Consider the following 133,427-nt stretch of genomic DNA (forward strand, 5'->3'; position numbering starts at 1 on the left):
TCTCAAGACAGTTTGTCCCGCCTGCTGCCTTTGAATATCATAGTCCAATCAGCTGCAGCGTCGAGCCCTGTTCAATGGAATGTGGGTGATTTCAGGCCGAATCAAGAGGCTTTTTTTCAAACTATAGGCACTGCAATGCAATCTTCATGGCTCCCGGGTTGGCTCGCATTGCATGTTTTCGTCACGCGTAAACTGTTACTCCTCCTAACGAGAGGAGCAACTTGATCGTGTAAGAAACACAGTTCAGTCGTCTCAGTAATCAGGATAAATTGCCATTTGATGCATGAATGTGTGAGTAGCATTTTTACTATTATAGGCTGTCAAGGTGGAGCTCATTCATCTAAGTAACTAATAACTTAACTAAATTAGCAAATGAAATCAAAAGTAAAAAATGTCCTCTGAGGTGTTTTGCAGTAGAAATAGGTAAAGTACAAGTACTTAAAATTGTTCTGAAGTACAGTACTTGAAACTGTCCGCAAATACTGTAAAATATGTAGCCCAAGGATCAATCCTTGTCTTGTGTTGCCACCTAGTGGATACTTTGTGATCTGTGCTGCTAACTATAGCAAGTAGATGTTTGTTTAATAACAACTCAGCTAGCTACAAAATAAGTGTTCTTGATTTGCTGCACCTTAAATAAAATGTTATCTGATAAACTCAATCTGATTATTGCGAGACTCACTTAGTTTATAAATGGTAAAACAGGTTCTCGACTGACAATCTTTTGACCAGTATGGATTTTCAGTAATTTTGGAGCCAGAGCAATATTATCGAAGACCTGTCTCCAAAATGATTGTACAGTATGTAGCCTAAGAACAATCCTTGTCTTGTGGTCACTGGTGGTATTGCTATGTGAGGTGAGGCTTTGGAGGGAGAAAAAGTTACTTGTGGTTATTTCAAAGTTTCACCATGTAAACTTCTTTAAAACTGAAGCCATAAAGTTATAAGTAAATGGGTGATAACTCATAGACAGTGCATAAAGATAGACGACATGACGGCTCCCCAGTAGTGAAGCCAAATTACCTTGATTGCCCTCTGGTGGCTGGCTGCAGTATAGGTCATAAACCCTGCCTCCTCAATTAGTGGATGGGATGTTTTCGGTCCTTCTTATCACACTGATGTTTGTTCAAGTGCTAGTTTGGTGTTAATTGGTTATTTGTTGCTATAAAAACTAGGTGAAATTTTTTGATTGATGGCTGAGACTAACTTGTGACAGCTCTTGTATTGGTGGGACTTTGATACCATAGCACCACTCCACGATCACTACTGTGCAGATTCTTGCTCCAAATGGCGTCAAAAGCATAAGATGTGTCTGGGATATTTCGGCTTCATTTTTTAAATGTGGAGAAACCTCATCCATCTTTATATAACGTCTTTGGTTTATCCAGTAGTTGCCATTGTTTCTTCGTCCCACTTTACATGAGACCCAACCCTCCACCCTGTGAAAACCTTGACAGAACAACTTTGACCTCAATCCTGTAACCTTAACCCCACAGAGAAGAGAGTGGTTTTAAATTATACTAGCAGGTAGGATTAAAGGAAAACGCTATCCACTTGAGTAATGGGAGGGGTTGGATTCATTGAAGCCATAGTTGGAAATATTTATGAGGGGAGCTAGAAGCAATACTAGATACTATGGAATAATTTTAAAACAACTTTTAACCACTTTGTGTGCCTGTGAAAATAGAGGTACGCCCACACACTTTACAGCATTGTTAATTCTGCTTCCACGCCATGTTGTTCGAGACTGGAAGATCAAGACAAACACTGCAGAGGAAACATAGCCTGTCCACTGAGGTCCTTCAACTGCCTGTGGCGAAATGAAAGGCATAGGAGGAAGATTAGTGGCAGAGATTGGTTTTGAATTGCATACTGATTTCAAACCACTGAATAATCGTCATAATGAGTAGTTGGAATATCTTTTCTAGCAAAGAGCATTTTCCTTGCTGAATATGGAACCGTGATATTGCCTGTGTGTAAAGAGGCCGCTGAGGGGGGTGTATTGACTGTGCATTCATGTGTAAAGTTACTGAGGTCAGGTTGTGTAAAGACTTGGTTTATCTACAGAGTGACCATCAGCATCACATAAATCGTCATTGTATATAATCAGCACTGTGACAACAAACTGAGGTTCACATCACGCCTGATACGGAGCAAAGGTTTGACCATATATAAGATAAATAGACTAACTAAAACTCCCCTCCCCCCTTTAAAAAAATAACCCTCTTATCAGCTTGTGGCAAAACCTTTAAACAGATCCACACTGAGTCCAGTCCAGACCCTTCAGTCAACACTGGGGAGCCACTCCACGCACTGACACATTCAGTCCACACTATGGCAGTGACCTAATGCAACAGCTCACCTTGTATTGCTCAGGGAGCAGTGATGTCAATCCTGAATCAATGGGCACCTTTCAGTGTTTGCCAGAAATCTGCATAGCACAGGCCAAACACACACGTCAGAATGATTCATTTATTTATTTTCTAGCCAAGAAAACGACACGATACCAAAATGTTACACTTTGATACAATACTGGTATAAACTAACAATACTTGATATCCCTTTTAGTACCACAATATAAAGAAACAAAGTACTGTTATTCTTGTTAATCAATAATGAAAATAATCATTAGTTGCAGTCCTTTCCAAAATTTGATTCAGATTCAAAAATGAAATCAACAAAAATTATAAATATCTCAGAATGATGAAGTGGTGCCACACACATAGAAGACCATGACAAAGACGTCAGGACAGCTTTTGTTGATAAGAGCCATTGATGTACTGTAAACAAAGTATGTAATCTCTGAAGTGGAATTGATATGTTCCATCCTGCCTCTACCTGCTGCACCCCCCCCCCCCCCTCACCTGAACAGTACACAGAGTGTTGCGAACGCGTCTGACTGTAGAATCTCTCGCTGTGTTGTTCATGTGTGAAAGGCAAACTCCAGGGAAAGTCTGCAGCCAATTCTGCGGACATCCTCTTGAGTTCATGTTTAAATATAGCTTATGACTAGACTGAAACAACATAAGTCATGTATTGGGGTTAAAAGGTCAAATAAATGCTAGTTAATATTAATGTTACATTTATTCGCTCAAGGGAAACTTTCTGAGCTCCTCGTCATTGCAGCATCATAATCAATAATCAATAAGCCTTCATTAATGAAAACCCACTTGAAACAATTTGTCATTAAGTGCTGATCCTTTAGTACTTCTTAAGGACTCATGGTGAGTCATCTCTAGTTCACTTCACAACAGAGACTTCTTATGACAACATTCATATTGAGATTATTTGGAAATGTGATTAAAAAATGTCTTTAAACTTAATTGTTCATTTGTTGGAATCTGCACAGACACTCATTTTTACATGATTATACTGTATATACAATAGAGATTTAAAAAATGTGTAGGATGAGGTGATAACATTACTTCCTTGGCTTCCTGCTCATGTTCTAGTGCCTTAAATCTATTTGATTTATGATTATTCCACCTAAAGGAAAATGAGCATGCCAAACTTACAGGTCTGAATTTATGTTGTTGTCTCATCGTGTCTCTGACAGGCTCTGTTTGGGACATGCTAAGATAAAGAGGGACACCATTTTTGCAATATCTTTTAAACCTCAATGACAGCTGTGATTCAGAAGATATACATCAATAGTGAAAGCAGAATCCAAGCTATTCACATTGTTGCAGCCAAATGTAACGGCACCTAATAAAAAACGTTTTTACGGCTCAAAATAAAAGTAAATCTCACAGAATCTCAGGTTTCAGGTAAAGTTGTTATTTCAAGGGTTAAAGGTCAGTTTTATGGGTCTGTAGCAAAAAGGTCTTAAGAGAGCTTACTCACAGAAATGACAACTGTCTGGCACTAAAACACAGGAAGATCAGCAGCTGCATAGACAGAAAAGGTCAGAGAAAAACATGTTTCTCATAATGATTAGGCAGTATTTTAAAAGTACTCTGACCACTCAGTAATCAAAACTTCATTAGCCATTGTTGCTCATTTCCTCCGAGAGATCTCCCACAAGATCAAATCTTTGCATGGTCCCACAGAACAGCTCTCCGTTTGGCATGGCTCGCATCTCATCAGCTCTCCACTTTCAACTTTTGGGGAAGATACAGTCACACAATGTCAAGGGGCAGCCATGGCTCACAGGCTCCGATCTGCAGGAAATGTTTTGGCAACGATTAGAGCCCGATTTGATGAGGTGGTGAGACAGAGAGAATTTTTGTAACTCCCTGGTAAATACCGAAAGGCCTACTGATGGCTATTGGTTGGCTTCTAGGCTGATGGGAGGGGTTAGGTATCGGTATAGCCTGCTCTTGTTAGCATTTCCAACTCCAGCTTTAATCTAAGCAGCACTGAGATTGTGTTATTCTGTCCTTTACACACATAGTTACTGCTTGTTCTCCCAGAATACATGATGTAAAAAAAAAAAAATTGGCCTGTTCAACGTAACCGACCCAACCCAACCTGAATATCATGGCAGGCTTGGGTCGAGTATCCACGCTCGAATTACCATTATTTCCTGGTATGATTTGTGTTTGGTATTAATTAGCAAATGTTAGCATGGTAATGTATGTTGCTTCTTATCAAAATTCAGCATAAAAGCAAAGTCATTATTAGCATATTAGCATGCTGACTTTAGCATTTAGATCAAACCACATGATTCTATAGTGAAAAGTACAGTACATGAGTGTCCTCATTGAGCAGCTAGTCTCGTCGATACTATGTGATCCCAGTGATTATTCCTATTAAAGAAGATGATGAAATTCCTTCGTTGTTGTGTGCGATGGAGCTTTTTATTCTCCTCTGAGGTCGACGTGGAGTGTGGGTCCTGAGCAGTTTCCTCTGTGAACCGGATCTCTGGGTCATCCTTGACAGAAAGCAGAGCCACCAGGGCAGAGCAGCTGCTTTTTCATTCACTGCAACCATGCAGCCTGGGTCCAGTCAACCTCTCCAGCATTTTTACAATTTCACAAATCACTCTCTGCTACCTCGTCTTGGGTGCTGTGCTGATATAACTGGTCAATAACATTGTGTGGGCTGAAGACTGTCAATGGTTCAATCACTGAATGACACAGATGAGTGAGATACATTGTTTTTACATTTAAAACATGAAATCCTACAATCAGTATCCGAACCAGTGAATTCCAGTAACTCAACAAGCTCTAATAGAGTAATCGGAAGCCCTCTGGATGTTTTTCAACTTATGTGGTGTTGAAACACAACTGTCATCTGTTGAACAGATGTATAAAGACCAAATGAGACAAACATCCTCAGTGGGTTGTGTCCATGCACCAGACAGTAGAAAAATATAAACATATAGTGTTTGTCAGATTTTGGCATAAAGACGAGTGGATTTGAAATAAGACAAGAACAACAGAGATCTCTGTGGGATGATACAACTGTCAATTTTGCATTTCACGCCTGACTAACTCCACAAGACAATTCAAAGGAATAGTTCAGCATTTCGGGAAGTATACTTTTACTTTCTTGCCATGATTTAGATGAGATAGATATGGCACATTTCTTTCTAGTGAATACAGTCAGCAGCCAGTTCATTTAGTTTAGCATAAACCGCCTTCAGACATGCACTGAACTCTAATCTCCTGAAATCAGTATGTGAGAACACACGAATTGCAGACAATTTCAGAGGTTCTCCTGACAGCCCACTAGTAAAAATTGCAGATAATGTCCGATTGATGCAAAGCTGAAAAAAAGAAGGAAACAAATATTTTCTCTCTTCTATCAGATAAAGAAGAGGTGCCAGACTCTCAGAGGACAAAGGGGAAGACGTCAACTTGGAAAGACAACAGAATTCATTAGGACCAATTTCTGTGCAGGAAACAAAAACATGTGTTCTCCTCTGCAGAATAATATATCATGTCCGCCTGCTGCACCACCTCTCGTCTCAATGCTTTGGAGATTTTTCTATTGCTTTGATCGCATCTGACCAGAGAATATTCTGTGTTCTTCATATGTGAAAGGCAGACTCCAGAGAAAGTCTGGATCCTACTTTCTGCACATTTTCCAGAGTGCTTGTCTGAGAATGGCTTTAAAGATCAGAAACACTCTCCACTCCCAGGAGAAAATGTTTGTAAGCATTTCCAGTTGGCATTTAGTTGACACAGATCGCACAAAACACTACGGCTACCTTGGCCTGTATAAATGGGCTGCAGCAGACAACACAGTGAGTCAATCACACTCAATAATAAGAGCAAGGCGGAAAGAGTAGGAGGATCGTAATTGGGTAAGAGGCCAAGCTGGAGTACTTTGTGTGCCATTATCAGAAAGGTGGCCCCAAACAAGCAGACACGTCTATTTCTGTTTGCCCTTCAGCTCTCTCAACGGAACATCTACAGGGGAGGACAAATCCCCATGCAGCACCTTTTGATTCTGCGTAACACGGAAATGAAGCAGAAACTTCAAGAATATAAAGAAAAGTCTCCTTTGAAATTGTCTTAAACCTCTGAGTCAGAAAGGAATTCCTGGCATCCTGTTTTGCAGAGCACGGTCCGTGATGAATACAACATGTAGTCGACGCCACCCACTAAATTTAGCCAAATACTGAAAGTTGTGTTTTGTGGCTTGTTCCCATTTTGCTGTGTTATACTGCTGCTGTTCTTTTAATGTATAGAATTACACAGCGCCCAGAGATTTATTTTAGCCCCCAGCTATTGAAATGTGTAACATATAGAGTTGTCTTTAAGAAAATAATCACCACTCCCCTGTGCCCTGTTTTTTGAGGCTACTACTATTTTGCTGCGTCCTGGCCTGTACCCAACATGTTGCTGGTTTCCCCTCTGAGCTGCTGCAGACATCAACCTGCTACATGTCACTGGAGGGAGTTGAAATTCAGTACTCCCTGTTGAGCAACTGGCTGAAAATTTAAATTGAATCTGAAAGTCACATACTGCTAACATGTGTTGCTTCTTTGGAGGCTGGCCAATGCAAACATCACAGTAATAATATCACTGGTATTGTCTAAAATAATTTAAAGCCCCCAATTCCCTGCAGTTGGATTAAAAGACAATTTAAACCATCCATTGTTGGCTGCATTGGTGGCCGCACACAAACAGCACGTGCTCGTGTGGGTGTCTGTGCGCCATGTTTGTTGCATGGACCATCTGTATGCTAAATATAGTTATGGTGAGAATGTAAACAAAACCAAAGATGTTAACTGATGCTCCATTCTTCTTCATTTTGTGTAAACATACTCACATTTAGGCCTAAAACATGGTTTTATAATTTTACACTAATGTTTGCTGTTTATTTTAACTGTAAATTATTTACATTAACTAGCTGAGGAAATCCGTAACCCACCAACAGTATATTACGAACCATGCAATATTTAAAAAAAAATCTACACCAGAGTCCAGTTACTTTCTTGTCAAATAATTTGATGGGATCAGAGCAAGGCCTTGATTCTTCCTCCGAGACTTGATATAATTGTGGATTCAAAGGACCGGAAGCATGAATATGACCGTCAACTTCCCTGATAGATTACAAGTTATGCCGACGCCTGACAGTTTCCCATGAGCTGTGATTGCACGACACACACAGGAAAAATTGAAGGCATATGTGCATCTCCATCAATAAAGTCACCCACGCACACACGCCTGTATGGAATTTCCTCTGGGCTAATCTGTTTTCATGTAAATAACTCAGCTTCATTTTTGCTGTTTATGTTGGGACTTTCTCATCAGTGGTGCGAGTGAATCCTTTTTCAAAGATCTGACTTCATTTCTGACACATTATGTTAGTGAGTGACTCCAAAATATCTGTACATATGATGGGAAACAGTCGGTCACAGATGAAGGGTTGGCAAAATCATTTATTTCTCACATTGAACATTTCTTCCTGTTTGGAGGATGTCAGAGTCTCTTTACTCAACAAAAAAGCTTTTTTCACTGATACTGACAGCGGCGTGGGTTTCAAAGCATTTTTCTTGAGAAAAATAAAGTGGCAGTTTGATTCATGCAGAGAAGAACATGATCGCACCTCAAAACAGATGTTTCTGCAGATAAAAGTGCAAATGACTTGACCGCAGAGCTACACTGAAGAGAATGTTGCTCTATTATACTGAGTAGTGTGTTATCTGTTGCAGTGGGTGAAGTTCAATATATCAGATGATTCATCAAGCGCACTTAAATGTGAAGTCGATCTAGATTACTGATGTATTTCCTGCCACAGTAAATCAGGTTAAGTATTTAAGTTGACCATATGGTTGATGCCCTTGTGAACCCTTGTGACATAAGATCCATTCTTTGGAGAGATGGATGTGTGATGGTTGTGTTAAGTGAACACGTAGCACAGTTTGGTAATATTTCATTTCTTGATCTATCTCAATCTCTTTATTAGCCTTACACCTTACATTCATTTAAGCCACACCACATTTCACACATTCATAGATATCAGTCCACTCAAATATAAATGTTTACTTTTTTTAATCAAGATCTCTATAAATGTTTTGAGAAATTATTTCTTGAGAATTTTACAAAAACGCCTGATCTCACAAAGTTTCAGAAAGTAGAAAAAGTTCTACCTGTTAATTGAATCCACTCAAAGATTAATTGGTTCTTTCTTGGTAAGTGAATGAAATTCAGGACCAAAATAATGAAGCATGTTGTTGTGTGTTGGTCCAGACCTTTGGGGGTTTTTTCAGTTAATTCCAAACCAAAATAAGAAATGTGCCTCGGACCAACAGACCATCGTTTGCAGTGTGAAAAAGCTTTTTTAGTTAGTTTAGATAGTTCAGACATGGAGGTAAGACATCATTAAACAATACAAGAACAAAAAGAAATGGAATCTTTGCTGTTCTCTTCAGAAACCGAGTGGCGTAGGCTCGCAGGATTGCTTGCAGTCGACACCTCAGACAATACATATAATGTTTGACAAGGACACACAAACTTGTGTCGAGTACCTCAACTGTTGTTGGTGATGATGGTAGTGATACCATAATGATATTACAGTGGCAATGAATTAACTAAATGAACAGCTTCATTCATTTTCTCCATTCAAATGGAAATACTCCTTTTTATGCACTTTACTGCGAATAGCAATAACAGTATCAGTCAAATTGACAATAATCTATGTCTGGCATAGGTAGACGCAGCCCACATAGGTGATGATGTAGTAAATGTATTACAGAATTCTTCAGTATTCCCCTTAAATTTCAACGTGAAACCAAAACTAACCGGATAAAATGAAACAAAGTCATGAACCTAAGTTGGAACTTTCAGGTGTGAGGAGAAGCCTGTAAATGTGAGGCTAATGGCCCAGGGATCATGCAAGAGCAGAAAAGCCATTCATTACACAGAAAGTGGATGTGAAGTCCACCTCCAGCTGAGGAAACGCTTGCAAACCTCTGAATGACTCATTGAGAATGTCGGAACCATTAGGTGGAGCCCGGCTACTCGTGTATGAAAAGATTATCTGTGACAAAAAAAAAACTCTACAATGTTTTTTTAATATATTTAAGTAGTGATTTGATATCAAAGTACCAATATTACCATTTACAATGATGTGATAAGACCTGCTGAGAGGTTCCTGTTATTTGTCCTGAGTCGTTACATAGTTGGATGTCGAAAAGGCTGAAAAACAAAATTAGAATAATCCTTGAAGCCGATAATCATGTTATGAGACCACAATAAAAAAAATGATTTGGATTCTAAACACCCGGTGCACAATTATTGTGAAATGACTTGTAGTAAATTGTATTAAAAGGATCACAACACAACTCTGTGAGATGTTCGGACACTGAGAAAAAAAAATGATAGACCAACTAAAAAAAAATCTTCAAATAGTGGCACACCAAGTAATTGGCCTTGTGATGGGCTGGCAAACTGTCCATGGTGTTCCCCACCTCTCAACCAATGTCAGCTGGCTCCAGCCCCCTGCTACCCTTATAAGGGCAATGGATGGATGTTTTAACCCAAACAAAACAGAGTAATGGAGAAATTGGTGTCCACTGGCTTTTGCTACATAGAACATTTTAGGCTAAGAGGTTTTTTTTCTATTCCATACTCATTAAATGTCCTGCTTTTGTTAATCCTGCTGAATGTAGCAGATACAGCTAATTGGCATTTCTCTATGGCTCACCTGTGTATCTTTCATGAGTGAGTCACAGTTCTGTGAAGAGCTCTGGCCTCTGCGCCTTTCGGTTCAAACATGCAACAGACAAGAAAAGCAAAAGCAGCTGCACTGATGTTCATTACGTAGCTCCAGGTTGTATAACTAATGTGTGCTTGGTATGGATTTTCACAGATATAAATCTGAGCGCTGTGTTTACTGAAGCTGTGATTTATCATCACGCTGATGCCAAAGGAGGACATGTAAACCTTCACATAAACTTACGTTATGAATGTGTTGGCCTCTGCAGAGGGACACTATTCATTGACATAATGTTAGCCATAAAGTGGACACATAATTAAATGTTTAAACATGCAGGAGACAAACAGGGTTTATGGATGCCGTAAAGAAAAACTGGAGATAACTCTCGCTGCAGCAAGAGGTGCAGGCCACTGGCTTTTACACTGTAAAAATTAAAACTTCTACTCACTGATTATTATTAAAAACAAAGTTTATATTAAATATTAAATTAGTAACTAATTATATTAAGTTTAAGATTTTTGCAAGGGTTTCAGATGCTATAAGCCTTCTCCTACTGCTCTTCAAGGAACATGTGATGTCATGATTTTGACTGTTTTGGTTGAATATTGTTTATAACTTTGATTATGCATTGCGGCTTTGGATCAGGAGATAGAACGGGTCGGCAACAAATCAGAAGTTCAGTGGTTCAATCCGTTCCAACATGGGTGACACAAAAAGTGCTGAATATAGAAGCGCTGCATGAATGTGTGTGTGAAGGGGAGAATGTGACTTGTACTCTCAAGTGCTCTGAGTGCTCATTACAACTAGAAAGTGTTAGATGAATGCAGTCTATTCACCATTTTACAAGGTTAAATTTGGAAAAAATACAGAAATTGTTAATGATGAGTGACCAATTTCCTGACTCCTGGTATATACTGCTAATCCCCCGGACCCTGGTCAGCAGTGACACTAAAGTTAACAATAACAAAAGTTTGATGATATCATGTAGCAGCATGGGATCTTTGGAGTTGTTTTCACCACCATTTTCATTGCAACTCTCCACAAGTGTCTCAGTGAAATAAAACACTGGATGGCAAACGGCTTTCTCCAGCTAAACCTCACCAAATCCAATTTGTCTTTGGTCTCAAGTCCTGCACGAATGATGTCATGGCCAACCTTGGTGAACTAACAGCATTTAATAAGTTCTCAGCTACAAATCTGTGTGTGGTCCTTTGCCATAACCTGAGCTTTGAACCCCACATTAAAGGGGTTGTGCAACTGTGTTTTAATCACTTAAGGGACAAAGTCAAGGTTAAATATTTTATCTCACATATAGACCTGGAAAAACTCTTTCAAGCCTTTATCTCCTCTCGCCTCAATTACCGTGACTCCCTTTATAGTGGTCTTACTCTGATATCAATCCACCGTCTACAGTTCGTCCAAAATGCTGCCTCTCTGCTTTTGACACATTCCAAAAAATGGAACCATATCAGCCTTGTTTAAGCATTCTTGCTCTGGCTGTTTGTTTATTTTAGGATTGATTTCAGACTTCTTTTAATGGCTTTTAAAGCCAGGCACCGACTGGCCCCTCCCTTTATTTCCATCCTTTTATCTCCTGTTGAATGTTTACTATTCTAATTTTTTGTAACGTTTGCGCTTGTGATCCATTACGAGTGAGCATCATAGTTATAACAGAGACAGGCAAAGCCACAGTTATAGAGGATATGAGGCAATTAAAAGACGAACAAAATAAAACATCCTGTTACCTTGAATGACATTGGGAGTTTAAACATCGTTGGAAACATTTAAATATTGACAGAAGTACATAACTCAAAAAAATATAACGTAGGTCTAGTTGTTTTATACATTTTGGTAAAGAATTGTAACATATTATATCTTTAAGTTTTGATAATTATTATCAGAACTAAACATACATTTTTAGCAAAATTGATTTTATTCAAAAAATGTAATTTGGTGCAGTGAAAATCTATATGTCTGATAGAGCACAGCATATGTCATATAGCTTGAAAGATGAACTGAGGGGGGATATCACAATCCATGGGGTGTTTAGGATATATGCCAGACAGGACAAGGGAAGCATGAATGCAGTTTGTTAAGAGTGGACATTCTTCTTGTGCATTAGATGACTTATACTGTAGCTGCAACATAAAAATTTTATAATTGCTCAGAATAAAGTTCACCTCTATTTTGTAAACAAGCACAACATCAGAAGAAGGAAGAATTAGAAGATGTGATAATGAGGAAAAAAAGTTGAGTGTACCTTTGTGCAAACACAGTCACTTAAAAATTTGAGAAATGTGAGGAAAATGAAGAGTCTGTGAATTCACTTCTGAATGCTGGAATTGGATTTTAATCATGCATATAATTGAATTAATAAGTTTGATGGCCACAAAGCTTTCTGATAACAAATTTAAATCACAGTGGAAAGACTTTCTGTTTCATAAAAGACGTTAACGAGATTCTACATCCCCAAGGACAAAAGAGAAAACCCATCAATGTTCTCAGTCTGAGTCTGTGCAACGACGACAAAACCCTTCTGCTCAGGAGAAAAAGAGAAACATCACAGAAATGATTCAAGTTGACTGCTTTGGCTATACCGGAGACACTATATGCATTACCATGATTCTCGGGCCCAGACGCATGATCCGCAGTTGAGGATGGCGGAGAGGGTCTTCGTGTTCTGAAGCCTATGGGACAAACCAACCCTGGAGCTGTAATAACAGCACAGGACGTCTCCGGCAAGAGCGTCTACGAAAACAGGAGATGAGGGTTAACGCGGTACAGTCCAGTGTGAAGCGAGACATCCGCTCTACTGTCCTTGAACCCCGGGGATAAGACAAGACAGTAACACAGTGGATGGGAGAGGACAAAGCACACAATAGGTTCCCATGGGAAGAGGCTGGTTTGCTGGTCAACAGAGGCCCGCAGCAGCAGCAGCAGAGGTTTCCCTTAGCTGTGGTTCTGATTGGAGGATTAACAGACATGGACACAGGGATAATTAAAGGAAACTTCATTACATCCCTAGGCCAGTTCAACTGGCCTAGGAATACGTTGGGTTGCATCACTTAATACAAGTACCATCGGAAATGAAAGAGAGCAGATCTGGTCGGTGAATGCAAAGAGAACACAATAAAGATAACTATCCTCGCTATCAGCACATGGATCAGATGAGCTGAATAGCTGCCAGTACCCACAGCCGGCCGGCAATCGTGTGCTTTCGCAATGGAAACTGTAACAATGTTATAGGTCACTTAGAAACTGAGGCTGAAGATGTTGAAGTGTGCAAGGGCGTAGAGCGGAGGGGATGCTCCGACCAGGGACGATGAGAGAGAGAGAGAAGGAAGCATATTCACTGGTAATGTCAAGTTAAAAAAGTCGTCCTCCACGCAGAAATGTGCTTTACTTTGATTATTTATCACAAATCTCACTGATGTATCATATTTAATCTGAGTTTAAGACGTGTATATGAGTTTGAGCCATTTGTAGTCCTCTACAATAAACACAGGTGCCATGTGGAAATCTCAAATCTCAAATTCACACTGACTTTTGAGTGAACTGTTGTTTTCAGCATCCACGTATACAAGGATGCTGAAATGGGGGTTCCCGGGGGGTTCCTGATGAGAGGCTGTTACTGCAAAGCAAAAGTTTCTGGAAATGACAAAAAAAAACTTTAATATAAAAAAGAGTAGCAGGTGAAACGCCCACCCATTATTGGTTTTTCATTTAGTGTATTTTCTGTGTTGCTCTAATTAACTGTGTTGCTCTAATTCAGTTGAAGAGTAAACCTAAATACGGAACACTGATATTTTAATATAAAAAAAGTTATTGAGTTTGCTGTCAGTTGGACTGACACCAAGACTGGTGTAAAATGTTGGTCATTCAAATGAATACAAAAATCCCACATATTGCACTGCTGCACTGCTGCTCTGCATTTAATATGACATCATTATAATGTTATTCCCAGCACCCCCAACTGTGACTCCCAGCGTCCTTGTCCACGTAGATTCTGGATTTTGTTGTTTGATGAGGAGTGACTTCTAATGATTTCAGGCCAAGCAGATAGTTCAGGATTTTATATGTTTAGGATTTGAGCTATAATATTTGCCTTTTCAGCTTTTTGCTCCAAAGCCAACATGTTCAGAGTGAATGGAATTTTGCTTGTGGCGCTTAAAGCACCAACAACGTTAGTATAGTTCACAGAAAACACTTTGAAGCGCAGCTCTTTCTTCATTTGGAAGCAGCTCCAATTAAAACTGTGAGGTCTGTGGATTATCCACAATAACTCAGACATTGTGTTTTTAAAAAGACATTCTGAAGAGAATTTTAAATGCAATGCTCATGGCTGTGAACATCCTCAACTCCAGGTGAGCAGATGATGAATTCTCAGAATAAATATCTAACAACAGAATCAGAAAAGAATCACAAATACTTTACTGGAAACAACAATAGAAATATATATTTACCAAAAATAACAATAAATAGAAATGTAAAATATAAATAAAAGCTATGTAAATTAAACATGAAGGTTCTGCAAATATGTGCATTTGTGTATTACACTTGAATATATGTGTATCCAACATACTATAATAAAGGATAATACATCAGCAGTGATTGTTGTAAATAAATTACAATAAATGATGGTCTAAATCCAGGGCCAGTCTATCCACTCACTCTAACTGACACTCAATAGAATGACTCCTATAAGGTCAAGTCAAGTCATCACCAATACTGCATGGCTAAAAGTAAAGAGAAAAATCCTGTAACAATGATTTGTTTAAACATTTTTGTTTGTTGTGAAGACTTTGTAGTTCATACCAAGTGTATGCTAAAAGTGAAAGTGGTTACTGATTAAATGAATACGTCTTAGTAGAGGCAGAACAACATGTTGGCATGCAAACAAACAAGCACATTATGTAACACCTCATCTGAGTGTTATTGATAATTACAACTAGTTTACTGCAGCTTGAGTTTCATTCAGTTTGAATTTTAACTCATCTAAATCCGATCTGTTGGTTCCTCCAGTAAAATCCACTTAAGATAAACGTTTTAATCAAATGTTCAGTGCATAAGGTTTTTCTTTTCAAGGGTGAAGACAAACAACATTCCTGTGGGTTGATCAATGCATTCCTCCTGGAGTAAGTGTTGCTTCACAGTTCAGGAGCCACATTAGAAATGTGTCATATTTTTAATGGTATGATGGCATGATAAAGCCGTGACACTAAATTGACAGTGTAAAATATGACTATTGCTTTGCACAATAAATATTTAGGAGTTGTTCCTTTCATGTGTGGTTCTCTCTGAATTGTGCAATTGTGTTTTGAACGAAGTGAAGGCTGCAAACACAAAGGGGGACCGCTTGAATGCGCACTGCAAAAAATATTATCCAAGGTTCCACTCAAGACCCTGCGTCTTGAAACAAAGCAGTGCGCACTGGAAACTTTTCGAAACGTTTTCAATGTATTTAAATGTTGATTATTTGTCTTATATTTGTTGGTTTAATTATAACTCTATATCAGGATTCATCACCTCACCAAGTAAAGTTTTGAGGTGCGTAATTTTTTGCAGTGCATCCTCTTTACGCACGCGGTGGCTGAAATTTGATTCGGGTTTAAAAGGCGCAGACAGCAGCCACAAGTCAGAGAGCAGCGTATCCTCCCAGTAAGAGACAGGTGGCACCTTATACGGATTGGAGAGACGCCACGCAGACCCTCTGGCTCTGTATCTGCTCGGGCGCACAGGGGGCAGTGCCATGCACACTCCTGCTTAGGCGCTGCTCCTGAGCGGAGGGAACCAGTCATTGGATTTCTCTTCCACCGATGACCAAACAATGGAGAAGGCTGGAAACATCACCCTCCACCCGAACGGCTCCGATCCGTTCGCGAGGAACGAGGAGGTGGCCCAGATCGAGATCATGGTGCTGTGCATCACTTTGGTGGTCGCCGTGATCGGAAACGTGAGCGTCCTTCTGGCGATGTACAACACCAAGAAGAAGATGTCGCGCATGCACCTCTTCATCAAACACCTGAGCCTGGCTGACCTGGTGGTCGCCTTCTTCCAGGTGCTGCCGCAGCTCTGCTGGAAGGTTACCTTCCGCTTCTATGGTCCGGACTTTCTATGCAGGATCGTGAAGCACCTCCAGGTGACGGGGATGTTTGCCTCCACCTACATGATGGTGATGATGACCCTTGACCGCTACATCGCCATCTGCCACCCGCTGAAAACCCTCCATCAGCCCACTCAGCGCTCCTACATCATGATTGTCTCCACGTGGATGTGCAGCCTGGTGTTCAGCACGCCGCAGTACTTCATCTTCTCCCTGAGCGAGATCAAGAACGGCTCGAAAGTCTACGACTGCTGGGCGCACTTCATCGAGCCCTGGGGCGCCAGGGCGTACATCACCTGGATCACCGGCGGGATCTTCCTGGTGCCCGTGGTCATCCTTGTGATGTGCTACGGCTTCATCTGCCACAGCATATGGAGAAATATCAAATACAAGAAAAGGATAACGATGGCTGGCGCTGTGAGCAAGAACGGGTTGATTGGAAAGAATTCAGTCAGCAGCGTCACGACCATATCGAGAGCCAAGCTGCGGACTGTTAAGATGACTTTTGTGATAGTTTTGGCGTACATCATTTGTTGGGCGCCGTTTTTCACCGTGCAGATGTGGTCGGTGTGGGATGAAAACTTCATGTATGCTGGTGAGTGTTGAACAAGTAAATCGACACTAGAAATCTGTATTCATCTTTGTGGTAATTGATTTAAAAATCTCTAGGAATCCTGTGATATACAGCCAGCGTGCGCCACCACAAATCCAAGTGCGCACAGACTTTTACGCACGGGTTTGTTTGGCATACTGAAACAAACACATGCGTAAAGTTGCTATGAATAAAAACTATACCACTAAAATAGTTTTACCAAGTACAGTGATTACTCCACATAAGCAGAGTGCACTGTGTTGAGGCTTCAAAATGATACATTCAGCAGAAAAGTTCATATAAAACGTCAATTTGAGATGCAAGTAAGACTTGTCTATATGATGTTACAATCTTTATAAATAAAAATAATTAATAAAACGCCCACGTCAGTCTCCTCAGCTGGGGGCTCTTGAGAACCAACACCTGTCATGTCTAATGTTGTTGTTTGAAATGTATCTTGAAATGATCAATTTCTCTTCCACATGCAAACGACTTTTATCATCATCAAAAAAATGACACTTGATTAAAAATAACTAAGAATGCGTTTCATTAGCTGCAGAAACTAACTTTTGTAAGAAAGTTATTTTTTGCATTTACATTTAAACGTCACACGAACCAGCTTCCAAAGGCATTTCTGCAGCCTCGCCTGCACCAGATGTTTTTTGAATCCATCATCCTCTCCCTCTCTCCTCTCTCTGCTCTCTAGATTCTGAGAACACAGCAGTGACTCTTTCTGCGCTCCTTGCCAGTCTCAACAGCTGCTGCAACCCGTGGATATACATGATCTTCAGCGGCCACCTCCTGCAGGATTTCGTGCACTGCTTCTCCTGTTGCCACAGAGCAAACACGGACTTCAAGAAGGAGGACTCGGACAGCAGCATCCGCAGGACGACGCTGCTGACTAAGATGACCAACCGCAGCCCCACAGGCAGCACTGGCAACTGGAGAGAGATGGACAACTCTCCCAAGACCTCCATTCAGATGGAGTAAACACACAGCTGAGCAGTTAAATGTTTACCGGGGGTGGGAATGAACACATGTGTTGCAGTGACACAGAGGTACACTCACAGTATCAGCTCGTCTTAGCTGCAGACATGACTGACAGTGACTCAAGTGTCCCAAAGCCATTCACAGAGGAGAGTTAGGTTGAGAGGATATTTGGAAAAACCAACTGCTGCTTCTTCCTCAGTTCTTCTTGCTTTAGATCATCTCTGCAACAATATAACAAAATATTTGGAAAAAGGTGTAATTCATCTTCCCAATTGTTGGTAAGTGCCATTTGTGCTGACAGTTGCTTAGCACCAGTTTGTTAAATTCAGTCATAATACAACAAAAATCCATGATTCATGATTTCCTCTTTTCATGCTTTTGAGAGAAAGCTGTGGTTATCCATCCCTGCACCGCCGCCGAGGACCCTTTCCTGTCAAGGTGTTTGCAAAGATAAAACTTGTACAACAGCCAAGTCGGTGGTGAAAACGATCATTCCAGACCGCAGGTCTCCAAGTAACGGAGGCATTCACCTCATCCTTTGCAGCCAGCTTTCCATTTTGTTATTATTTCTCTCTGAGCCAGATTTTAGTGGGTCATATACAAAAATCATCTTTACACCAACTTTTCCTTTGGCCCTTTACAGACAAGAAATATTATGGGCGAGGGATTTTGGCTGCAGTTACCCTCTGTGCCCTTTTCGTGCATTCACATATTTCTAATGGATTTGTTTCATGTAAAAGCTGGCAGCCCTAAAGGATGGCTTTCATTTCTGTTCAGCGGAGGCAGATGGAACATAGCAGGGACATTCACGTCACACACACACACACACACACTCGGGTGCGAAGGGGGTGGCGGTGGTTTTGATTGGCCACAGTCTGCCTACCGACCCACAGACCCCTCCCACTGTTTACACAAAATGTTGGGGAGAAGCTCAAACATTCCACTAACACAACGTCAACACACTTCCTGATTTTTTTGGGACATCCTGCACCACTGGGGGTTGGGGGGTGGGTAAGGGGGGTTGTCGGTGTTTTGGCTTCGATTTTCACTCCAGGCACAAACAATTCTCTGCACACATCTGTTATGTACAGCACCACTATGTCGCTCAGATCCACCTGAGAACACCAGGAGGAGACGGACATTGCGATGTAATAATGTATCCATTTTTATGTCTTTATTTGTACATAGAAGTCACTTGAATATCTGTAAATAAGGGAGGAGGCTAATATATGTAAATCAGTTCCATGTGGATTCTATTTGTCTGTAATATCTTGTGCACAAGATAATCAAAATATTCAATAAATATATGTTGAAATATACACGTTGATGTACTGCATGTTAAGGCTTTTGTCTCCTGCTTTCAGAGCTTCGACACAGACGATATCACTGCCGCTTCATGCAGCTGCTACACGACCATAGCAACCTCAGGCACTATTTTCCCTGAAAACTGAACACGTTTCAGGTTATATATGCAGCCAATCCAAGAGCTAAAACCCTGAAAAACTCTGGGATTATGCAATAGTGAAACATTTCAGTTTTGTTAATGAGAAGCTTCTGGTCGTTAAACTGTCCACCCCATGAATTTATTACATTTTAACAGATGCTCTAATAGTGTCTCATAATATAAACATCCATTTAACTTACAAATGTGACATATGAAAGTTGCCCAAGTTACCAAATGTTTTCTCTTCTTATTTTTCTTGGAGTTGTTGAGCCAAGGACAGTCTTTGATTTTGTATCAACCTAAGAATAAATAGCTGCTGGCTGAAGAACCATATTTACCAGTGAATAATAAGTAAAAAGGCCAAACTATTTTGGCAGCGGCAGCAACCAAGACGATCTACAAAGAGCACAGTCAACACTTTTCACAGGGTCAGAAAAAGTAGATCCAAAGAAAAGTGGTTACCAATCTGAATAAATTGAGGGGAACACTGACAGTTTTACTGGAAAGGAGCTTTGCTGGTTTTTTAAGAACAATATTTTAATTTTATTTTTTACTCACAGACAAAACGCAGTTCTACTCCATTTGTTTGATGAGGGGCTATTAATCAAATAGGTATCTTGAAACCAGAGCGAATACCAAGACATCTGCATGGTTAGAAAAGAGATTGATACTTTAACTGTCTGTTGAACTCCAGCAGGATTACATGATCCCATTTAATGCTGATGGAGTCCATCACTCAATCTGAAAATAGAGTTATGAAATTTCATTCTCATTATATTTTCAAACTGGGTCATCACAATCTTCTGCTTCATTCAATAGAATGTCAACCTTCCTATGAACTCCTGTCTGATACATACAATACTCGGCCTACTTGCAGTAGTTGTTATTTATCATTGATTCACTTACTCTGTGTCGTTATCAATGATCAAACAATACAATTCCTGAGAGGAATTCTTTTTTAATGTCCTCTTAATAGTGACAGCTCCAATCCTCCACAGCTCAGTATATAGTCTGGGGAGTCATATCACACACGTATAGAAGGGGAAGTCCTACAGGAAGTTAAATAGCTGCTTCATTTAGGACCTGCCATAAAAGATGGAGGTGGTCATTGTCAGCCATAAACAAAGAGAATAAAACAAGAGTCCAGCAGATCCCTTCTGGTATCAATGGAAATAGCACAGCTATACAGTCTCTGCTTAGTGTGGATTAGTGGGAGTATCGCTGCAGGTCTGATGTACCTATCTCAAATTCCCAGCCCAGTGCTTGTGCTGCATCTCATTAGACATGCCAACCATTGAGGCTACCTCTGCATATGGGGGGGCTAAGGGTCATCTGTCAGAGTCTAGACTGAGCAAACACTCGAGGGGGCAGTGATTGAGTTTCTCCAGAGAGTTAGTAAAATTAATGGAAAAAAAAGGAGGCAGCCAGACAACAGACAGATGGAATGATCGTAAAACAAGCAGCATTAGAAGAAGCTCTAGGTACCTGAAGTCTCTGCTCATGGAAACAGACTCATTCCTCTCATTCAGTTCATTGTGTGGTCTTGTTTTCTGTTGATATTCAATTCAATTTAATGCAATGACACTGGAGAAAACTCAGTTTAATTAAAGGTGTGCGGTGCCTGTTCACCTGCCTGATCTCTTGTCCTGTGTCAACGCTCCAGAGCTACTTCAGAATTATTCCTTAACACAAGTGAGTCGTCCTCAGACAGTTCTACAATATACTGTCACTTTTTATTATTTGAGTGCTGGACATTCTATTCAGAGCTTTTTATAAACAGTCCATGGTGCAGAGACTTTGGATGATTTACTAAGAATATATACACGTGTGAAGCCGATAAGATGAATGGTGCACGAGATTTGTGTTCCACGTACAGACAGACAGACGTTGGTGGTATTAGTATGTAGATAGTTTCTTATACAGTATTTACTGAGCTGCTATAGATGAAGAATGCAGGAAGAAATTGGTCTGTGAAGAGCGACAGCAGCAAAGAGCTTCACATCCTTTTGTGTTCTTCATGTAATTTATGCAGCTACACTTTAGGGTATAAAAGCACAGGCGGAGGGAATCCACTGAGGGGTCCGACACAGTGAGCGGAGACATGAGCTGCATGCATATCAAGGTCCTTGTTCCCCTGCACACATCTGAGCCATCACTTCACACATTTCACTCTGTCGACTCTCAGACATTGAACATGACTTCAGGCATCAGGTTGCTGTTTCCTGACAAAGGTTTAAAAGGATCCTGGAAGCATGACTGCTTAATGAGGCTCTCCGTCTCTAGACTAGAAAAATATTTAGGTTGTGCATCATGTGGGGCTACCGCCGAGAAGATCCTCACTTCCTTATGCAGTAAACAACTTCCATCATGCTTTCCTCACAGGAAGCAAGTCCTGTTTTCTGGACAATTGTGTCCACTGTTAATCACCACCACCTGACACCCTGTTCTTTTCTTTACCCTGTGTAGAAACTAAGGCAGGCCAGTGTAAACCAAACAGTGTAAACTAAAAAAAAGCCAAGTTGCTATTCCAACAACAATGTTGCCTTTTAACAAACTGAGATGTGCAGTTTTTATTTTTTTTTATTAGACTCAGCTCTTAGTTGCTTAGACACCAATAAATCCTATGGGACGAGGCTCTCTTAGTGTCTTGCTGCATCTCCCTCAGATGCATGCGGCCTCCCTCTTCCTGCTCCATTGTTCTCCTTCCAATCATTCTTGAAAATAACACATTTCTTTCCAGCATTGTCTGGTTCAAATCAATTCCCAGAAGTCATTCAATTCATGCAAACAAGCAGGACTAACCACACAAGTACACAAAATCTGGAAATCCATCAACGACATGTGTCACATCCTGGCATCGTGAAGGCAGGAGGCAGAATATGCTGCAGATTTCAGGAAGTTTAGAAAATTACTAACAAAAGCAACAGTTTCCCCCCCCCAGGGAAAACTCTGAGGTTTGCTGCTGCATGTTTGCTTAGACATTTCAGCTGATCCACTGGAGGTCTGCCTAACATAACATTTTTTATCTTGCTCAAATACATTGTCAACAGAAGTGTTTTGCTTCGCAGAGTGCATACAGCTGAATGTCTTTTGTCTCCTTTTAGTCTCAACTGTCAGCATATTTCTGGGGTCAGGTCGGTGTCTGTAAATTATTGCTTCCTTCTAGCAAAGGGTTTTTACTCCCGCTTTTTTTTAAGATGAGTTCCTCGAAAGGGAATCTGAAATCAGATCATTGAAGCTAAGGCACATTGTTAACTGTTTTATTTGCTAATATTTTTTTTTTACAAATGGGAAAAAATACTTTGTTATGATAATATAATAGTGATTTGTTTGTTACATGTTTCTAAAATGTCAACTGTACAGAGGATTTAAGGTAGAAGTAACTGACACGTTTACACTAACATTCTAACATGAACCTGATTACCTTAACAAGATCATATACTCAGAATAAACAACAAATAAGAATATATTGCAATATAATGTCCTGTTGGAGTTTTCAATGAATTAAAAAAATTGCTTGATGAAATGAAATTAAACAAGATACAAAAATAAAAAAGGAGTTGAAGCTCTTGCAAAATATGGAAGAAAACATAGAAATGAGTAAATAGTAGCATTGTGCTTTCAATTATTTAAGGTTGGGGACTCATGATCAGTCTCTTCTCTGTAACATGTAGCAGAAATATAAATGGAAAATTAGATCAGCAACTCCTGTAGACATAATCTGAATAATGTCTCCTCAGAATAAGGTCAATAATGACATCTATGTATACGTAGTCAGTGTAACCATCCACATCTGAAAGGCCTAAGGACCCGAGCGGTGAAAGGCCTGATGTTACAGGGAGAGGCAATCAGCAATATAGTCATCCAGATATAAAGATGAGGGCATAAACATTCAAACAATCTCTCCTCAAACAAGGACAGACGTTAGTTAACATGCAGAAGCTTAATTTAGCACCAACTTTGGTGTTGGCCCTGTCCCCTATAGGGACGGAGCCCTATGAATAGCAGCCAATTACATGTTCCTGTCTCCAGACGGGGCCTTGACACTGGGCAAATCAGCAAACTGCATCGACGGCAGAATCAGAAAAAGGTCAATGTTGTGCAGCTCGATGACAGGGAAACCCCTTTTACAGAGTGACTCTGTAAAATCAAATGATAATCTTGACAGTGAAAATAGTTGACAGTTGTTTTCCTGTTCGACAAGAACATCTGTGACAAAGTGGGTGAGATTGCTCTACTCACCATTGATCCCTGGCATCTTTTGACCACATTAGTTTCTATATGTGGCCCAACACTGTTTAGACAGACACTTCTGTCTTTAAAACAGCATATGGGTCGTACTAGACCCCGATGACCTCAGAGTGAGGACTGGGAACGAGGATCTGAGAAGGGAAAGATGTATAATATTATAAGTATAAGAAAAAAAAATGTATTTCCTAATGTTTATAAAAGCTAAAATAACAGAATTATTGAGGAAACAGAGAAACAACACACTTTAACATAAATAGCTGGGACAATTATGTAGGCAGTGTACTTATCATGGGGAGATTCTATCCAAATCCCAAAAGACAACACTACGTGAGCACACTGATCATTACCACTGCAACTTACACTGCACGGACAAACAACACTGTTCAAGTGAGCACCACCCTTCAGGCCTCCCACACTGCATGCAAAGTGGTGTGCATCCCACTACTACTCCCTGTAGGTCATCCAGCTGCCTAAAACAGGGACAAGAGTGAGACTCAGTTGGTTCAGGGTCACAATAAAATATATATATTTTTAAATCAATCAATACATTTATTAAAGGTCCAACAGTCCATTAGGAATGTGATGCATGAGACGTCGGACCTACAGGATAAAACCAACGCAGAAACCAGTGGCCAGACAACACTGGTATAGGCAAAGCAGCAGTCTGGCACTTGATCTGCAAAGAGCGGGAGACGAGATCAGTCATTAAATTGCAAACAAATACACTAGAGGGGATCACACTTTGCGTTGCTATCAAACGTTACCTTGCTCAATATGGGGCCCTACTTTACAGTGACAATGAATGACTGACTCTGTGCTGTGGATCAAACAGGGGAGAGGCACTCAGCAATATAGTCATCCAGATATAAAGGTGAGGGCATAAACATTCAAACAATCTGTCCTCGAACAAGGACAGACACTAGTTAACATGAATGCAGAAGCCTAACTTGACATCAACTCTGGTGTTGACCCTGTCCCCTATAGGGACGGAGCCCTATAAATAGCAACCAATCGCAGGTTCCCTGCTTGGAAGCCAGACAGGGCCTTGACACTGCTGACAGTGTGGTGGTGGAGGGGCAAATCAGCAGAGACTGCAACAACAGCAGAGACAGAGTCAGAAAAAGGTCAATGTTGTGCAGCTCGATGACAGGGAAACCCCTTTTACAGAGTGACTCTGTAAAATCAAATGATAACCATGACAGTGAAAATAGTTGACAGTTGTTTTCCTGTTCGACAAAAACATCTGTGACAAAGTGGGTGAGATTGCTCTACTCACCATTGATCCCTGGCATCTTTTGACCACATGACACAGTCCACTCATTAGTTTCTATATGTGGCCTAACACAGTGTTTAGACAGACACGTCTTTCTTTAAAACAATATATGTGTTGTACTAGACCCAGATGACCTCAGCGTGCATGTACACAATCAAATATTGGGGGTTCAAGAAGAGCGGGAGACGTGCATTCAGTTTACAATTAAATCTTTGCAGCCAAATACACTAGAGGGGATCACCCTATACGTTGCTATTAAGAGATACATTGCTTTACAGGGACAATGGATGGCTGACTCTGTACTGCGGATCAAACAGGGGAGAGGCGAGCCCTGGCTATTCTCCTCTCGAGCATTCAGTTGTGTGACACATCCATACAACTGAATGTACAAGAATCTTCATTAGAGTTTAATCAGAAACATAGAATCCATCTCTTTCTCCCCTACCTGCACAAACACAGCAGTCACCGTCTACCAGGCATCAGACGGAGAGGCAGTAACTGTCCTAATGAAGGCAGGAAGCCCTTCAATCCCACCTGCCAGGGCAGTGCCCTAACTACTAGATATATACATGTTCATTTTCGCTAATTCACCACTGCTCTAATGACATATATCACTTACTATCCTGGGTTTGTTTGTGTTGGAAATATGTTACAGTTCACATCAAAGCACATGAGTAAACACACAGCCATGAATTTGATCAGTTACCTGCATTTCCTGGTTTTTATACCCTTGGTCATGAATGACATCACTGGGGCAAACCAAGTGGAGGGTTTTTTATTTGCAGAGGAATGTCTGCTTTTGATTTTCAGGTAGTATTAGTTATGTTCCAATACATTTCCTTTTATAGAGCAATTAAGTCAAACGAATGAGCCTCTGTAGTGGTGAAACAAGGTTAGGAGATTGCCTGTGCTGGAACAAGCCTGTGTCTAGTTACCTGCTCATTATGGTTCAGACCCTGAGGTGTGAATTGAACTTTCTATATAAGCAGCTGAGTTGAGTCCTCCAGGGGAGAGGAGGTGAGGTGGTGTTGCAACCAGTGACCAACAATGTCGTGTTATAGTTTAAAGTTACATGCAGTTTGATGAGCACTGTAAATAAAACCTCTAAATGAACAAGAAAGGTTGTTTATTTTCTATTACATTACATTTCATTTAGCTGATGGTTTCATCCAAAGGGACTTACAATATTAAATTAAATTTTATTTGTATAGCGCCAAATCATAATATACATTATCTCAAGGCACTTTACATAGAAGGTCAAGACCTTAAATCGTATTAATATAGAGAAAGCCAACAGTTCCCACAATGAGCAGCACTTTGGCTACTGTGGAGAGGAAAAACTCCATCTTTGACAGGGAGAAACCTCTAGCAGAACCAGGCTCAATGTGGGCGGTCATCTGCCTCGAACAGTTGGGGTGAGCAAAGAAAAACGGGGAGGAGAGGGCAGATGGGTGGAAAAGAGGGGAGATGGGTGGAAAAGAGGGGAGAGAAGAGAGATAGTGGGGAGGGGGAGGAGGGGGCATCAACCATGAGATTAAAAACCCAGAACCACAAGAATCAAGTAAGTACAATTAACTTCAAAAAGCCAAACTACAAGTGCTACATGTAAACATTTAACCAAGGTCTAGTCAGAAGAGATGTGTCTGTGGCCTGCGGGTGGAATACGTGTATACTCTCTGTTGTCCTGATGGGGAGCTAGTTTCACCATGTAGGAGCCAGGACAGCAAACAGTTGTGATTTTGTTGAGTTGCTTTTCTCTCTTGAGCTAAGCTATCTCACAGCACTGCAGTGCAGGCTCAGCAGGCAATGGCCAAGGAAATTGGCTATGTACACGAGACAACAATAACATTGTAGTCTGAAACCCCCCAACAAGGCCCTGAGTCACCAGAATCCAGAAAGTTTTAGAGGTTTGGTTCAGAATGTTGAATGAGGGGTTTGTTTTGGTTCAGCGTGGGGCCCCCTACAGGTCCCTTTTGGCTGCAGCCCCCAAATACCTTAAAATGCTTGCTGAAGATTGACAGAGAAATCTTTCTCACCTCCACGAATAAATGTGAATATGGGTTTGAGTGTTTGAGAAAGATGCAGTCATTGTTTGACTTCCTCTTCTGCTCCAGAAAGGTATTAGAGGAGGGGGTTACAACTGGCACGTACCGACACCGTTAGGCAACATGACTATTTTCTCTGTGACCACCCTCAGACCAAACCAGTGGTAAGGACAAAGAAGAAAATATAATCTCCACAAAAACAATACCCAGTCATGAGATTCCCAAAAACACACATCTGCTTTGAAAAACGGAGGAAACTATGATGTGTTTACAATTAGTTTTCTGCTTTGCATTACAATCTCATGCAGCTATTAGTATATGCAGACTGTTTGTCTCATTTCTCAAACAACTGGAACTTATTAATCAAATATGTGCTTCAGCGTGCCAGAGGATCTCAACATGACATCATCATACCAGGGCTGCACACAAGTAAACGAGTCGCTCTGTGAATGTGCAAACCGGTTGGTAATCAAAGGCCGAGCGAGGCAGGTTTAGATGAGAGGCTGCTGGAAATGTCATCTACTCCTTCATCCAGTCTCTGTACACACAAAACAAAACACATGTGTAAGCATAAATACAGAGGTCACATATTGCACACACTCAGTCATGTATTTAATTTCTCATGATGAACCCATGACAAGATATGTACGATGCAACAAATTTTTCCTAATAATGGTATTATCATTAATAATGGTAATAATATGTGTTTATGTTAAGCTTCTTATGAAATACAAGTGACTGACTCACACACACACTGCAACCACCGAAATATGCGATGCCTTCAAAGTGGAGTTGTTGCCTAGAAACCAGCAGCATGTTGGCAGCTCATACCTGCAGGTCAGGGGGAAAGTGTACCCACTGCAATTATGAAAGCAGTGGTCACCAGCTCTTAATGCTCCTAATACGTTCTGTCTGGTTAATGCCCCATGTTCCAGCCTCTCACTGAGACGATGCCTCCTCAGACACAAGCGTTACTTGCGTCTCCTTTCAGCACTTCTCCTCTGTGGATATTGTCGAGGAGCGAACGGGAGGACGTGGCTGAATGTAAAGTTCACGGCTACAACTATGTAATGACCTTTACTGTGTCGCAAGGAGAAGAGAGGAGTCTCTCTGCAAATGTATAAGTTTGTGATGAGTCATCAGTTCAAACTGACTGAATCATCTGATGCAAACAAAGATGATAAGCCACATCAAAACCTTCATCTTAATTCAATTATAAACTAGCTGACGTAAAATATATGTAGCATTTCATTGATTGAAATATCAATGAAAGTTCAGCATCCTGACAGTCTGGTGGATGAAGCTGTTTTTCAGTCTGGTGGACGCTCCAACTGAGGAAGGGGGTGGGGGTCCTTCACAGTGCTGGTGGCTTGGTGGGTGTCGAGGATGTCCAGCAGGGAGGGGAGTGAGGCACCGGCGATCCGCTTAGCTGCGTTCACGATGTGTTGGAGGCTCCTGCAGTCAGTGGCTGTGCAGCTTCTAAATCACACTCGATGTTGCCTCAGTAGAAGGTGCACATGATTGGTGATGGTGCTCTTGTTGTTAATTTCTGCCCGGGATGCATCTTTGCAGAAATCAAAAACTTTATAAATAAACATGGACTCCTAATACAATAATTATTACAAGAAAGGTAGATAGAAATCTACAACTAATTGATAATTGATGTATAAATATATTGGATAACACATAATAATGTGATTCTTCACTCTCAATACATTTTAGCATGATAGAAAAAGGAGAGTTTTAGATGTGACGTCATGTAACAATACATTTTATACACATTTTTCAGATCCTATGCCTCTTCATGACTTTGCATCATTCCCTCCAACATATTTTAATATCTAACTATGGTTTGTCTCTATGTTGTTATGAGTTTTTAGGGCAAGTAATATCCATAAAACACACAACATGCAGGTTTCCTCCTTTATTTCTCAATGTTTTCTTATGATGACTCACTATCTTTGATTGACTTTTCAAAGATACAAAAAGCACATCATTATTTCAGCTGTTGTGTTTGATGGCAGCAGCATAATTCTGCTCTTTGTCTAAATTGCGAGAGGTGATTGTCAGATACGACCCATCTTATTTTAAATTGCATACAACAAACTAACACAAACATAGCACATATCATAATGTACTCTCAACTCGTCTGTGATCCCTTTTTTTCATTTAGAAATATATAATCTTATAACTTGATGATTTGACTAACAGATGAAATGCCTCCAAAAACAACACGTCCGAGTTCATAACCACATCAACAACCCACCCTGTTCATATCCCTGTTTCCAGAGGCAGACCCCAGGTTTATCCTTTCAGGGGAAAGGTGTTGTTTACCAAAAAGTGAGAAAAGCAATAACAGAGACAAATGCTCAGAGTGGGCTCCCCTGGGGAGCGTCTTGACCACCCCCAGCTTAAACCCCTTGAAGGAAGAGAATGGAATCTAGGGCCTGTTGACTCCCATGAATCACACACATTCACAGCTCAGCTCTGCCACTGGCAGTTAAGTTGTGTGAACAACGTAATGTTATTTCTCACTGCGTCACACAAAACCAAGTGAGGAGTGTGTTTGGATGGGCATTACAGATAAGGCCACAGGGCCACTGCTCGGAGCAGACTTTCACAGGTCACATTTTGAATTTAATCATTGTAATATATTTTTTACACAATAACCTTTACTTCTTCATTTATTACATATTGTGTCTCTCGGGGGAAATAGCCCTTAATATCGTTCATGCTCAATTAGTACTAAACACAACCTGGTTCTCCTGAAGGATTCTCAGTGCACTGGTGACACCTGCTGGTCAAAGACTAACACACCTAAATATCAGTCAATTTAGCACTACCTACCAATAGAGGGTGCAAAAGATATCATTGCTAATTGATAACAAATAAAATGAAGGTTCTATGTATGTTATAGATATATAGTTTTTTCATGTCATGACAAGTATAGTAAGAATATTATGCACTGTGTGACTACACATATAAAACCAACAGAAATGAAAGTAAATCATAACAAATATGTACATCTATTAACTTTCAAATAACATTATGTTACATGGACAAAATCAAAGAAATCAAATAACGAAAATGACATAAAGTCTAGATTTGATTCTGATTTGCTTTTTCATTTCCCTGTCTTTTTCCTATATCTCACAAGACAAAAGACAATAACACACAAAAAGCACACTAATTACACACACACACACACACACACAGCCTGGTATTACATTCTTCAAATCATCTTGACCCTGTCATCAACTCATAATCCTGCGCTGAGTAAAACAGGAGCAGCCGAGAGAGAACAGAAACACCTTTCAGTAGAATTCATTACAGTAAATACTAGTAATCTGTCATTACTGATTAATGCTAAAACAAAATATGTAACCTGTCAACTTGATATGTCTCAAACATGATGATGATGATATACTGTATTCCTAAAAAAATTTTTTTAAATACTTTCATTAAGAGTTTCATGTATACCAACTAATCCACACTGGATTAAAAATGAAACAACAATCTAAAATCTAAAATAATAATAATTACTTTATATGTATAGCACCTTTCATACAAGAAATGCAGCTCAAAGTGCTTTACATACTGTATAGATACAAATCAAAACACAACAGATTTTAAGAAACAGGTTAAAATTACATTTAAAAGAAAACTGAATAAAATTGAATAAAATGCAATTATAGAAATGCATTAAAAAAGAAAGGATAAAGAGTAGGAGTGCAGAACTACTTAAAGGCTGAAGCAAAGAGAAATGCTTTAAGTTTCCTTTCAAAGATGTTCACTGAAGCTTCTCTGATATCTACAACAGTCTGTTCCAAAACTTGGAGTTATTCCAGTTTTTCCACTCAGGGAAAAGGTCAGGTCTCTCTGCAGGTCGGTCATGTTGTTCCACATCAAACTGGGAGAATCGTTTCTTTATGGACTTTGCTTTCTGCAAAGAGGCCCAGTCATATTGAAACAGGAAGAGACTTTGCCCGACACTGGTGCCACAACTGAAAATTCAAAAGAGCCTCAGACTAAAAATACACCTGGGTCCAAATGCTTCTTCTCAGATAGGAAATACTTAAAAATCATTAAAACTGGACCTTTTCAAATTGTTCATGTCACCAGTCGGCAAAGATCTACAATGACTGACTCTAACGTATATTTATATTAACTGTAATCCATCTTATACTATTGTATATATTTAATGTTGGTGACGCATGTATAGTTTATAGATGTAAAATCTTGATCCCTGTATTGTAGACCAGAGACACATTCTGCTCCAGTTCATTGTGACTCTGGATGTGTATCCTGAGGTAGAGTATATCACACCCTGCATCCTGACACTCACACTGGCTGGGTGTGTTTGTAATTAGGTCAGCAGACTTCTCTTCTGGCAAATTCATGAATTATTGATCTGGTCTGTTCTGCCAATTTGGTGACTCCACTTTCACTGGAGTTCATTCGTTTTCACTGACATTCTGTGTAATGACTGAGCTCACAGTTTTAATCTTATGTGTATGGTTGAAGGTAATAATGAATGAGTTGTTATTAGGGACTGTATGAGCTTGTCTTCAGAAAGCCATGTTACACACATTTCAACTTGATTGATTAAGAATATGGAAATATTCTACAGATAAATAAAGATCACACATGAAACAATACACATACTGTATATGGGCTCTTTCTTAGTCAAGTCAAAGTTTATTTATAGACATATATTTATATACATAAATAAGTAGTTAACTTCAGTTGTCATAAAAACTCAAGAGGTGTTTAGTTTGTCCAGTTTGGACTAATGTAAAAAAACATAGTGGCCTCCGTAGAGAGGGTCCCTCGATGTAAATATAAAGTATTTAAATATAAAAGGTTTTTTCTGAGGTAAAGAAAACTACAATTCATACAATTTAGATGAAATTAACAAGTGAAAACATCATGAGGATTATTCTACAATAAATTTCTACCGATAGATCCTTTTCACCTAAATCTTACACACTGGACCTTCATGCAGTTATTTAAATGTTATTTGGGTCTAAAAGGTTCTTGGTATGAAGAGATAAACTGTTCCTGCTCCTAGTGATTCTCAGTATTTTATACCCTTGGCTTGAACTATTCATTCTGGGACAGGTATATGTGGACATGTGGAGAAATTTATACTTGTACAGCCTGGTCTCTTATAAATTATATTATTATCGTTCTCTCTGGGAACACCTCGCTCCAGGGCAGGAAGTAGTAAAACATCATATCTCCGTGGAGAGTGGAGATCTTTGGAATTGGATGGGTGCATTAAGCACTAAACATGGGTTTCATCTCGTCTCATCCTCACCACAACCTTTTCAAAGTCCTTCAAGTGTAACATGACCACGAAAACCACAGAGAGTTTTCAATATTGTGTGAAAAAATAATCATGAGTGGAGGAATTGAAGCAGAACACAAGGAGGGCACATATAAACATTATCACAAGATATGTATAGGTTTATTATATTATTTCTGCTTATCATTATGATGCTAAACATGAGCTCTTCTGTTTGAAGGCTGATCAGACAGCTGCCAGCACTCAGTAAATATGTTTCGAGTGTTGCTGATAGAAGAAGACAGTCCAAAAGATTCTTCTTCCCAGTGACCTTTTCAACTAAATGATTTGAATGAATTTCAAGGCAAGTCGAACAATGAATCACTTCTCAGAGTCATGATTTTCAACTTCAGCTTTTAACAGTGGTATGAGGCCTGAGAGTCTGATCTGTGAGTCGACTGATGTGCAGACTACTGAATAACAACTCATGTTGTGAGGTGTACGGCTCCAAATGCAGCCATCGTAAGTTCACATAGGTCTAGACACACGCATCCTGGAGGGCTGGCTGAACGCCCAGCTAATCAGATTTCAATCAGCACCCAGACCAGAACGAACCGGAACAAGTTTTTTTTCATGAAATACAAAATAACAATCCAAATGTACACATGGTATTTCATAAAACCTTCCAGATGTGTGGTATTTGCAATAATATCTCTTTTTAAGTCCAGTGTTAGTCAGTAGTGAACTCACTTTGAGGAACAGCTGCCCTCACAGTCAGTATAACATCTCAGACCTTTCCTTAAAATCTACTTTAACATAATTATATTTATTGCTTAATGTTATTAATATGAGACAGATTATGCTTCATGTTATAAATTGCCTATTTGACCTCTTCTCAGTTCTTTAGCTTCCTGTTCCTCTTATTTACAATGGATGTTTTATCAGGTAGTGAGCATGCCAGTCAGCTGACTGCCCTCACACTGTCTGTGTGTGTGTCTGTGTGTGTGTGTGAGAGAGAGAGAGAGAGAGAGAGAGAACCGTCCTCTATCCTTTCTTATAGGTCTTGAAAGCATGATGAGGCGTGGCTACACTCAGGATTATAGTTTATCCAGCCTCTATTGGACGGCCTGTAAACATCTACTTGTTTTTATATTTGCGACATTTCGTCATTGTATAGTAATTGCTTGTAAACTTGGTGTAAAACTGGTGACATGTTTCAAAAGTCTGACACATAAAATTACAATCAAATGTCTTATGTTTGTGGTTCCACATTCTCTCTCTCTATTTCTTTTTTTTTTTTACACAGCAGTATCTCCCCTAAATGCTAATTACTTCTCTATAAACTTCCGGTATTGGACTTCTCTGTTTTCTACTTGACACCACATATCAGTGATGGCACTATGTCTCTGTCAGACATACATTCCTTTGGCATAAATACATTGAAACACCTCTCCATTCATGCTGGACACTGTCTTTTCTCATGAAGGTTGTAAATATTGTTATTTTGTTGATGCTGCTTTATACACCATATATTGCACTTCTGTAGAAAGGTTTTTCTCTGTAGCTTTCCCTCACTCTCGTTGAGGGTTAAAGTCAGATGATGTCACGTGTTGTACAGATTATTAAACCCCATGATGCAAATTGTGATGTGTGAATATGGACTATACAAATAAAAAAGGAATGATTACTCTATAGATAACACGCTAAACATTTCTTCATGCTAATGACTTTTTGGTGAGCAAAGCCTGTAGTTTAGTCCACAGAACATATAAATATGTCTTTGTTACATGTAATAACAATGTTTTGTTGTCATTTTTGGATTTTGTCACCTTCATCACAGAGCAAGCCCAGTTTGTTGTGCAGTAAACTGAATTATAGCACCTAACCCTACATATTGGTGTTCAGAATCTACTTTATATCTATAGATGTCAACACAACAGAGATTGGTGATATTATTATTGTCTGATTGATGAATGTGTGTTGAGTGAATGAGGCGTCCACTCCTCCGAACATGGGTCAGCACCCACTGCACCGTGCCCAGGGAGGGAGCCTTCTCTCTGGGATTGACTCACCTCTGACCTCCGGCAGAGTCAGTGCAACTAAGCTGCTCACCAGTGCGACGGAATCCACCAGCAGCGACTGGTTAGTCACATGACCAGGGAGCCTCTCTCTCTCTTTCTCTTTCTTTACCTCTCTCTCTCTCTCTCTATCAGTGTGTGTTTTAGTTCCGTGTTCACTAAGGGACTGAATGAGTCTCCACGGCCGGTGTGTGTCAACCTTTTACGCCGCTGCGGGGATCGGCCAAGCGCGGAGAGCATCTTCCTCCTCCTCCTCCTCCTACTCCGCCTCCACCTCCTCCTCCTCCTCCTCACGCAGTCGCTTCGCCGGGACCCACTCTGGACCATGCTCACGCGGGTGAAGTCTGCGGTGGCCAGCTTCATGGGAGGCGTGATGGCCGGTGGCACCAACGGAGAGCATCCAGGCGGCGGCGGAGGCTCGGATCTGCCGCTCCGGTTCCCGTACAGCAGACCGGAGTTCCTGGGACTCTCGCCGGACGAGATCGAGTGCTCGGCGGATCACATCGCGAGACCGATCCTCATCCTGAAGGAGACCAAGCGGCTGCCGTGGTCCACCGGCTACGCAGAGTGAGTAGACCTGTGTGCGTCCATGTTTTTCCACCGCATCCTTCCTGGACCAGAGCTCAGTCAGCAGGGCGTAAACAAACACCAGCCGCTGTTCTCCTGTCTTCTTCCAGCAGGATCCATGTGTGGCCCGGATTACAATAGAATAAAGCCAAGGTGCAGCAGATGGCCTGTGTATTCTACAACATAAACATCCCTGTTTCCCATGATGTACCAGATCATCTATCATCTATAGTGGCCTTATAGGAGGACGTCATTACTGTGAAGGCATAGCTGATGTCATTTGTTTATAATCAGGTCACTGGTGTAGACTCACTGTAGAATATGGTGTAAGATAGTGTTACATGATCAGATCAATAATAAACTACTCAATCAGATAACCTAGATACTATTCTAGTCACTAGACCTTTTCTTCAAATCTGCATGTGTCTGTAGAGCCAGTAAAACCTGATTACAACCTTCTGAGACGTACTGAACAGCAGCTTTTTTCATTATTTGCTCAGTCAGTGTTTGCTTTGTCACACACTGTTTTCATCCTCCCGCTGGGAGCAGAGCTGCAGCCGGACCCATAAGATTCACCTGTTGTACTGTTGATATCACAGTGCAGGATCTTCCTGAATCCTGTTTTAACATATGGGCGTATCACCGTCAGAGGATTTAGTGCATTGGCTCATGAAAAGTTGTTATGAACTGTGATGTTAGTGTGTCAGCTGCAAACAATAGCAGAAGACTTGCACTGTTTATTTAGTTATTTGATAGGGACAGAGCACATTAATGACCATCAGTTTACACTACATGTAAACATGCCAGATTCTAGCAAGAATGCTAATTTACATCTGAAGTCCCAAGATAGATGCATCACAAGCAAGGTGATTGTGCGGGTAAGAGGCGTTCACAACAACAGGAACATTTCCGGCTCCTGGGTAGAGCCTGCAGGAGGCAGGACAGTGGTGGATCTAGATCTAAATCAGGGGCCAGAAAGAGCCACAATTCCTGCATTTTCACATGGACTCACTCATTTTGCAGACATTTTACTAGGGGCCCTGCATTTGCATTCTCACATACATGCACATCCACTCCGGAAAATTTGGGTTAGGGCGGAGAGAGGAGTATTGAATCACGTAATTTGCATGCAGCTGAGAGCAGTATGCAAAGACACTTTCACACAAACAAGAGTTTACTTTTCATGTCTGGGACATTCACGTCTGACAGGACACAACTTAGAAAAATGATAAACAGGACATTAAAATGTGATCTATACTTATACATGTCTACATAATGCGACTAAGGGCAGAATACTCCACATGTCTGAATTTGATTATTGCTTAATACGAGTATGATCTCATTCAGGTCAAGGTAATCAGAAAATGCTGTTTAACATTGTCTTATTTAGACTTTTGTCTTGATTGGGTGAATATCAGAATATTGGTGCCCATTGTAAACATAGTCATTGTGTCTCTCGTGAGGCCACAGAGTCACAATCCCTACTTCTCATACATCCCTGCGTGAAATATTTGGGTGATTTTTGAGGTGCTCTTGTAACTATAAAGGTCAAAGTTCAGGTCTTGAGTCGATCGTGACTACACAGTGTGTGACACAGCAGCGCACTCAATTCATAATTTCACAAAGAAGGGTGAGTTTGATCTGTGTTTCTTCCCTCGTTATAAACTCTTATCTTCATGCTGTTGATCAGTGGTCATGACAGAGCGCTTGTTTCCTCGTCAAGCCAATAGACGTTCAGTGAGATCGCTGTGTGCAGGAAGAATGCATATCGCTTTGCATCTAGTGTTTCAACTTCAGCCGTCTTGCTCTGAATAAAAAAGGTTTTATCGTGTCAGGTCGGCCAGGGGTGTCTGCTAGGAGGGTTTTACTTATACACATCAGACACAGTCCAGTCTCACTCCCTCGGGTGTTTGTTCTTTGTTCCTAAGAAATACAAGACTGAGTAATACATTAGCACCAGAGATTAGGGCTTAAAATGACCCATTTTTTATATTAATTGTTTTATCAAAACAAATGTGACAGAAGAATGTGAAATGACCTATAGGGGATGTCTTTAAATGAATTGATTTGTCTGGCCAGTAGTCTAAACCTAAGATATATTGAATTTGCTTTGAATTAAAGCAGAAAATAATAACTTTTCTGAAGCTGAAACCAAAATATATTTGGCATTTCTGTTTGATATAGTCCAGAAAATTGGTTTAGTTTCATTTTATGACGTTAAATTCTAAGATTGATTGAGTGTTTTACTACTAACGAGCTCTACACACACTGAGGACATCTTATTATTATTAGTATTTAAAAAACTACTGGATTGCTTTGGAAATGTATACATACAGTATTTTCACTGTGCCCAGAGGATAAACCCTCATTTCTTTAGGGTTCCCTGACTGTGATTTGGCACACAAGCTTGTAAAGAAATGTGTGATTCCCAGATGATGCAACCATATGACTCTTCCTCTGACACATATGCTGAAACGTGAGTTTATTTACACATTGGAGCCTAAACATTACACTGGCTAAACATCGCTGTTAGCTTGTTAGCATGCAGACATTAGAATTTAGCTCAAACACTGCTTGTGCCTAAAGTCCCACAATCTCACAGAGCAGGTTTGGTCCTGTTCATACCTGTTTATTAGATAAAACATGCAGTGATTAACATACAATTTGTGTCTAGTGACTAGAAAAAGAACAATACAAAATGGATGCTTGCATATTTGTCCTAAAGGCTTGAAGGGCTTACTACAATCACACTCAGTTTCTTTCTTATTTAAACATCCTGACTATTTCACCCATGTTCAAAGATTGTGCAGGATGAGCTGCTTAGTCCTTCTCTGTCTCGTGCTTTCCTCCCTCACACCCCTGTCTTTGTGTGAGCAGGCCTGTCTGAGCCTCTCAGGGTTATCCAGGGTCAATGTGTTGCTCTTACAGGAAGAGCAGCCCTGCTTCATGAGTCTCTCTGAGTGGGCGCACTGTCAGGTCCAGTGAGCATGATCATTTGAATGGATCAGTGACGATTGCTCACCCTCTCTTCTCCATCTACAGCACACGTACGGGCCTCGCTTTTGTAGACAGGCGACATTTACTGCAGCTGCCCTCACCAGCAATGACCCTCATCATGCTCTCTTATGTTGCTTATTCTTTCTAAAAGTAGAGGGGTGATGCTCCGGATGTCACCTTCAGCAGCGTACACACAGTTTTACTCTCTCTAGGAAATTCAGAGGGGTTCACCGAACCATGCCGATTCCCAATATATACACAACTCTTCCATAAATATAAACTGTACAATATTTATAACATACTTGTAATGGTGACACTATTGACGTGTTTATTAGGTCGTTGTTAATGGATTCCTCCCACAGTCCCAAAACGTACAGCTTTGGTAAATTGCACACTCTTGCAGGAGTGAATGGTTGTATGACTCGATAACCCTGCATCCATCCTGAGTGAGTGATACAGTCGGACAGCGCTGAGTTAGTGTGTGTGAGTGCACCCAAATGTATCCTCAATGCATCTTGAGATCAGATCACACAGACCTCATTCAGAAGTGGCCCTGCAATCGCTGGCGTGCTTTCAGGGGTGTGCCCAGCCTTTCGCTCAATGTAGTTGAGTTGCTGGATGGATGGAAAGTACTTATTTAGTTCTTTGTATGAGATCAGTGAATGTGGGACACAAAAATCAACAATGGCCCCCATTTTATATCTATCTTCACTTTAGGTAAAAGTAGGTTTCAACACACTGTGCCCACAAGAATAAATCAAAACAGACAGTTTGGATAAAACCCAGTCACTGATCCTTTAGTCCAGTGGTGGGATGATATTGCCAAAGCTAATTCTTTTCTAAAGGATTCATTGAGAATTGTTAAATAATTCCAGTTGTTGGTGGAGTAACAAAAACATGGTCCAAACTCGTTTTTTTTCCTCAGCTGCTTCACATTTTTTCTTCTTCTTCCTCAACTAATCCAATTGTGTCTTGGCAGAGTGGAGTGGTGACACTGGGAGAGCACAGCAGAAGTTGTGACAAAGGTTTCCCACTGACTCAGTACCAATAACACATACCCCTGCAACCTCAGCAGCAGTCCGATCAATGCTTAATCAATACGTCTGTGAGCTAAATACTGTGTTTTGGCTGCAGGTCAGCAGACGTGATTGTGTTTGGGCACGTCGGTGCTGTGTCTGCATTGAAGGCAGCAAGGTGACATAAGTGGTGTGCAAATCTTTGTGGAGGGAACAGAGACAAGGAGGTGAGATGTACAGGGTGTTTAACAGTTTGGTATCGGTGAATGAATTCAGGGAATGCATGTTTCACAAATCGAATCTAATTCCATGAATAGACCATAAATATGTGAGTTTTCCTTCTATATTTATTACCTTTGCCAAGGAGGTCATTGTTTCACCCAGAAAATTGATTGAATGTAGGGGATTGTTGGTTCATGGAGGAGATTTGTGCTCTAATGTTTCTAATGTATTATTTTCCATTGTTAAGGATACTAATAAAGTTAGTGTTACCCTCAGCTGTGGAGTGGAAGCACACAAGCGTCACTTCATACATGCAAAGCTTCCCAGTGCTCAGTCACATGACGGAGCACATGTTCTTGTGTCGTCTCTGCTACATCAGCACAGCACAAACAGCATTCATTGTGAGCTCTCTTATTGCACGGCTTAAGCAGTTTAACAAAATGTGTAATGCACCACCGCAATCACTTTTTAGGATTATTTTAATCACGATCTTCAATGAACTCTTTTTTGATCAAACTGTTTAAAGAAAATGGGAACTGAATGTAGGAACTCAGTTATGGGTAATGAAGTGATTCAATAGCTGACACAAAAAGCTACAATTACAAAGTAATGTGAACAGTGTGTCTGTAGCAGTCATATAGCCTTTGGGTTAGTTTTTTTTCTTCAACAACTTGGTATTGGTCATGTTTGCTTTGGTTGCACAAGAATATGAATGAACTAGTATCACTCTCTTAGAAGTATTGTTGTATATAGGGCCACACCTAATGACTGTTTTCTTTTTTAACGAGTTCCCTGAATTATTTTCTGAGAATTCAATTCTCTGAAAATAATTCAGAACTTGTATATGTAAGTGTATAATGTAATAATATCCCTCAGATGACCTGGAGGTTCCTCATTCTTTTGAAGCAGTGTTACTAAGAAAATAAAAAAACCAAAAGCAAAGCAGGAGCACAGTGGACTCCAGCTCTGACAGGGTAATTAAGTTCATGTGATGGTCTCAAACGTGAAGAAATGAAATGAGGTAACCGAATATGACAGCCCTGCTCTCAGATACAGCTCATGCCTCGGGGTGTGGACGGCTTTTCGTCTCATATCAAAGTTAAGAAGATTGAAAGCTCAACTGCTGTGAATCTTGTGATCTTCCAGGGACAATCGGATGTCATTCCCTTCAGTGCTCGGTCTCAGACACGCATTGTAACGCATGAGGTTAATAGGCTCCTTTCGTCATATGAATTTCAGGAAAAGAGAAAGATCTCACAAACATACACTGTGTACTTTAGATCAGTGCTGCTGACCATGTTTCAGAGCATATAGACTTTCTTATAGGACTTGACTCTGACAATAAAGCCTGTGTAGCGAGCTTATTCTCTGATATCAAACAATGGAGCTTCTCTGTAATAATAACATCAGCAATTAAGGCTAACTTAATGTTAACCATGATAAATGATCCATCTCCAGCAGGTTTCAATGTCTTTCACGTTTAATTACAAAAGTGAATTAAAACCAACAGTTACCTGGAAAGATAGACATCTAACAACATGTGTTGTGCTGAGGATAACATTCTGCAGTAATGTACAATAAAACAGATCAAAATCAGTTCATACTCAAACGCGGGGAGAACATGTAATCTGAGAGATAACAGTGCTAACCACAGCACAACCAACAACTTTACAGCACCACTGTGATGGGATGTGAACCTATTGCCTGGACTATAATGAAAATGACACAGAAATCCACTGTGAGGAGAAAGTAAATATTCCATTGAAACCTTTCTTACTGACACACAGTAGGGGAGTATGTTATTATTAGTCTTTAGCATGGGGGACATGGAGAGCACATTGTGAAAGACACCAATTAAAATCAATCTCACTGAGTACAGGCCTCCACAGTCAATATCCTGTCGTTTTGACGACCCATTGTGTTTTCTTAGCTGTCGACGGACGATCTCTGCTCTGCGTGTTCATCCCTGTGACCAATTAGGATTACTTATATAGGATCCCCCATAGGGAAGTAATCATGGCTCGTCTCTGCAGACAGTTAAGAATAGATGCCAATCTTGATGTATTTATGAAATCAAATCGGTCTGTTGTGTCGTATAATTCCACAAGGAAGTAAAAACTGACCTAATTTCCACAAAAATACTTGTTTGTTTTTCACACTTCGTCCCTCATGCAGCTTGATCATTTAACTCACAGTGCTCTAATTTCATAAGATATTCTGTGCACAGTTTTAATAGGGCCACTGTGGAGTTAACATCTCCTGCGGTGCGGCTAAATTAAGAATGCCTGGAGTATTGTTGAGGAGCATGTGCTTGTCCATGACTACAGCAGCTCGCAGCTCGCATCTGCCAGGTGTCGTATAATGCAGTATTCATGTCTTCATGTCCTCTGGCCTACATCTCAAATCAAAAGGTGAACTTAAAGTCAGTGTACATCTGCTGACTTTCATTCACCGTATCTCACTTTGTTCACAGCAGCCATGGAGGCAAAACCATCACATTTAGACAAAAGGTCATCTTCTATCGCCTGCATATCTGCTGAAGCAGCAGTCATGTGTCCAGCAGACGCGTTGAGCAAGAGTCCTGCAGAGTATCTGCGGGCGTCACTCTGTCAGCCCTCGACACTCAGGAGATTCTGTCTCTGCATTAATAAACACAAAGATGATAAGTTACTTTGTGGAAAGTTGAAATGAAGACGCAGCTGCTGCTGAACAGTTTGTGTTTCTGATGGAGGGCTGTACTTGAAGTGATGTGAGTGAAGATGACAGATGATGTCACAGAAATCATTCATCCCTCAGGGTCTTTTTAGGGTCTCTTTATATCATGAAGATAGTACACACGTAACGTCTGCTGAAATGATTGAAGGTATTGGAGCTTTTGATCCATTGACTCCAGTTTCTTAAAGATTTTAGTGTTAACATGAACCATGGCTTGAATATGTGTGTCCTGTTATCTCCTCTCCATCCAGAGTGATCAATGCAGGGAAGAGCACATTAAATGAGGACCAGGCCTGCTGTGAAGTGCTGCTGGTGAAAAGGAGACCGGCAGGAAGCAGCACACCCAACCGGACCCCCCTGACCCGCAGGAGGTCCTCCCTACCGAACGGAGAGGGCCTGGGTCTCCGGGAGAACCTGGTGAGTCAAACAAATGTGTCTGGTTCCATCTCGGGTAGTTATCAACCGTTCCACCTTATCCAACTTAACAAGTCAAAAAAGATAGTTTAACAAGTCGTATTATCCTTCAATCATTTAATACATTCAAACAAAAACAGATTAAGACTTGAATTCTATACCTCAGCCTGAGAACTTAAAATAACAGGGAACAAGTAAGAGTGTTGGCTTGTTAATTCCTGGAATATGAGAATGAAGTGGTAATATTAGAAGAATATAGTCGCACTTGAGAAGACAGCTGTAATATTACAATGAATCTTTTCAAAAAAGATCCAAAAGAAAATATACTAAATTATAACTTCACAAGATGTTCCACATTCCTGATCACAGGCTGATCTTCTGATATTCCCCTCTAACGTGACACTTAAATTAAGACTTTACTTTCATAGAAATAACCACTTTATTCTGGTATTATTACTTTACTCATTGAGTGTTTTTGAGTTGGCCCTGATACTCTGATGATGCGTAAAAAGCTTTAGCTCAGAGTGAATGTAAGTCCTTGAATGCCCCTGGGGCCTGTTGTTGGGACCCTGTGTCCCCTCATCCTGTCCCATCAGCACTTTATTGGGGCATACAGTGACAGCCAAGGTAAACACGAGCACATTTACTCATATAAACACACTGAGAGGGAATTAAAGTTAACCTTGTGTTCTTGCACACAACACAATGTCATGTATAAAGGAAACCTACATGATTATAAAATGTAAAGCCACTTCTGTTTGTCTTGGAGAACAACCACAAAAACATAAGATACTGATGTGTGTTTTACTTTGTCTTATTGTTTTACAAGTGCACTGTGACTTATGTTTCCTCATCATATTCATTATGTCATATCTATATAAAGTAACACTGCTACTGATATTTACTCTCAGCCCACCGGTACTTCACCAAGCCTTACCGAGAGCCTGCAGAAAACCCATGCAAGTACCTCATGACTCACTGCTGCAGTGATACTAGACCCATAAGAGTAGTGTAGAGCTGTTTCTAGTGCTCTTTGCTTCACGTTGTAATGCCAGCATGTGCTATATTTAGAAAATCAGAGCCTTACCTTGTGCAAAAATATGTGCAAGCAATGATCCATACTCAGTGACCAGTAAACTTTACTGTGTGAACCCTGTCCCTGCTGATTATAGCCCCTCCCTTACATACTGTATGTTTCCAAGCATCTTCATGTACAGGACTTGATTGACAAGAGTTATTAGTATCCTAAGAATAAAAGCATGATCACTGGTTGCAGGAGGGCGGAGGGTCAGACAGGTGCGGCACTATTTGAGGGCTCAAAGGTGTGTGACGAATGAACCACATCACAGGGGACTTTATGTATGACGTTATGTGGGAGGAGGCCTTTTTGTAGATGGACGCACTGGACAGTGTCTACTTCAGGAACATACATGTCAGATCTATTAAAGCCTGTAGATTGAAGCGTTGATGCCAGAGGAAACAGAATGAGTTCATCCATTCATGGACCTCTTGCACCACCAAGAGGAAGTATACACTCAGATCAGAAGTTGTCATTGAAATGACAGCTGCAGGCCCCTGGGAGCATTTTCACTGAACACCTATGGCATCAGTTCTCAAATGGGAATGAGATGATTTTGTTTTCATTTCCTTTTTCTGCTTGGTAGCCAAGTTTCCAGGTCGGCTGTTCATAATAAATGCAGATGAAGATAATTGGGTATTTTGAATTGCCCTACATTCAAACTTTTATAATGATGGATGATAAGTCATTAAATGTAATTATCCTAAATAATTATAACTATCATGAGTTCCAGTTATAGATGAGGCTGTTTTCTAGGTATTTATTTAGAATTCTGATCAGACACTGGAATAATTAACCTGCTGAAATCAACTTTTTAATAACCGTTGAGAAACCAATCTATATTTGAACCAAGGAAACTGCAAACACTGCTCATGACCACGGAAAGTTGAGCTACGGACAATCTTCTTATCTGACGAACTCCACTTCCAGATATTGTCCGATAAAACAGCTCATAAATGAAAATGTTGACTCATCTGATACTGACACTGTGCTGGACTCTGTATCTGATATCCGTATCCAGGACGGCTCTGAAGACCTAACCTTCCACTACTGGGCGTTGTTCGACGGCCACGCCGGCTCTGGGGCAGCTGTCATGGCCTCCCGTCGTCTCCATCACCACATCGCCCTGCACCTTCAGGAGGTGATGGAGATCCTCTGCACTCCGAACCTGCTGCCACCCACATGCCTGGGCGAGGAGCCCATCAATCACCATCTCACCCCGACATCCCAACGCGCCCTCACCAGGGCTGCGTCTCTCCGGGGCGCCGCGGGGGCTCCGGGTTCACCCAGCACCCCACCTACACGCTTCTTCACGGAGAAGAAAGTTTTGCACGAGAGCCTGGTGATCGGAGCCATTGAGAATGCCTTCAAAGACATGGTAAGAGATGTGTTCTTGGTATAAAGGAGAAATATGAAAATTGTCACTTTGATAAGATCTTCTATAAACTCCCCAGTGTGTAATTAAAATACTACTCGCTCCATTCAAATTACAGAGTATAAAAAACATTTTCACGGGTACTGCTAAGAAAACAGATGATTCAACGACAGACGATCTTAAAAACATCTAACAGACAGAACTGCTCTGTACTAAGGTCAGTGTGGCATTCGACCACGCCACAGGGTTCCCCTCACGACAGCCAGAGACAAACCAGTCCAACCATTCCGTGCTCTTCAACATCTTTTATTAACATGAAACTGAACCTTATACAACATGGAACTTAAATGGTCCAGCACTTTCTGCTGGACCTTTAGCTTCAGTCTCTCTCCCAGTGTCCTTCTCTTTCCCCGTGTGTCTCAGAGCGTTCTTCCCCCGAGTGTTCTTCCTTTGAGTCTCTAGTGCATTCCTCCCGAGGCATCTCTGCTGCCTCCTTTTAAAGTCTGAGGATCAATCAGCTAACAGCTCTCACCTGTGCTGATTGATCCTCTGTGGTGCAGGTGAAGGTGCTCTCTCCGCCCCTTCACCTCCACAGTCAGAAATTAGGGCAGCATGTTGGTGCAGGTTGTAGTTTCCTCACAGCGACCGCCTCCCTGTTTGAATCCCAGGTCACCTGGGGTCTTTCTGTTTGAAGTTTGCATGTAAATGGTTGTATTTATATAGTATAATTGACAGTATAGATGTGGCGACCTGCCCAGGGTGTATCCTGCCTCTTGCTCTATGTCAACTTGGATTGGCTTCAGGTCTCACATAGGGTCAACACATAACAGATGGATAAGATATATTAAGTTTTCACAAATGTATTTCCCTTATATTGGTTGTAATATTTGCCTTAATTTTCTAGATGTTTATTGTCCGCTTTAACATTTTCAAATGAAATCATTTGAAAGTCATTCATGTTGAAAGCAAACATTTCTACTTATGATCAGTTTACATGCCAAACAGTGTTACACACTATTTCCTGGACTGGTCTTTTTACACTATGCATCCACCTTTGGACATTTTGAATGTATTTGCAGGATAGTCATGTCCTTCACTAAAAAGATTGTTGCAGGAAAAGAAATAAGAAAAGGGCAATTTCTTTGCACTCTAATCCAATCTACAATCCAAATGAGTTTCCTTACACACACAGCGTTACAGAATTTTCATGATGAACTTTTATAACTGACTCTTTAAAGGATTAACTTTCCATTTAAATATTGATCAGTAACTGTGCACACAAGGATCATCGGTTTTACTTAACATCCATTAAACTAATTGCTTCCTAAGTCAATTTCTATTGATTCACTTTAATTAGAAGGTCAGACTAAATGCACATAGACATCCCAGTTTCCGATTTGTTATCATATGAAACGTGTTAAATTAGATCTATGCATGCAGAATACTTAAAGTACACAACATGCACATGTAGTAATCATCATCATCACCATGTCCTTACCTGTTATTATCATGGCATTGCATTTCACTACTCTGCTAGAAGGTTAGGTTTTTAGTACTGTTGAAAAATACAGATCTAGTGAATGTGAATGTGGTTTGTTGGCTCTTGGCAGAGGTGACATGCACTTCTAGTTGTGTATACAGCTATCAAGCTAACATTAGTGTTGTATGCATAAGGATTTGGCTGCATTAGATATTTTATTTGCTGTGATGCTGTTAGTTGATTTGTGAACTCATCTGGGGTGTCACCCTCCTCTGGCAGCCCAGAGGCCGAAGGTGATGAGGTGCCTGATGGTGAGGTGTGGTCACACACATTCAACTGTACAAACACTCTGAGGACAGATACACACGTTCTCTCACACTCCACCCTCTGCACATTCATAATGTATGACTGTTCCTCTTAAACAGCATGGAGTGTCGGTAAGTCAGCCAGCCAGCAAACAGCCAGGGGAACTGGTGCACTCTACTTATTCCACACACACACACACACACACACACACACACACTCACCATCTGGCTGTGCTGTAAGTGGATGAAGGAGACTTAACTCATGCAGAGGCCAAAAGATCAAGACCAGAGCCAATCAAAACAGTGTGGACTTGCCTGACAGTCTTTGAGGGGGACAGGTCAAAGGTCACTGGCCTCAGTTTCATCATCAGGGTTTTCCATCAACAGTCCCTGCTGTGTTCGCCCTTGTCTGGGTTATGACAGAATAACAACTGCTACAGAGATTAAATTTGCTCCAAAGGAAAACGTTGCTCATTTATTTTCTTTCAGTTGAATAATAAAAAAAGGAATAAAATCAATTAAGTATCTATTCTACATTGTCTTGCTACTGTAAACGTGTCTGGCTTTGTAAATGATTTCAAACAGACGCTCTCAATGATCTTCCAGTGATTCTTCCCCCATGTGTCCACATCACAAACTCTTTGCTAAAAGCTAACATTTGTTCTCTGAGTCCTGGTGCTTCCACCTTTTAACCACTAGGTGGAAGTGTTCAGTTAACTATTTGTACAAAGCTGCATTGGCCCTAAAAAGGGATAAATAGTCTGTGGATAATTCAATAAATGATCTATTGTGGATTTTGGGTCAATGATCAGTTTGTTCCACAGAGTCATGAGGATTGTGTTTATTTAAATACTTAATAATAGATAATAATAGAACTACTGCCGAACAGTTACATTTGTTAAAATAGCATGGTGGAAATCCAGATTTTGCAGAGGATTCAGATCATAGAATATTACTATTACGGCCCACTTCTTACCCACAGTGCATAATCTACCTGCACAGTGCAATGACTTGTCTTTCTTTTGCTCTCTTTGTCTGTCTCCGTTGCACAAGACTCCAAGCAGTGTGCAGAAATCTACGTTTCCCTCCTCTCCTCTCCTCTCCTCCTCTCTCCTCTCATTTGGCTCTCCAGCTCTTTATAATCTGCACTTTTCACCCAGTGTCTCCTCTCTTTCTTATAGGGAAATTTCAATCTTTGCAGCTTTAGTCACAGCATCTTTGACTGTCATACCTCTAACCTTACAGCTAATGTTCAGTGTTATACCTAGTTTCTCCATGTGGTTACAGCATTTTTCATCTAAAGGCTTTAATATTAGCACCTATTCTCTGTCATTAAGTCATTTGAGAAAACTGGAATACAGTCAGGTTAAAATAACACCCATTTTTGCTGCTTAGAACAAAAGATTCACTTCAGCTTTTCTGAGTGTCTAACATTTCAAAACACAGATACAAGGTGTTACAAGTTACAAATGAAAACATTCAGGAATGTAGGAATGTACCATTAGGAAACAATTAAAGCAATTTGAGGGAGGAGAACGCACACCAATAAAAATGTGTCCGTAAGAGAGATTCAAAAGAGGATCAAGAGTTTTCCAGTTTACCAGTCGACACTAACATCACCACAAGCCCCTTGTGTTATTTATTTTTTAAGAAGGGAAATGTCAGAGAATCTTGGAAAAGTGTGTCTCTCAAATTCTCTGTCTCAGGCCGAGTTCACCGAGGCTGCAGCATCTTGTCAGAGGGATCCACCTTTAATCCTCCGCTGACACGACTCGCTGCATTCCTGTGAAAGTGGCCGGTTTGTGTGGAGTGGCTGCTCCGGCCTGATAAACACTCAGGGATAAACATTAAAAAGAGTAAAACAACGTGCAGCTCAGAGACAGAGTCTTATCACTCTGAGGGTTTGTTGGGCCAGGAGGGAAATAAGATGAGATCAGCGGTCTGCTCAGTGCAGCACATGTCGCCCCTGTGTGTGATTAGGTTGAGGGAAACAGTGAGTGTGCCAGGCCTATGAAGCTCAATATTTACCATGCTATATAAATTAAATAATGTGTATAAAAGTGTAAAAATAGCAAACTGCTCACAGTGTGGTTTCACAGCACACAGAGCAGACTCCAGGAACATAGTGTTAGTCGCCAAAAAATACATAACCCTCTGTAAAAAAATGTTTTCTCTGTATTTCAGTTTGTGTATTGGATTAAATAGACTCAAAGGTGATGTAATTTAAGTGTTATAGTGTTATTTTTGGACAAAGCCAGGTTAAATGTCTCCCTGATTGTGCTAACTCTGGCTTTGTGCTAACTTAGATGACCAGCCACTGGATATACAGTAGTTTCCCATTTACATTCATGAGAATATCAATCCTTTTTTGTTTTTGCTGAGCATTAGGATATCTGATACTTCCAGTGATGCTAAGCTAAGGTAATGGCCTCCTGGCTGCTATGACAGACCTGAAAGGGTTTTCTCTCACTCTGACTGAAAGCAAATAGGCAGCTTTTCCAAATTACACTTTTGTTTTTTCACAAATGTTTCCACTATTTTAGTGTGAAGTGTGTTGGTGTTTTCAGTGGCTTAAAAAATCTAATTTAATGTTAACGTCATATATAATCGTGTATGATTACTCATTCTCACACTACCAAACATATACGCAGTATTTAGATGGACAACATGTCAGCTACTATTCAGAAATGAAGCCAAAATATTGTAGATAAGAACGCTCGACAACGTCATTCGGAGTTAGAGACTGAGCCGTATCGATTGGTTGATGGAGCTGCAGTATTGAGATTCCCCCAGTACACACACTCCACTAATCACGAGTCAGTCTCACAGACAATCATTTCATTTCACATTATAATGTGGTCAATTGCCAATATACCAAATGTTTTGGCTTCACTCTCGGGTGTCGTCATATCCTCCATCTTTATATTATGTGTTTCTAACACATAGCTTTATCATTTAGGAAGAAGCTCAAATAAATAAAACTGTATTTCTATAATAGTTATAGTTCAGTTGAGAAATAAAACTTTCACTGCATTAACATATAGTTAGTGTAGTTTGGTTGAGTGAGATGTGTGGGCGTGTACTGCATAATTACACTTTTTTGCATGTCTATGCTGTACTTTAGTGTGTCCCTCAGTATATTATATCCTTGTTGCTAGAGCGGCAAATGAGTTGTTTTATTAAGTTTTATGAGCTGGATGTGTTACAGCGACTCCTTTACTCGTTGTGATTGAATGTTAAACAATACTCAGGAAGATGCTTCCCCTCAATATAATAGCTGAGATTTATTGAGCCAAAAATAACAAAATATTCTCCATGGTTGAGTTTCAACAAAGGTATCAGGTTTTCATCCCTCCTTAATTATACACACATGGATGACCTAGTCAGAGGCAGGATTAGAACCTGCCATCATTATTTAGAGGTATTTCTAAGCTTCACATTTTTACCTTGATCCATTATTTCAAGATCATAAACAATTTAAACTTTAGAAAATAATTGCCTGTCCATCAAATAATAGCAATCAGATATTATGACTTCAACAAGATGATTACTCTATTTAAAGTCAATTGATTTGTAATGGCCGATGTGATGATACGATGTGGGAAAGCATTCGACATGTCAGTTTAGTAGAATGAGACCAGTGTCTCTGAGGAGTGCGGTCTCTGTCTCTCTGTCTCTTATTTACCTCAGTCTTGGATGCTTCCTGGCGGAAGTGGAGAGAACAAAGGTGTAGATGTTTATGCAGACATTTTCATTATTAAAGACTTGTGCCTGCAGCAAGAGTTACTGTGAGGATAAATATGTATGGCTCACTATGGATTCATAATTCATCCTGTGCGAAGGACACATTTGTTCACCTCCCTCCCACTCGACTCTCTCACACACACACACACACACACGTACACGTGTATCCATCCTCCATGCCCCTCCATGCCCTCTCACTCCTGAGAAATGTGTTGCATCAGACAGCTGAAACATTTGAGTATGTGCATACACACACACACACACAGACCTTCAGACTCATACAAAAGCACACACACACACATGCATAGAAGCAGAACTATTTGTACACTCATGCAGTCAGATTCACATACACATTGGACACCTACTCTACAGTCCTCTTTTGTTCCCGGTGAGATATAAACACATGCATATACTGTACTTGCTGTAAACACACACAACTTTAGAGAGTTGTAATTAGATGGAGGTCATCAGCAACAGAGCAGAAGGCGATGTGCTTCAGTCGCATCCATCATGGGGAAACATCTCATGGATGGACTAACCCATTTTTCACACCATTCCCTCTGTTGATAGTGATGGAGGGATGTGAAGGAAGAAACCGTGGGGGTCATCCATTTTCCTGGTATAACTTCCTTCTTCTGTTCTGCAATTAAAAGCAGAGCAACAACAGCCAGAGAGACGGAGAGAGAGAGGGGAGAGGTTAAAGCAAGCAGTGAGAGCAGCTAGATTCAAATTTATGTGAGGATTTTGATTAATTCACTGACAGGTTAATTATTCATCTAATTAATGAATTAATAGCATGGGTTTTTTTCTTCTTCAGATCACTCTTTAGGTTTAATTAGCACCAAATTAATCTGGGCTAATTAACTGGTGTAATAACCAGCAGTCTTTCCAAACTTTCTCTTCTATCCCTTTGGTTTCCTTTTTGTTTTATTGCTCCTTGGCACTCTTGATAAATGAATTCATTATGTTGCTTTAATTAATAATAGCATCATGGCAGGTTTTAAGTAGCAGGGCAATATTTTACTCCGTATCAGGTTCTTACTGAAATGCTATGTGTCGCTGCGTGATGGGAAAACATTTTTTTAGAGCCGTGGTCTTTCAGTTTGAGACCAGGACTTAATGATTTTACGGTGAAACTTTGCAATGCTTTCACTCAAAACCATACACTCTCACTTAAATAGCCCCTGCTTGTGCTTAGATTTACTCTGCTTGTGCTCAAACTATTAGCTTGCACAATATTTTGTATACTTGGACTGATTTCTTGTGCTCCAGGTTGAGCTCTTCTTCTCGTGCTCATGCAGTTTATGTTTGCATGTCCTCTCCTCTGTCTGTCAAATTTCCCCAACCAATAGAATGCCAGGTCGAGTGAAGACAAATTAAATGTTCCCGCTCTTGTGCTGGTGTCTCTGTATTAGCTGCAGGATCCAGATGACTGTTATTATTAATGTCAATGTCAACTTATAAAGCACGTTTAAAACAACTTGGTTGACATAGTTAAACAGCAATACGCAATATATTGTAATACTAAAGATAATACAATCTGCTTGGATTTTAATGTTCTCAACTCAAAAAGAAGGCCAAAGAGAAGAGGGGGCAGATTTATTATGGAGTGGTGAGCTGTTCCACAAGCTTGGGGTGGCTCCTGCAAAGGCTCGATCACCTCTGGTTATCCAGGAGCAGCTGAGCTTTGAGTGCTTTTTAAAATCTGAATGTGAAATCGATAAGTCCTGCTCTCAAACTGAAAGACCACGCTCTTGAATAAAGAAACAAACACATATCATTGGCTGTGTTGTTTAGACACATGATTATTTCCAGAGGATGTGTGTATGATGTGTCCCCATTAAAAGGAATACGTGTGTTTGTTTAGGATGTACAGATTGAAAAGGAGAAGGCCGTCTACAACATCTCAGGTGGCTGCACTGCTCTGGTGGTCGTGTACGTACTTGGGAAGCTCTTCGTTGGGAACGCTGGGGATAGCAGGTGAGAAACACCCTCACACACACACAAAATGAGTGTATGTATAGTGTACGAATGTATACCTATTGATAGTATACACTATTATGGTAGGATACACCATATTGATACTATATATCATATCCATATACTATGTCTGTCTGTGTGTGTGTGTGTGTGTATGTAGACTAGTCATAAATACATATTTTATCACTAGATTACTGCTACTGTATTATTATTTTTTTAATAATAATTATCATATATAGCTGTTCAAATATTATTATTTTTATTATTGTTATCATCATTTTTATCCTATCACTGCACATTATTATTAGTATGAAGCAGGTACACTATTATTTTTATTATCGTTATGAACATTGTAATAATTATGAAAATTATTATAACTATCAACATCGTCATTCCATCAGTATGCTATCACCACCATTCTTTGCACACTAGTATCACGATTTCCATCCATCCATCCATCTAAGCCTTTTTTCACTCCTGCTCAACTTCTCCTGCCCGCAGCCAGCAGGAGCAACTGTGTCCCAGCTTAAAGTAACAGAGGTTTGTTCTGTCTGCTCCTCACCCTCAGAGCGATCATCATCCGAGCCGGGGAAGTCATCCCCATGTCGGCAGAGTTCACACCAGAGTCAGAGAGACAGCGACTCCAGTTCCTGGTCAGAAAAAATCCCTTCTCTGCACGTTTCCTCTGAGAGCACAGCTGTCAGATATTAGCAGTGCTGACCTCCCCTCCTGTTGAGACACCAGCCATGCTTTGCTCTCTGTCTCTTTTACACTGCCTGCTCTCTTTGCAAGCTTAATAGTCAGTGGAATTGTTTTTCCTATCCCTTAGGCATGTCAATCTAATTTTTTTCTTTTCATATCAAAGGCGTACATGCAGCCCCACTTATTAGGGAACGAGTTTACACATCTGGAATTCCCCAGGAGAGTGCAAAGAAAAGAGGTTGGCAAGAGGATGTTGTACCGTGACTTCACCATGTCGGGATGGTGAGTTGTAAATTTTACCCCTTAATTTAAAATGCACAGGCGACAGAGCATGCTAACTGTGAGAATACCAATGTATTGCTGTATTGTGTGCCTTCCTGTTCCATTATTTAACTCCAAACACATGTTAACTAGAATAACACTCAGGGCAGTTCATACCTCCACCAAGGCCCAACAGTCCCCTAAAAAAACACATTCAAATTCACTAGACCTGGATTTTTATTTGGATCTACACCAAATTTCACACACTCCACAAATATCAGTTCCTTAAACATTTTTTTATCAAGAAAGTATTCTCTGAGAGATGGTGAAAAGCACTCTCAATATTGAATCTCACAATGTTGAAGAATGTGAAAATAAATTCCTGGATATGCAACAAAATGTAATGGGTTCTTCAATGACCCATACTGCATCCTTTCACCAAGTTTAATGGAAATCTGTCCTTGAAGTTTGTGTTCTTGCTCACAAATAAAAAAAAAAACAACCAACAAACAAATGTGCTGGGGTGAAAACATAACGTCCTTAGTGTTTATATCTGAGCAACACATAATGCAGCCAGTGTGAAAACCCACTTGATGGAAAAAGTCATTCAAATGCTTCAGTGTCAGACGGAGGCCAGGGAATGGGCCTGACATTTCTGCTTGTGTGTGAGAAGAATGCTATTAGGAATCTGTGGGCACCGCAAAGGACCCAACTATTTATCGTACTGTGGAGAGAGAGTTTAAAAAAAAGAGGTCAAAGAGACAGAGGAGGATCGTGTGGGAATAAGGAAGGAAGAAAAGGGAGAATACATAAAGTCAGGAACGTGAGAATAAGAGAGGAGAAGGGAGAGAAGGTGACTCGATCATCGAAGAGATAAAAACGGACAGAGTGATTACACAAACAGCCTCATTGTTCCTTGTAGACAGAGAATGGGTAGATTCTGTAAAACAATCCTGGATACACAGCTAATCAAGTCACATTAGGTGTATTTGAGCCGATATGTCCATGTAGTAGCTGATAAAGTGGAGATAATTCTTGAGCAATATCTCATATCATCATATCATGTTATCTTCTATGTTGATCATATGTTTTGAATGTGGAATCTTGCTGTGCAACAAGAGACTATAGCCAGTGTCAGGATAAGCCGGGTGAATGGATGGATGGATGGATGGGTCGTGATTACAGCTGTCAGATTCAATTCACTTACCTTTTATTTGTGTGGTGCAAATTATGACACATTATCTCGAGGCACCTTCTGGAGTAAGTCCAAAAAATTATAGTCCTATAGAGAACCCCAACAGTTTCCACAAAACCTGGGAATGGGGAGAGAGGAAGAAACCTCTACAGAACTCCCGCGTCCATCTTGCCTTTGGTTGGAAGAAAAGAAATGGCAGAGAGTCGTAAGACCAGGAATAGCTGCACACACACAGCTGTATTATAACTCAGTCAGACAAGCTGCTGTAAGGACAGCAACAATAGCTGAAGCTATCGGTGTAGTAGTGTTATCTATCGAACACTATGATATCTGCATTAACGAATAATAATAACTGAGAAGTAGGCAGATCTGGACCCTGCAGCTCTGGAGTCAGAGAAAGTGAAGTGCTCAGTGCATGATGGGAGTTCCCCCTGCAGTCTAGGCATATAGCAGCATAAGCAAGGAAAGGTTCAGGGCTTATCAAAGAGGATTTAAGTCTTACTTACTGTAGAGAAGGTGTCTGCCTCCCGAACGCAGAGTGGGAGCTGGTTCCACAGGAGCCTGGTGTCAGAAGGCTCTACCTCCTGTTCTACTCTTACAGACTCCAGGAACCACAAGAGAGTCTTTAGAGAGTGAAGTGATTTCATATTGGAGACATATGATCTCTTTTTTAGTTTGTGAGTCCTTGTGCTACAACATTTCTTACTGGGACAGATAAGTGTGTGTAGGTAAAAAGAAAATAGAATATATATAAATACTAGAAGTACCTCAAAACTGTACTTTTATTTTATTTTTTTCATTTTTCATGAATGGGCTTAATTTACATCCACCACTTGCATGAAGCTATAGAGAGGAAGAGGAAGAGGAAGAAGGAAAGTTGTTGAGAGCAACCTGAGGACAGAGCAGGTGACTGAGGACAGATGAACAGTGTGTTTCTACCTCCCTCTGGGTGTTTTGCGGCGCTGCTCGGTTGAGCTGATGTAGGTCAGTCGGTGGCTTCCTTCCTCACTTCCTCAGAACACGCCACCAGTCACCCGACTGCTTTACTGTCTCGGCAGAGCAAACGGCCTGTGATGTATTTTTAATCAGGTTCTACTGATAACCCCGTTCAGTTTCAGTCTCACCTGGGCTTAAGTCTGAGCCATGAAATTAGTGCCATGAAATTAGTGCCCTGTCAGTTGGTGTGGATGATCACTCTGATGTGCGTGGGTGTGACTTTACAGCTTTACTTTAGCAGCTATATGACATGTCGTCATATAGCTGCTCCTCAGATGCTCTATATAGCATCTGAGGAGCAGCTATAGGACTACAGAGTCTATAGGTAGAGATGATCATGTTTTTATGTATCTGCAGCTGTCTGTCAGTGGATGTTCATGCTCGTCTGTACCCTGTGTGCCCACATGCTGCGTGTGTGTGGGCGTTATCCAGCATCCATGATCAAGGCCGCGCTCTAATGACGGCATACAGGCCTGTAGCCCACTTCTTTCTCTCTCCCTCCCTCGCATTCTTTACCTCCTCTCTCTCTGCCAGTTGGGCCACAGTGCGAGCTTCGGCTTTGGTGTAGCAAACAGTAATGGTTGTTGTTGTCAAGTGTGGAGGGCAATTTTTTTTGTTGTTGTTTGCGAGCCGTCCAGGAGTGATAGATGTGGAGCAGTCAGCCGTGTACGACACAATCCAAATGCCATAGCAACACAGCCCAGCCAGGAGGAGGGAAGATGTGCAAGGAGGTGCTGGAGAGTACAGAGAGAGAGAGAGAGAGATAGGGAGATAGGGAGGGAGGAAGAAAAAGAACAGATGAGAAGGAAATTGCTTCAAGGACAGAGGGAAATGTAAGTAAATTGAGGTAAGCTGCAAATATATAGAAATAGAGATAAAGGAAGGGAGGAAACAACAAGAAAGACAACGGTTGGTGAGATGTAAAGATAGTAGGAAATAAAAAGAAGATGGCGTGTTGGCCACAGTCAAGGGAAGTGAGAAATGGCGATGAACGAGTTGTGTCTATTTGATGCCTGCGCCCACTGGAGTGTCTGTCCTCCCCCTGATTCTATAGACAATACATGAGAGAGGAGGGAGACTAACACACACCTTCATCACTGTCATACGTTTACACCCCCTCTCTGCCTTTTCCTGTCTTGCTTTCTCCTTCTCCCCCCTTTCTTTATCCACCATGCCTTGGTAGCAGCATGACTGATGCCCACAGTTTACATTTCATGTGGAGAGTCAGTGGGTCACTTCCATTAATCCAGGCCTTTCTCTGCCCCTGAAAGCACCAGTTACTCTATGAAAGGCCCATCAAGGTCGTGCAAAATGTTTATTGGTACGCAGCCATCACCTGCGGCAATTTCTCTTACTCATTCGTTCCTGACACCACGTCCTTCTCAAAGCCTGTCAACAGGTGAGGGTGTCTGTTGTGTTCAGCTGTATTCAGACACAAACGTCTCAAAGAAAACGTGTTAGAGACGTCATTTTGGACATTTTCCTGCTGTATTCTCACGAGACACCGTGACCTCCATAGATGGTGCTAACTACAAGCATGCACAGAGGTGTTTACTGCTGTAGTGGGCATACAAAGAAATTAGTCCTTGGATAGAGACACAGGAAATGAGGTTAAGAAGGCTGCAGCCATCCCAGCTTCACTGGAATCGGCGTGGCTGCTTTGTTTCTCCCTGGGTCGCCACTCTTTCCAGAAATAAATGGTTTTAACCAAGCGACCTCTCATGTTCATCCACACTCAAGTGAAGTGAAGGGATGGATATCGTTTGGGTTTTCTCCTCGTGCCTGAATGGTACCACAACCTCCACAAAACAACAGTCTATCATAAAAGACGCCATTTTTTCTGCTAAGGCAGATGCTGCAGCTCAGGTGAGCAGCTAGATATCTTTGTATTAAACACAGCCCAACTGTTGAACGTTCAGTTTTAGACATTATGTTCTAGTGTTGTTTTTGTAGCTACTATCTAACTCTAGGCTAACACTAGCTGCCAGAGCCCTTTTACAGAGTTTGTTGCCACCATATGTTAATAAGGCACATGGTGGGATGTTTATGTTGCCTGTAAGCAGAGCAAATATCAGGCACCAAAATAATGTACCGGAATCGTGTTTTGATTGAGTCCGGCCTTGTAGGAGCCGGTGCCTGGCTGTCACAGGATTTCGGTACCCAACCCTAGTGAAGGGGCAATCTCTTTCCAAGAATCCAACACCATTATATTGTCTCTGTAGTCTCTGCAGGACGAGTTGTAGGGATTCTTATGAAGGCAAATCCACTTGGCCAGTCTTCCGCTCGAAGGCGTGCATGTGGAAATCGCAGGTGCAAATATTCTGGGCGACCAAGTGCTGCAACCAGTTTTGGAGCCCTTGCACTCAAGGCAAAACACGCCACGATGTCCTTTTTGGCCCGTGCACCCTCACACTACAGCGACTATAAACCAGCCTTCACTCAAACATTTTACTCTCTGGAAAAGCATCCTGCGCAACTGACTTCGATATTTGTGTTCTCACAAACAGCCTCTCCGTAAAAACTCCAGGAAAATGTCTGGACTTCAGTGCTTGTCTGAAAGCAGCTGTAGTGAATGCGTCCCTGTTTCTATGCTTGTGTGTGTGCACATGATGATCATACTCAGCACACACTGCTCACATTTCTCTTTAACCCCCCTCTTTGCACTGAGCTGAAATGACATCACCCCTCTCCTCTCTGGCCTGTCGCTCGTCACCTGCAGAGAGGATGATCCAACCGCCCCCCCTCCTCGTTCCCTGCAACCCTTTTCCTCCTCTCCCCTCCCCCATTCGCTCTCTCTCTCTGAGTCAGTCGGACGCTGCAACGTGACCAAACAGCCCTTGGATATGAAAGCAGTAATATTATGGTCAAACAGCGCGGCCCCTTGAGCAGCTCTCTCCTCGCTTGTGTTTTTTGTTGGACTCGGTGTCCCAGTGCAGGGATCAGGTATCAGAACAGGATTAACGTGCGTCTTTCTCGTTCTGTCACACCACTCATTATCGCAGGCGTGACAGGCTGCATTGGCTGTAAACACACATCACGAAAGAGAGGCTGTTCCCGATGTAAGGCTCAGGGGATTTCATCCGAGACCTCTCAGAAGTAATGACGAGTATGTGTTCCTTTATTTTTGGAGACTTGAAGGTGAAACACTCAAACGATAGATATGGCAGCAAAAATGGTGTTTCCCTTTCTGTAAATAGAGAAGGTAAAACCTGCCCCAGTTTAATTAATGTCTCTTAACACTCGTTTTAAGTTCATCATCAAACTGCTGCTTTAGAGAGTTTTTTTCTTACATCATTAACATTGCAACATTAGTGAGGAAACACTTCAAAAGCTTGTTTATTTCTCGCTGAGAGGAGAGTCTCGGGCCGCACTCGACTGTATTTCTCTGGTTTGTAGCTTTTGTTCGCTGTGATAGTCCTCCGCTCTGCACACTGTTAAAAAAGTGCTGAGAGCAGCAGCGCTCGCCTAAGGTGGAAACATATGGTCTCTCTGAGTGGAACCAGCAGTAATGTAAAAACCAATCCCGGCCGCTGCTAATCTGCTCCACAGCAGCTGAAACGCATTGGCTAAAGGTGAGCGGGGCAACACTGGGTCACATGATATTTGCAAAATAACACATCAGGTTTGTCTGAAGCAACTTTTCAGACTGAATAGCTGCAATTTATTTTATTTCTTATGATCCAAGGACGTTAAAAAAGCATCTCGTGTTTTTTCCTTCATTTCCTGGAGTCTAAAGGCTAAAATAAATAATATAATCCATTTATAAATGTCGACCCAGGTCAGGACTGTGACTTCATAACATGCCAGATTTTCATATTCGCAGCACCTGGTGGGAGTTGTGAATGGAAAACTTTGTCCTCGAGTGAGGATTGGCTCACATCAGTGATGTTTCTCGTGCTGTATACAGACACAGCTGCTTCTTTTGTCAAAGTCAAACCGTTGGGTGCAAACAGATGAAAAAAAGACTGTACTCACTCAATATTAGTTCGGAGCTGTAAAGGTGAATAGTCTATCATAAGATCTGGCGTGCATACATATTATACAGGCTTCTTTTTTTTTCTCCTCGTGCTGCAGCTCTGTCTGGTCCAAGTCTGAACATGGTAAATTATTCATCATTTGGGGAAGTTTAAACACTGCTCTGAGATCAGGGGAATGTGAACGTGGATACTCTTGCATCATTCAAACGTTTTGCATCCAGAATATTCAGATGCATACGTGCACACACACACACACACAACAGAAACAGACACCAACGGTAAACCAAGAGTGTCTCATATATCAATAAATGTCACACTTTTTGCCAATGGGGAAATTTTTAAAGGATCAGTTAGAAAGAAAAAGTAAGGAGGGAATTATGCTGAGTCTCTGTGTGATGTCTGGGTGCAGTTTTTTCCTCATTGTCTGTCTTTTTCCTCCTAGCATACTCTTTGTCTCGTCGCCCCGGCAGCAGGGCCTGTGGAGGGGCGGGGCGTCGATGTATCTCCAGGGCACGTGTGCACTGCCTGGCATAAACCAAAAACCCATTAAAGTGTCTTCTCTCCTCTGCGCAGGGCATATAAAACCATCGAGGACGATGACCTCAAGTTTCCCCTGATATACGGCGAAGGGAAGAAGGTAAGAAGTGCTCACTGACAGACTTATTCCCACGGCCTTGTGCGCCTCGTCTGTAATCAACGCTCGCCAGGGCACCATTAGTCAGCAACCCCCCCCAACACTATCACTGTGTGGAGGAGCCTGTCAGGGAAAAAGAGTTCCTGGCCTCTCTTTCCACTGGGATTCACATCCTGCACCAACCTATGGCACACAAAGTATCTCTTCTCTAATGGCTTTTGTGCTTTTTATGTCCCCCAGCAGATAAAACGCAGCACTGAGGGGTCAGCTGTTGGATGTTAGATGATGAAAATATGACGCAAGACGGATGAAAAGGGTCCAAAAAGTGACATATGTTAATTGGAATAGAACGTCGACAAAACACTGACTTGCAGGAGAATCTTGTCAGTGTTTTGACACGAAATGCAAACGTAAAGGTCGAGAGCGCGGTGCACACGGCTCATGACATTTTCCTCTCCGTCAGCAATGCTGTACGTGTGCGGCGTCTCGTCCTTGATGCATTGAAAAGGTCGGAGAAGAAACATGATGGATCTGAGTATGTTTTCTCTGTGGCCTTCTGCAGATTCTCTGTATAATACAGACAGTATAGATCCGTGTTTGACTGATGACTGGGGCAGATGTCACCTCACAGCGCTCCCTGCCAGCAGCCACGTTCAGGTTTACCCCGCGCGGTCTGCCGTGCCCACGTCGCGTCCTCTCCCTTTGAAGTGCGTCGCGGAGATGGATGGCTAGATAGAGCGAGGGGGCTTTGTGCGAGGGAGAGGAATGCCAGAGCACTTCAAAGCCCGGCACGCAGCCTGCTGGGCTCTAGCGCTCAACAATTAATCCCAGGATGTTTCCCCTTCTCTGCCGGAGGAGCTTCGCCGCCACTTTGAAACACACTCTCCCTTTTTCCCTGCCTCTCTGTGCTGCATACTGATCTAAACTCAATCGTAACCAGGCCTCACTCACCCACGTGCTCCTCTCCCTGTCCTTTTGTGCCACTCTTTGTCACACACTGTACAGTAGATTTATTTAGCCCAGTTCCCCAGTTTAGTGCCAGCAGCCATTTTTAGAGGCTGCAGTGACAATCCGTGCAGACAAAGGAGATCGAAAGGAATTTTCACACAGCTTACAAAATAGTCTGATGGCGTCTGGGGCTTGGAGAACCATCGTCTGGCACGTACAGAACTGGACATTGCTGACAACAGCTTGTATTTATCTGCCTGCATGCTCCACATCCATCCAGTGTTCTTCAGTGAAATTTCACTAGTGGTGTGTAACGCAGGTCGAATCTAAAAGGGATTAACAAGGAGTATATATGCTCTTGTTCAAAAATGTATCTTCAGTCACAGATTGGGGTCAAATGATGGTTTTGGATTAATCCCTAATGTTTCCATAAATGAGGCATGTTTCCACAAAACGTTATGTTTGTATTGAGCAGATTAAAAACTTATTTAATAGTACCTGTCCTACACCACAATTAGTGGGCTTATGCATGTTTTTCAAACACAGGTAAACCTGCCAAAAAAAAAATCATTTGACTCCTTTCCCATTGCCAGTAGAGGAGTTTGCGTTTTCCTCCAGTGACTCGTGTTTGACGTCATGAACGCACTGAAAACTGAAGCGCTCTCTCCCCTTGCCATCTTGCCAAATTAGTCCATTTAACCAGGTGTCACATTTATTCGCTGCCAATCGGAGCCGAAGTCGGAGCAGTCGGACAATCATTTAACTCGGGAGAGAAAGCTGTTTGTATCCATTTCATTACAGAAAAAAGACTTCACTATGCCCTTCATGCTGTAGTGGTGTAGTGTGCACGCTGTGTTTTTGTGCAATGATTTTCAGACATTTCAGCTGCACTCACTCGCCTCTGCTCCAAACAAAGAGGTTAATGATAATCTGCCTGAGCAGTTTGCTTGGCTGAGCGTCTGACTGCTTCTTTCTCCCTCCCTCTGAAAGTTTAGTAGCTCTAAGGCCACGTTCACAAATTTCAGACATTTGAGTCATTTCAGTCTTATTTAAGAAACTCAAAATATAATTCAACTCCTCCACTGTATCTGGGTCCTTCTTGTCTATCTGTTTAGAACATAACATTTCAAAAATTCCAAAATAATATTTCTTTTAAATTAAAATAAAAATCCCTCCATTAGAGAGGCTGAACCTGTCACACTGAGCTGAGTTTATTTGACTCATGCTGAGGTAATGTCTTACATGCTTTCAATCTTGTGCAGGCTCGGGTGTTGGCGACCATCGGCGTCACAAGAGGTCTTGGCGACCACAATCTCAAAGTGCACGACTCCAACATCTACATTAAACCCTTCTTGTCCTGCTGCCCTGAGGTAAGCTCCGTTTCAAGATCACCCTTCATCATGCTCTCCTTCACAGTGTGTACAGAAAGAAATGAAACCACTCCTTTACACACAAGTAAGTGTGTTCAAGGTTGTACTAAATGTGCTAATTGTTCAAACCCGCTCGAGTGTGTGGTTTCCTACAGTTCAATTACTTGAACTGAGAAATATCTGTCCTCTAGACATGGGCTCTTCACCTTTTTGTTTCACTGAGGTGGGTAAACAAAGGATGAATACAACACACATTTTCTATTATTCTGTTGATATGGGTTATGGTGAAGAATTCTGTGTCCCCTCTTCTCTGTACCCATGTGTGTTTTTGTCCAAAAAAAAAGGACATTCACGTGAAGTCATTGGATCTCGATCTGAAGACAATCTTCGAGCTCATCTGCTCAAAATCCATCGCATGTAGAAACAGCTGATATAGATTAGACTGAAGAGACAGAACCTCGTGTTTAACATTTCTGCAGTAAATGCAGAAAGGTGAAGGTTAGTTAAAATCTAATGCTTATTTTTTGTTTTTGTACCTCATAACCTCGACCGCCTTATAAAATGAGAACTTATGGGTAACAATTTGTAATGCCGTTGGTCATTCACAGTCCACACTGAGAACTGAATGGTCAAAGTGCAGGTAAACATTCCCCACCGGCCGCCACACTCAAATGACCCCTTTCCTTCCCAGCATGGTCGCAGTGGTCAGGAAGCCCATGACTTTTTTTTTTTTTCATCAAGTCTTTTTTATTTTTGCACTGAATATAAACACATTATTAGCATATGAACGACATGTATACCTGAGCATCAGAGGTCCTGCTGTGTGTTAAATGCAGTTTTATATTTACAAAAAAAAGATCTCACCCTGAAGGGTTCATGAAAAAACATTTTTTGCGAGATGTCAAGTTAGAAATACTGAGTGCTCTCAGGTCATGAATTTAAAAAAAGCTCAGAAACAAAAAGCATGACCCTGACATTAGGAGTCATCTGATCATACATGAGAGATCACATGTTGGCGCTGGGTCAAAAAACAAATGCTGCGGACGTGACCCATCTAGTCTTCTAGAGTTTTTTTGAACGCTGCTATTTTGAAATGGCTTCTGGGAACTACTTACTCTTTCATGGATTGATGGCTTCAATTCTTTCTGACTTTGGTTTGCAGCTTTTAAGTAAACAGGAAATCATTTAATACATGTGATGCTGGATGATAATCAACATCAGTCAGTTAGAAAAAAATAGAAATAGAGAGCAACCCTTTAAGGTGGGGATTTGTTGGTGTACGTCTCTGAAAAGCAAAAAAGTTGGCTTGTAGGAGTTGTCAGTGCACGTTCATGTGTTTTGGGGGGCGTAGCTTTTCGACGAGAAGTTTTAGAGTTACTTGTTAGCTTTTCCAGGATTACCAACCCGAGTTTTAACAACCAATTCCTTCTTATTTTTTTGTATTTTGAGCCATTTTGCAACCAGCCTGATTTTCTTGAAAGTTTTTTCTCCAGTTGTGAACAACTCCTCCACTTCCTCTGTGCATTGCATTGTGGGTAAAAAAGTGTCGATTGCCATTACACTCAGAAATTGGCTGTTTGTAGTCACTCACTAATCATGATAAACTCTCACCTTCAGGTCAGAGTTTACCCACTGACACAGTGCGAGCACGGAGCAGACGACGTCCTGGTGCTCGGGACTGACGGTCTGTGGGACGTCCTCTCCAGCCAGGAAGTAGCTGAAGCTGTCACCTCTTTCCTGTCAAACTGCGACCCCGACGACCAGCACAGGCAAGTTAGCACTCAGTCACACAGCTGCAGCCGCCAGTCAGTGCTGAACTTCCCCTCACCCCCCTCCGTCGTATTGGGACAAGATGAACACTGTTATCTTGTTGCAATTATGCAAATTCCCAAACATTTAGATTAGTCTTTTCTCTGATGTCAAGGAAAAGCTTGAGATTTAATAACACAGCTGCTCTGACTCTTCTTCTGCTGTGAGCTAAGTTTCAAATGTTTAGAATGTTTTCCACTGGCTGTGGGCAGATATATTCAGATTCAACCAGTTTCTTACTGTGCATCACCATTAATCATTTATGGCTCTGTGTTATGCCAGGTACACGATGGCAGCTCAGGACCTCATCATGAGAGCACGCGGCGTGCTGAAAGACCGCGGCTGGAGAATATCCAACGACAGATTAGGCTCCGGAGACGACATCTCTGTCTACATCATTCCCCTCATGTATGGCAACAAGCAGAATTAGCAGAGAGACTGAAACTGCAACACGGCACCAAAATATTATAAATCCCGCCTTGAACTCCCAACTTTCACTTCTGCAGTTTCCCTCATTCCCTCGTGCTCTGTTTTGAAAAGTGCTTTAAGTATATGAACTTCCTCTCTCTGGTTGAGGGATACGACACTTTACTGGTCAGAGGTGGGATATCTGCCCAGGCCATTTTTCCCCCGTAAATCATCTGAGGATGATTTTACCACGTCTTTTATTCTTGTCTTTTTTTATATATAGAAAAACTACCGGACGCCTACCTATTTGCTGAATCATGAAACGCTGAACTACAGATTTCTCCCCTGAATCATGGAATTCTGTATTTCACCGAGTAAGCCATCCGGAAAACCTTGTCGTGGGCGAGATGGTTATATACATCTCAGGATCGCTGTTACTAACTAATGCACAATATTCATAAATGTGAACTTGTAAATACTCCCAGATGATGTAACACATTTGATAAGTGTATTTGGTTGAGAACCTGTACAGTGTAAAAAACTTACCTGAGGACTGATGTCGTGTATATATATGAATTTTACCTCCTCTTTTCCATGTAGACGTTTTAATGTAGCCAGGTTAAGTCATAATCGGTTATGGGAATGGAAAAAAAAAAATCCTGTTTATTTGTACCCGTTGCATTGAAATACTGTACTCACTAAAAAGGAAAATGAAGTAACATGTTTGTGAAGAAAACAAACAGAAAGAGTCCTGTTGACCCTGCTGCCATCATCTCATTACACTGTTAAATGTAGCCCCGTGTTTAAATGTATTCTGAGTTCAGAAGGAAAAACAAGTCAAAGTCTTTTCAGTTGCACTTTTTCATCATCAGCCATCTACCTCAATGTTCGTCTGTTCTTGTCGACCTCCTCGAGCGGCTGTTTGCACACGACGTTGGCTGCATCCTCAGCTGCTGCCTGTGCCATTATTTACTGACATTCCCATATTTGCTTCTGTAGCTACAATATTTTGTAAAAAATAATGTATTCAGAAAAGCACCAAAGCAAAAACTACAATTACTGTCCTGCAGTTTAATGCCTCTGCTACCCTGTACAGTTTCAGCCCCTCCAGGTGTTCCTGACATATTTCATCCCCCCCCCCCCAATCTAATCTAGTCCAAGTGAACATTTGTGCCAAATTTGAAAGAATTTACTGGAGATGTTCAGTGTCAGATCAAATATGTGTGTTGTGGGGGTCACAGTGACCTTGGCCTCTGACCTTCAACCAAAAAATTCTAATCAGTCTATCAATGAGTCCAATTGAACGCTTCTACCAAATTTGAAGAAATTCTCTCAAGGTGTTTTTTAGATATTGTGTTCACAAGGACACGACATAGGAGGCATAAAAAAGAAAAAAAGTCCTTGCTATGAAGATAAAGTCATCCTAATAGCAGGTCCCTCTTAAGCTGCTTTCAGACATTCATTCAGACATTCAGTTCCTCTGTATTTTCTCCCGAGGAGGTGCATGTGTGAGTGAAAATGTCCGAGTGAGACGCTCCGCAGTCTCTGCTGATTTTCTCCACCTGGCCCCTCCTAGTATAAAGTCTGTGTGAGAACACAGCAGGGGACCCCCCCGGTTGGCTTCACCGTGAGCGAGTGGGGGGGCCTCTAACTTGTTAGATATACGCAAAAAAGCGTAGAAGACAACCACAAAGATGTCAAGAGAGTTTGTCGAGGTGCTTTGAACATTATCACGTGATCTCTGCAGCGGAGTTAATACGTCACTTCCTGTCTCTGTCTGCTGCTCCACCTCTCGCCTGAAAGGAGGATTTGTTGCTGTCGTGAACGGGTCTGTGCAGAGAACCTCCTGCTGTATTGTGCATGTGTGAAAGGCAAACTGCAGGTGAAGTCAGTAGCCAATTCTCGTCATGTCTGAAAAAGGCTTATCAGTGAGAAACGCCGATTGTAACGTGTCCGCTAAAAGGAAGTATAGATCCGATATTCCGTCCCTGATTCAGTTGTTTCCCTCATTTGCCTTCATGTATTTGTACTTTAGAACTTCTGTACTGATTGTGTCTACTGTACGAGCAGTTGAAGCTGGTGAAACATGGAACAGAGTAAGTTGATTTAAATGTAAAAAATGTGAATATCCTTTTTTCCAGTGGATTCTTTTCTCCTCTCTTTCACTGTAAGTGAACCTGCATCTCCAACAACTTAGGAAGTCATTTGTAACGTTTTGCAAAACTGGGAACAGTGTAAAACATTTTCCTTTCCTGCTCTTATTAAAAAAAATCTTGACCTTTTAACCTTTTCTTTCAAATTATTCTGCTGTGTCACTGATAAAAAGTCAGTGTGTTAAGGGTTTACACTGGAAAACTCAGCGCAGGGTGTTAACTCGAGTTTGAGGGAGTAAATGGACGATCGTAATACCTAACAGAATGATGGCTCAATGTTTGTTGATGTCCTGTAAGCAAGAGGACTTTTATTTTGTAGGAGCTCTGTGCTTGAACAGGGACAAACTCAATCCCTTCCACTCCAGTGACTTCACCGAATAAAGACGACACCAGTCAGACAAACTGTGTCAAGTGAGTCCCAAAGCAATGTGTGGATAAAGGATGAAGGGTATCAGTTCAATGGAGTATCCTGACAGAGGATTTCATGGTGGAGGCTGCTGGAGGGGCTGTAATTCCACACTGGAGCACATACACCCCGAAGTAATGAACAGCCGATAGTAACGAAAAAAAAACTGCACGAGATGTTCATCGTGACTTTTAGCTGCTCTCTCACTGGAATGGATGTGGAACAATGAGGAGTTATTTCCTGGTGATGTGATACCACATTCCTGAGAACAAAGACGTAAATCAAATGCAGAATTAAGCCGTCGTATATAGTTCATGACACGACAGAGGTATCGAATACGAAGAGAAAAGAGATGCAGAGTCGGCTGTTGTGAGGAGGAGGAAGGAGAGACCTGCTGGATCTTTGACACTCAACAACTCTTCAGTGCTCTTTGCTGCAGTGTGCTGAAGATTTATATTTTTCCTGCTTTGGAAGATAGCACTGGACTGGCTGGATTATTTTTGGGTGGAATCTGCACCACATCTCACACACTCATAAATATCAGTCCCCTAAACATGACTCCGTGAGTTATCCTCTGAGGAATCAATGGAAATTTTGAAAAACGTCCAATCTCTCAACATTAAAAAGAATAAATTGAAACATAAAAAGAATATTTTGATCTACCCCTTGATCCAGATCCACACTAAAATGTAACTGGTTCTTCCGCATCCGTTCACTGCATGTAATGTCAATCAATTGAGTGCTTTTTGCTTAATCCTGCTAACTAACAAACCTACAAACAGATAAAAACATAACCTCCTCGGTGAAGGAAAAGGTGCCAGTAAAAAGTTAAAACAGGCCTTTGTCCTCCATGACATCTGTGTGTCAGTCAAACAGACACGCCCCCAAACCGCGGACTCGTGGAAAACAATAAGGACTTAGCATTTCATGGCAGCAGTTGGCATTTTTTTAAATGGAGCCAGAGATTTTTTGGAGCCAGCCCCTGCTGTACCTCAATGGTATTGCACTTTTGAGCACTTCCGCATCAGTCTATGGTGCCCAGTGAGCCAGCGTGCACCTCCCATGACTCAGAAACAGGAGACCAAATGGAATTCAACCATTGTTATGTTATTTTCTCCTGTGCTGTTCCACTGTGAAACAGGCTGACACGAGGGATCCTTTGGACTCTTTGTGATTCTTGTCTTAAAAATGATTTGTCACCGTGTCTCTGGAAACAGGATCATCACTGAGGCTGTTTGCACCAGAGGACAATCAACAGGCACTGCAACACAATACAGGTTAGTATATCCAGGATATTTTGACTGAGTTGACCTTATTCTTGTATTTACCCCTTCTTTTATTTTCCCACCTCATTATTACCTCCATGCAGGAGGTGATATTTTCACCCTGCCCTTTGTTTGTGAGCAGTTAACACAGAATCTGGTGAAAGGATGTTGACTGGGTTGTGGGAAGAACCAATTTATTTTTCCATCCAGAAATTTTTCTCTCTTGCTTTCTTTAACACTGGTTTTTTTGTTTTGTTTGGCATTTTCTCCAATTTCTCAACAAAATCATATCTCAAAATCTGGGATGAATTTAAGGGGGCTGTTGAGTTTTGCTGCATGTATATGTGTATCATTCTAGTTATTTGTTGAATGTTTCATTTTTATATATTTAGAATCTTTAGAAAAGCCACAAAAGCTACCACTGTTAATAATCCTTTTTAGAACCTGCGTGAAGGCATTTTCAATTCTAGGTTTCTATCAACAGGTGACGATTAGAATATAAGCATGTTAAACACACACACACACACACACCTGCTCTACACACACAGGATCATGAAGTGTTATTGTAGGAGTCTCACACTCCTGGGTTCTCTGCAGGAGCTGAAGGACCATCTGGTCCCACAGGTCCTCCTCCAGTCAGGCAAGCACTGATCTGGCACTCCACTCCCACTCTCCACCCGAGTGTGTGCGTGTGACTGTGTACGTGTGTGTGTGTGGTCCAGATTGGACGACGGCAGTGATGACACAGTCATTCCTGTGGGTGGCTTGTTTTTCCAAGGTCGCAGCACGGCCACCCCACCCGAGGATAGATCTGAGGGAGATGCTGAGTGGGCTCTTGCACTGAAAGGGTGAAGCTGTTTGTTAATTGCAGTGCAACATGGGAGAGCTGAGGCCACAGCCTTCAAACCTCTTTTCAGGAGAGGATTAAGTGAAAAGACGTTTCATATTGTTTGTTCACATCCAGTAGGTTTCCTGCAGTTCTGCCACTTCACATTTTCATTGTCGGTTTATCTGCAAACCAGTTTGTCTATTAAGATTTGCAGAATAAGAGAACATGCCATCGCAATATCTTGGAACCGGTCCTGTAGGTTTATAAGTTTAATTTAATGCAAGACAAGGATAAATGCATCAACCAATCAAATTTCATTCACAGAACTCATTTTCACAGATCACTATTTACCTCAAAACACGATAAATCGCATATTTCTTCTTGGAAAAACAAGGATTATTGATAGTTAGAATAGTTAAAGACAGTCTGACACAAAACAAGGACCGCAACAATCGATTGATCAATTATTTAAAAGGAGATTTATCTGCAGGTTTTTGTGAAAATTGATCAACTATTTATTTTTATAATGCAGGATAAAGTATAATAGTTATGTAATAGTGATGGCTTCAGCTTCTCAACCTTGATGATCGGTTGACTTTCTTGGTCCTGCATCAGTTACTTAAAGGTCCAGTGTGTAAGATTTAGGTGAAAGGGAACTATTGGCTGAAATTGAATGTAGAATAATCCTCATGATGTTTTCACTAGTTCATTTCATCTAAATTGTTTGAATTGTATTTTTCTTTACCCCAGAAAAGGCCCTTTACATTCAAATACTTTATATTTACATCGAGGGGACCCTCTCTACGGAGGCTGCCATGTTTTTTTCATTAGTCCAGACTGGACAAACTAAACACCTTTTGAGTTTTTATGACAATTAAAGGCTACCAGTTTCTTTTTCATGTTTGGAAGGAGAGGGTGAGGTGAGGGGTGTTCAGCTGCAACATGCACACACTGTACCTTGAAGTTAACTTTTAATGATGTCACACTGCATCAGGATTGTTTGACGGGCCATTTCTTGGGCGTCTCTGAGCTCTGGTGGAGGGTTGAACACCATTCTCTGACCAACAGATTCCCTCTTTTGGCGTTTTGATGATGGAGCTGGAGAGCCCTGTCTCACACTTTGGTCCTAAATCTCCCATAGGTGCTCAACTGGGCTGAGAGAACACGGTAGAATATGGTTCACATCATTTTCATATGAAACCATTCAGTGACCCCTCAGGCCCGGTGGTTAAAGACACTGTCCTCGTGTTTCTAACCTCATTGTCTGGTTCTCCCTTGAGTTAGTCACCTGCCTGTATCGACTGATCAACTGAGAAAATAATTGGCAGTTATCAATGAGGAAAATTACAGTTATTTGAAGGAAAACAACATTTGAGAAGCTGAACCCATCAGATGTTTGGCTTCCAAACTCATTAAGTTTAGCTTCAAATTGTGCTCTATTCATTCCCAAACTTGCTGCATTACAGAAGCAGCATTATTTGGTGAACACACACTCACTCACACACAGACATGAGTTCTGACGTCCTGTCAGGACAAAGGTGCGGCTGCTCCAGCAGTGCAGCTGTGATACCCACGTGAGCAGACAGATTTTCCACAGGGGGCTTTAATTTACTGCTCCGGGGCTTTGGCTGCCTCCAGTATGATTTATCTGTAGCCCGGCTCAAATGAGAGCTCTGACACAAGATGGATGAGCAGGACATGGGCTGCCTCTGCTCACTGGTCCATAGGCTGACTCTCTTTACCGTCACATGATGAATGATGTTTGGATTTTATCCGAGAGGCTGGAGAACTTTTTTTTTTTTTACACCAGATACTGATTCCAGTGTATTTAATGCAGACCTGTGGGCTGCTGCTCAAAAAGTTTGACGATAACTAAAAGTCCCGTCTGCAGTTTGTTTACTGGTCAAGCTTCCTTTGCAGAAAAGGAACAGAACTCACTCGTTTTCAACCCACGCCTTTCTCTACAATGAGTAGCAGGATGAGGATTTATTGTATAATATCCCAACAAATGCTGGTGGGAAGAAGTGAACATAACTCTGCCTAACACACTATCAAGTGTGAGCTCATAAATATTTCATGGGAGCATCCTTGGAAGGTTAAACGCAGGATTCAGTCCTCAGTCAGTGACCTGAGCGACGTGCACAGATCTGAGCTAAGGAGGTCTGAACTCAAGACTGCAGCCTCTGCAGTTTCATCGACCCAGCCGACGCTGCCTGGCACCCACAGACTATCCAAGCTCATTATCCATTCAGGCCGCAGCCCCCCCATCAATGAAACCCTCCACAGGCCGTGCTAATGTGACACCAGAGCAGCCAGATGCTGTCGGGGAGGGAGGATTTCTAAAAGGTTAGCTCACAGTGCATGACCCACATCGGTGCTCCAGCTTCCCCCAGACACCAGTGAGGACATCACTGCTGGAAACCTAGTGGGGGGGCTAAAGTCATGTGGTGTGTGTGCGTTCAAATACTGAGGGGCTCACACATCACCCAGATTTAGCATAATAATCAGATTATTAGGTGAGCAGTACCAGCAGCGCTGCACAGATTAATGTCTGAGCTCTGGCCAGCAGAGATGAATAGGTGCAGCAGTAACACACACTATCGGCCCCTGTGTCTGATGGTATGCAGCATTATCAACAAAGGAAGTGGAGCCACAGAGGCAGCCTGTGTGCATGGGAGCAGATGTATTGTGGGATAGTTCTGTGGGCAGCAGGAGCCACGTCACTCCTCTCCTCATAGCAACAGCACTGTTGACCTACATGCTCTCCACACAGCCCACTCCGCCTGAGGTGCTAGAAAACTATGCAAATCCACAGCAGATATCGACTTCCTCCTGCATGTTTAAGAGAAAATGTGCAAACCAAAGGATGCAAACTTGCATATCACATGTGCATCTATCACATGCACGAGCCCTGCTTCTTCCTGCAAGAGAAAATAAGGCTTTAGGAAACCACACAGCTAAAATCTCACATTAGATCTGTGCAAAAATAAAACTGCGTACAAAGAAAGTCCATGTTTGCCTCATAGTCATTGTTTTATTTGCATGACACACGATACAGTTCTGCAACACTTTCAGCTCAGGCCATTGTTCCGTTTAAAAGCAAAGCATTACGCCGTCTTGTGTTGCTTTTACATCAGCGGTGCGGGTTACCTGCAGAGTCCGTGTTCAGAGCGCTGCGAGCCGGGCTCTCGTTCCTCGGCTGACGCGGGGGCACCAGCACTAGCAAGGCAGTAGCTTGCGCAGTCATCTCCATAGCGGGCAGTGTCACAACCCAACCAACAGCACAAACTACTACCTCAGCCAGTGTCTGGCCACACAGCGAGGACGACGACAGACAGCGCGGATGAAGAAAACGGAAGAAAAATGCAGATCTGGAGCTGAAGATGCGCAGCGCTTCGGATAAGACCGCGACATTCCCGGGCGGGCAGCCGGAGACAGTGCGTCCTTCTCCCGCTTCACTCGTCTTCTGTGCAGACTTAAAATATGAGGGAAACCCCGCCCAAGCAGACCTCTCCCTCCCTCTCTCTCTCTCTCCCTCCCTCTATCACCCTCCCTTTCTCTTCAGTGCAAACCAGCCCTCTTCCCTCATATGACCTACTGCAGGAGCCCAACCCACGGCCCGGGGACCTCCGAGGGACGCGAGGTGGGGTCCGATGGGTGCCAAGAGAAAACTAAACAGTGAGATTACAAGAATAAAGTAGTAATATCATGATAATAAGATCATTATACTACCAGAGTAAATAAAGCCATAATATTACAAGGTTACATTTTCAATGTTAACAGAACAAAGTTGTCAAATAAAAAAAGGCATAGTTCACAATTCAAGTGGAAATATTAGAATACAGTTGCAATATACAAAATAATACATTTGTGATATTACAAGAAAAGATTCATAATCTAATAAAAGTTATTATATTAGGAGTTGTAATTTAATGAAAAAACATTATATTGCAAAAATAAATAAATATTATGAGAATTAAGTCGAAATTTAAAGAAGACATAAGATAGAGTTCTAATTTGATGTAAGATGTCATAATATTTTGATGGAAATCAGCAGCAAGGAGAACCCATCTCATCGCTTCTTGAGAAACCCCTCGCATCAGTCGACCACTACCCAACATGTCCTCCTCAACAAGAGGGCCCTTCCTCCATGTCTGTGATTCTATCTTTACTTTGAAATAACTCAGCATTTCAAAGCAGGCAAAGCATTTCTAACATGACAAGTAGCCCAAAACTACGATTTTGTTCTTATAGCATTACAACTTTATTCTTGAATTATTACTTTTTGTCGATTTTTTACCCTTTCAGTGGACCTTATCAACATCTGCTGTACGCCATATACTATAAAGATAGAGACTCTATAGAGACTAACGTGTAATGTTTCAATATTAAATAGAAGTTTCAGTTTATGGTCATGTGACAAATAAAAGCATGAAATCATCAAACTTGAGAAGCTGCATTGAGCAAATGGTTTTTACTCTAAAATGATTTGATTATTCAATTCATAGACCCTGTATTAAGATGGACGACATGACAGCAACACAAAAGTAAAGCCATATCTTCATGATGCAGAACAGGTCAGAAACGCACCTCCTCCATGTTAGAGGATGGGACATGGACCAAATTTAAAAAATGAAGGTATACAACAAATACATGTTCCTGAAAGATGGTTTCTGTCATTCTAAGTTTTTCTTATCACACTGACGTACGTTCAAATGTGAAATTTTCCTGGTATGTTTGGTTTTAAATATTTAGTTATGTGATGCTATAACAATGGAGATTAACATTATGATTGACAGCTGAAACGGACCGGCCATTGGTGGAGCGCATGTGTGGGAGGGACCTCGAGACAAACTCATCCTTTTTTCATGAAGAATAAATTGATTTTGAATGCATCTTTGTGTTATGTGAGGAACTTAGCACACACTGTAATTGAGCACACTCACAGCACACAGCTGATTGTAGAATTGTCCCATTTATTTTACACAGACGAGTACATCCGCTCTCAGATGGCTGGCTAAAGGTGACATGGAATGTTACAGTAAGATTTGTTGTCTTGCATAAAATCCTCACTGTTGAAAATGTTGCAAAAGTCTAAATATTTATTTTTTAAGGTCAATACAGCCCCAATTTTTGTCTTTTTTGTTTTCATCACCACACACCCAGAGGCAACACTGCCATTTTTTTTTTAGATCTCTGTAGATAACACAAGTGTGCAGCCAGTCTGTATGAGAGGGGGGGGGGGAGGCATTATCAGCTCACATGAAAAGCATACGATGATGCGTATGAAGAGCGGGGTCATTGACATGGACTGAGCGGACCTCGGATCTCTCATCACTGTGGGTCTCTTCATGTCACCGTAGATGGGTCTCGCATGGAGTTCATGTCCGTGCACTTGTGAAGCACGTGGATCAAGAAGACACATTCAAAGACTTCTTCATAATAAAAAATGACCAGAGAGCTCAGAGCCAGCCTGGTCAGGACTCCCCGTTCTGGACTCTGGAGACAGGCGGCTGCATAAAGTCTTTAAACGGCCCGAGGGCCTCTTTCAGGGCAGAGCTCACCTCAGATGAAGAACATGTGATGCACTCCACCAGGGTGGGGTACAGGGCAATTACCTGAGCCCATGTGTTGCCATCCACTGCAGGTGGTAACCAAAATAATCACAGAACAAGAGGAGCAGGAAATAGAAAGAAGGAGAGGGGATGGGAGAGAGAGGAAGAGAGAGAATATGAACGTGACAGAAGGCAATCAAAGAAATCATTTCCTTTACGAAATTCCCACGGGTGAATTGAAATGAATCTTCAGAAATGTAATTTCACCACGTCTCCTTCCAATCTACTGCAGATAAATAAATCACTTCTTGTAATTGACCTTGCTGGAAATATAAACAGTTCTTCACAGATTGGAAATAAAATCAGTCCCAACTGTACTATGACACATTTATGTGAATGATAGGATGCGCTGATATCATTGTATTTTTAATACTTTTTTCCCTTAGCGTTCCCTCATCAAATTTCTATTTAATCATTGACACAGTTTGATGCTCACCATTTTCTGGCTGTGTCTTTTTAAGCGAGTCCATCAAAGTGCTGATAGCTTTCAGGACAAAGATGATCTCTGTCACTTGTTGCCTAAAATGAAAAATAAAAAACAAAGACATCATTTACAACAAGGGGACAAGTAAAAAAACAGAGAGAGGGGGAAGATCAACATCTCTGTTTCTTTTTAACACACTCATGAGTGAAATGACAGAATGCGTCAGGAAAAATAAGGAAATCATCTGTTTGTAGACGTGAAGGAATCTGGGGAAAACTTGGACACAACACAGAGGATTCAGCTCTGATGAGCAGGAAAACAACAGAGATGTTGCTCAAATGATTCAATAAGCTCAATAAGAAGATAATGACCTCATATATAAATTTTTTTATTAAAGTGGTCAGATGAAACTTCGAAACTTGGTCTTCATTTTGCATTGCAACATATTTGTGGTTAAATCAAGGAGTACCTGGGCAGGGGGCAGCGTCCACTCAACCTCTCATCCTCCACGTAACGCCGCAGGACATCCTGGGACCGCTTGAGGAGCACAGAGAGCGCCATACGAGAGATATAGCCCTCCTGCGGGGTGGACACCTTGTTGCTGAAGGAAAACTGCAGCAGCGTCTCAAAGCACACTTTGGAAAACTCCTCCCTCATTCGCACATCTATTTCTGCCTCTGAGGAAAGAGGACACATTTACTCTTTTAGACATTTAGCAGATTCCACTCTCCCGAGTGATTGATATTGACAGGACAGACAGGGCTTGACTGTCTTCCTCAACATATTTATGGTGCCGAGCCTCAGGGAGCAATTTTGCAACGAAGCCAAAGACAATTACAAAACGATTTCCCAGACAATTTGTAACCAGCTCTTGGTCTCGCTGGTGTCCCAGTAATGGCAGAAATACAAGTAAACAACATAGCAGCAATAATTTGACCTTACCTGTGAACGAGGGAGACTGAGAGTGAATGGAACCTTTATTGAGCATAGTCATGATCTGGCCAACAAAGTCTTTGGGGATGAAATTGGCAAAAGGTAAAATCTCTGTGCTGATCAGCTGGACTACCTGAAATGAAGAATACATCGAACAATAAATCAGAACAGAAATTTACTGCGGACCCTTCAGGTGAGGAGTAAAGCAGCAGGCAGCGGCTGTTATCACCACATCTTCGGAGGTATCTTGTACGTGTGTGACACTGCTTCTTCATCATGAGATAAAACAGTACATGTTGCTATACTAGATATTCAGAAGGAGTATTTACCTCTACATCCACAGCTTCATTCTTCTGAAATTCCTGTATGGACAGGTTGTCTGGAGATGTGCTATAGAAGCAAAACAACCAAAACAATGAGCTTTGTACATATAAAAGTATATATATATATATATATATATATATATATATATATGCAGACTTGATGTTAAAATCTGTACCTTTTGGTAAAAAGAAAGTCTTCAAAGGCATTGGCCAGTTCTGGCCACATTGTGTCGAACTTCCCAGATGAGGCATGCTGGCGTGCCACCGGCAGTCCAATAGACAAAACCTTTAGAAGGGACGAGACCGCAAGCTTCCAGGTGCTCTCTGAGGGACAGGAATACTTCAAACCCAAGGGCATTTTTAAAGTCTTGAGGATAAAGGGGAAAAACAGAAAGAAAGAGAAAGAAATGATAAACCGTGAGCCTGAAACACAGAGCGAGACCTCAGGTGAAATTCTATACAAATAATTGAGGTCATTGTGAAAACCATTGACCTCCTCTCTCAAACTGAAATCTGGAGAGACTTGAATTCAAAGAGTTACCGTCACAGCAGGAGCACAAACACCTGAAGGAAGCACTTCAAACTTGTCTGTCCCCTAAATGGACAAAACACCAACCCATGCTTCTAAATCTAGTTTGAAGAGCCAATTACCACTGAATAACTTCTCTGGGCACAGTTCTGCTAACCAAACTGTTAGCTTCATCTGTCGGCCTAAAAATAAAAAGACCTATACAGTACAGAACAAGGAATAAACAAATTATATTTATTACACAAATGGTTTCTATAGAATCAAAGGAATAATGACTGTAAGCGTTAATATATAAGAAAAGCTCTAGAAATTATAAAATCACTGATCTTTGGCTCTGTTGCCTTGTAATTAGTTCAACCCTCACATATGGTTGTTATTTACAGACTAGTGCTTCCATATAACCCAGTATGTCCTGCTACATTTTAAATTAAATGATAAATCAATAATCATTGTCAATACATTCCATTTTGTATTAATCCAGAGTTGTAACTTGACTGATAATCATTGTGTTATTTTAATATTGTACATGTGCAATCATGCTGATATATTTTCTTAACCCAATAATGTTAAAAGTTCCAACAGCTCTTATAACCATTGTTATAAAAGCCAGGAGCACTTATGAACCAAGTGACAATACTGGTCCTGACAGTCCAGGCCAAAAGGTTTAATACCTGAGGCTACATCTACACTTCAACTCGTTCATACGTCTGCACACAACTAGAATTACCGCAAGTGTAGTTGCTATGTGTACATATTTCTACATACTTTATTTTTTTTATATAAAAGGTCACTATAACCTTTACTTTTGACAACTGAAACACAGTAACATGAGGTCATTGTGACCTTGACCTTTGACCTCCAGGCACCAAAATTGAATCAATTCATCTTTGAGCTCAAGTGAAAGTTTGCACCAAATTTGATGAAATTCCATCGGGGCATTCTTAAGATATCGCGTTCACGGGAATAGTATGGACAGGTGAAGGGAAGGGCGGACAACTCGAAAAACCGGCCACTGCCTGTTGCCAACGTGGAGGCAGAAGACAAGTGACATCACTGATTTTTATAACTGTCGCAAATAAGTCCCCAATGCGTCCTGGTTGTTTTCACACCAGTGCTCAGAGTTGTCCACTGTTGATCTGATCACTCAGAAAGGAACTCCAGGTCCGAATCAGAGTCTATGTCAGTTCACACCTGGCATTCAGAGTTTTCTAACCTTGGAAACCGTGAATAATCCATTCTAGTAAAACATACCTTGATGATGTTCTGCAGAACTTTCTCATTGATGACAGCTTTGTGGCACGCTGTTTTATGGTACAGGTCCACCACTACCTCCAGGGAGCGTTCAGCAAAGGGCACATAGTTTAAGGCAACCCATTCCGCCTGTAAAGGAAAGAAGATTTAACAAGAGAAAAAGAAAATACAGATTGACATTAGTCGAGGAAAACTAAAATAAACACTATCCATACCTTTTGGCAGAGCCACACTGAAAGCAGTTTTTAAAGACACACTTTGTACAAGTAACACGTTCATTTTACAGTTACATTCATATTTAGTTTGTGTTAAAGTTTTAATATGTACATTTGTACAGCTAAAATATTATAGACAAACAAATGACTGAAAACAACAAAGTGTGTCTTTAAGAAATGATAAAACAAAACACAAGTGTATACGAACATCCCACAAACACAGAATAAACTGAAAATGGAACTGCACAGGGACTGTGCATAGAGGCATAACCACCAGTTAGGCAGGCAAAGGGGGGAGCATGGAGTGAGTGAGAGATGCAGATGAGACATGAGAGCCTACCATGCCATGTGATATCTCATATACCGCAGAGGGTAGGTAGGTCGTCACCATTCAGCACAGTTTAGTACAACTAAAGAGGGGCTGAAGGAGATGATGGAACTCACCGGTGCAAACAGCTGGATCTAAAATGGTTATCCAGTGAGTCGTCCCAAGAAACAGAACGAGAGAAGATTGCAATTAAACATGTGTTTGTTTGTTTTTTGGATTAAATTTGCAGTGGTGGCATGTTGGCTCAATTAGACTCAATGATAAGCACTGATTCAGGGCAGAAACACTCACTCCTAGCACCAAGGACATTTGAGATGATCTGAGAAGATGCAAAAAGGCAGCAAATACCACACATCACATCTGTTCAGCAGGTTGGGGATTTGGTTTCACCCTAAACAAACAGTTCAATAAAAGTGTCCAGTACATGGGGCTGAGTCTGAGGCCCACAAATGGGACCCACAGACTGACAGTCAGGATTTGAGGCATGTCGTGTGCAGCGCTAACATTTCCTAGCATTATTAGCCTGCCAATTAGGTCAAGAGAATTCTAAACATTCCCATTCCCTGAAGGCAGCGCACACAACAACAAGGAGTGAGAAAGACACTGGTATCAGAACGGTGTCGCGAAACGACTCCTCTCTACTTGTTAGTGGAGGGAATTTCAAACGGTGTTTGAGCTGTAAAGTAGTGAAACATTTCTCTGCCGTGTTGCCAGCTTGATGAAGAATGAAGGAGGGAATATGAGGACAACATGGCCCAGGACTGCCGATGGGAGGAATCCAGAAAAACGTGTCAACCTCAAATGGCGCCATGATGGGGCTTTATAAGGACCAGAGAGTAGGGGGGAGGAGGAGGAGGGGATTGTTTCATGAACATAAAAGAAAATGGATGATTTTGTTGAGAATGACCCGAGGAGAGAAGGGCGATGAATAACAGTACGCGTCGACCGACATTTTTATGAAACAAACTTTACAAAAGAAATAAATAGCAAATAAAAAACTGAGCTGTTCAAAAGGCCAAGTCTACGCCCCCCTACCTGGTTGTATTTGGCATTGGCCACGTGTTTGGTTTCCATCCTGCCGTACTGAGGAGGCTTGCAGGAGAACTCCACGAAGAGTAGCAGCTGTTCAAAGATGGCTGGGTACATGACCTGCAGGTTCTCAGGGCCCACACAGATGGCCTGCAGCAGGGAGGAAAGAGAGGAACAAACACTGCTGACATCCACCACACGACTGTGTGTTGCATAATTTAGCAGACACGCTGCTTCATGGGCTGAGCTGACACAAAAATATCTTACACATACAACTTCATTTCTAAAAGACACTGTATTTATGACTGGAGTTGCAGTATCCATTTAGATGTCGATTAATAGGTACAAGAATCAGCACTAATTATATTAAATATATGAGTTAAGATGCTGGTTACATCTTCTCAGATTTAAGATTCTGCTGCTTTTCTCTGTTTTATATTATTTGAGAAACAAATTAAAAATCTTAAGATAAATTGTGTGACAGCTGCGTATCTGATCTGCTGCATCTGTTGTTCACATGGAGTGTGTTTGCTGCGGGGCTGCTCCGCGAAGGTTTCTGGTATGACCTCAGTATTTCCTTGATTAAAAGTAGGCCTATGTACTCAACTAAATGCCAGGACACTACAGTATAAATCCCTGCATCTTCCAGTCCTGCAATAATAGTAATATAAACCCAGTCAACAGAAACCCTGGATCGCTTTACAGGTACAGGAAGTCTGGCGTATTGCACATGCAGGCACTGTGGTTGCTCTAACTTGATTACACGGTGCCGAAATAAAAAGCAAGAGGTTCTATAATGCAGAAACTCAAGTGTGGCTGGGAATTTGACTCCTTAGCCACCAAGACAGCTCAACTGGCTCGCATCTTAATGCTTTTTCAGATACTGCATAACATTTACTGTAAGAAATTCTGGTAAATCTTTTTTTCCGCTTTCAATTTCTTTTGCCCACCTTCTGCAAAATATCCAGAGCGGTGAGCACAGCTTCCTGCAGGCTGGTGAGCACTGCCTCAGTGTAGGAGGGGAGGATGAAGGGTGAGGCATCACTGCTGATAGGCACAGACACAGCCCCATGAAGGATGACCCCCAGCTTCTTCAGATCCTCCATGCTGAAGTTGGCCTTGATGTGCTGGTAGAGCGCTGGGAAAATCTGGATCAGCGCCGTGAGGAACGGCTGGCTGGGGATAAAGGAGAGCTTCTCTGTCGGGCCACTGGGCGGCCTTGTGCAGTCCGTTCCTGTTCGATACCACGTGTTCCACGCCGACCACCACAACGCTGAGTCCTCTAAGGCTGACTCCTCCCCTGGGGGAGGGGCCTGCAGTTCAGCACCGTTGTAGCGCGTCAGCCGCTCGACGAGCGAATCTGAACGCACCAGGGGTCTGCCAGGACCGGACGCTGAGAGAGGGTCTATGAGCACTGGGGGGACGCCCATAGCAGCGAATGCATCGGCTACTTTGTCTGAGTCTTTCACAGGTGTAACGATCTGTAGGATCTCTTGAAAGCTCTTGAGGGCGGCCAGGGAGACCTCGTTGTTTTTACTCAGAGCAGCCGACTGAATGTGGTTCAGCAGCACCTCCCACGCCTCAAAGAAATCACCTGCAGATACACAAGATGGAAGAGTATGAGACGTAGCTGTTAGCGGTGTGTAACAGCTGTAAATAAAATGTGACGAACTTAACTAACCACATAGTCGGAACTATGACCAGAAGCACAGGTGTATCCAGGTGGAGCGCACTGCAAAGTCAAATGGGTGGGGCTGGATCTACTGATGATCCAGCTCCACCTCTCTGCACCAAGTGAAGCCCCTCCCCTCTGAAGTATGTCTAAGAGCCCCGGTCATGTATAGACAAAAGTTAGCTGAATGTTGCAGAACCAAAGTTCACCCAAGTTGAACATGCGAACCAACTCTGTGATTTGCCTTGGAACAGGAATATCCTTTAATCGCCTACTCACTCTCGCAGAGTGGACGTGAACTGAAGGTGAAGGTTTGACAGAAAAACTCTTATGTGACTGGACCCTGATGCTGACCACACGAAACTGAGGCTACTCATCGTGTGAAACTACTCCATTTTGTATTTATCTCACCTTCATGTCATTATTACATTGTGCAATTGACAGAGGATACCCATCTACTGCATTTACAATCAATCACACTGCGAAATCATCAGAGAAGTTTATCTATTTTTTTTCCCCCCACCACCAGCATGTTAAGCATTGTCTCTGCAACAAATGACATGACTAGATTCAATGCACATTATTATATGAGAGAGAAGAGAGACAGAGAAAGAGTGACAGAGAGAGAGAGAGAGAGAGAGAGAGAGAGAGAGAGAGAGAGAGAGAGAGAGAGAGAGAGAGAGAGATCTCTCCTGGTTTCCAGATGTTCATCTTGTCACCAAAATACCATATGTGCAGTTAGGCTCCCTGTGCACTGGACATTTTACTGCGCTTTGCACGGTGTGGCTTGAGCTTCCAAGTTCTTCAGGCCTTGTTATTAAGGAACAGATTCATAACTCGTGGCCACGACTTCTCATCTCATTCAATGCAGCCATGTGCCCCCCCCCCCCCCAAACAATGATATTATATTACCAGCAGGTTATTTATTTTAGCTAGATTATAAGTAGGAAGGGCAGGTTGGATTTTATGTGTAGCAGGTTGTAAATATGCTGGAAATGAATCACCCCTTGTAATTTAGCACCGGCTAAAATGACGTTCTGGGCAATGAGAGTAATTAATAAGGAGCTCATGTTCTATCAGTTCTATCTCCCTGGAATATTAATCCTGTCCACAGGGCTTAATGTGACTTAATAGCTAGTAATATACTAGTACAAAAAGCCAGGCTGTTTGTAGACGTTTTCTACACTTTCTGCACAGATTTATGAATATAATTCAATATATAATTTTCATTGTTTACTATGTTCGACAGCGGTGATAAAGTGCAGCCACGTGTCGCAGTCTACTTCATGTGCAGCAGCATTAGACATTGTGTCAGCGTAGTCGATGAGCACTCACCTAATTGCTGGAGGAGATACCGCCGTGTGTTGAATATGCGTGCCACTCCGGCCAGAGTCAGCACCCACGTTTCTGCCCACTGTTTTTCTGCCGTGTCTCGTGAGTGGTGAATGAGGATGTTGCCACCTCCAGACTCGATTTTCTCCTTGTCCGCCGTGGTGGAGGACGTCCTCACGCAGTCGAGCAGGTGGAACAGCACCTAGTGGAGACACCAAAAAAGTTAAACCAGTAGCAATTTCTGTCACAAAGTGGAAACTGGTGCATGACATATCTTCAAACAGTAACACAGAATATTTAGAGTTGTTTTTAGAACAATTTAAAAAAGGATAGCAATCACAAAATATAGATTTAAACTAGTCATTCATTGGATTTTGTCAGACCGTAAATCTTAAATAAAACCCCTTTTGTAGTTTTTGTACTAACAATGTAGATGATGACCTCCTCCTGTATATTTAAATCAAATTTAAATTTAAAAAAACCTTCATTCTACCTTCCAGACAACAATATGCCATGTTGGCTGCTGCAGCAGGGTCCCGTGGGCAGCGATGGTGGAGAACAATGTCTGCCCAGCACTTTTCCGCACAGCAGGCCGTGGGTCAACACAGAGCTCGCCCAGCTTGGCGTAAAGGCACAGCCACAGGCAGTCGAAGGGAGGGGCTGGGTGGAACGGCCTGTTCAGAGTCTCTCCTTTCTCCTGCGCCTGCTTCTGCAAAGCTTCTTCCTCCTTCACCAGTTCCTGCGTGATGACTTCGCCCCTTTGGAAGAAGTAGTCTGAAATGTTCCACTTTGGGTAAAAAAAATAAAAAGGGAAGAGGGGGCAGAGAGTGTAGGTCGGTAAAATGCTTCAGGTGGTTTGGCTTTTCTATTATCATAATGTAATCATCATCTCACAGGAGCTGACACAGCCAACAGAAATTATCCTGCAAACAACAGATCAATAAATGTCCTGAATACTGAATATAGTATCGATGAAACATCAGTGCTGCAGTTTAATACTTTTAAATTAGATACAACAATATAAAATAAGGACTTGTATTATATAACTGTTAAAATATATTTAAAAATATGTCATTTAAAAATATGTCATTTGTCATTCGTTATAAAGGGCAGGGTTTTTTCTTTCTCTCCGTCAGCATGAACAGACTTCAACTCCCACGTTCACTTCTGCGAATTGTTAAATTACAAACTTTCTACTGAAAAAGACAGTGACCATTGGATTAAACTGTTTTTCTCACCATCATTCCAGGAAATACTTCTGTAGGTTTAAGCAATCGATTTTAAAAATAAAAGCACAAGCATGTGTTTTCTCACCAGTAGGCCGATGGAGGTGAGGCTGATGTTGAGCTCCTGGTTCTGCAGGCCGAAGCTGCCGGCTACATCCACCACTATCTGGAGGCACGTGCAAGGCATGGTGGGCAGAAAGTCTGTCACCACCAACTGCAGGCACTGAAAGGCTGTTCGGATCAATGACTCGCTGACGGAAAAGAAGAAAACAGGACATTTGGGTTGAGTTTAGTTTTCTTAATTTGCATTTATTGCAACTGTGATTACAACAGAAATAAAATATTTGCAATTTGCTTCGAAAGCAAACAATTTAAGCCATTTAATGAGTAAAGCTCTGTCAGTTTTTTTGTACAGGCTCTTACCCTTGATCGTTGCGGATGGCTCCTATGACCCCCAACACGAGGGGCCAGCCGGGCCCCAGGCTGTCACCCTGGCTCTGGAGAATCTGCAGGACACTCTCCAGCTGTTTCTGGCGGATGTCTGCATGCAGCACGTTGGACAACTCCTTCAAGGGGTTCAGCAACAGAAGCTGCAGCCGCTTAGGAATAAAAAGAAGGTGACAGTGACTGATATGTTAGTTGTCAAACAATTATCTACACATTCTAACTTTATAAACTGTTCTATTACAACACTGCAGAGCATGAGACATATCATGTGAGATTAAAATATTCCAAATTCAGAATAGCTGAATGTGGTGAAAGCATTGCAAAGTTAATTTAACTCATTTATTATTAAACGTTTTAGGACATACTGTACAATAAAAATGTATAATTTCACTACGTTCTCTAAAAGAAAGCCATTATTATAATGGATATGTGCTGTTCTAATAGCATCAGTTCTTCTGCCTTGTTTTAGATGAGCACTACATCATTCTTTTTATGTTTTATATGTCAAAGACTGTAAGTTGGATAATATTATGTTGATTGTTTTGTGGACTGTGAGGTTAATGGGGCTTGTTCAATTTATAAACACATGAATATCTAGGTTTTTAACATTTTCAAGAAAATTGTGATTCAATGTAAACGGTATATATCTTATGTGTATATCCTTTGTGAGGATTGAGACAGACAGTCACAGCGACTGAGCTATTGTGTAAGAATTTAGCCCATAAGCTATTCTGCTCCTTTTGTGTTATTGATCACGTCCACTTACAGTGTTACCGACCTGATTCTGGGCCAATGGGGGGTCATGTTTGTAGGCCAGGCCGGCTTTGATGAGCGCCGTCAACGCCTCAGCCCCCCACTCTCTCATCCTGGAGTTCGGGTGCTGGCACACCTGCAGGACATGACATTCATGCACACAAATGCATACACATGCCAGGAACAACAGAGATGATACAGAAGCTGTTCACAACAGTGTTTCCCAGCAGTGGTCACAGTGGGTGGGTGTGTGAAACAAGTGGGTGAAATAAACCATAGACTGTGTTTTAGAGACTGGGATCCCCTGTGATAACAGGATATGCTGGGACAGACCTTGTAATCATGAGAGCAAATATACACACAGAGAGACGAGGCTCCGCAGAAAAAATACTGTAGTTGGGTACAAAACTAATCCCAATACAAATTATATATTTTAGCTCATCTGCAATCATAATGAATCATATTTTGTTTACAGGGAAGTTTGGGAAACCTTTTATTTTATTTGAGTCAAACTGAATTCTAAGAGGAACCAACATGGTTAATGAGAATCTATTAATCATTTCTCATCCATAGATCTACATACTGATAAATGCCTTATATTCTAACCTTTATCCATCTACAGCTGTACATAAAGAATTTGAATTTGAAGAAGCCTGCGAGGAAAAAGAAGCAGCATTTATCGCAGCATGTTGTTCACTGTGCAGGTGCAGCTTTAGATTCTGCTTCTGTGACAAATCAGAGCCTAATATTGCATTTTGCGCAGGAGATCGCAAAAATCAAACACTGGCAGCAAAGCAGATTCACCGTGGACACATTCTGACACAGCAACGTCTCAATTTCCAAACGTTGTTGCCAGATTGCGCAGGAGAGAGAACAGATTGGAACAAAAATAGGGACGAGTAAGCTGATGATTATGGAGCAAGACATCTGAACTTACCTTCTGTAAAACAGGATTGCAAAAGAGAGAGGGGAGACAGATAAACAAAATGTGAAGGAAACCTCCGAACACACACCTTTACACACACATACAATATATTAAAAGACAACCCCATTAAATGAAGATAGGAGGACAGCAATTATGGAGTTTAGTAAAAACCAATACGTGTTAGTAGCTGCTGTACGTGCCAGTATTCTACATCCCACTGCAAGTTTCTCCAAAATGTAGTAAAAAATATTTTTTAGTTGTCATAAAAACTCAAAAGGTGTTTAGTTTGTCCAGTCTCGAAGACTGTAAAAACATGGTGGCCTCCGTAGAGAGGACCCTCTCGATGTAAATATAAAGTATTTGAATATAAAGGACCTTTTCTGGGGTAAAGAAAACTACAATTCATACAATTTAGATGAAACGAAACTAGAGACAACATCATGAGGATTATTCTACATAACATTTTCGCCAACAGTTCTCTATATGTTCCTTGAGTTAATTAGTGTTTTGTGATGTTGGGCTATATTAATAAAATTTCCTTGACATGTTACCTCAAGCAAGTGGCCAGTCAGAGGCCTCCACAAGATCTCTATACGATCCATGTTGACTAGACCAGTCTCCAAGAGCTTGGCCACCGCAAAAAGAGACGGCTCCTAAAACACAGACAGGAAAATAGAAACTGCCAGTGAACAATAGTTCAATACATATGAAGAGGCTCTGTGTGCAAGTGTATTAACATATTCCTTAAAGTCAAATGCAAGGACTACAGTCACAGGCATTGGCACAATGTTAAAAGTTCTTAAAAAGTAAAGAGAATTATAACTTCTGATGATTTCAGCAAAGCAAAATGATGCAATATACAAAACATCAACACACCAAGTTTAACTGAAGTCTTTACCTTGTTGTTTCCATAAGCCATTTCCATGGCTTCCAGGGAGAGTGAACACAGAGCGTTGATCAGGTGATGCAGGGACACATCATCTAGGTATCTGGATTACACAAAAAATAAATAATGAATACAGGCAGACTGAGATTTTTCACAGGAAACACTGTTCTTTTTCAGCGCAGTCGTTATTCTTCAATTCAATCCAATAACTTCTTAAGTAAACGAACAGATCTTTTCAAAATATTCAAACTAATGTTTGATCATTTACACATTATATATTTTTATTCACCAGAGACGAATCACAGCACAGACCATAATTCTATTTAGATGAATAATCAGAGTTTTTGTTTGTTGGAAGTTTTTGTTTTCACAGATAAAACACTGGTTCTTACTGGGAGCTCTCAAAAAGTCTGGACAGGATGTTGGAGATGATGGGCAGGTCCGTCATCACTGCTGTGGTCAGCACCTGTTCAGGTAAAGACACAGACACACCAGTTAGCTCAGGGCCTACAATGAGATGAGAAAGTCATATTGTAATGAATGTTAAGTTTCTTAGAAAATACTCACTGTGCTGGGTCCCTCCACAGCCCGGCCAGGCTTCAGGGCACCGCCCACCCCCGGTTTCAGTCCCAGGATCCACACCAAATGCTGGGTGAGACAAAAGTGGGAAGCTGAAGGAGACTATATACAAAATAAACTGACGAGGTTAAGAAAAGTACACTGCAAAACTGGTGGATACTGAAAATTAAATCAGGAGAAAATATAAATGATTAAATTAGAAGTCAACCTCCTCTTGTCTATTTCATACAAAGTACACACAAAATAAAAACAGGTCAAGTAAAACGTTTTGACATCTTGCTTATACTTAAGCTGCTTTGAGACATGCACTAAACTCTGGATAATCTCCTGATATGAGGGGCTGTATATGAGAACACAAACGTCAAAGTCAGTTCCTCCAGAGTTTCTCCTGTCAGCACCCTACTAATAACTCCGAATGAGCCCATGTGAGAATACAGAAGGAAATAATCTGAAGGATTCACGATTGAGTGGGCACACTGCTGACATTTCTAACACGTCGGATGCAAAAGGGAAAAAAAATAAAAATAAATGTCAGGATTACAAAAGAGGGGCCAAACACAAGAGAAGACAAAGATGTGAATTTATAATCTCTGCAGTGTCATTTATACGTTAAGTCCTGCCTCCTGCTCCATCCATCGCCTGAACTCTCCAGAGATATTTCTGTTGTCGTAAATGGGTTTGAGTGAGAATCTCCTGCTGTGTCATTCATGTGTGAAAGGGAAACTCTGGTCAAAGTACAGACCCGAATGTACGGACATTTTTTGCGGAGTTCATGTCTAATATTTTGCTATATTACTGGGAAAAGTGCACATATCTGAGAGAGAAAGAGACCATGGAGTGTCTCATTTGGCTTCTCTAGTAAGATAAAGACGTGTGCGTCCATGTGTGTGGTGATTGTAGTACCTGCAGTGTAGCCAGCACCAGCTGCCAGGACGTGCCCAGCACAGCCCCGTGGCAGTGTGCGAGGTTCAACAGGGTTCGCATACACTGGATGTTCTTTGCAGTCAGCTGCAATGACAGGGACAGACAGTTACACTATTGTCCATTTTTATGCACAAGCCATCAGGAAGTTAGGTGAAATATAAGAGTAGCAGTGAATGTCAAGTATAACACACAGTGTCTGTGTGTGCATGTGTGTCCCTACCATCACCGTGCCCTGGGGCTGGGCGTTGAGCGGCTGCCCCACAGCCACCACCTGCTGATGGGATTCACTGGAGGGGCTGATAATCTGCACGCTCTGGCCCTGGATAGAATAGGCTGTGGAGAACACACACACAACACAACACAAACACACACACAACACAACACAAACACACACACAGGAGGCAAGTCTTTCAGTGAGACTCAGTAATACACACAAACTGGTTTTGTAACAAGCTTACGACATGCAAGAAAAGATTCCTTAATTAACTCCAAGGCAAACATCCTTCACAAGTTGAGACCCAATTTGCAGACTTTATCTCTACATGCTAATATGCAAATACTGAATGTGTAAGTGGTTGATTTGAGAGCAGCTGTCTGTGTGTGTGTGTGTGTGTGTGTGTGTGTGTGCGTGTATGTGTGTGTGTGTCTGTGTGTGTGTGTGTGTGTGTGTGTGTGTGTGTGTGTGTGTGTGTCTACGTTCCCCAGACACATTCTCCGTGGTGTTCCTAATTAGGAGCCACAGAGAAAAGTTATGGATTAATGCAATAAGAGCAGGGCTATAGGGACAGGCAGGGTGCCAACAGTTTACATGTTAAGCGTTAAGCTCAGTTGAACCATATGGGAGACGAGAGGTGCTCATTAATTTAACATAAATATACATGACCAGAGGCCATTCTCAGGGCTGGAAAAGGGTGGGTGTATTAGCATTATTTTTTCTGTCATGATGCAGATATACAAAACTTAGGCCTGAATAGTTTTTAGTGTTTGCCAGGGAAGAGAAAGAGAGACCAGTGGAGTCAGTTTGGGTGTGTATATATAAAGTGCATTTGTGTACGTGTATGAGGTGTCTGAGGCACTTCAGGAACAGTGTTTTCTGTGGGAGAGAAGGACACTATTGGCCACAGCCATTTGTAACTAAAAAGACCTTTTCCATGAACAAACTAGACGCCAGTTGCCCTTAACTCAGCTCATCTGGGCTGTTTCTGTGTGTGTATCGTGGCAATTAAGTATTTTGTAAATCTTTGGTTCTCCATGCAGAACTGTACCTTTACTGGAGAGGTTGGCGGCATTCCAGCTCAGAAGAGTCAGAGCGTAGTGCGGCGGCAGTGAGGCCTTGCAGATGGCTGTGATGAAGGCATCTCGGGGCGTCACCAGTCCCAGACGACCACACAGCGAGGCCATGGTCAGCTCTGCCTTCAGGATGTTCTCAGTTGCTGTCTCATCAGTGCTGAGAGACGAGAGGAAAAGGAGGATTGAAGAGAGAGTGTGTTCTGAACAAGTAACATGACTGCTGACTACAGAGAACACATTTATTAGAAGGCAACAGGCAGATTTACCTTGCGTCCAGCAGCAAAGAGAGAGCAGCCAGTAGACCGCACCAACAGGCACTGACCATCTCCTCCCACACCAGGTGAGCTCCTGACACACAAACACAAACATTGGAAGGTATTTCCTTCGGCACAAATTTAAAGATGAACTTAATGCTGTTTTGAAGAAGTCTTAAAACTAGTGATTGATGTCAGAAGCTCCAAATGAAAATTATATTATAAATCAAATCAGAATACGGTTCAATTAAGACTAATTTGTTTTTGATAGCAGTGGAGTCGCCCTCTGCTGGTCATTCAAGAGAATATAGGTTTTTTATATTCTATGGTTGTTACCCAGAATCTTTAAGGGTTCGGTAACCATGCAGTTAAATAAAAATTCAACACGTACTATAGTTTCTGCTTAAGATCTTGCTGATTTTTGAGTGAGATGCTTTATCTCTTATTGACTCATACAGTTAATATCTTACTTGTGTGATATAGGAAACTATGTAACTCTTAATTAACTTTAGTATGTACCCTCCTCTGAACGTTACACTGCTTTATGTGAGCATGCTTGTTTAACCACCTGACACTGTGCCTCTTGTTTTTTCTTACCAGGTTGCGGCTGCCACTCCTGGTTAGGGTTAGCCTCCCTGAATTCAGCGGCCACCTCCTCCTCCGCAGCCAGTTCTCTCTCTATCATGGAAGTAATTCCTCTGACCAGGTCCAGCAGAGCACTGAAGGCCACAGACATGGCGTAGCCCTCGGGGATGGATGGAGGCTCCACCTTATCCAGCATCTCTAGACTAGTGTGGGAAAAAGAGCAAAGAGTGGAGCAAATTAGATAATGGTGAAGTGGGTGTATGTGCTCGAATCAACTGTATTTTCTGCAATAACTTAATTAAGCAAGTTTTACAAGAAAAAACACATTTTTATTTTAGCTATAAAATAATCTGTCCTGTGTGTTGCTGTGTCTCGTACAGAAAAAGCAGCTGCAGGGTTTATCAAAATTTCTTTTATGCTGAGTCTGCTCCAAAATCACCACCAAGAATCTTAATTACAGTAAACTGACTCCATTACTGTCAGACGAGACAATTAACAACCCCTCTCTTTGTTACAGGAAAGCCTCTGGCAAACCTAACTCTCTGAATTTTAGACCTCGCTTTCCTGTGAAATATCAAAGACTAATTACAGCAGCGTTGTCACTCCTCGAGCAGGTTAAAGACCTCGATATCTTTATATCATCTGTGGTTTGAAAATGTTTTTGTTTTGCTGTATCACTGCTTCGAGGGTGAAACTAACTCAATTATGAGACTGCAAACTCACATTTATACCCATTAGAAGCAAAGAGGTGGTATTTCTTTCAAATTAGCATGACTGAGGACGGGCAGAGCGTGAGGGTGAATTATTTAAGTCTGTGTGGCAGCAGGACTTACTAAGTGGCCTTGGCGCTGCCCTGGACACTAACAGTCACGAGGGGGATCCAGGTACCACGGTATTCAAATGCAGCCTGGGTAGTCAGGTTGCCGCTGACTCCTCCTGTCCCTGGGCCGCCCTGTGCTGTGCCCTGGGCCCCTGAACTAGAGGCTCCTAAACATAAAGTAAGATGAAATTAGTCCAACAATTACAACAAAAATATATAAAGAAGAACACAACATATCCACAACATTATCACGACTTAAGCTGCCTTCAAACAGACACTTGAAATTATCCGGAGGGGTCTGTATGTGAGGACACAAATGTCTGAGGCTCCCGTCATTCTTCAAGTTTTACCTGGCAGCCCTTAGCTTAAACTCTATGTCTGAGTCTGCCATCTGAGAAAACAGCATTATATTATTCGAAGAATTCTCAGCAAGCGATTGGGTGTGTTTCACCACCTGAAAACTCCAGATATTATCCAGATATTATCCTGTTGTTGTGAATCTCCTGCTGCGTTGTTTATATGTGAAAAGCAAAGTCTGAAACATGTCCGAGGTTCATGTCTGAAAACTGAATTATTGTACCTGCACAGACATGTGCATTTGATTTTCAATAGTTTTCCTGTTAAATCAGAAAATGTGTGGAATGTTGTGTTTTATTATTGAAATTTGAATTTCAGGTGCATCTGAACACATTTCTTTTAAATCGACAGAAGTTCACGTCGATTAAAAATTAAAAGGATCAGTAAAATAAATATAAGAGTATCAGAGTACTATAAAGGTCAACATGAGGACTTTATTACTTGTAAAATCATTGAACTGACCAGCAGGTGCACTGGCGATAGGAGTGTTGCCCGCATTGGGGACAATGAAGAGGGACTGGATGAAGGAGCCCAGGGCATTGACGATGTCTCTGAATACCTTGGTGGAGTGCTGCTTCATGTCGTATGACTGGCAGAATGAACTGGAAAAGGAAAACAACATTTGATAAGGTTAAAGTTAGGAACTAGACATTTGGGTGTTGATATACAGTAGTTCCCTTCATAACTAAACTGGGAAGAGTTCACTTTCAGGAATCTCAGAGTTCCACGAGGCTACATTGCTCAGCTTTCGTTGGGTTTAGCTGTACATATTAGCTGTTAGCATGCTAATGCGTTAACACTGATTCATTTTTGATCATGCAAATATAGTCCTCATTTCATGGAACTACAAATGTCTTCATAAAAATCCATGGCAATCTAAGACATGCTGATTAACTGGACCATAACACTGCTATTTCTGGAACCACAGGGGCAGGTTGTGGTGCTCATTACCTAAAATGTGTATTAGTTAGTTAATTCACTTTTTAGATCTTTCTTACCGTAACAAATGTGGCTGCACACACAGCCTATGGACTGATTCTACGGCCACTGCTCTCAGCCACTGTGGCTTCTCCCCGTCCAGAAATTTCACCAGTAGAGACAAAAAAATCTCACACTCAGTCACCTGCAAAACAAACACACACAGATCAGACTGGGACAGAGTAGTGGCCTGTTTCTGGAGACCGCCTCTGGCAACCTCCCTGAATCCCTTCAGGCTTGATGAAGGTGTTGTGTGGCTGGACTCGCCCCTTGACAAGGAAAAAAAGACACATTTCTACCTCGAGGTTTGATACAAGATCACCAAATAAAAACAGCTGCAGTGCTGAATTAATCCGACGCTGCTATGTTCATTGAGGTGCATAGAGCAGAACTAAGACAAAAAGTACAGCTACGCTAATCCAATGCTAATCAGACCAAATCAATTAAGTGTATCGGCTCTATTCTGGGAAAAATCCCTCGCTCATAAAACATCCATCAGGCAGCAGCTCTGGCCAGTCGACCATCACGCTGATCGGTTCCTCACCAGTAGGCTGTAGAAGTGCTTGATGAGGACTGACACTACACGCAGCAGCCTCATGCAGATGGGAAAGTATGGTTTCTCCACAGGTGCCGGTGAGGCAGCACTGCTGCTGCCCTGGCGGAACTTGATGTTGGGGGAGAAGAGCTTGATCACAAGTGGACACACTCGTTCCTTCAACAGGAAGCTGAACTCCTGGTGCTGGATATGGAGCAGAGAGAGACGGGGAGAGAGGGAGAGGGAGGTTGAGATCAGGTCAAGTGTGAGATGCAAAGACACACTGTTACAAAACATTCGTATCACTGAACAATCTCTTATGTTTATATATATAATATATACAAGAGGTGGATGAAATAACATATATCAAATTCATTAAAAATAAGGAGGATTTTATTGTCCGTCTATTGTGGCAGTCTCTATTTGTACAATCTGTAAATTCCTTATCTCATTTACCTCAATAACACAATAAACACCAACACACCAATAAATGTGTGACACAGTACATACCTGTAAGAATACCCCCGGGAAATCATTGAGAACAGACTCCAGCAGCTCCAGGCCAAATGTCCGTGTCATCTCTGTCATCCCCACCAGCCAGTAGGGGGCATCAGCGTTAACAAGCTGGCACAAGTCCTGCACAGGGACAGCATTCACAACAAAGGAGTGTTATGTCCCACACTCATCACAGTGGTTGAAACAGTGCAGTCAGTGAGTTCTGCTGGCAGGACAAGCCTTGTCACAGAAAAGTACAGTGTGGGTGAGGGATGACGAGGGACTCTAGGACAAGGGACCTTTGACTTTGTGCAGATTCAATTTAAAAGCACAGTGTAAAGAAATTACAAGGTAGTGATGAATATTTTTAGCAGAAGTGGGAACTATAATGTTTCCTGTCTCTAGTCCACAAACGAGGTCATGAGCCACGTTTCAAAGCCAGCTCAGACAGGGGTGTTACCCGAAGCCAATGAAAGGAGAAGGCAATGCTGTGTAGAAATCTGCTGCCCCCTTGTGGGCTTACCTGGAACAGCATGTATGCATCTTTAGCACTGGGTCTCAGAGTACTAACAGACCGTCTGTTGGTGTTTCCCTGGACTGGAGGAGGCTGCTCCACAATGCCTGGGGGGATAATTTTAGGAATTTAAGAAATGTATTGATAGTACAACAGTAAAGCGGATTTATTAACAAAGTTAAAGTCAGATCAGACTACAGATTAAACTTCAGTGTATACAAGTGTATGCTGATGGACTCCAAGCTTTCAAAATGCATGGATTGTACTCTATTTTATATTCTATTAAATAGTATAGAACTTGTAGCTTTCTCTGGATTTAATCTCATGAATCCTGACACACTCAGTAGTCTCTATGTAGTTGAGTTTAGGATATCTTAAAGGTTCAGTGTGTAGAATTTGGTGGTGAAGTTGCATACCCCTAACCTCGACCTCCCTCCTAAACATGACAGAGAACCTGTGGTAGCCTTCAGTTGTCATAATAACTCAAAAGGTGTTGAGTTTATTCAGTCTGAGATACTTTACAAAAACATGGCGGCCTACGTAGAGAGGACCTGCTGCTGATGTGAATTTAAAGTATTTAAATATAAAGGGCCCATTCTAGGGTGAAGGAAACAACAATTCATATAATTTAGATGAAACACACCAGTGAAAACATCACTGGGATTATTTTATATTCTATTCTTCCAATAAATTTCCACCTTAATCTTACACACTGGACCTTTAAGGCACATTCATCTCGGATCTTCAAATTCAGAATTTACATGCATTGACTCACTGAACTTTCATCACTATAACCCTGTTCAGACCTAGTACTTAATGTCCTGAGTGATCTGTTCACAAGTGTTTAATGCTAATTACAGGAACACACCCAAATGTGTGAGATCTGATCACTCAGACTCAGATCACATTTGAATATGGTCAGGAACGTATGTGAACTCATTCTTTTTACTGTGTGAACATATATCTCCTGGGCTAAATATGAAGAACCGCCTCGCCAGCTGATGCACTCTGATCTGTAAACTCAAACTGGGTAAAAAGAACAAAATCTTTTGATCTTCACGAACAAAAATGATGCAGTGATTAATTGCATTTAAAGTGGGAAAGTGAGATCTGATCACAGGTGGTCACAGGAGACACATTCAGGATGCATTCAGGTGCAAACAGAAGAACTTCATGCTGTCCACTTGTGTCTCTCAGGACGGATGTTAATACCAGTCTTATATTCTCTCCCCATTTCAATCAAATAGCAGCGACAGACTCCAACCTTTGAAACGCTCGTCCTCTGCCACCATCCTTTCGAACACCACAGTGACGACCTGTCTGACGGTGGCGGCCGCTGTGTTGTTGGTGATGTTGTCCTTGGTGAAGTGGAGACGGAAACACAGCACAATGGCCTGGATGGACAATGGCAGGAGTGGAACATAAAATGCATTGTGTGAACACAGTGGGACAGTTTGATAGGTCATGTGTACATTCTATATCAAATACAAGAAAACACCAGTAGAGTACAGGAATAGATTTAATGGAGTGGTGTATGTAGTTATGTGATTTAGGAGTGTTTTGGCTTCGTACCTTGGAAAGTACTTCATCATGTACAACTGTGTTGGTGGTCAGCAGGACGAGGACCGTCTGTAGAAGTTTCAGCTCCTCCAAACCATTTTCCATCAGCTGCCACAACATGTTAATGATGTTCCCTGCTGCTGCCTGTTACACACAAAAAAAACCTTCAATTACAGAACTCACGCAAACTTATAGTTGAACATCAGGAGGCAGTATCACAGTCACAAGCTTTTAATAGACAAAAAGCATTGAGATATCAACCTGAGGTCACGCACAGCTTATAATCCCAGACATGCACAAAAACACACTTGTGGGAGCAGCTGGTGCTGCCTGCTTCAGGGGTCACGATATCACGGAGTTCAAAAACACCAACTGTAGCTGCCAGTTGATATTATGTCACTTGATGCTGACTTTAAGTGACACTGTGTCTCCTTTCTTGGGTCAAGCTGTCTTGTTTACTGACCGGCTGGAGTCACAGGAAAAAAAATGGAAAAACAAATACATAAAAGTTTGGTTTGTGTCCATGCCAGGACTGCAACCAACATCTATTTTTAATCAAGATTAAAATGTCATATTTTTTTGTTTTAGCATTAACAAATGAATCACTGAGACTATAAAACCAAAAGATAATAAATATACAAAGACAGGAAAAAATAAAATTCTTACATTTGAGAGGGTGGAACACTTGATAATGGATAAATTCCTAAAACAATTGATTGATTATCACATTGATGTTTTTGTTTTCCATTTAATGATTTTCTTTGAAGATAAATTCAAGACACTACAGGATTTCACATGGCATGTGTCTCTTTTCAAAGAGCTTAAGCTTTTTTACCACTGCCAAATATTTCCACAAGTGTTTAGATGCAATTTGTGCAAGACTTGCTTCCACATCTACTCAGTTACTGAATTTTACTGAACACCAACACATGTTTCTGACACATTTCACTATGTAGATGTAGCTCAGGAGCATGCATCTGTTTTCACTGCAGAGGGTGATACATCTTGAAATCTTGTTTCTGGTGTTTTGTTTACCACAAGAAGCCCTCATAGCTCAGCCATCAGCAATTCAGAGTCTCTACTGTCCTTTTACAATGTGCTCTTTCAAGACATTTGAACTTCCCCAAGGAAACAAAATGACATCAACTATCACCAAAGTGTCTCTCCGTGACAAAGCTTCTGAAATGTTTCTCTGCAGTGAAATCTTAAGAATCAATACTAAGGTAGTGTGAGGCCCTTAGGTAGCTGTTAAACCTTCAGAGTTGCGGTTAAAGTGGCAGAGAAAAAGAGAGGAGGTGCAATTAATGGATCAGAACCTGACTGTATGTGTTGTAGAATAATTGTTCATCCTATGTGTCCTGGATGTTTGGGATGATTGTTGGGTGGAACAAAGGAAAGAAAGAAAGAAAATAAATAAATAAATAAATATATATATATATATATATTATTATAAGGTTTTGAATTGTGCAAAACTAAGCAAAACCTGTAATTATATTGGGCCTTTTTAAAATGAGTTTCTGATGTTTCACTGCATGAATTAGTCATGATGATTAGCTGCTACCCAAATGTTCATAACATCGACTGAAAAGAAGACAGACAGTGGTTAAAAAAATTTTCACAGCACGTCATGTCATACATCTCTTGTAAGACTATTTATTCTGGGAGTGAGCGTTTAGCCTCCCCCACCAAAGGCAGGAGATTTGAAACGTATGTTAGCCTAATTAAAAAAATGCCTGACATCAGAATGTGGAGAGCATGGGATGGCTCAATAAAGCTTTTAATAGTCTTTTTATAGTGTATTAACAAGGCGCTTGTGCTGAAGCTCCAGGGTACCAGCTTTGAAACAGCTCTGATCTCTGGTCTGACTCCAGTTGAGTTGTTTGAAAGGTTCAAAATCTCTTTACTTATCAAGTAAATTCATATTGAACCTCATCTATGTTTGAGAAATTATTACAGTTACACATTTCCTGAGATCTTGATACCATCTTGATACATGTAATCCTCACAAGCTAAAAGGTTTGTGTTAAACCACTAGAGCATCCTAGTGACAATTTTTCCAAGCCATTGGTTTCACTCAATTAACAAACTCTGCAGATGACCCCATGGAAATCTAAAAGATGGAGACTTACAGGACAGGACAGAATGAGTTGTTGCTGCCGAGGGAGGCAGCCGCTAGTGAGCAATACATTCAGATTAACCAATTCAAATATTTACAATGGCTGATTGGGTACTGATGAGCTGCATTGATTTCTGTATTGATCTGAATGAGCCAGCCTAACATGGTAGGTCAACTCCAATTTGCCGGCAAGTGTGCACAGAATGTATCTTTAGGAACATTGAGGCCTATGTCAATATCCACAAAGTTGAGAGTCCAAGAATAGGCAAGCAGGAGTCAGTACAATTGATAAATGATTGAAGTGTGACAATCCATAAGATACAAGTAATGCCAATATTTGATGCAGACAAATGATGAGTAGACTTTATCATTTCAAACCCAGAGTAAGGCTGGGTGATAAAATAATAATTATATTTATTTATATAATAATTATAAGAAATAATTATCACAACACATTTTTTAAAATAGCAGTAAATGTATATGTACTGTGCAAGCATGATGAGGTATTTTAACACATAATTGGTTTTAATGCTCTACCTCTGATTTGTAAAACATTTTGCTGGGTGGCTGTGGGTAAGGATGAAGAGAGGGTCTTCCACTAACCAAAGGGTCAGTAGCTCGATCCCCAGCTCCACCATTCTGTGTGCCAAAGTGTTCCTGGGTAAGACAACGAACCCCAAATTGCCCCTGACGGCTGTGTGCGAGTGATGTGTGATAGAGAAAGTGCTGCATATAGATGCACTGTATGAATGTGTCTGGCTGGTCTAAACTAGTGGATCATTTACCATTTGGAAGGTGTTTCTCTGTTTAAAACCAAAACATTCACTCGGGGGCAAGGATCAGTCTTTTAGCTTGAAAGGAATAATATGTAACATTGATTGGACTGATGTGAAAATGTATCTCAATAGCAGTTTAGGCCATATCGTCCAGCCCTAGCCCACATTGAGTCTGAAGATGTTTTCCCTGTATTCATGTTCTTCAGAAATTTTAATTTTTCAAATCACTCATCTTTAGCAAATCAAACAGCCTACTGGCAGATGAAATGACTACTATGATCAAACTTGAGTAGAGAGGGAGTCCTTTAAACACATTTAAGTTCTAAATCTATATATGCACTAAAGTAAGTACTAGTCAGGCATGTGTTCCAGTACGCATGTGTACTGAATGAATACAGCGAGTCCATGTGCAGAACCTATTTAACTACATTCCGAGGGACAACTTTAGCAAAGGACCTGATGTGCTGTAGGCTCATGGTCATAGCGACCACAGACAAACAGGAGTTAAACCCTCCCTCATCATTTAAGTCTGCTGTGTATGGAAACTTCAGTTTCACAGTCAACTACAATGAGGACAGACAAAGACGAGTGGATCATACAAAAGCAGACAGTGTGCAAATCCAATAAGACGTGTAGCTGGTAGCACATCGAACATGCCGGCTCCTTTGAAACGGCATCACCAGAGTGATGTCCACTAACATTAGTGGGACATGGACAAAAACGAGCTCCCCATGGATGCAAATAATTCAGACCGTGTCAAAGCAATACCGAGCATCATAGATGTTTTTATAGCAGCGGACATGCAAGCGTTCTCTGTTGTTGAGAAGAGTTCAAACACATATTGAAAGTATATTTCCAATTACACAACTGTGTGTTATCTTTCTTCTTTCCATTAGGCTTTTTCTATTTTTTACATGTACATAAGTCAACTATGAACATAGGCCTCAGGGAACTTAGGCATTTATACATCAGTGTCATTTAGAATACCAGGCTAGCTCACTGTCCTCACCTCAGATACCACTTCATGGGACATGAGTCTCTGGATGGCAGCCAGACACAGCTGGGTGATCTTTGGCTCTTTGGTGCCACAGCCCATCAGGAAAGGCTGCACCACCTCTGAGCTGTTCTCCTTCAGAGCTGCAGGGAAAGGACACAGATAAGGATAAATGTCACAATACATTTTCTGGATATCTGTATACGGACATATATTGGGAGTCAAACAACAATTAATTTCAGTATTCAATAAAATTCCTTAAAATGAATGTTAAATAAAAACTAAATGTTGCACGCCATCTAAAGAATCCAAAGTTTTAGAGCTTTGTTTTTTAACCTGAAACCATTAGATTGTCATAAAACCAAATGCTGGTGCTAAAGAAGAGAGGATGGCGAAAGTCTCACTAAAGGCTTGGTTTACATGGTCAGAGCTTAAGAATGAAATGTAGTAGATTCTGAACAATATAGATTTTTCAATTCCTGAAACATATTAAGAGAATCCACTTTTTTTATTTTCATGTTAAATTTAAACATAAATGCACATCTAAATCAGTCAGGCTAGATGGATTGTGGATCCTGATGGCATCTGATTGTGGTGGTGGATGATGATAGATCATCAATTAATTCACAACTCTTTCAATTTCATACAAACTGTCTCTTCTAATCAATGTTGTAAATATGGTCATATTGCTGATGTTCTCAGTTACACGAGGCATCTATTGCTGCACTTCTGTCCGTCCTTGGAGAGGGCTCAATCACATGTGGCCTTTTCTGAGGTTTCTATGTTTTTACCCCTGATAATATATATATTTTTTCCTCACCCCTGTTCAGGCTTAACGAAGTCACACCTTTTTAATTTTTGATTCAATTTTGACTTAAAAATATGAGATAATGTGTACATTATTAAAATTATTATTATTATCAATGAATAATAATAATGTTATTATTATTTGTTTTTGATGAAATATAAAGACTATGAAATTCAAGTGTAGTTTTTGTAGATGTGTTCTGTCTATTATGAACACAATGAACTTGTGCAAAACGTTTCACCAAGCAAACAAAGACAACAACTGCTGCAGTGAATTACAGTACAGTTGAAGCGTGGGCCAGCTGGAGCTGGACAGCCATCAGTGGAATTCAGAAAATGTTGGTTTTGTGTCAACTCTGCAAATGTTACAGAAAGCTGGACTTTGTTTATCTAGGCAGCAGTGACACACTATTTCCTATTCAAGTGATGAGAGACCAGTCGCACTTGAAACTGCTCTATAGCCTCAACCAGGGAAAGTTACAAACAGAGCTGAGGCCTGAACTCAACTCTAATTTACATAAATATGCAGCTCTTCATTACCTTACAGCTCAATGGGTGGGTAACCAGTATGACCATATTATGTTTTGAAGGAATCATAGAGGTCATGTTCTTACTGTAAGACGTGCATGAATTACTACAGACTGTCTTCATAATGTAACAAAAATAAATAAATCAATAAACATACATAAACACATTAATATTATTGTTTGCTTGTATATTTTCATTCATACTGGATAGTGTGCATTAATTAACCAACTAAAACACCATGAACACTATCAATACATTGACGTGATCGAATTCTATTCAAACAACTCTAATATATACAATTTGAGGGGGAATTCCAGAAAATGACTCAGTATAGTCGGTAGTGGTTAACCACCACCTAGGGTGAAAAAAAATCTTATCACGATCATTGTTTTCATATCAGTCAATACCGATATATATATCATTATATGAATCAAATCAGTGGCACTACACTGAGGTGCATTACTCTGCCAAGTCAACAAGTGACTCTACTCTGATGTTTTCTTATCATCACACTTAGAAATATTTTATATTCCTGGACTTAACTTCTTCTGCAACTATGAAGTTAAAACAGTGTTGAGTCATAATCTGTGGGAAGAACTTTTCTCTTCTGTCTGAGTGTGTCTGAGTGTGTGTGTGTGTGTGTGTGTGTGTGTGTGTGTGTGTGTGTGTGTGTGTGTGTGTGTGTGTGTGTGTGTGTGTGTGTGTGTGAGAGTGTGTGTGTGTGTGAGAGTGTGTGTGTGTGTGCGTGTCTATGTCCCTCTTCAAACACGAAGACAGAGACTCTGACACAGGACCTTTAATGGGATAGTTCACCCAGAAGTGAAAATTCTACACAACACTAGGGATGTCGGGATTAAATTTCATATCGTGACATCCCTACCCACCACTATCCTGATGGAGGGGTGGGCAAAATGTTTGAGTCCACAAAAAAAATAACATGCTTCCATCGTTTCAAGTTAAATATGAATGTCTGTGCTTGCGGACACCACATGAGCAGTATGGAGGCATGTTATGTTTTTATTTATTTTTTCAGAAGCTTTGGTCACTAGCTCCTTCAATTGCATTGGATTCTGCAGCAACACTGTTTACCCCTGAAATTCCAAAAGTATTTTGTGGACTCAAACACTTCACCCATCCCTCTATTGTCATAGTGGTGAGTAGATAATGAGTGAATTTTCATTTCTGGGTGAACTATCCCTTTAATGTTCATCTGTCCTGATCCTGAAGCAGTGCTGGTTATAATTATTCAGCGGCGGGAAACCGCTAAAACAATGAAAGTAGCAGAAAAGATAAATCATCTATGATCTGTCACTGCATCGATGCAGAGTCATCCACCTCGACGCTGGAGCCCAAACATTAGCACGTGTGCTGCTGCTCCTAACCTCTATTCCTTGAGTGGTTCAGGGCAGAGATATTCTTGTTATTATTGGTTGTTCGTGTTGTCCGTCACATAGATGGAATGAGTTCTGTCAAAGTTGAATTGACCATGTCTTAAATTTCTATCCAGGAAAATAATCATTATCGTTTTATTGCCCAGCCCTACCACCACCCTTCTCTCTTTCTCACTCACCTGCCAGTATGTCTGTATTCCTGGCTGCAATGGTCTTAATCTTCACAATGCCAGACTCTGCAGCCTGCAAGAGGGGGAGAGAGGAGACATTTAGGTAAACTCATGGATATAATGCGGTTCAGACGGTACTGATGGTGAAGCACCACTATGCTACTGGTGGTAGACACCACTTGTGGTAATACATAGCAACAGGGGAGAAAGAGAAAGGACAGAGGGGGGAGGTGACTCTACCAAAAAGGGGCTTTAACTTGAGAGGGATGCACCAGTAGAAAAGTGATTTCCCCAGTGAGGTGTCTGCCAGGGGCGAGATGCTAAGAATTAGAAAAGGGGGGAAGGAGGTATGTCAAGCGAGAGAGAGGCTGGGAGGAGGGGATGACATGGAGACAGACTAAATGTGAATCTATGTGTGTGAGAGAAACAAAGATACAAAGCATTTACTAGTCAAAATAGAAGCTCTTATCTTTGTACCACAAGCCTGTCATATCTCTGCAACCTCTTCTTCTCTTCTCAGTATTAATCCCCATCACTGCTCCCTCTCAACTGATTCAACCACTCTCTCTCTTCCCTCCCCAAACAGTCCTCTCTTCTGACTCTTTTTTCCTTGTTACTAAAAGAAAGTGTCACTTCTCATCTGAAAGATGCAACGTGTTACCCTGAACTCACATCGCAGACTAAAAGAGAATAATATTGAATATCCGGATGAAAACTTTTCTTGAAATCTAATCTGATGAATCTTACAGTGAACAGAGGCAGTCTGCTAGGAATTAAAAGGATAGTTCACCGAAAAATTCAAACTCACTCATTATCTACTCACCACTAAGCACTAGGCATTTTATGTGGTCGCAAGTTACTTCAATTGGATTGGATTTGGCTGCAACGCTGTTTACCCCACTCCAAAAGTGTTTTTGGATTCACAGTGGTGAATGAATGAATTTTTAATTTTTCGGTGAACTATACCTTTAAGTAAATATGAATTTTTCATTATGTTTTTGTCATTGCAATAAAAATGGCACTCAGTAGAGCACAGACCTCCACCAAGGCCTAACAGTTTCCTTAAATTCAAACAAGCCACACCAAAATGCACACACTCATAAACCTCTTTTACACCATAATTAGCATATATACACACGGGAAACCTTCTAAAGAAGAGACGATTGACTCTTTTCCAAGTATATTAGTTTGCCTTTCTGTTTTTTGGAGAGTCATGTTTGGTGTCACAAACACGGCAGAACCAATGTGTTGGAAACTGTCTGTCTTGTTTGCTTGTGTTGTATCTTGCACAATACAAATCACCGTTGCACATCTTTCCCAAGATGTAAATACTAAGTATTAAGTAACGAACGTTCATGGCTATATACATGCCAACGCCCAGAAGTTCAATACATGTCATGTTGCCCCAGAAACGAAATGAGCACCTTCACCTGGGTGTTTACATCACTGCCAATTGGAACCTGAGCCGTAAAAACCTGTCTACTGCAGAGTCGCTCGACTAAATTGTGACCACATTTCAAACAAGGGCCAGTTATTAGTGGGGTTTTTATCGTGAAAAAGTGGTTATATCAATCTTCTAAAAAAAGACTGATTCCAATAGTTAGTGGTCTTTTCCTTGACCTGTACCTCACCCTTGCACTAAGTTGAAATACATTTTTAAAGTGGTTTTTGCATAGTCCTGCATAGACAAATAAACAAGCAGCAATGAAAACATGACTTGGCGTTGACATTGATCACCACTGTATTTATAACTTCATATGTAAAACATGCATATAGCAGTATCTAATCACATCAGGTATATAAAGTACTTGACATCAGTTTGCTCAACCAAGCGTGCATGCAGCAAATGAGCAAATATTACCTTGATGTGTTTATTCGGGCAGCCACTATGTGGTCTGACTGCAATTGAAGCATGAATGTGCTGCATGAATGTGCTACATAACTGTCTCCACCCCATTATCATATAAAGTCTGTGGTTACATAAATACCATCATTTTGAATTAAGCCCTTTTATCTTAATGACCACAATTTCCAATTTAACGGGAGGAAAACAAAGCAGTAAGGCCAATCTACCACTCCCTTCTCTGTGTATATAAGATAAAAGTATCATGCTATTATGCGTACACCATTCTACTTTGGATTGAACAGCCCTGATGGTGAGAAATACTGCCCAAAATATTTGGCCAACAATAAAACAGTCACTTTAACATTTCATTTGAACAGCCACAAGGTCAAGGCTCTGTGAAAGTCAACAATCCAGAACCTGCTGAATCGCTGGTTCATAAGCAGCCTCTGGCAAATACAAACTAAGAACTGGCCTATTACCATACAGCTCCTTAAAAAGTTAATCTGGAAAGAAATGCCAGGCTCCCTCTTCTCCATTGTTCTTCACACAGAGGCCAAGTTCATTACAGGGCAGTGAAGCGAACACAGAGAGCTTTTTAATCCCAAATAACGGCAGCTCTGTGGAGGCTACTATTAATATTCCCAGAGATTGAGACATGTATATACTGTAGCTACGATGAATTCCTAAAAAGTGTTAGAACTGCAGAGAACTGGGAGAGTGGTGAACAATACTATATAATAAAAAGCTTTATAATAAATGCCTGGGAAATGTTTTTATCTCTCACTGGTGATATTAATTGAAATGTATGTTATTTATATTGCAGCTGCTGTCTGGTGAGTTTAGGGAACCATACATTGATGATTTAAATTGAATTTTATTTTAAATTATATTTAATTTTTTTGTAACTTCTTTATGGTAATTTATATCCCCCGCCCCAGATTCAATATATGACTTTGTTTGTTTTATTCCTTTTTTTTTTTAAATCATTTTTTAATCAATATGTTTGGGCTCTGCATGTCAGACTAATCTTTACCCATTATATTTGAAGAAATCACTTTCCCTTTTTTTGGGTGCTGCTGGTTTTCAGATGTCATCTAGTCAAACATGAGGAGTCAACAATCTGCAGCCTCTGTCCCAAGGGCAGCAGGACAGATGAGAAGGTTTTTTTCCCCCTATCCCCCCAGTGTTATAAATAAAACTATTTATAATCAAGTTCTAAATAGTGTTTCAAGTCCCCTTGAAATACTTGGGACAAGGGCCTCCTTTGTATTTAAGTGGCAATCTCTTTATAAAAACATCAACAATAAAATAGCATTGAGGACACTGTGTGTTCTTATATATGGAGGTGACCTAATGGGATTAAGACCTCTTTGATTGGCTGAGGGAGAGGATGTTAACTCCACATCTCCAGTTTTTTCTGCAAAACTGTGCGTCAGTCCAATAAGAGAACCAGGAAACCAAATGCTTCAAATTACAAGCTGTGTTTGAGTTCCGTCTTCTTACAGCCTTGGGTGGAGCAATCCATCCAGTGACAATAAATCTATGCATATGACACATATTAAAAGTTCTGCGCGCCTACATTTCTCTACAGTGAAAATTCATCTTGGCCTACTGGCTGATGGAGTTCAGTGATGACTAAAGGCAGTGAAATCTCTCTTTCTGCATGTTAACACACTTTGCCCATCTACTTCCTCATAGAAAGTACTGTTTACACTTTCTGTTGGAAATTATAGACCTCACTTCCCTCTGAAACCTGTGTGAGGTGTGAAGTCACCACTGTGCGGAGGAAAACACTCTCACCTGCTGATGTCACTGGAAGAGAGAGCATGAATAATAGACATGCAGTTAATGGTTTATCTCTCATCAGTCTTTCTGAAAAGCAAAAACCTGCATCGAAAGGTTTTTTTTCTACATTCTATAATTCTTACTGTAGACAGGTTGCTACAGTAATAACTGAGCTGGATAGTAAAAATTTTAAACGTAATTTTAACCAAGCTTGGATGGCGATTAACCAGTGACGTTTCGAAACTGGCTTGCTGTCAAGTCCTCCATGGCTGTTATAGTTGTACTAGGTTGTACTTTTACTTTGCTAGTCTCTCAGGATGAACTCACTAGGGCTTGAAAATGTTTTCAGTAACAGCTGATATGTATTCATAAGATAGGGTGTAAGAAGCACAGAAAATTGTCATTGCATGTTTATAGTTCTAAAGCGATGATACATTTTGTTTAAAACAGGCAGTTTTATGATTTTGGTGATCTGATTTCACACAGTGAAATAATTATTCAGGTATTTTCCTTGCCAATACTTCTATAATACCACAAATGCAAACAATGTCGTTAAATACTGAACCAATCTGATTTGAAAATATGAAAACCCAGCCCAGAGGTTTTGATCAGCTCCGCTCTGCAGGGATGCAGACATGACACCTGGGTGAACACACAAATTCAGTGTTCGCTGCATTCATGACATTGAACATGATGCATCAAGAGAAAACAGACAAAAGGCAAACTCCTCTACTGGCATTGGGAAAGGAGTCAATAACCCTTATTTTGCAGGTTTACCCGCATTTAAAAAAGAAACATACACCCGCTAACTTTGTTCTGTGTTGTTGTATTCCCATGTATTTTGTAACCTTGTTTAGATAAGTGCTAAAGAAATGAAGTTTGATTAATATCATTATTATTATTATTATTGTTGTGTCAGGACCAGGCTGCAGCAGGAAGTGTTCAGCAGATTCACTTCTTCTCCAGACCCTTTTTTTTGGAGATGCTCAAAGCTGAACTGACCCCCGTCTTAGTGCCAGCTTGTTTCTTTGCAAATCAACATTAGGCAAGCCCATCACAGATTGACTTCCTCAGAAAACTGCGGCTCTCTAAACTCAGCAGTTTTTTGGAACTGACTTTGCATATAATGGAAGAGGCTTATTCAGTCTCAGAGCTTCCGTGCACAAGTGTCAGTTCACCAAATCCTTGCAGGGTGTTGCTTGTTATTCTTTCTCTGTACAGCCGTCATGACCTGTCTAGAAAATGAGTTTAGCTAAGTGAACCATACAAAGGTTCCCTGTGGTGTTTTCATTAATTCTGCAGGTTTTTATATGACAGGCACGCAGTCACATTTCACTGTGTGCCACATCCAGCTGACAGCACCTGACTCATCCACAGAGAGAGCGGAGGGATGTCTGATGGGGTTTTTTTTGTGGCAAAAGCAATCAGAGCACAACCAACTGCAGAAGCCCTGATGGTTTCACTGACTGCTACTCAATGAAATTGAGGTTCTGAGTGTGAAGTTATGATAAAAGAAAAAAAAATCTATGAGACATTCTTGGCCCCTCTTACCCCAGAGAAAACATTGGCTGTGGTGCAGTGACACTGTGGGAGATGGACTGGGAAATTGGCTGGGAAATGAGGACAGGGCTTCCTTCTTGTGCTTCTTTTGCAATAGTGCCTTGGTATTTATATTATAAATATCACTATAATAGTTTATGATCAAACAAGAATTACCTGAAATTATTAATTTAAAACAGGAACTTTTCAAAAATATGGATTACACAAACAAAGAGACTGGAAATAAAAGACTTGAATACATTTAAATTCTTAAAACAAATAAATCAATAAACCAATCACATTTAAGAACTGAAATAAATGAGGACCACAAGGTTGTTTTGTAACAGCTGTACAAATAATTCCAATTCAAGCAACAGCTGGTGATCCTCGGCTTGTTTTGCTGGGGTAACAGCCAAGCTAATATATTATCATGATGGCCTAAATTGGAAAAAGGACGTTCCAATCACACAACACTATCAACCAAGTGTGGGGGGGAAATCAAAGTGGTTCGCTGCACTCCTGTGAGCCCTGAGGGAGAGATGCTTGTAAGGACCAGGAGACCTGGGTGATGATAAATCGATATTTAAAGAAGATGTTTCCTAAGGGCTCCAAGCAAGGGCCAGCAAACAGCCTTCTGACGTGAGACCAGCTGTGTGCTTTTTATGGTTCTTTGCGACACCTCATTTCGAAGCTCTCAAGTCAAGGAACAGGGAGCATTAGCTGAGGTATTTCTCTCATTTTTAATATTATCTTTATCCAAGGTTGAGACCTGAGAGAAAACAAACCACGCTGGCGGTTGATGTGTGACCTCTCTTACATATAGGCAAGCTAACAGTGAGCTGGCTATACATGGGAATTACAGGGAATTAAGGTAAAGAGGCTCTGGCCGAGTTGGTGTCGGTTGAATTGCATAACTTTGGCAAACAAGCTATACCTTGTGTGCATTTCAGTGCAAAGAAAATGAGAGAACAGCAGCCTTATGTTTTGGAAACGCAAATATCAATCTACCAAGCAATAAAAAGTGAAAGGAGGTGTATACATACATTCATCTATCTTAAAGTATTTAAATTAATGGGTAATGAAAAAAATTCCAGATGTAAATCAACTCTGACCCAGCCCTGTGGAAGCAGCTGTAAGCCGAGCACATAATAAAGAGGGTTGTGTTGACTGAGTTAAAGAGGTGTCATAAAAGCTGGGTTTACTGTGACTCTTAACAAGACACATATATATGTTATAAAAGACATTGCATCGGTCAATCTCTGACCACTCTGCGCTCACTAAGCCAGGAAGTCAGGAGAAACGTCACCAGCACTGCTACACAAGGAAGCCAGTGAGCTCACACAAACAGTAACTCACTATGATGAATGAATAAATTAAACAAAACACTAGTCTGACATAGCTCTAGGTTCTATCAATACAGGCACAATGTGCAACATGAGATCATTGATAAAGCCCTTTAGGCTAAGCATAGCTTGTTTAAAACAGAAATCAGAAACAATAAAGTTTCCTACAATAACCGAATTGAAATCTGTCTTGAGAAATCAATGCTGCACTGCCACAGTATTACACTAAAAAAAAGTAAAAGATCTGGTTCTCACAAATAACAAGAACAATTCTCACTAAAGGCATTGATCCACCAGTGATTATTGTTTTGGTCCTAGCTGGGGAAGTTCTGAGGTATTAACCTCTGATTTCTGCAGGCACTCAAATATAATGAGGTTAAATGAAAACAGGTCTGAAGTACCCAAAGCAGTGGAAGATAACAGCAACATCTAGAGAGGATACCAAAATAATCCAAAATCAGAATGAATAACAGACCTTGTGTACATGCACATAAACAGTATGTGTATATCTTACTTAAGCAAAGATCACGATGGGCTGAATCATTTCTAATTTCTCGGGCTGCACAATAATGTGACTCCACCACACAGTCTGTTGCAATAAATAATTGCAAAGTGGGAAATAAAGCTGCAAGCTACTGTTGTCTAATGATCGACTGGCTGGTATCTTTACTATGATCCAATGATTGTCTCCAATATTGTCTTTGTGCTATTGCAACACATGTAAAAGTCATGCCAATAAAGTTAACAGAAAATAATGTGATGGAAACTGCCAGACTTTCAACTACATGAATAAAACCCACTATACACTATTTCATATGGAGACACAAGTCAGGATTACATGTTTGGTTTATCTACATTAGCATCATGGTCTCTGACAATAATATTAAGCAGTAGGTGTGGTCTTTTTTCCCTTTGGGTAATTAAGGTGGATAATACCTTTAAGCAACTGCACTAACCAAGTCATTTTCCATAATGGCAGAAGCATATTTACATTCAACATAGCTCGTAGTTCACCAAGTTGTAATGTTGATCAAACGTGAGTCAGCTGAGGTCCTGTGTGTCCCTGCTCTCTGGAGGCTCCAGTCTGACAACATGACTACACCGTGTGATACAGGCCATTAAAACACCGGTATGTTGTTTAACTAGAAGCCCTGGTGGGTCAGAAGGAGCAGCGGCGGATATAACTTTTAATTCCCCCCCCTCACGGTGAGCGGACAGCTCGGTGTCCACATCCAGAGGCCTAGCGACGAGACAAGAGCCGCTCAACTACACACCGTGTCAAACCCACATGAATACGTGTCTCACGTCAAATTCACAAACGACACCGACGGCGCTGCACGGAGGTAACGGCTCGGTGCGGCTAACTAGCCGGGGGCTAACCTCTTTGACGGGGGGGAATTTCTTCTTGCACTCCATGGACAGGGAGCGAAGGTCCGTCTGCATGTTCTCCAGCAGCTTCTTCACCGCCTCGGGGCTGCTGGTCGACATCTTTGTCGGCGGCGCCTTCGACACTGGATCTCGAGAAACTTCACACGACGAGTGAATGCGGGAGAGCAGTCGCCCCCCCACCGCCCATCTACGGCGGGGGAATTATAATCCGTCGCTTCGTTATATTATTTCTCTCCCTGGAGCGAGAAAACGAGAGACGCCGCGGTCCATTGACACAGTGTCCCACTTCTCTGCTTTCGGGCGCCCGTCCGCGGCTTAGCGGCGCTGACAGCGGCACATGTTCGCCCCGGTCACGGCGCGTTCACACCGGCTCCGCGAAGCAGCATCGTCCCGACAGATGTGTGTTTTATAAGAGCGCTGGCTGATCGAGGGTCTCTGGCAGGTTGAGCAGCCTGTCATCAGATGCCGTCAGCGCCACTTCCCTTCCCACAATGCTCCGGTGCACAGTGACACGTCACGAGGACTTCCGTAAACAGAGACCGATGATCCAGAGTCGTGGCTACAGCGACCCCTGCCGGAATAGCTGCGTACAGCCTCCAATACAGCCACTATGCGCCCCCCCCCAAACCCCTGATATCATCGCCCTGACTGGTTGTGAAACCTTTGTTCCTGCACTGTGAACAGAGAACAGTTGTGTTGGACATTGGACATCATGACGTTAAAGTGTCAGCAGCTTGTGAGGACGATAATGGTCTGAATCTGTGAATAAACTGTGTAGAAAGAAGAGTCTCACCAGTGAGAGATGGTGTTCTGGTTCCAGCTGGATGCTTGTCCTGGTTGTGAGTGCTGGACGGGAGCAGACTGCGTCTCGTATGGGGTTGTAGTCCCTCAAAACCAGGGACCAGTGCTGACGTAGCCCTTGGTGTAGTGTTTCATGAGACAGTGGGCCAGACGGACAACATGCTGGTAACCAGGAGCAAAGTCAGGGCCATCACTCTCCTGTGATAAACAGAAAAAAGACACAACACATCCATTCTTAACATCAAACAACATCAACCTGAAATGCATCGTCAAAAAGCCTGAGCTGAACGAACCATTGAGCTGCTGACGGCATCACCCTGGGAGGAGGCTTGGGGCTGAGGCTGCTCGGAGGGATCCAACCAGTCCAACAACCCACCGAACATCCTCCATGCCATCCCTCTGCTCTCCACCATCCTCCTCATCCAGATCCAGCTCCTCACTCTTGTCCGGGTTGTCTGGGTCATTGGGGAAGTCCTGCAAGACCCGGTCCGTCTAAGTGTACTGATACCTGTCCCCAAGAACAGTTGGTCGTCATTACAGTAGCTTCTGTTTGTCTCCATGTCTCCAATATTTTCAGACTGGAGTGAATTTCTGACCAGAGTCTAACTGACTCTATTCAGTTCTTCAGTGTGACAAAACACACAGAATATAATTCAATCTGGTGGTTGTTATTACCTGTACTTTGGCACTGTGGTGTAACTCTCCGCCAGTGAGAGCCTAAGCAAACACTGGCTCAGCTGGTTGAGAGTGTGCTGGTCCTGGCTGCTGTAGCACCTCATACTGGCCCGAGCTTCTCCTGCCGCCACATGTGCCTGATCATCATCAGGTCGGCCCCTCCAACAGGAAGATCTGGTAGAAGCATCCTTGCATGCTGGTTTGGAACAAGGACATTAAATGTCAGGGTGTCAAACATGAAAGGAAGAAAAGGTGGAACGCATTTCAGTGACGCCCATCCCCCGAGCACAGCGTTAGAGGGGGAGAGCTGCCTCACCCTTGGCCTTGTTGGTTAACATACAGCAATAGTTCCTCTCCTTTTTCAAAGTGAGGTCAGATTCAGACACTGAGTGTTCTCCTCAGTGTTTAGTGGGAGTTTAGTTTCTTGCTCAAAGTGGCTGGTGGAGGAAGAAGAATGAGTAGGTAGACGCGCAAAGATGTGCCCCTTCATATCTTTGCATTTGCAACAGTATTAATGTGATAAATGCAAAACCATGGTGTAATGCCTTATGTCCAATAGACAGTATATGCATATATATATATATACATGAGGATATGTGAAGAGTAAAAAAGAAAATACTACTGTGAAGATTCAGAGATGTCAAAGCACATTAATGACACTCAGGGGAGTATATTTATCCGCCAAGGCCCAATAGTCCCCTTAAATTCAATTGAGATGCACAGGTGTAGATATCAGTCCTCCAAGTGAAACTGATTTTTTTTCATCAAGATCTCTAAATTACTTTTGCGAATTTCATGAAAATGTAGAAAACCGTTCCACCACCACAATTTTAAAGAAAGAGAAAAAATACTCCTTGATCCGACCCCCTAATTGAATCTGCTCTCAAAGTGAGTTGGCCCTCTTTGGCTCATCTCACCCATCTCGACCATTTTCAAGTTTGAATAAAATCAGTTCAGCATTATGAAAACATACCCCCCTCAGTAGAGGTGAATATTGAAATATTGAACAGCAATGCTGCTGACTATGAAGTAAAGTCAAAATTATATGACAGGACTGTAATTAAAGAATAACTTGACTGAGACTGTCTGTTACACATTCTTAATTAAATCAGTTAATCATCATGAGTGAGTTAATCACATGCTGTGGACTAAAGGAAAACTCCCTCTTATGTTTTAATGATTTATTTGACTGAGGACAACCTTTGAGGTCTGTTTGCAGTGCATGCTGGGTGAGTGTCTCTGACCAGTGGGCTTGTGCAACTGGTTGCTAGAACTGGTTGGATGAGTTTGGGGGAGTGACTGAATTTGCTGCAGCAGAGAGGAGCACACTGCAGAGGTGAGTCTCCCTCACTCAGACTTTAGGGTTTCTCTGTTTCACATTGATGCATTGACATTTTATTGTTATTCATTGCATATAATAGTGTTCTGAAGACTAAAAATTTTCTGCAGGGAACAAAAAGTTCAGGGTTGATTAGTCTTTAAGTTGAGAACCATCTTCCTCTTCATATGCAGAGCAGATAGAAAGCAGCTCCTCTTGAAAGAACAAAAACATGATGATTCTGTGTTGGCTAAATGCTGGATCATGAGATTTTTGTGTGGAGGTCAGTGGAAGTAAAGGGCCAAATGTTAAAGTCCCTGGACTTGTTTGTTTGACTGAGAAGCACAGAGCTTTAATGTGCTCGTCAACCATTGATTTTCTGTGAAGTTTCAAAATAGATTCAATAATTTCCAACATGAATTAAATATGTGCGAGTGTGAATTTTGTAGAAGGTATATTTTAGCGTAGCATTAATTTATTTGCAATGTAGAAATTTTGTCTCTTTTCTGTTTCCTCTTGTATTTTCCCTCATGTGATCCTCAGAGAACTTAAACAGTTTATAAAAAGAGCCCTTTAACAACCAGGCTATTTTAAGCAGTTGCTACCCATGTAAAAAATAATTATCCTATAATTCTTATCTAGAGGGGCTGCATCTTATCAGGGATTTATTAAGAAACTCATTGTGTTGATTAGTTTAGTATAAATTTGACATCACAGAAAAGCTGCCGCGTTTGAATTTATAATCACCTAGCTTTGCATATGAACAGACTCTTTTGTCCTGTTGCTTTGTGCAACCATAGACTTTAAAACACAGCACTGACCATAAACGTGCAACAGACATAAAAATTGTCCTCTTAAAAATATGCTGTTCACAGGACCTGCAACATTTTCATGAATTTTGTCAGATAGTGAAATATTAGTGTGCATGTAAATGAATCACAGCCCTGCAAACGCTGCAATTATCCAGTTAGGAGAAATCAATCAAATTCATTGACAGACAGAAAGCAACATACAGGTAAGGCTGACCTGTCCACACCTCTCTGACAGCTGATGGCAGCATCTAACCCTTTGACTACTCACGTGCTGAACACTGGAGATGGCATCCCCGCAGCCAAGATGGCGATCAGCCTGCATCGCCTCAACTCCGAGCTGATGATTTGGAACATGCTGAGTGTCGGGTAGGGTTTGAACCGGCGATGCTGAAACTGAATTGAAGTAAACTGTTAACAGCAGAACTGTTATTTTGTGAAAGACAATTAAACCTCTAATCAAATTTGTAATTCATCATCAATGTTTACTTAATAACTGGAGATGAAGGGGTTTTACAGCATTTACAGTAGTAGTCATTGTTAACCTTCTAAGTGACATGTATCATAGAACACAGCAGATTCACAGGGATTCAATGTCCACAGGGCAGGGGAATGACCCTGACACTAAATCTTGTGTTTCAGGAAGTTAAATATCATTATTAACATTGTGCCATGTGTTGTTTGTCAAGATATATAAAAAAACTGAGCGACTAAAGGCAGGCGAAAGCTTTTTTTGTTTAATGAGAGTTTCTGAGTTTCAAACAACCTTCTGAGTATCAATCAACCTTCATGACTCAGCAGTTTGATGGTTTTTAGGACAACAAATGAAGATGGCCGCTGCCCAGGACTAATCAGCCCTGAAGCTTTCACCTCCGGCATGTACAAGCTGCGCTTTGAGACCGGTTCATACTGGGAGAGTCTGGGTCAGACCTCCTTCTATCCATATGTAGAGGTGAGTTTCAGGATTTCACTTACATAAAGACATTTTATTGTTAAATTAAGTTATTATAAGTACAAACCGAGTACAAACAGACACAACTCACAGAGGATCCATTTATCATAAGCCGTTTTCAGACATGACCTGCGAGTAAAGTCCAAAGAATTGGTTTCCGGAGTTTACCCGCAATTTACCTTTCACACTTTTCGTTTTTTTGCCTCTGTCACGTGTTAGAAGCGCAAATAGTTCTGTGAGTCTTTGTTTGTATTTTTGCTATCAATACCTGTTTGTGTGTTTTCAGGTTGTGTTCACCATCACTGAGCCGCAGCAGAGGTTCCACATTCCACTGTTGATGAGTCGGTTCTCCTACAGCACCTACAGAGGAAGCTGAGAGGGAACTTTCCACTCTTTAAATTGTCTCTATAAAGTCGACAAGAGTGTACAACAGCAGACAGAACAAGGTCAGGGCCATGTAACATATATTTTACATTAAAACAAAAAAACAAGAAAATAAATTAGAGTTATACAGTTGGAAGGCTACACTTTACCAACAAGGCACATGTTTACATGGAAACATCAGCAGACAAAGCCTACTATGTTACAATTGACAGCTTTTCTACTCCCAGTGTACACGAGATACAGTTTTTAATTTCATTCACCAGAGTAGAAGTTATTATTTTTGTTTTGGTCAGGAAACCGAACAAAACATTTTCCCTCTTCAGTGACAGATTGTTCCAAAAACTACAAGAGCACTGGCAGCTCCAAAGCAGAGCTCAGAGGACAGAGCTGCAGCTTCAACACCCTACACCCAGCCATTTCTTATTGAAATTAAAAGTTTGATTGAGTAAAAAAATGTGATGCAACTGACATTGAGGTTCAAATGATTACTCACAGAAATAATCAGCAAATTAATATTAACTGTTTATTGCAAGCTAGACTGAAATTGTAATCAAGTGTAGAGTTGTCCATTTATATTTCATATTGTTACATACATTTGCAATATTTTATCTCCTTAAGTCTGTTAAATATGATTTAGTCTTTACTCCACTACTGTGTAATTTTTTTCCCCTGCGCACCAAGAAATCAAGTAGGACCCTAGGGCTAAAATTATCAGTTAAATTTAAAGTTAATAGATCAATAATACGATTGGTCTGTGAATTATGGCAGTTCCCTTGTTTTCTTTGATATAAAAGATCTTTGTGTTTTGGACTGTTGGTCAGACAAAGATCCAATTAGAAAATGCTAACATGGGCTTCAGTAAATTTACTATTGACATTTTTACTGTTTTCTGACTTCTCACACACTGACCACTTAATCAGTCAATAGAGGTTTACATTTCTCCTGTGATGGAATAATATGGCCTTGCACAAAAGTGATAAATGATAAATGTTTTACCCAAAGAAATAGCGGAAGAGGTTTCTTGAAGTACTACAAATGAGCAAAATATAAACATGTAAGGTCCTGTTTTAATGTGACTGTGTGTGTGGTGTCACACATGAAAACAAGATGGAGGATGGAGAACCTCTTGCAGATGAATATTGAGTATTTCAGTGGTGCCAGTTTCTAATAACATTTTAAAGGTGCAGTGTGTAGAATTTTGTGATATCTAGTGTTGAAATTGCATGTTGCAGCTGAACAGCCCTCACCTCACCCTCTCCTTCCAAACATGAAAAATAAACTGTGGTAGCCTTTAGTTGTCATAAAAACTCAAAAGGTGTTTAGTTTGTCCAGTCTGGATGGATGTAAAAACATGGCGGCCTCCATAGAGAGGGTCCCCTCGATGTAAATATAAAGTATTTAAATATAAAGGGCCTTTTCTGGGGTAAAGAAAACTACAACTCATACAATTTAGATGAAACAAACTAGTGAAAACATCATGAGGATTATTCTACATTAAATATCTGCCAATAGATCCCTTACACCTATATCTTACACACTGGACCTTTAACATGTCAGAATAAAAGTGTTACCTCATGTTTTGGTAAAAGTTACACAAACAAGCATTGGAGAACTTTTCTGTCTCAGCCAATCAGAGTCAAGGTGTACTGTGGCTGGCACTCAGTGGTAGTCCATCTCATTCCTGAATGTAATGAAGTCATATTTAAACAAAGTACATGCGTTTACGTAAACCGTGTCAGTTAAGTGTTTTATCTAGTTCTAAAATAGTATTTTGTGCATCAAAATAAAATTTCAATTGCAAAAAAACACGTATTCTCACAATTATTTCAGACAGGCATATGCAGAGACGGTCCCGTGGGCCTTTACATCATCGTCGTGTGATCCCGTTGACATTTCATGCTGGTGCTCTTGTTCAATAACGTTAGCAGCAGCGACACGGTGCAGCGACCTGCCCGCAATTAAACCAACAGATCCGCGGTGGTTTTGACTGAGAGGCTGGGCAGGCGACAGACGGAGGATGTCTCAAGTGCTGAGGCTCCTCTCGGCAGTCGCTCTGCCTCTCTGCCGGCCTGGAGGAGCCCGGGCTCGGCTCTCCGCGGTGTGCGCAGGACGGCTCTTCACAGCCGCATATCGGAGCTCCGCTGCCCTGGTAAGTGAAGCTGGAGGATCGCAGGAGGACATGTTGAGTGAAAAACGACCCAAAATACCGCAGTCAAATGTCCTCGTCACGGGCATGGAGTTAGATTTAATGAGGGAAATGTAGCACGTTTGAATGCGTGCTGCCGAATCTCATTACAAAACCATTCCGTTCAGTGTACGCTTGTTTCTGAGAACAATATGATGCACTTTAATGAAACAATTTACGACCTAATGCCTTTTCTAAAACCTAGTCTTCCATTCGGCATAAGTCTGATTCATCAGAAAGCGGTTGTTACCAGAAGAATCGGATGTTTTCTATGTGAAGACACTGCTCGCTTTTAGCTGACCTTAATGCTGCGACATAAGGTGACGTAAGAGTTAGCTTTCTTTTAAAGGCGACTTTTTAGTATCTGTCTCTTGTAGTTTTACTACTACTACTACTACTACTACTACTACGTACAACAGTATTTTAGCTGGGATGTGATACCAAAGCAATCTACACCAGTGTTGACAGAAAAAGTAGCTATGAGTAGCTAATCATTAGCACACACTTTATACTTGTATAACCATAACTAATCCTAAATCATGCAAGTGTAAACCCTCACACTGCCCTTTAAAAATGTGAGGACCTAAATGTCCTCACTTTCCAAAAACGGTTTATATTCAAAATAGTAGTACACACACACACACACACACTCTTTGTCACGGTCGGGTCAATATAAAGTATTTTGTTGGTTGAAGATGCAATTTCACAACATACAGTGTCCAAACAAGCCTCAGGTCCTCTAACATCCTGATGAGTGCTAGTATCACAGTCCAGCACTTTGTGGATTTTGTTGCTTATTTCTTGGTTTTACCTTCTTTAATAAAAGCAGCTAAGTATTTTGGATACCTTCACTCTTGGCCACATATGATATTAAATGACTTTTTGGATGTTGGAGTGCTGGTCAAAAAAATAAATTACTGAAATAAATGACCTTGGACTTTTGTAAATTAAAAAACTAAAATTTTGACATTAACTCAAAATAATACAATTATTGTAATACCTAGCCCCTGTCCATTTAGGGAGTACAAGTGATGTAGAATCAATTCGTCTTGCTTTTGTGCAAATGAAAGTGACAACAGGTGCAATGGAGGCAAAAGCAAGACAACCCAAAAAAGGGAATGGTTTTAAACGTGCTGGCCACAGACAGTTGCTCTCTCCTCCTTCCTGACTGATTCTTCTCTAGTTTTGTGTTCTGCTAGTGCCCTTGTCACTTCTGGTAGCATGAGGCGGTATCTGCAGCCCGATCAGGTTGCACAGGCAGCCCAGCTCCTCCAGGATGGCACATCCGTATGTGTGGTTGCATGAAGGTTTTCCGTGTCTCAGCACAATCTCAAGAGCGTGGAGGAGATACCAGGAGACAAGCTGCTACATGAGGAGAGCTGGACAGGGACATAGAAGGGCATCAACTCAGCAGCAGAACCAGTATTTGGTCCTTTGTGTGAGGAGGAATAGGAGGAGTACTGCCAGAGCCTTAAAAAATGACATCTAGCAGGCTACTGGTTTGCAGGTTTCCAAAAACTGTCAGAAACAGACTCAATGAGGTTGGCACGAGGGCCCTAAGTCCTCTAGTGGAACCTGTACTCACAGCCCAGCATCGTGCAGCTTGATTGTCATTCGCCAGAGAACACCAGAATTGGAAGGTCCGCCACTGGTGCCCCGTTTTCTTCACAGATGAGAGCAGGTTCTTACTGAATATATGTGACAGGCGTGAAAGAGTCTGGAGATGCGGTGGGTCAGTGATGGTCTGTGGAAGCATATCCTTGGAGAGTTGTACAGACCTCCATGTCATAGCTAACGTTACCCTGACCTGGGATGAAATCCTCAGAGCAATTGTCAGTCCTTATGCTGGTGCAGTGGGTAAATGTGCGCCTACTTGTGCAGGGGATGGTAAGGAGACCCAGGTCAGCAGGCCGCAGGTTCCGTGAGGGGTGGTGAACATGAAGGAGGTCGGTTAAATACTGAGGGTCAAGTGCATGCAGAGATTTGTAGGTGAGGAGGAGAAGTTTGAGGTTATCTGATATTTGAAAGGGAGCCAGTGCAGATGTTTGAGGGTAGGGGTGATGTGCTGCTAAGGTTTGGTGCGGGTGAGAACCCTGGCAGCTGAGTTTTGTACATGCTGAAGCCGGTCCAGAGTTTTATTGGTGACCCCATGGAGGATGGCATTGCAATAGTCCAGACGTGAGGTGATGAAGGCGTGTATGAGGGTTTCAGCAAGTATCACCACAGACTGTCCAGGAGCTCACTGATGCCCTGAACCAGGTCTGGGAGGAGATCCCCCAGGACACCATCCCCAGACATTGTCATGAGTGCCTAGGGGCATGTGGGGGCAATACACATTTCAGAGTCACATTATGAGTTGCCGTGATGAGACTCACTTCAGTTGGATCATTTTTTTGTGAGGAAATCCTGAGGTTTAAGGATGAACAGTTTTTTTTGTCAAAACAACAGAAAATGCTTTATGTAACCCCAACTAGAACAAAGACCAAAAGCATACAAAATAATGACAACAAGGTTTTATTTACTTTCCTTTGGCTCCAGTGAATCAATAATTCTGAGCTAATTCTGGTTTTAATTATTAAATAAAAGTGAAATTCAGAGACAGGTTGTTTACCTGTCATAGGTCATGTTTGTCCAGCCATATATATATATATATATATATATATATATATATATATATATAGTTATATAGTTATAGATGAGGTGTACTAATGGCACTGTTGTCTTTTGCAGAACGGCTATCGGATTCCAGCTCACTTCCCCTTCAGTCGCAGATTCCAGACGGCACAGCGACGACTTTACTCCAGTGAACCCAAAGGTAAGAGCTGCTGTGTCCAAGACAAAGACAGCTTGTGGAGTGTGTACATCCAAACACTATCATGCAATGTCTTAAAAAGTTTTATTTCTGATTATTAAAGGTCTTGAAAAATAAGATGGACCCACAGGATTTATGGTTGTTACTCATTTTATTGTGGTGAATGTTACATTACATTTTGTTTGATCGGAAGACAATCAGGAAGAAGCTTTATTACTTTGTATGGTATTAACAAATCTCTGTTGTGCAAATTAGGATTGCACATTGCTATGAAAAGTTACCATGGTTTAAGTCATTGTTTCTAAAGTGTAAGGGTTTTGTTTCAGTAATATATTTTCATTAATTTTAACATTCCCAGTCCCTTTAATGTATACATATTCTTGCTTGCGTTTACCATCGTTCACTATGCTTTTCAATCACTTACAGCAGGTTCATTCACTCAAATATACTTTTAAGGGATAGTTCACCGAAGAAATGAAAATGTACTCATCTACTAACCACTATACCGATGGAAGGGTGGGTGAAGTGTTTGATTCCACAAAACACTTTTGGAGTCTCAGGGAGTCAATGGTGTTGCAGCCAAATCCAGTATATATCCACTATTGGAGTACTGGTGATCAATTTAAAAAAAAAAAAAAAAAAACTGCTTGTGTGGTGTCATCCAAGTGTCGTAAGGCCCCACATTCCTATTCGTATCGAAACAGCCTCCTTTACACCATGTTTTTAGTAGTGATAGACCGATATGGTTTTTTAGGGCCGATTGCGATTATTAGTAGTCAAGGAGGCTGAGAACCGATATTTGGAGCCAATATTCATTTGCAGTAAAAGTGAAAATATTTGTGTCAAAATTTTGAATAATACAAACTCCAACACTTAAATTTGTGTAAATGCCTTTAAGCATATGTTTATTAAACAGATTTTCAGATAACATGTTAAAGGGTTTTTTTCTTAGAATTTTAAAACAAAGATGTCTAACAAAAAGTGCAGGGAGTTCCAAGGCTCTTGCAGGAGTTGCACTTGCACAGCGTCACTCACTGCTGAAAGTGAGACGCGACCACGGTTGCCAGGCGGGTGGATACAAATTTGGGCTGGTTTCGGATCGGTTCGGCTGAGTTTTGTAGCCGAAGCACTTCAGATCCTTCTCCCAGCGACCCTCTGTTCAGCAGGCAGCAGTCTCACTCACTCACATACACACACACACTACAGCTCTGGCTGACGTGCACCCTAAACTCGCAACATACACTCCCGCTACCTTCAGCTCACGTCAGCCACAGAGACCCGTTATTACCGGACTGGATGTCTAACCCACACACGTACGTCTGCCATCACGGACTATTTCCATATGGATATGTTCAGCAGCCCGTCTGGAGGGACTGCGAGCGAGCAGAGCTGCCGCTTATGTTAATATAATGTTATTGGGCAGTAACACAGTAATGTTACTAGTAGTTGTGAGTTGTAGAGGGCTGGGATGTTTATTACAATTTCGGGAGAGTTTGCTGCCTGAACTTACCTTCGAAACATATATCCGCTCTCCGTTGCTTCTCCTCTCGTCGGAACTGTTTCTCCTCTCTGCCGTGTGTTTGAGCAGTGTGCATGCACAGCTCTCACTGCTGATTGGCTGTTACCTGGCTCTGTGTGTAACCAATCAGATGGTGCTGTGGACAGAGAGGCGGGGCTGCATCAGAGCCAAAGTAAACCGGTTTGATATTGATCGGCCGTCGGATTAAAAAAAAGGCCGATGCCGATATGCGCCAAAATGCTGGAAATCGGCGCAGATAACTGCCCCAGCTGATAATCGGTCGATCCCTAGTTTTTTAGTCTAAATGTCCTCTGGTGTTCACGTTCGCACACACCCACCGGTAAAGAACACACACTGCACACAAGCTCTCACCCAAGGGGTTAGCATTGCTACTTCTGGTTGTGAACTTTAAGGCTTTAAACTTTGCTAAAAAACTTTGCTTAATCCCTTTAAGACAGCAGCACAAACAACTAAATTAACAAAATGACATAAATACCCATTTTAAACACTGATGGTAAACATGTCAACTGAGAGATGAGAGCAAAGATGTAAAATATGGAAATTTTCTGCGTCGTGAGACTGTTTAATGTGACGCTGTTGATTCTTATTATATGTTCTGGCTGCAGGTTGAGCTCTTTATGTTTAAAATTATTTAATCGGTTGAAAAAATAACATTGGTTACTTCACTGAAAGAAGATCTGGGATCAAAGCATTCACAGAAATAGAAACCAGGTTGGAGATTGGTGTTACAGATGTGTAATAGTACCGATAATCTGAGTTTCAGATGGAGGAGGAGGAGGTGGAGGTGGAGGAAGATCAGGAGGAGGGAATAGAGGAGGAGGTCCAGGAAAAGACTGGTGGAGTCGAATGCAGAAGGTTTGTGAAGTCAAAATCCCATCACATTTTATGTATACATTCTTTCAATATGCTCAGAGACTTGTTCAGTGAAGAAAATACAAGTACTTCAACTGAAATTAAAAATACTGTATAGCCGTAGGTACGTTTATTTGGGTATAAAATCATACTTCACAAAGTAAACTTTACAATACCCAATATGGTATGTTAAAAGTAGGGAAATTAAAACTTGATAAGATCAAGGAAGTCTTTCAGATAAAAGTATGTCATAAGAATGTTCTTAGAAGACGTCACCGATTCAGATTACCTGACTGCAAAACATAGACACACTTTCCATTATGTTACAAACTGTTTCTTCTAATCAGTGTTGTAAATACGGTTATTTTGCTGATGTTGTCGGACACCTCACATGTGGCTCTCTCTGAGGACAGAGGATGTCGTGGCTTGATGAGCCCCATAGCTCCAGCCAGGCTGCTGGAATGAAGCTTGTAACCTGTTTCTAACACTAACATGCACCGCTGTGTCTTTAGGGTGACTTCCCGTGGGATGAGAAGGATTTCCGTTACATGGCGATCACCGCGGCTGGTATCAGTTCAATTCTACTCTACTTCTACTTCAGAGACAGTGGAAGAGAGATAAGCTGGAAGGATTTTGTCCATCGATACCTGGGCAGAGGCCTGGTGAGGAGCATTCTGTGACCATTATACTGTGATTCTCTATTCTCTTCAGGCCTGGCAGGATTTAGAATCCACGTCAATTCTGAAAATCCACAGATAAGAAATGAAATAAATAAATATATCTATTTTTTTTATGACTAGGTGGACCGGTTAGAGGTCATCAACAAACAGTACGTCAGAGTCGTCCTGGTGCCGGGAGCTGATGCTGATGCGGTGAGAAGAAACAAAATGCATCCTGAATCTGACATTGAACAAGGGATGTAAATTTAACCCAAAATTAAATTGACTACATTTGTGAATGTCGGCTGCATTTTGGCAAATCTGAAATCAAATTGATTCCGGTGGAACAAGGAGACCAACAAAGCATGGGAGGGTCATGAAACTGAATTATCTTAATACCATTTGTTGTACATGTATTTGAATTATTATGTTGTGTAATTGAAATTAATTAATCTATTTATTAATTACACAACAAACCATATCAGTCAGGCATCAAAAGGTATTGGATTGTGCCATAAATAACAACGTCATCAAAAAGTAACATGAACTCATCTGTTCAGGGCTACGTTTGGTTCAACATCGGCAGTGTTGACACGTTTGAGAGGAACCTTGAGATGGCACATGCGGAGCTCGGCCTGGAGCCGTCCCACCGAGCCACCGTAGTCTACAGCACTGAGAGTGATGGGTGAGTTCAATAGGATGGACCCCTTATTATACCGTTCACTTTTTCACTCAGGGGTTGAGGCCTGTACAGGCAGCCTGTGGACCAAGTTGAACATGTCCTCCTCGGATAAATTGCAACTGTGGTTGGCATCTGGTGGCCTGCAGCCAATAATATATGTCCATCAGATTGTTTTGATAATTTTAGATAATTGTTTTTATGTCACCATAATGGACTGACACAGACATTCACAGGTGTTTGGGGTTAGGTTTGAACAGAGCAGCGGCTCAAAAACCCAGGTCTAAATCAAACCCATGATTTTTGGAATCAATACACCCCTAATTATAGGTCATTTTTACGGTTTCAGAAAGAAGTGCATAACTCATTCCAAACACCCAGATTTTGAACAGGCACTGCACTGTTCTTGGTTTTTAAGCAAAACATGATGCACAGTAAGATGTGAAACTCATTGGAATTTCATTAGTGAACTGTTTCTTGTTTCTCAGTCACAAACTCACTGTGGAAGCATCAGAAGCATTTTCTCTGACAATTAGCCTTTTTTTCATTTCTCAGTTCCCTTCAGTTGTTTTGAGCTCATCATCTGTGGCAGCTGTAATTCTTAGCTGTGTAACAGAGTTTGTCCTCTATGGACTCGAAATGAATGTATTTCTTCCCTGGCAGCAAAGCAGAAGTCCTGCAGGACCAACTATGAACGTATTGTACACAAACAGTGTTACTACTACTCCGCTACTCTCTGGTGCCTTTTCCATTCCAAAATAGTTTCTGATGTTGTCAAAACGTAAAAGTCTTGTCCTTGAATATTTGAAAAAAAACCTTTTCTTTAATTCCAAGCATTACATTTGGGCCATAGCAGTTTATGTGAACCAATTAGTGGGTCAACCTTAACTTGTGGACATTTAAACTTTTAAACAATAGATTTAGGCGATAGATATCTGGTCTGATGGACAAGATGGTTAAGAAGAAGCTCTCTTGTGAGAGCAAATATTACCATGAATATGGATCCTTTCCTTTGAACCACCTTAATATTAACTATTCTTCTCTGTCCTCGCAGATCTTTTCTGATGACCTTGCTCCCCACCCTACTGCTGATTGGTTTTCTGTTGTTCACTCTGCGACGAGGACCAATGGGAGGAGGCCCTGGTGGTGGGAGGGGCGGGCCCTTTAGCATGAGCGAGTCAACAGCCAAAATGATGAAGGACAGCACTGGCGTGAAGTTTAAGGATGTGGCCGGCTGCGAGGAGGCCAAACTGGAGATCCTGGAGTTTGTCAACTTCCTGAAGAACCCACAGCAGTACCTGGACCTTGGAGCCAAGATCCCCAAGGTCCCCAAACTCTTATTTTAGCTCAGTTTCTATCGCTCTGGTTCCTTCTTTGCCTCCTCAGGAAATAAGTCTCCTTTGCATTGCTAGATAGAGTTTCTACAATTAATGCGACTTGTTCCATCTGAAAACTGGAGATAGATACAGGAGAAAACAAAACGGCTCTCCTTTTCATGTTTAGATTGTCCCGTGGCAGATTCTCTTACTTTGTGCTGTAAATCAAGACATGTGTCATGTGGTGGTCATTAGAGCCATTATATTGTGCAATCAACATTTTCTGTTATAAGGTCAAGTGGAACCCTTGCTACTTTAACTTAACAAAACATGAATGATAATGTTTTTTTCCTTGTTGGGTGACTAATGTTATTTTAAAGTTGTAAATTAGTTTGTGCAGAAGAGTGAAACGACATGTAATGAATGACATGTTTTGTGTGGTATTCCAGGGTGCTGTGCTATCTGGTCCTCCTGGGACGGGGAAGACTCTGCTGGCCAAGGCCACAGCTGGAGAAGCCAACGTTCCCTTCATCACTGTCAATGGCTCTGAGTTCCTGGAGATGTTTGTGGGCGTTGGTCCAGCCAGGGTGAGTGAAGGAGATAAAATGGATGGATAGACAGAAAAATGAACCCAGTTTCATGTTGCCTCAAAATAAATTCGATAGCCTCACTACAACACCTGAAATGTTTTACCATTCCGAGAATCAAATTGTTTGAACATGTTTGGCTCAGGAATGAGAGCGGGTCGTCCACTAACTACAAGGTTAGGGGTTTAATCCCTGGCCCCTCCAGCCTAAAAGCTGAACCGTGGCAGCAGTGTGTGACTTGTGTGTGATAGTGCAGCATATAGTTGCACTGTGTGAATGTGTGTGTGAATGGGTCAATCTGGTTGATAAGACTAGAAAGAACACTATATAAATACAGTTTATTCACAAAACTGAAAGGTTGACTGAGTTTTCTCCACTGAAGGTGAGGGACATGTTTGCCATGGCGAGGAAGAACGCCCCCTGCATCCTCTTCATCGATGAGATCGATGCTGTTGGGAGAAAGAGAGGAGGAGGGAACTTTGGTGGTCAGAGTGAACAGGAGAACACTCTGAACCAGCTGCTGGTGGAGATGGACGGTAGGCTGAATAATAACTTGAGTCCGATTCTTGTTTTCAACTCAGAGGTGTGATGGGGTCATTGAAATGTGAATCTCATGTACTTGCAGGTTTTAACACAGCTACTAATGTAGTGGTCCTAGCTGGAACCAACAGACCTGACATCCTGGATCCTGCTCTGATGAGGCCAGGGCGCTTCGACAGACAGATCTACATCGGTACATTAGGCAACAAATACATATTCTGGACAGACTTGAAAAATGCTTCTTAACTGAGCTGCTGACATCACTTGTCTATTTCTGGTTTGTCTTAACTTCTTAACAGTGCTTTTGAATGTCTTGAGTTTTAGTTTGGGATACTGTGATTCTCCTTTTATTAGCAGTTGACCTGGAATCACTTGTTTTCCTAAAATTAGATAACAACCTTAGCACTATGACACCTTGCTGACAGTATCACAATATATTGCAAAATATTGAATTGATACTCATATCATGATGTGCATTACATCACCAGCACTTTGAGTAATGAGTGTTTGTGTTTGTATGAGACTGAGGCTTTTCTCTTCTGTCTCAGGTCCTCCAGACATCAAGGGGAGGGCGTCCATCTTTAAAGTTCATCTTTTACCAATCAAACTGGATCCAAACCTGGACAAAGACAATCTTGCCAGGAAGATGGCTGCTGCCACACCAGGATTCACTGGTCTGTAACAGTCCACCACAATTTTATGTTTCCATCACATCAAGTTTTTTAGTGAGAGCCATCAGCTTCGAGCTTTGATATTTCATTAGAAATGTTTTCATTGCATGGAATCATGATTCTCAAGTTGCAGACACATAAACGGATGAAAACAGACAAGAAATAAACATGTAATAACAAGAAGGTAAAATAACATGAAATAGTTTTTAAAATATTATTATTATTAGTAGTATTATATCAATAAATGAGCAAGATTAAGACTAAATTGTAAATGCAAACTAGATAAATCAGATAAATTAAGTGATGACAAAACACCACCACCTTCTTGTGACTTTTGTTTAAGATGTGTGTTGATGGATATATTTCTCCCTGTGAATGAATCAGGAGCCGACATCGCTAATGTCTGCAATGAGGCGGCTCTGATTGCCGCAAGATACCTGGACACATCCGTCAAGGGCAAACACTTTGAACAGGCCATTGACAGAGTCATCGGAGGTTAGTGTCATGTTTGACATTTGATAAATCTGATCCAGTTATCTTCATATTGCAAAATTTATTTTAACCGACCTTTCATATTGCACAGTGTTCACCAGGAGTCATTACAGCTCTAACATCAGTAGATAGTGTGGTTAAATTACAGTTGATGTTTCTCTGAGTCTCAGTCCTGGGTTTTGTGTTTGTCCCCAGGTCTGGAAAAGAAGACTCAGGTCCTACAGCCCACAGAGAAGAAGACTGTGGCATATCACGAGGCCGGCCATGCCATCGTGGGCTGGTTCCTGGAGCACGCCGACCCACTGCTGAAGGTAGAGTTTACCAATACTAACACACCTACACATGAGTTGTTACGAAAAGCTGAAAGCAATGCAGGCTAACACAATGGTCCAGCAGTAAATCCTCCTTCATGAAGGTTAGAATGTCCGGTGTGTGTGTTCAAACTCTGAGGAATTATTCTGGAGAATGTAGTTAGTGCTGCTGTTGAATAGTATTGTGTAACAGACAGAATACTAGTACATTCGTATTAGTGTTCTCAGAATAATCATAAAGTTAAATCATCTGTCTGTTTTAGGTAGGTGTACCTAATAAAGTGATTCTTGTAGTGATGAAAAGCCTGAATATATGAACAAAGCTGAGTGTGGGTCAATCTGAATATTTCCATTGTGCAATTATGAAAAGAAAATTGTCTGTATAAAATGTTATTTTAATATCGAATTAATTACGGACTGAGACAATAGTTTTGTAACTGTAACTGTAACAATGAACATATAAGGAGTATTTCATATATCAGATGACCGCATTAGCTTCACCCTAGAATGGGCCCTTTATATATACATACTTAATATTAACATTGGGAGTGGGTCCTCTCTGCGGAGGCCAGCATGTTTTTTTTTTACAGCCTTATCACACACACTGAACCTTTAAGTCACATTAAAGTGAAACTGCTCATGATGAAAAAAAATCCTGGTACTAGTGATGTGTTACTGCTGCGTCTGTCACATGTCAGAATGCTACTGGTGCTCTGAAGAACCAAAATGTCCCGCTCAAACGTTTCTGTTCATGTCCAGGTGTCGATTATTCCGCGGGGGAAGGGTCTGGGTTACGCTCAGTACCTGCCCAGGGAGCAGTACCTGTACAGCAGAGAGCAGCTCTTTGACAGGATGTGCATGATGCTGGGAGGTCGTGTGGCCGAGCAGGTGTTCTTCGGCCGGATCACCACCGGCGCTCAGGACGACCTGAAGAAGATCACGCAGTCTGCCTACGCTCAGGTACATGGCACACACCTGCAGGGTCTGTTGGGCTCCCGACGTTTTTCCTGCTATGACGTCTTGGTTTCGTCTCTGTGCTCCTCAGGTGGTGCAGTTTGGGATGAGCGACAAGGTGGGGCAGGTGTCATTCGATCTTCCCCGGCAGGGTGAGATGGTCCTGGAGAAACCGTACAGCGAGGCAACAGCCGAGCTGATCGATGAGGAGGTTCGAGGGCTGGTGGATCGAGCTTACGAGCGCACCATGCAGCTCATTCTGGAAAAGAAGGACCTGGTAGAGATGGTGAGACTCTCTGATACAACACCTGCTAATACTGGTGTTGTAGTATTATAATAGCAGTGGGATTTGTATCATTTATATTCAAAATAACAAGATTTTTCAGATTCAAAAAGCCACCATGCAGGCCAAGTACAAATAAGGAGAATACATTTAATACACAGAAACACACAAGAGCTTCAGGATCGACATGTTTTGAGATATTTAAGTATGGGCGGCTGTGGCTCAGGGGTAAAGTGGTTCTCCTCAAACCAGAAGGACAGCCGTGCGATCCTCAGTCTTCCCCATCTGCATGCAGAAGTGTCCTTGGGCAAGATACTGAACCCCTAAATGGCCCCTCATAGGTGTTGACTGCACTAATTGTAAGTCGCTTTAGATAAAAGTGTCTGCCAAATGACATGTAATGTAATATTTCCATGTTTTCCTTTGTTGTAATATTTGTAGTGAACAATAGGTTAATATCTTCTGTAATGGCCAGGCTCTGCATTCACTTCATTTCTAACAGTTCTTAAGCAAAATATAGAAGAACTCTTTATCTCTCTCTTTATCTCTGATCGTACTGTACACATTGCTGTTTCCTGCGATGATGTCCAGATACAGCCTCATTTGTCCACAAACATCATCAATGTTTTATTTCAACTTGAGTTACCAGTTTTCTCTCACTTCTTAAGACACGTTTTTATAAAAAAGCTTTTATCACGTGATGTCTATTGCTATTGTTATCTGAATCTTTAATGTAATCATTGTTTTTTTAATTCTGATTTTGAGTTTCGTATTGTTAAAGCACTTGAAGAGTGCCTTACAAATTACAATAGATTTTCTGGTAAAATTTAAGCACCTAGAAACCACATAAAAAAGTCTACCCTGTGTGATTCTAATGGTTACATGGAAAAGCAACTTTTTTTTGACAAAAAAAACGCAACATTCATTCCTGGTTTTTGTCATCAGGTGGGGAAGCGTCTCCTGGAGAAAGAGGTTCTAGACAAGGGGGACATGTTGGAGCTCCTGGGCCCGCGGCCATTTGAAGAGAAGTCAACGTACGAGGAGTTTGTGGAGGGGACTGGGAGCTTTGAGGAGGACACAAGCTTGCCTGAGGGCCTCCGAGACTGGAACCAGGACAGAGGAGGGGAGGCCGAAGACACGAGCCCGGCTCAGGATAAACAGCACGCTGTGTAGAGCAGGAAGTCGTTTTTCATCCCAGCTGCACAAACTCAACTTGGTGTGGATTTACTTGGGAGTCTGAGAGGTGATTATTTCATAAACGAGTAAGTAATAATTCAAACCCTCAAATTAACAGCTCTAATCCCTCAGAGCAGCAAGTTCACGGCTTCATCCAGAGTGTCCCCTCAACAGACTGTTTGCTTAGATTTTACATTCTAGCCATCGTGAGAGTATATTCAGTTTTTTTTTCCTGTTAAAAATGAAGGAAGGGGTAAAAATATATTTAAGCTTAGAAATGACATATTTCATTGTTTGGACTTGAATTTGCTCCAGAATGCCTTAACACACTCATCAAACAGGAAACCATCCAAGAACAGATTTTAATCTTCCTGAAAGGACTGTAAATTAATTATATTTACAGTGTGACAACGGACTGATTATATCTTTTTATTTATTTCACCATGGCAGTTGTGCTCATTGACTGACGTCTGCCTAACTGGTAATGAGGGAAGAGCTCAAGTTTAACTTTCTGCAGCTAATTTCAAAACCTTTTTACAGGTTAAATATTTAGCGAATTGATTTGAGGTTTTTATTTATTTTCATTTTTTGTTTCAGACAGTTGTTTTTACAACATTTCAAAGTTGGTGCACAGGTTTTCTTGTGTTAAGTCATAACACTGACATGTTTCAGTGTTCAGGTCAGTTTGGATGTATTTTCTACAGAAACACCTCGATGCTGTAAAATGATGTGTAAATGTTTGTATAAATTCTGTGTAATAATGACTCGACAGGAAGCTGCTACATCACATCAGTGAATAACAGCTTTCATTTTTCGGTGCTTGCTGAAGAATTTATGCTGGAACATTTGCTGTTGAAACAAACTCCCCCAAAAAACACTGAAAACAAAATCCACTTTTACCATCTTTAGACATAATGACTGCTTTCTCTATCACAGTAAAAGGCTTACTGTATTTGTTTTTTGTGTTTTTACAACATTTCCCTTGAAGAGAGTAAAACCAGTTACACTTCTCTTCTCAGCCTGATGTCTGCCTCTATAATACTCCAGAGGAAACTCTAAACACTGCATTTAGAAACTTGAGCCTTTTATTACTTAAGAGTTTCTCCTAAATGTGTAGAGATGTGTGAAATTTGATTTGCTTTCAGGTCAAATTTAAGTACTTCTTATTTCACAGATGTTTTAAGACAATCTGAAACCTAGTCACTGAAACATGAATTGATAGAGTTCAGTATCTAAATGCAGCCACTTAGTTTCATCTGGAGATTTAAGATGAAAATTACGGGAGGAAAAACCCACATGAAAAATCTTTCCATGATGTTTAACTAAATTCAAGGTGTTAAAATTCTTCTATCAGTAGGCATTCTGGGAAGTGGAGGAAATATTTGGTTGAAGCAGAAGTAACCGAGATCAAGGCCCAAAGCACAAGTATTATCGATAAAAGTGTCTATGGGGTATTTCTTCTACTTTTGAATGTATTGTCATCTTTGTCATTACTACACCTGTCCAGCAGGGGGTGATCTCACTGTTCATCTGCAGGAGGGTGTGGCTGACACGTGTACATTCTGACAATAAACAGCTGTAAAGTCTTGTATTAACTGAAGTGTTCAATACCTAATCAAGATTATTAAAGGAAAAAAAATGTTTTCCCAGAGTCTGATTCAGTCACACCCTCTCGTGCATGAACTGTGTTAAAGATCTGAGGTCTGTGATTAGTAGAATAACTTCTGTCAACCAAAATGACTTTCTGTTGAATTAAATCCCTTTGTTATATTTAACCTTGGCACGTGTTCCACTTTTTGTGTTGTCTTCTCAGAGCGGGCGTTGGTAACGCCACACTGTAACATTTTTATGTCTCTGCGCCGTTGACACCCAGTGACCAGAGGTATTACGTTTTCTGGTTGTCCGTCCATCCCATTCTTGTGAACACGATATCTCAAGAATGCTTTGAAGGAATTTCCTTAAATTTGGTTCAAATATTCACTTGGATGAACTGATTGGACTTTGTTGGCCAAAGGTCAAGGTCACTGTGACTTATATTTAAAAATATATATCTCAAACACCTTGAGGGAATTCTTTCACATTTGGCTCAAACATTCACTTGAGCTTGTATTTCATTCCAAAGCAGAAACTGCACTGGTTGAATCATACAACCGCAGTGCAGTAATTCTAGTTACAACTTACGATGACATCTTTAAACACTATCATGACATCTGTATAATGCTTTTCTAGTCTTGACCACTCAAAGCGCTTGACCAATTCTAACATCAATCAAACACTCCAGGCACATGTGACATGACATACTATACTGCTGCATTTGTATGACATACAATGACTTCCATTACTGTATTTACATTTTTACAACTTACTGTATTGTGATAATTGTAAGACTTGTTGCAGTATGATATTTGCCAAAGTAACTGTGCCATGACCTTTTTATGACAACGTTTAACATGACATTTACTGTATTTATTTTACTATATTATGACATAGTTATGATTTACCGACTATAACTCACTTTACCTCTAGATATAGATAGATGAACTTTATTGATCCCAGTTGGGAAATTGTTGTGTCACAGCAGCAGTTCAACATTCACAGAGAGTAAGACACAAAAGACTAGGTGCAAAATTGCAGTATTTGACATGACTAAAATAATAAATATGACTTTATGTAATAATGAATATAATATGAGCAAAATAAATGGACAGTTATTGCAGCAGTAATTACTATTAAGTACCATCAGAGGTGGGAGTTGTACAGTCTTATTGCTGGATAACTGCTTATTCAGCGCCCTCCTCACCACCACCTCTTCAAAAGTGTCCGGTTTGCAGCCAATAACGGAGCCAGCCTTCTTAATCAGCTTCTTCAGTCTGTTGGTGCCACCGGCTCCGATGCTGCCCCCCCCCACAGACCACAGCAAAGTACAGAACACTGGCAACAACAGAC

The 133,427-nt window shown here is 41.2% G+C and overlaps 5 protein-coding genes across 9 annotated transcripts; 4 read left to right on the forward strand and 1 right to left on the reverse strand.

Moving 5' to 3' along the window:
* Positions 1 to 15,765: 15,765 nt before the first annotated feature.
* On the forward strand, positions 15,766 to 18,789 carry avpr1aa (arginine vasopressin receptor 1Aa). The gene is made up of 2 exons (XM_020078489.2): positions 15,766 to 16,811; positions 17,515 to 18,789. Exons 1-2 carry the CDS (start codon positions 15,941 to 15,943, stop codon positions 17,796 to 17,798), a joined length of 1,155 nt encoding a protein of 384 aa, XP_019934048.2. The 5' UTR covers positions 15,766 to 15,940; the 3' UTR covers positions 17,799 to 18,789.
* Positions 18,790 to 34,249: 15,460 nt separating this feature from the next.
* ppm1h (protein phosphatase, Mg2+/Mn2+ dependent, 1H) lies at positions 34,250 to 66,654 on the forward strand. Of its 2 annotated transcripts, XM_069528564.1 has the most exons (11): positions 34,250 to 34,743; positions 41,945 to 42,110; positions 43,019 to 43,066; positions 44,207 to 44,563; positions 51,957 to 52,069; positions 52,638 to 52,722; positions 52,935 to 53,053; positions 59,774 to 59,837; positions 62,045 to 62,152; positions 63,770 to 63,921; positions 64,244 to 66,654. In XM_069528564.1, exons 1-11 carry the CDS (start codon positions 34,250 to 34,252, stop codon positions 64,389 to 64,391), a joined length of 1,854 nt encoding a protein of 617 aa, XP_069384665.1. In that variant the 3' UTR covers positions 64,392 to 66,654. The 2 variants fall into 2 exon arrangements, with proteins under 2 accessions (XP_069384665.1, XP_019935126.1); XM_020079567.2 differs by lacking the exon at positions 43,019 to 43,066 and having other exon boundaries at positions 34,254 to 34,743.
* A 7,324-nt stretch (positions 66,655 to 73,978) lies between these two features.
* Positions 73,979 to 110,978, reverse strand: mon2 (MON2 homolog, regulator of endosome-to-Golgi trafficking). 4 transcript variants are annotated; one of them, XM_020078963.2, is made up of 35 exons: positions 110,477 to 110,978; positions 102,593 to 102,656; positions 99,703 to 99,830; positions 95,814 to 95,945; positions 95,506 to 95,635; positions 94,251 to 94,348; positions 93,743 to 93,868; positions 93,242 to 93,436; positions 92,718 to 92,842; positions 92,182 to 92,321; positions 91,376 to 91,529; positions 90,555 to 90,745; positions 89,970 to 90,051; positions 89,679 to 89,860; positions 88,634 to 88,746; positions 88,393 to 88,497; positions 87,478 to 87,558; positions 87,303 to 87,376; positions 86,923 to 87,013; positions 86,576 to 86,677; positions 85,125 to 85,235; positions 84,323 to 84,498; positions 83,988 to 84,150; positions 83,167 to 83,460; positions 82,677 to 82,875; positions 80,620 to 81,263; positions 79,676 to 79,819; positions 78,757 to 78,774; positions 78,098 to 78,226; positions 76,494 to 76,684; positions 76,324 to 76,384; positions 76,004 to 76,127; positions 75,531 to 75,738; positions 75,074 to 75,156; positions 73,979 to 74,663 (listed from the first exon to the last, which is right to left on the reverse strand). In XM_020078963.2, the coding sequence occupies exons 1-35, from the start codon at positions 110,582 to 110,584 to the stop codon at positions 74,500 to 74,502; spliced, it is 5,130 nt and encodes a 1,709-aa protein (XP_019934522.1). In that variant the 5' UTR covers positions 110,585 to 110,978; the 3' UTR covers positions 73,979 to 74,499. The 4 variants fall into 4 exon arrangements, with proteins under 4 accessions (XP_019934522.1, XP_019934520.1, XP_019934524.1 ...); XM_020078961.2 differs by having other exon boundaries at positions 85,113 to 85,235; XM_020078965.2 differs by lacking the exon at positions 78,757 to 78,774.
* A 2,194-nt stretch (positions 110,979 to 113,172) lies between these two features.
* On the forward strand, positions 113,173 to 117,230 carry LOC109623563 (5-hydroxyisourate hydrolase-like). Its single transcript, XM_020078062.2, has 4 exons — positions 113,173 to 113,297; positions 114,327 to 114,457; positions 114,905 to 115,040; positions 115,327 to 117,230. Exons 2-4 carry the CDS (start codon positions 114,330 to 114,332, stop codon positions 115,414 to 115,416), a joined length of 354 nt encoding a protein of 117 aa, XP_019933621.2. The 5' UTR covers positions 113,173 to 113,297; positions 114,327 to 114,329; the 3' UTR covers positions 115,417 to 117,230.
* A 58-nt stretch (positions 117,231 to 117,288) lies between these two features.
* Positions 117,289 to 132,256, forward strand: LOC109624440 (mitochondrial inner membrane m-AAA protease component AFG3L1-like). Its single transcript, XM_020079094.2, has 16 exons — positions 117,289 to 117,573; positions 120,340 to 120,424; positions 122,725 to 122,816; positions 123,326 to 123,475; positions 123,614 to 123,685; positions 124,033 to 124,157; positions 125,206 to 125,476; positions 125,917 to 126,054; positions 126,437 to 126,590; positions 126,680 to 126,787; positions 127,143 to 127,268; positions 127,650 to 127,760; positions 127,953 to 128,068; positions 128,828 to 129,028; positions 129,114 to 129,308; positions 130,251 to 132,256. The coding sequence occupies exons 1-16, from the start codon at positions 117,442 to 117,444 to the stop codon at positions 130,476 to 130,478; spliced, it is 2,304 nt and encodes a 767-aa protein (XP_019934653.1). The 5' UTR covers positions 117,289 to 117,441; the 3' UTR covers positions 130,479 to 132,256.
* The last annotated feature ends 1,171 nt before the right edge of the window (positions 132,257 to 133,427 follow it).

The sequence above is a fragment of the Paralichthys olivaceus genome, chromosome 7 (genome assembly GCF_024713975.1).
Source record: "Paralichthys olivaceus isolate ysfri-2021 chromosome 7, ASM2471397v2, whole genome shotgun sequence".
NCBI lineage: Eukaryota > Metazoa > Chordata > Actinopteri > Pleuronectiformes > Paralichthyidae > Paralichthys > Paralichthys olivaceus.

Bases quoted from the DNA above. Each gene is read 5' to 3' on its own strand.
- ppm1h (XM_069528564.1), top strand. From the start codon at position 34,250: ATGACCAGGGAGCCTCTCTCTCTCTTTCTCTTTCTTTACCTCTCTCTC. The intron at 44,564-51,956 runs GTAAGAGATGTG...GTGTTTGTTTAG, and splicing joins AGAATGCCTTCAAAGACATG to GATGTACAGATTGAAAAGGA. The intron at 53,054-59,773 runs GTGAGTTGTAAA...TCCTCTGCGCAG, and splicing joins GACTTCACCATGTCGGGATG to GGCATATAAAACCATCGAGG.
- avpr1aa (XM_020078489.2), top strand. From the start codon at position 15,941: ATGGAGAAGGCTGGAAACATCACCCTCCACCCGAACGGCTCCGATCCG. The intron at 16,812-17,514 runs GTGAGTGTTGAA...TCTGCTCTCTAG, and splicing joins TGAAAACTTCATGTATGCTG to ATTCTGAGAACACAGCAGTG.
- LOC109623563 (XM_020078062.2), top strand. From the start codon at position 114,330: ATGGCAGCATCTAACCCTTTGACTACTCACGTGCTGAACACTGGAGAT. The intron at 114,458-114,904 runs GTAGGGTTTGAA...GATGGTTTTTAG, and splicing joins TGGAACATGCTGAGTGTCGG to GACAACAAATGAAGATGGCC. The intron at 115,041-115,326 runs GTGAGTTTCAGG...GTGTGTTTTCAG, and splicing joins CCTTCTATCCATATGTAGAG to GTTGTGTTCACCATCACTGA.
- mon2 (XM_020078961.2), bottom strand. From the start codon at position 110,584: ATGTCGACCAGCAGCCCCGAGGCGGTGAAGAAGCTGCTGGAGAACATG. The intron at 82,876-83,166 runs GTAGAATGAAGG...TGTCTCCACTAG, and splicing joins GGCATATTGTTGTCTGGAAG to GTGCTGTTCCACCTGCTCGA. The intron at 74,664-75,073 runs GTGAGCATCAAA...TACCACCTGCAG, and splicing joins AAAGACACAGCCAGAAAATG to TGGATGGCAACACATGGGCT.
- LOC109624440 (XM_020079094.2), top strand. From the start codon at position 117,442: ATGTCTCAAGTGCTGAGGCTCCTCTCGGCAGTCGCTCTGCCTCTCTGC. The intron at 124,158-125,205 runs GTGAGTTCAATA...CTGTCCTCGCAG, and splicing joins TACAGCACTGAGAGTGATGG to ATCTTTTCTGATGACCTTGC. The intron at 125,477-125,916 runs GTCCCCAAACTC...GTGGTATTCCAG, and splicing joins TTGGAGCCAAGATCCCCAAG to GGTGCTGTGCTATCTGGTCC.